At 42.7% G+C, this 129,098-nt stretch overlaps 3 protein-coding genes and 1 non-coding gene across 7 annotated transcripts in view; 3 read left to right on the top strand and 1 right to left on the bottom strand.

The window, feature by feature from the left end:
* The first annotated feature begins 24,059 nt into the window (after window positions 1–24,059).
* Window positions 24,060–46,040, top strand: LOC106599515 (integrin beta-1). The gene is made up of 14 exons (XM_014190793.2): window positions 24,060–24,158; window positions 24,630–24,715; window positions 31,582–31,804; window positions 32,145–32,315; window positions 32,555–32,793; window positions 33,148–33,303; window positions 38,705–38,890; window positions 39,433–39,573; window positions 40,407–40,609; window positions 40,812–41,050; window positions 41,340–41,562; window positions 41,723–41,958; window positions 42,401–42,567; window positions 44,466–46,040. Exons 1-14 carry the CDS (start codon window positions 24,092–24,094, stop codon window positions 44,529–44,531), a joined length of 2,403 nt encoding a protein of 800 aa, XP_014046268.2. The 5' UTR covers window positions 24,060–24,091; the 3' UTR covers window positions 44,532–46,040.
* A 2,986-nt stretch (window positions 46,041–49,026) lies between these two features.
* LOC106599517 (enhancer of polycomb homolog 1) lies at window positions 49,027–94,449 on the top strand. 3 transcript variants are annotated; one of them, XM_014190797.2, is made up of 15 exons: window positions 49,027–49,315; window positions 50,883–50,976; window positions 76,812–76,968; window positions 78,842–78,987; window positions 79,315–79,521; window positions 80,693–80,841; window positions 81,216–81,375; window positions 81,672–81,836; window positions 82,123–82,212; window positions 85,428–85,576; window positions 85,795–86,162; window positions 91,611–91,735; window positions 91,914–92,055; window positions 92,437–92,815; window positions 93,108–94,449. In XM_014190797.2, the coding sequence occupies exons 3-15, from the start codon at window positions 76,833–76,835 to the stop codon at window positions 93,178–93,180; spliced, it is 2,289 nt and encodes a 762-aa protein (XP_014046272.2). In that variant the 5' UTR covers window positions 49,027–49,315; window positions 50,883–50,976; window positions 76,812–76,832; the 3' UTR covers window positions 93,181–94,449. The 3 variants fall into 3 exon arrangements, with proteins under 3 accessions (XP_014046272.2, XP_014046271.2, XP_014046270.2); XM_014190796.2 differs by lacking the exon at window positions 50,883–50,976 and having other exon boundaries at window positions 49,046–49,315; XM_014190795.2 differs by lacking the exons at window positions 49,027–49,315; window positions 50,883–50,976 and adding an exon at window positions 53,111–53,573.
* Window positions 67,205–67,277, top strand: trnaa-cgc (transfer RNA alanine (anticodon CGC)). Its single transcript has one exon. It is a non-coding gene; the product is annotated as a tRNA-Ala (tRNA).
* Window positions 94,450–114,119: 19,670 nt separating the features above from the next.
* The window catches only part of LOC106599520 (fatty acid CoA ligase Acsl3), a 16,628-nt gene continuing 1,649 nt past the window's right edge, over window positions 114,120–129,098 (bottom strand). The window contains exons 2-16 of one of the 2 annotated variants that reach the window (XM_045714629.1): window positions 126,025–126,405; window positions 125,348–125,900; window positions 124,900–125,077; window positions 124,664–124,773; window positions 123,687–123,825; window positions 123,247–123,397; window positions 122,851–122,974; window positions 122,654–122,725; window positions 122,326–122,465; window positions 120,622–120,794; window positions 120,413–120,487; window positions 119,816–120,007; window positions 119,568–119,682; window positions 116,017–116,174; window positions 114,120–115,810 (exon numbers count right to left, since the gene is read on the bottom strand). In XM_045714629.1, coding sequence (XP_045570585.1) covers window positions 115,653–115,810; window positions 116,017–116,174; window positions 119,568–119,682; window positions 119,816–120,007; window positions 120,413–120,487; window positions 120,622–120,794; window positions 122,326–122,465; window positions 122,654–122,725; window positions 122,851–122,974; window positions 123,247–123,397; window positions 123,687–123,825; window positions 124,664–124,773; window positions 124,900–125,077; window positions 125,348–125,710 — 2,148 coding nt within the window. In that variant the 5' untranslated portion in view covers window positions 125,711–125,900; window positions 126,025–126,405 and the 3' untranslated portion in view covers window positions 114,120–115,652. The remainder of the gene's footprint in view (window positions 115,811–116,016; window positions 116,175–119,567; window positions 119,683–119,815; window positions 120,008–120,412; window positions 120,488–120,621; window positions 120,795–122,325; window positions 122,466–122,653; window positions 122,726–122,850; window positions 122,975–123,246; window positions 123,398–123,686; window positions 123,826–124,663; window positions 124,774–124,899; window positions 125,078–125,347; window positions 125,901–126,024; window positions 126,406–129,098) is intronic. The other variant, XM_014190799.2, reaches the window with a different exon arrangement.

Genomic DNA, 129,098 nt, shown 5'->3' with positions numbered 1-129,098 from the left:
GGAGTTTACTATACTTTTTCACCAAACAACATTCAATTTGTGTAGTTTATGCTCCAAAACGAGTGTTGGAGAGTAAAGTTTCACATATGAGTCCCACTGTTGATCTCTAGAATGTGATCTTTATCTGAGGTAAGTGTGTTGAATCGACACTTAGCAATAGCTCTTATCAGTAGGTAGAACCTTCCAAACATGTTTATAAAATGTGTTTTTCATATTGAATCATTGTTGAACCATCCATATCACAGCAAATACAACTTCTAAGAAAGGATGTGCCCTGCAACACCTCAACATCTTTGAACAAAGTACAGTTTCTCATATCATTAAGTAGTTTAACTTTGCCTACTCACAGGAAGGTTCACAGGTCTGTCTGTCTGTGAGCTTGCTTCATTGCGCTCCAAGTACAGTGGGCATGTCCTGTGTGGGAGGTTCTAGATAATAAGAGGTGCCCGAAATTCATTGTCCACTCTGCTGAAGGGAAAAATATTTAGCCTTTGACTGAGCCATTGCGGATATATTGTAACGTGTTTGGGCTAGCTGGACTCCTGCCCCTAGTTCTAATTTTTACATTCCGTTTTTCCTCGACGTTTTGTTATTTTGTACGAGGCAATTATTATTTACGGATTGGTAACATCACTGATACTTGGTATTTTCTTCTGTGAAAAGAGTAGTCTACGGAGTAGGGACCCCTCCGCGAGTTAAGTTTTTTTTTTAATCTAGAAAAAGCCCCCGGGATACTTTGCCTCAAATGCAGCTCTAAAATTATTATTATTTTTTTTTTAAATATATATATATATATATATATATATATATATATAAATATTAGAAAACACGAGTCAAGGTAAGATGATGTACGTTATTTTCAAAAATGATTATCCAGCATATCTGGTAGGTCTATGAAGGCTATGTCAAAAATGTACGCTACTGAAATATCCAAGAGATTCGACAAAGGGGATGGGGAATGGGCTGGGTAACTTTGGGTGGGGATAGCGGCAGTCGGACAGGGCTACGCGAAACCGATTAACTTTGTAAATTCACTCGTATTAAATAGGCCTACATTGACGTTTCTGTGTTTATCTTTACCAAGGTACGTTCCTATATTGTCCAGCCGTAGGCCCATATTAATGGCAATTTGATGCATTTTGGTTGGTATACTTTGTATTTGTTTGTCCCCCATTTTATTCAACTGTCTGTCGGCTACTTTCTGTTACAGTGTAGGCCTTCCTTCCTACCATAAATTAAGTTTTCTTTGACTTGTTTCAGAGGCTGAAAGTTAGTTAGGTTAGTCTACTCTTACGTCTAGGCCCTATTCCATGATGTAATATATTGTATCAAGAATTGTTACAGCCTATATTGGGCTCCCGAGTGCGGCCATACTTCGAGTGTGTCTCCCTGTGGTACCCTACAATGTACCATGTCAATCAATATGTGGTAGCTTATGTACAGTATACATAGATTTCTAATGTATTCGCACAGATGCTTAAATGGCAGGTTGTTTCATTGAGCTAGACTTTTGCATGGGAGTGTCTCACAGCACTCATATATATATATATATATATTATTATTTTATTATTTTATTATTTAACCTTTATTTAACTAGGCAAGTCAGCTGCAACAAATTCTTATTTACAATGACGGCCTACCCCTGCCAAACCCGGATGAGGCTGGGCTAATTGTATGCCACCTTATGGGACTCCCAATCACGGCCAGTTGTGATACAGCCTTGAATCGAACCAGGGTCTGTAGTGACGCCTCTAGCACTGAGATGCAGTGCCTTATTTACATACGTATTCAGACCCTTTGCTATGAGACTCGAAATTGAGCTCAGGTGCATCCTGTTTCCATTGATCATCCTTGAGATGTTTCTACAACTTGATTGGTAAATTCAATTGATTGGACATGATTTGGAAAGGCACACACCTGTCTATAAAGTCCCACAGTTGACAGTCCATGTCAGAGCAAAAACCAAGCCATGAGGTCGAAGGAATTGTCCGTGAGTTCGGTGACAGGATTGTCGAGGCACAGATCTGGGGAAGGGTACCAACATTTTTTTTGCAGCATTGAAGGACCCCAAGAGCACACTCTTCCTAGAGCTGGCTGCCCGGCCAAATGGAGCAATCGGGGGAGAAGGGCCTTGGTCAGGGAGGTGACCAAGAACCTGATGGTCTCTGACAGAGCTCCAGTGTTCCTCTGTGGAGATGGGAGAACCTTTCAGAAGGACAATCATCTCTGCAGCCCTCCACCAATCAGGCCTTTATGGTAGAATGGCCAGACAGAAGCTACTCCTTAGTAAAAGACACATGACAGCCCGCTTGAAGTTTGCCAAAAGGCACCTAAAGGACTCTCAGACCATGAGAAATAATATTCTCTGATCTGATGAAACCAAGATTGAACAAGCTTGTAGCGTCATACCCAAGAAGACTCGAGTCTGTAATCGCTGCCAAAGGTGCTTCAACAAAGTACTGAGTAAAGGGTCTGAATACTTATGTAAATGTGATATTTCAGTTTTTAATTGTTTAGAAATGTCAAAAAATGTATAAAAAACTGTTTTAGCTTGGTCGTTATGGAGTGTTGTGTGTAGCTTGATGAGGGGAAAGCCAAAGGTGCTTCAACAAAGTACTGAGTAAAGGGTCTGAATACTTATGTAAATGTGATATTTCAGTTTTTAATCGTTTAGAAATGTCCAAAAATGTATAAAAAAATGTTTTAGCTTGGTCGTTATGGAGTGTTGTGTGTAGATTGATGAGGGGAAAAAACAATTAAATCAATTTTAGAATAAGGTTGAAACGTAACAAAATGTGGAAAAAGTGAATGGTCTGAATACTTTACGAATGCACTGTAGATTGCAAAATAGTTGTGAAGAGATTTTCGATGCACCGATTGCATGGCGTTCTTCACCAACCGAATGCGAGGCGCAGAATGATTTGTTGACCTGCTGTGTAAGAAAGCATCGCCACCAATCCTGATAGCAAGCGTGGCACAGACAGCACACAGCTAAGTTCTTGTTTTAAGGACTAAAGTGGCCTTGTTAAAAGGCCTTAGTCAGTGGGTGGGGTAAAATGACTGTCTTTGATTAGGAGATCCTGTCTGGTAGATAGAACTAGAATGTTTAATAACATAGTATTTACATTGTCTTAAAGACAGGAGTCAATGAGTGAACCCCCTCTTGTATTTGATTTTACGCACGCACGCACACACGCACGCACGCACACACACAGAGGTTCAGTGACTTCAGAGGCTTCTTAATAGCACAAAGAGAAGAAGTGGTGTTGTTGGGCTGACCCAATCAGTCACTTCCCCTAGTTACATTGTTATGACTTAACAGCGCCAATATTACTGGGCTGGCCTAGGACAGTGTCCCAAATGGCCCCCTATTCCCTTCATAGCACACTACTTAAAAAGTAATGCACTAGGGCTCTTGTCAAAAGTAGCGCACTATAAGGGAGAAGGGTACCATTTGGGACGCTAGACTAGGAGTGTCCGGATAATATCATACTGTAGTCATGGGGTCATAGAACTATTACTATATGAAGCATCTCAGAGTAGGAGTGCTGATCTAGGATCAGGTCCCCCCTGCCATGTAATGTTATTCATTGTGATCTAAAAGCCGAAACGTATCCTAAGTCAGCACTCCTACTCTGAGACACTTGACACATATCCCCCCCCCCTTAGTTGTCCGACTGATTCAACAGATGACTGACTATGCAATTCAGATTTCCCAGTCACACATGAGTCACATTTCAAGCTAGACCCCCAGGCCTGGCAGTGTTGACTGAATTGAGTGGTCTCTTCATGGGGGATATTCTTATGAGTCATGGACACTGCATTTCTTGGGTCGAGGTCTGGATCTGGAACAAGGGCCTATTAAGTTGGAATGTATTGTCTCATTCTCTGAGTACGATCTAGATCAGCCCCCAACCCCACCTCCATTTCTGAGAGCAGTTACACGTTTTGTGTTAAAAGGAGGCTTTTTGTATCAAGCGTCTCATAGTAGGAGTGATGATCTAGGATCAGTTTAGCCTTTTAGATCACAGTAAATGAGATTTCATGAACAGGGGGAGACCTGATCCTTGATCAGCACTGCATTACTGTTCATATCATCTCAAGAAGGCAGCTCTCATTCATACGATTGAGTAGCCTACTGGCTAGTAGCTCAGCAAATGCCCCCTGTTAAACAGTACCACATACAAATGAACTGGATTAAGAAGGAATTCCTCAGTTTAGGTTGGGTTTCCTCAATATCCCCTTGTACTCGCCGGTACAACTGAATGCACTTCCTGATCCATCCACACAGTGCTGTTAAGACAGCACAGCCTGTACAGCAGTTTAATTAAGGAAATGGATTCATTCACTGCCCTGCTGCTAGGAGCGCTAATGGACAGAGAGGGGAGTGGACTGTGACACAGGCAGTGGGGGTTGGGTGTCCGTTCACGTTACTTAGACTGCTAACTCAGCACAATTAAAGATGCAAACATATTTTGTGTGGTTATCATTCATAGCAACCATTCACGCATTAAAAGTGTTGAGATAATCTATAGACTCAAAAGCACATACACATTTATTTAACACGCTAATCTTCATAATGAATACCATCAAATGTACTCATGTTGTACTCCTCCCTATTTGTATGCACCGTGCAGTCCAAGGTGGTCCATCGACGATAACATTTTAATGTGGTTAACCAGCGTCGTAGAAGTAACAGCGAGGTGAGTGAGGCCGTGAGGAAATCCATGCAGGTGTGTTCTCTGTTAGTTACAGTCAGGTTCAAGTGGCTACATCACCAGATAAAAGTGTTAGCTAGTTTAGCTACTTAGCACTGAGATGAAACATCCCATGAACACAACCAACTGACTCACTTAATAGGTGTTAGGTCTTGTACTTTCTCCCCCTCTCTAAACAGGTTTGTGTTATTCATTTTTTTTATGAAGCAATGTTTAAAAAAATCAGAGCGGTAGATCTCTGCTTGCTTTTTGACTACGAAAGTGATGTTGACTCAGAAAAGGTTGGTGACCACTGACTTAGAGGATTGAGCTACCTCTAGTGTCCTCTCTGGGCTCTGTTTAAGACCATAGAAAACCATTTGTCTGGTCAGTTTTAGACTGGTAATATAATGTAGAATTTTTCTTGAGTAAGGTTTTCATTGCAGTGAGCTGTGGTTGTTTTACCTACCTTAGTTGAATACACTGACTATAAGTCACTGTGGATAAGAGTGTCTGCTGAATGACCAGAATGTTATTGTGAAGTTCTTTACCTGCTAACGTAGGTCTTCAGTAGACCTCACATTTTGCACTGACCTTCCGTAAAGGATTGTTCTCTTTTGCTTGTTGAACCTGACCATAAAAAGCCACGAGTTTATTCACACTAATATAAATATTAGGCTCTTAAAACATACCATGTTGCAAAACATACCAGCTCCAACATCACCTTGAATTCCCTGAAATTCTTTGAGGTTTTAGTTTTTTTCACAATAGTAGCAGTAGTAATATGACAATTCAAGCAAATTGTCGCTGCCATGGGCTTGGAGTGACTGTTTTTGTCACTTCATTATTCAATGTTTTTAATTAATTTCATTGCATCAGAGATGCCGTACAGAGACATTTCGGCTTTACAGACTTCTTCAGTGTGTCTTTTCATTCAAAACAGCATTTGTAGGAGGTTCTTCTATTCAGGGTTGCCACTCATCTGCCAATCAGGGATTTAGATTTTCTGGTTTTCCGGTATACAAATGAGTCACAAAGGAATACATAATTATAGTGTATGGAAGCAGGCACTAAGGGCAACTCACAAATCAACCGCCCCAGGTGTCAGCTCACATAAATACATCATATCAATTCATGAGATAGCCCACCACAAAGGCTGTGGCTGATGTCCTTTGTGGTGGGCTATCTCATTAATTGATATGATGTATTTGGATGAGCGGACTCCTGGGGCAGTTTATTTGTAAGTTGCCCTTCGAGTTGGTCCCCCCTTTGCTGCTATAAACAGCCTCCACTCTTCTAGGAAGGCTTTCCTCTAGATGTTGGAACATTGCTGCGGGGACTTAATTAATAAGTAGACATAATTGCAAATGATTAAATCCTTCCAATAGAAATAAAAATTAAAAAAAATTTAGTTACGAACTGGAATTTAATTAAATGATTTGACTTCACATGGGATGATTTCATTGAACAATAAAAGGGAATATTGAATGATCCCCAGTGATCCATCGCATCTCCCAAAAACATTTTCAACATACATTTGTAAAATGATAGTCTAGTGTTACGAATCCTTTTGGCCCTGCAGTCTAGGGGGGATGGCAACGAGACCGTAACATAAATCATGCAAATTATAATAGTGATAAGAAACAGTGAGAACCAATAACCACAGACAACTACAATCTACCGTCAAACTCTAATGGTTTATTTATAAACACACGGTAATGGGGTGTGAGAAAAGGGGCTGAGCTGGACCCAAGCAAAGAAACAATAATCCAACACCACCCCTAAGCTAGACTAGCCTATTTCAACAACAGCTTGTCTTGGTACCCCCTTTTCCCACCAAACAAACAAACAGTCACACAACAAAACAATACTCACAGGATTACCGGACAAATGTGACATGTAGTTGCAAAAACAAAAGAGATCAATACAGAGATAGAGACAGACACAGGGAGATAGAGATTGGACACAAGAGCACAAAGATTGATCACAGAGTGAGAATGAGCTAGCGAGATAATGAGCTGGGGGAGAAAACAACTGACTGGGTTTTTAAACCAAGGGAAAGGGGCTGTGATAGGTTGAGGGAAAAGGAACAGGTGTCTTCTGATTGGGGACTGATTGATGACTGATTGGGGAGTGATGATTGTCACCTGTGAGGGGAGAAGGAGAGACAAGAAACACACATACAGGACACACACACACAGGATACCTGTATCCGTAACACTAGAAACTAAAGCTTTGGTTGTCTTCCTCTCAGGCTTCCATGTCTTCTCCCTGGACCTCCTCAATGTCCACCTTTTGAACATCAGACTCTGAGGCCTCATCTTCACTGTCACTTTCCACCCTTGTTGAGGATAGCTCGTTTTCAGGCTCAAAAAAGCCTCAAATTTGCCCGGATGGCCACCAATTTTTAAACCCTTGTATTGGTCAGCCTGTTACGTGCTTAGGTGTGTGTGTTCCCAAACAAGGACCAGTTGCGCTCTGAGGCGGCTGATGTTGGTGGGATTTGGAGGATGATGGAGGCAACAGGGGGGAAAGAGGGGGAACAGGGGGAAAGAGCCTCAGATCCACAATGTCCCTTCCACCAGGTGGCTGATGAGATATGTTGGCACGACTGCCATATTGCATCTCCATCTCAAAGCCCTTGCTTTGAAAGTGTACTTCGCCAGACTGCCAAGAACTTTGCCCTCATCCAGGCCAAGGTGGCAAGACACGGTAGTGATGACACCATAGGCCTTGTTGATCTCTGCACCAGACAGGATGCTCTTGCCAGCATACTTGGGGTCCAACATGTGCGCTGCGGTGTGTATTGGCTTCAGGCAGAAGTCTTCACGCTTTTTGATGTATTTCAGAACTGCAGTTTTTTCTGCTTGGAGCAACAGTGAAGTGGGCAGGGCAGTACGGATTTCTTCTCTTACATCTGCAAGCAGAGTCTGAACATCAGACAGGATGGCATTGTCTACCTCAATCCGTGCAATGGCTACTGCTATAGGGTTCAGGAGTTTCAGGCTGCTTACCACGCTCTCCCAAAATGCATCATCCATGAGGATCCTCTTGAAGGGGCTGTCCATATCAGCAGACTATGATATGGCCATTTCTTAGAGAGACTCCTTCCCCTCCAGGAGATTGTCAAACATGATGACAACACCACCCCAATAGGTGTTGCTAGGCAACTTCAATGTGGTGCTCTTATTCTTCTCACTTTGCTTGGTAAGGTAGATTTTCTGCTGTAACTTGAATGACCCTTCACATACCTAACCATTTCCTTGGCTCTCTTGTAGAGTGTATTCATTGTTTTCAGTGCTATGATGTGTCACGTCCTGACCAGTATAAGGGTTATTTGTTATTGTAGTTTGGTCAGGACGTGGCAGAGGGTATTTTGTTTATGTGTTTCGGGGTGGTAATTTATGTAGTAGGGTGTTTGATTTATTATTTCCGGGTTTTGGTCTATGTTCCATGTATAGCTTATGGCCTTACAGGACTGTTTATTCGTCGTTGTGTTCTTTTGGTGTACATGTTTATTTTGGTTTTTCCTTCTTTCCCTAATAAAAGAAGATGAGTACACATATACCCGCTGCGTTTTGGTCTCAATCCGACGACAACCGTTACATGATGTCCTTGAGGAGCAGATTCAATGCATGAGCAGCACAGCCAATGGGTGTGATGTGAGGGTAGGACTCCTCTACTTTAGACCAAGCAGCCTTCATGTTCGCAGAATTGTCTGTCACCAGTGAAAATACCTTCTGTGGTCCAAGGTCATTGATGACTGCCTTCAGCTCATCTGCAATGTAGAGACCGGTGTGTCTGTTGTCCCTTGTGTCTGTGCTCTTGTAGAATACTGGTTGAGGGGTGGAGATGATGTAGTTAATTATTCCTTGCCCACGAACATTCAACCACCCATCAGAGATGATTGCAGTACAGTCTGCTTTCTCTATGATTTGCTTGACCTTCACTTGAACTCTGTTGAACTCTGCATCTAGAAAATGAGTAGATAAAGCATGTCTGGTTGGAGGGGTGTATGCTGGGCAAAGAACATTCAGAAATCTCTTCCGATACACATTGCCTGTGAGCATCAGAGGTGAACCAGTTGTATACACAGCTCGAGCAAGACATTCATCACAAGTTCTCTGACTACGTTCCTCCATTGAGTCAAAAAAACTTCTGATTACAGGAGGACCATGAGCTGTTGCTAAGGTGTCTGATTCATCATTTTCACCTCAAATACAAGTAGAGGGACTTTTGTCAGAGGTTGCTTGTTGTGAGAGCTGAGGGAACTTTATACACTTGGCCAGATGATTCTGCACCTTTGTTGCATTCTTCACATATAATTTGGCACAGTATTTGCAAATGTACACAGCTTTTCCTTCTACATTAACTGCAGTGAAATGTCTCCACACATCAGATAGTGCCCATGGAATTTTCCCGTAAAGATGAAAAAAAAAAAAAAGGAAAAATAAAATACAATTCCATGTACAGATAAATAGTTAAGCGGTTAGATTAAACAACTCCTTTGTAAGATAAATGTTTTAAAATGAAACATGTACTGAAATAGGTGAATTAACACTCCTCAGTTAGCAGGCTCAAGCAAGCTAAAACCCACATGGTAGCAAAAACTAACTAGCAGAAGTTGTTAACAAGTTAGAAATGATTTAAACACACTTTGCTGTAGGCTACTATTTACTAGTTAATAAAAAATCATGTATGTCATATATATTGTGCATGCAGAGGGTTGCTATTCCATTGAATTGGGGATAGTTTAACCAAAATATGCCACAAGACCTAGAATTGCCTTGTGTATCCCACAGAAAAAGGTTCACTGTTAAAAGCTAACTTTTTTGATGAATTTAAGCAAAACTCTCCAAATTCCCGGGCTTAACTTCCCAGAAAGTTTCCGACTCTTTGCAACCCTATTAGCAACACAACATAGCATCAGGACATGGTAGCAGCACAAAACATGGTACAAACATTATTGAGCACAGATAACCGCATAAAGGGCAAGAAGGTAGAGACAATACATCACACAAAGCAGCCACAATTGTCAGTAAGAGTGTCCATGATTTAGGCTTTGAATGATGAGATTGAGATAAAACTGTCCAGTTTGAGTGTTTGTTGCAGCTCGTTCCAGTCGCTAGCTGCAGCGAACTGAAAAGACGAGCGACCCAGGGATGTGTGTGCTTTGGGGACCTTTAACAGAATGTGACTGGCAGAACAGGTGTTGTATGTGGAGGATGAGGGCTGCAATAGATATCTCAGATAGGGGGGAGTGAGGCCAAGAGAGTTTTATAAATATGCATCAACCAGCGGGTGGGAGCATTGGTGGCAAATCTGATGGCCGAATGGTAAAGAACATATAGGCGCTCGAGAGCACCCTTACCTGCCGATCTATAAATGATGTCTCCGTGATCTAGCATGGGTAGGATGGTCATCTGAATCAGGGTTAGTTTGGCAGCTGAGGTGAAAGAGTAGCGATTACGATAGAGGAAACCAAGTTTAGATTTAACTTTAGCCTGCAGCTTTGATATGTGCTGAGAGAAGGACAGTGTACCATCTAGCCATATTCCCAAGTACTTGTATAAGGTGACTACCTCAAGCTCTAAACCCTCAGAGGTAGTAATCACACCTGTGGGGAGAGGCTACCCTCTCAATCCACATCAAGATGGTTTGAACTATAAAAACATTGACAGAATGTTGCTCAATTGGCGGAATTGGCTCTTATTGCTAAATTCTGCATACCAGTTCTAGCATGCTCTCCAGTGTGGATTAGTTTAGCTACATGAGAAGGATGGGGCTATATGTGGTGCTATCTGCTGTTATCAGTGCAGAGGTTAACGTGCATGTTTTAGTTCTCTGGGCTCTGTTTCACCAGAGATATCCCCTTTCTCCAACGGTCGATCTGAGCCTCATGGGGAGTAGACCTAGACTGCTCTAGGTTTTGCGTCTCAAATGGCACCCTATTTCCTACATAGTGCACTACTTTTGACATTGGCCCTGGTCAAAAGTAGTGCACTATATAGGGAATAGGGTGCCATTTGGGACACGACCTAGATCAGTCAACCCCCTACATTTGTGGTGCTCTATACAAGATGATACCCTGAGCTGTAAACAAAGATACTGTTCAGGAAGTTTGGGAGGAGTTTAGATTATTAGAGGGACTGGCATTGCTGCCTTTGGGTTGGATCATGTTTAACTGTGAATTTTATTAGTGCACATCAAACTGTAGCAAAACGTTTTGCAATGGAAAAAGAAGTTCAGGTAGATCCTTTTTTCAGTCCGTTTTCTTCTGTTTGGTGTCTACTAGTGAATATGACCCTGGTGGATTTCGTATTTTATCAAAGCAGCAGCTACTCTTCCTAGGGTCCGCATAAAACATGACATAATAGCTAGATAACATTTAAAGGGAAATGGAAACACTAGGTTTTAGATCACTAGCTAACTCTAACTGTAAATCGCCATATTGGCATTGTTACGTCACTGGCTGAATCCCAAAAATGGCTGAAAGACCTGAACTCTGCATGCATTAATAAGCTAAATTTGCTGGTGTCAAACCATATATGAAAACATGATGCATATTTTGAAAGCTGAGAAATAGCCCTTTCAATTAAATGGTAATCAGTCAATAAAAAACACCTATGAAAATGTGTATTTTATGCAAAAATCAACAACAAAAAATCCCAAACAACTGCCATTTACTCAACTTCTGTCACGACAGCGGGTGCGGTGGGTGCGGCTGGGGAACGCCATGGATCAGGTGTTGGCGCGCCTGGAGAGCTGGGACCGACGCGCTCTCGGCCCCCTGAACGCGGCAGGCCAACAGCCTGCGCCCCCACCAGCACCCACAGCACCCAGTACCAGTGGGGTGAAACTCGCTCCCCCCAGGGAAGTACGATGGAACGGCCGCTGGGTGTAAGGGCTTCTTATACCTGGCGACCGTTCGTCCCTCTCCCTCGGGGGAGGAGAGCGTCAGCGTCCTCGTCTCCTGTCTCACGGGTAAGGCCCTGGAATGGGCAAACGCTGTGTGGGACAGTCCGGACTCAGCCAGGGACAACTACCCAGAGTTCACCCGCCGCTTTCGGGCAGTATTCGATCATCCCCCGGAGGGGAGAGCGGCGGGTGAGCGGCTGTTTCACCTGAGGCAGGAGACGAGGAGCGCGCAGGATTTCGCTCTCGAGTTCCGGACCCTGGCCGCGGGAGCAGGGTGGAATGAAAGGGCCCTTATAGATCACTACCGTTGTAGTTTGAGGGAGGACGTCCGCCGGGAATTAGCCTGTCGGGACACGACCCACACACTGGACCAACTGGTGGATCTGTCCATCCGACTGGACAATCTGCTGGCCGCCCGCGGACGTCCGACCCGGGCCCTGCTCATTCCACCCTCCAGCCCTCCTGCTCCCACGCCTATGGAGATAGGGGGGGCAGCAGCCAGGAAGACTGGAGGGGGAGGTCGCTCCTGCACCTCATGTGGTCGCAGAGGGCACACTGTGGACCGGTGCTGGGGAGACTCCCCTAGGAGTCCAGAAGGCAGGCAGAGCGCTCCTTTGACACCTCAGGTGAGTCAGCACCAGCCTCACCCAGACCCCCCTGTCCGTCACATGTATGTGTCAGTGTCTTTTCCTGGTTTCTCCCCTCACTCCCGGTTTAAGGCGCTAGTCGATTCAGGCGCAGCAGGGAGTTTTATGGACCGTGGGGTCGCGGTTAAGTTAGGGATTCCCCTGGTCCAGTTGGACCAACCCTTCCCCGTGCACGCCCTAGACAGTCGACCACTAGGGTCAGGGCTGGTCAGGGAGGTCACTGTGCCTCTGGTCATGGTAATGCGGGGGGGTCATGAGGAGCGGATTAGTCTTTTCCTCATCAATTCCCCAGCGTTTCCAGTGGTTCTAGGGATTCTCTGGCTAGCCACTCACAACCCTAAGATTTCGTGGGGACAGAGGGCTCTTAAGGGGTGGTCAAATGAGTGCTCGGGCAGGTGCATAGGAGTTTCCATCAGTGCGACTACGGTGGAGAGTCCAGACCAAGTCTCCACCGTGCACATTCCCTCAGAGTATGCCGATTTGGCTATCGCCTTCAGTAAAATGAAGGCGACCCAATTACCACCTCATCGACGAGGAGACTGTGCGATAAACCTCCAGGTGGGCACTGCCCTTCCTCATAGTCACGTTTATCCCCTGTCTCAAAGGAAACAGCGTCTATGGAGACATACGTCACTGAGTCCTTGAGGCAGGGATACATTCGGCCATCTCACTCACCCGTCTCCTCGAGCTTCTTTTTCGTGAAGAAGAAGGAGGGAGGTCTGCGCCCGTGCATTGACTATAGAGGTCTAAATGCCATCACAGTGGGTTTCAGTTACCCACTACCTCTCATCGCCTCGGCGATGGAGTCATTTCACGGGGCGCGCTTCTTCACGAAATTGGATCTCAGGAGTGCATATAATCTGGTGCATATCCGAGGAGGGGACGAGTGGAAAACTGCATTTAGTACCACATCTGGCCATTATGAGTACCTCGTCATGCCGTATGGGTTAAAGAATTCTCCCGCAGTCTTTCAATCCTTTGTGGACGAGATTCTCCGGGACCTGCTCGGTCAGGGTGTAGTGGTGTACATCGATGACATTCTGGTCTACTCCGCTACACGCGCCGAGCATGTGTCTCTGGTGCGTAAAGTGCTTGGGCGACTGGTGGAGCATGACCTATACGTCAAGGCTGAGAAATGTGAGTTTTCCAAACCAGCCGTCTCTTTCTTGGGGTATCGCATTTCCTCATCAGGGGTAGTGATGGAATGTGACCGCGTCTCAGCCGTGCGTAATTGGCCGACTCCCACCACGGTGAAGGAGGTGCAGCGGTTTTTGGGATTTGCCAATTACTACCGGAGGTTTATCCGGGGCTTTGGGCAGGTGGCGGCTCCCATTACCTCACTGTTGAAGGGGGGCCCGGTGCGGTTGCAGTGGTCCGCGGAGGCGGACAGGGCCTTTAGTCGTCTGAAGGTTTTGTTCACCGACGCTCCGGTGCTGGCGCACCCGGACCCCTCTTTGCCCTTCATAGTGGAGGTGGACTCGTCCGAGGCTGGGGTAGGAGCCGTGCTGTCCCAGCGCTCGGGCGCCCCCCCAAAGCTCCGCCCCTGCGCCTTCTTCTCTAGGAAGTTGAGTCCGGCGGAGCGTAACTATGATGTGGGGGACAGGGAGCTGTTGGCTGTGGTCAGAGCCCTGAAGGTGTGGAGACATTGGCTTGAGGGGGCGCGTCACCCTTTTCTCATCTGGACTGACCACCGCAATCTGGAGTACATCCGGGCGGCGAGGAGACTGAACCTGCGTCAAGCCAGGTGGGCGATGTTCTTTACGGATTTCGGTTTAACATCTCGTATATCCCAGGAACACTAAGGCCGACGCACTCTCTCGTCTCCATGACGCCGAGGAACGGTCCACCGATCCCACGCCCATACTTCCAGCCTCCTGCCTGGTGGCACCGGTGGTCTGGGAGGTGGACGCGGACATCGAGCGGGCGTTACGGACGGAGCCTACTCCTCTGCAGTGTCCAGTGGGTCGTAAGTACGTTCCGCTCGGTGTTCGCGATCGGCTGATTCGGTGGGCTCACACGCTTCCCTCCTCGGGTCACCCAGGGGTTGAGCGGACAGTGCGTGGTCTTAGTGGGAGATACTGGTGGCCCACCTTGGTGAGGGACGTGAGGCACTATGTCTCCTCCTGTTCAGTGTGCGCTCAGAGTAAGGCTCCCAGGCACCTGCCTAGAGGGAAATTACAACCCCTCCCGGTTCCACAACGACCATGGTCCCACCTGGCGGTGGATTTCTTGACCGATCTCCCGCCGTCTCAGGGCAACACTACGATCCTGGTCGTTGTGGACCGGTTTTCTAAGTCCTGCCGTCTGCTTCCGTTACCCGGTCTTCCCTACGGCCCTGCAGACCGCGGAAGCCTTATTCACCCACGTCTTCCGGCACTACGGGGTGCCCGAGGATATCGTCTCAGATCGAGGCCCCCAGTTCACGTCCCGAGTGTGGCGGGCGTTTATGGAGCGACTGGGGGTTTCAGTCAGTCTGACCTCGGGGTTTCACCCCGAAAGTAATGGGCAGGTGGAAAGGGTAAACCAGGAGGTGGGCAGGTTCCTGCGGTCCTACTGCCAGGACCGGCCAGGGGAGTGGGCAAGGTTCGTGCCATGGGCCGAAATGGCTCAGAACTCTTTGCGCCACTCCTCCACCAACATGTCCCCATTCCAATGTGTGTTGGGTTATCAGCCGGTCCTGGGGCCATGGCATCAGAGCCAGACGGAGGCCCCTGCGGTGGAGGAATGGGTTCAGCGCTCAAGGGAGACCTGGAACGCTGTGCAGGAATCCCTGGAACGAGCCAGGGAGCGACAAAAAGCGAGCGCTGACCGGCACCGCAGCGAGGCCCCCGTGTTCACCCCAGGGGAGAGAGTCTGGCTCTCGACCCGGAACCTGCCCCTCCGCCTGCCCTGCCGGAAGCTGGGTCCGCGGTTTGTGGGGCCATTTAAAGTCCCGAGGAGAATAAACGAGGTGTGTTACAGATTACAACTTCCTTCTTATTATCGTATTAACCCTTCGTTTCATGTGTCTCTCCTCAGGCCGGTGGTAGCTGGTCCGCTGCAGGAAAATGAGGTACGGGAGGTCCCTCCACCCCCCCTGGACATCGGGGGGCCCCCGGCGTACACAGTCCGGTCCATCTTGGACTCCAGACGCCGGGCGAGGGGCCTGCAGTACCTCGTGGACTGGGAGGGGTACGGCCCGGAGGAGAGGTGCTGGGTACTGGTGGAGGACATACTGGACCCAGTGCTCATCCGGGAGTTCCACAGCCTCCATCCGGATCGCCCTGCGCCTCGCCCTCCGGGGCGTCCTCGAGGTCGGCGTGCTGTGGGAGCCGCGCGTCGGGGGGGGGGAGTACTGTCACGACAGTGACGGATGGTGGCGCCCCTCCTCGGCCGGGCGGAGCTCGGCGGTCGTCGTCGCCGGCCTACTAGCTACCATCGATCCCTTTTTGTTTCACTTTCGTTTGGTTAGGTCTAGGTAGGCACGCACCTGTTTTGGGTTAGTCATTAGTAAGGGGGGGGTTATTTAGGTTAGCGTAGGATGTACGTGGTTGTACGTGATTGTGTTGCTTGTCCGGGTTTTTTGTGCGAAAAGAACGTGTACTGAGTTTTCCTTCTGCCAGTGGTTTATTTTGTTTGTGTACACCACCGCAGAATCTTTAAGGGCTGCGCCCCTATACTTTGTCGACCACATACAGTGCTTCAAATAAAGAAGTGCGGTCACGAACTCTCTGTCTCCTGCGCCTGACTCTACCTCTCCTGTTGTTCCTCGAGCCAGCCCGTGACAACTTCCTAATGAAGATAGAGAATAAACTAAGAGCATATTGAGTTTTCCTTATTTAGTAAGGATGGAAAATAGTAATACCTTTTACTGTGAATGAGTTATAGCTGTTTTAATGAATTCAATGGAATGTTCCGTTATCAGACACGCATATCTGCATCAAAACATATTACAAATGGCATTTAGTCTCACATATGATAAGGAAAGAGATACACAAGCAATATAATATGAATAAGTCAATAACTTTATTGATAGCACCCCATAGACCCAAATTTAACCAGGAAAGTCAGTTAAGAACAAATTCTTATTTACAATGACGGCCTACCCCGGCCAAACCCTAACCCGGACGATGCTGGGCCAATTGTGCGCCGCCCTTTGGGACTCCCAATCACTCACTCACTCACTCACTCACTCACTCACTCACTCACTCACTCACTCACTCACTCACTCACTCACTCACTCACTCACTCACTCACTCACTCACTCACTCACTCACTCACTCACTCACTCACTTACTTACTTACTTACTTAGCAACAGCCTCCTTCACTGCCTGATAGCACAGATCATCCATTATATTGACCAGATACTCTAGTGTCCACTCTAACAATGAAAATAAATGTCTTAAAAAATGGAAGGCAGCCAGGAGGAGACAAGATCACCATTCTAGCCAATGAGAGGGCATATATGTGTGTAAACAATGGGCACAACGGTTTCCACTAGTAACCACAGCTAGGGCTGGGTGATATGGCCAAAATATCAATCACAGTATTATTTAAAAAAAATTGACGTTATTTGATGGTATTTTATGTTTTGAATAATAAAAGTTCCATAATTGTTTTACATGTAGACAATGCCAAAAATAAATGCAAAACTGTTTCTGGATGCTCAACACAAAAAGTACAATCAATGTTAATGTCTTTTTTGAGTTTCTTCAGGTAATGATTCGCAGGGTAATACTTATGGATCATTCTGAAAGAGACCTCGTTAACAAGCAAGTATTTGTGTGGTAATGACCAGACTTTTTTCCAACAGATATTAGTGACCAATGTATTCCAGTAACTTGTGACATAAGGAATGGATACAATATCCCTTTGAAATAAAGCACGTATAGATCTGTTGTTCTGAGGGAGCAAGGAGAAACATATTTTCCCTATTGGAGGGCCAACTTGATTAAGCGAGGGTAGGTCAAGAAGGTGAGGTCTGGCTAGACCTCTAAATAACATGAGAGTTCCAGATGGAAAAGCATCAAAGACTGTGGCAAACTCTCTGGGTGTTACAGGGATATTGTAACGAGATAAAAAAAAACAATCCTTCTGCATTAAAAAGTTGACTCACCAGCAGGTAATGATTATTGAACCAGTTCTTAAAAAAGAAAGACTTGTTTCTATACAAAATGTCCTTATTGTTCCAAATGAAATACCTATGCTTGTAAAAAATTATGTTTCTATATTAATGACGACACTAAGAAGACTTGTCTTTGAAAAGCTGATACTTTGTAGGAATCTTATCAATGTTATAGTTACAAAGTAATTTAAAATTGAGGCCACCAAAACAGGAGAAGATATAATGAGGGATGAAATTCCAAATTGAAGTTGGATTCTTTAAAAATTGTTTAGCCCAATTTGTCTGAAAAGTATTATTCAAAGTAGGAAAATCCCAAAAAAATTGAGACCACCATATTCATATGAGTTCATAATGACACATTATATTTCCTAATATAATGTGTACGATTTTTCCAGATGAAGTTGAAAAGCACCTGGTCAACCGCTTTACCGATTTTGTTGTCAAGATATAGGGCCTGGGCTGCATAAGTAAGTCTGGAGATACCTTCAGCTTTAGAAAGCAATACTCGACCTTTCAAGGATAAATCCCTCTGCAACCAATGGTTCAACATCTTTTCGTTTTTTTCAATAATAGGTATAACATTTAATGAGCATCTTTCCTGTTGATCCTTAGATATGGTAATCCCAAGGTATGTTACTTTTTCCTTGACTGGAATATTGGATATAGAGGGTATCACACAGTCTTTAACACAAACAATTCACACTTATTAAGGTTTAGGCAAAGACCAGATGCTTTGGAAAATATATTTATCACATTGACTGCTCTAGAAATCTGGTCAGCATCTTTCAAAAAGAGGGTTGTGTCATCTGCAAGTTGACTTATCTCTGGATTTAACAGAACTTGAAAGAAGTTGGGTTGCAAGCAGGAAGAGTTAAGGTGACATTGGACAACCTTGCCTAATTCCTCTTTTCAAATCCAATCTAGGAGAAGTGCCGTGCTTAAATTTAATTGAACTGTTCCCATTCATATAAAGAGTTTTAATAGTACTACAAAATAATTCCCCAAAACCAAATTTCTCAAGGGAGAGAAATATAAACTCATGTTCCACTGTATCGAAGTTTTATTGTATTCTTAGACTTTTATCAAGCCTATCTTCAAAGATTAAATCAGAATAGTCAATAAGGTCTAACACCAGTTGGATATTATTAGATATATGTCTATTCCTCATGAAGCCAGATTGGGTCTCTTGTATAATTGAGTCCAATACTGCCTTCATTCTTTTTGCAAATATAGAGGCAAATATTTTGTAGTCATTATTGAGCAGACAGATTGGACGCCAATTATTGAGTAGAAGCAAGTCTTTCTTGGGCTTAGGTATTAATGTAATCAGACCTTGAGTCAAACTGGGAGGGAGAGCATGATTTGTAATGCTTTCAGAAAAGACCTCCAACAGAAATGGGGCTGTTGAGAAAAAGTTTTGTAAAACTCAGCAGATATACCATCAGTCCCAGGAGATGTATTATTTTTCAGGTGTTCAATAGAATAAATGATCTCTTCAACTATAATAGGGTTATCACACTGTTCCCAATCAGCGTCCCCAATTGATTTCACATCCCCCAGAGAGTAAAAAAAAAAGAGTTGAGGAAACCTCACAATACTTAGAACTATATAAATTCCTGTAGAAGTTGCAACTAAAGTTAGAGATTAATTTGGGATCATCTGTGATGAGACCATTAATATTTAATTGTTGAATTGGATTATTGTTAGAGTGGTATTTTCTAACCTGAAAAAATAAAATGGATTTTGTTCACCCTCCTCTAGCCACTTCTGTCACATCCTGACCCTTGTAAGATGTCAAGTTCTTCCTAGATCTGACAAAGGCTCCTTTTGTAGCTCAAACAGAACAGATTTGTTCTCTGAGAGACTTTCAACAGGCTTTTGAACAAGAGAGGTGATCTTTGTAATTACACTTTCTTCTTCAGCTCTCCTTGTCTTGGCAAGAGAACTCCCATATTTTCTGAAATATTTTCCAACCTCGTATTTAAAAAATCTCCAAGTTATTACCGTATGAATTGTCATTCATAGCTTTGTTCCAAAAGAGTGTAATTAAATTGTTTATCTCCATCTTGACCAACTCATGTTTTAATATAGAGCTATTAAGCTTCCGGTAGGATGCTCTGCCAAGGCCATTATCAGAGATAAAAAGTTTAATGTCAATATAAATAGCTTTATGATCAGTAAGGGGAGTGGCAAGGATGTTAACAGAAATACCCTGTTTATCAAAACATTTAGACACCAGCCAACAATCTACCATGTCTTATTACTCCATGTGAAAGACTTGTCATTAAGATACTTTACTCTCCAAATATCTATATCAAACCTTTCCATAAACTGCCTCAAACTTTTATTCATAGAAGTGGACTGTCCCGATGGCCATCTAACAATTAAATTATTCGTAGAAGTATTAAAATCCCCACCTACTATAAGTAAAGCATTCGGGAACTTGGTTTGCCAATGGAGAATACGCTTTTTTTTTCAAGTTTGGAATTGTAACCATAACTGTTGGTAATAATAATGATGATGCTGTTACAGTTGATAACAAGACAAAGAAAGTGACCAAAAGGGTCACAGTCGGAGTGCAAAATACTTCCATTGAAATGATTCTTTAGAGTGATAACTCCAGCAGAGCTTTCAGAACCATGAGAGAGCCATACATCATTACCCCAGTGAGATCTCCAGAAGTTGACGTCGGTAGCAACTGAATGAGACTCTTGAAAAAAACATAAATCTGTTTGGTAAATAAAAATAATGCTTTGCGCTTTACATTATTTCTTAACCCCCTAGCATTGAGTGAAACTATAGATAACGACAAAGTGGAATATAGAACAAAGTACTATGAGCTAAACAAAAATCGCAAATTGAAAAAGAATGAAAGGAAACCAGCGTTGCACACCAAATAGATATAAATAATTGAGTGAGAATAGTTTAGCATAACAAAGCTAACCACCAGAAAAAGAAACAACAAAGAGCTTGCTCACTGCCTATACTGCAGGTAAAAATATCAGAAGTGAGAGAACAAATAAAATAGTACATATCCATTACTCCAGTAGTCCTGTGCAGTTAGAACGAAGGTTAAATCACCTTAGAGCTGGGAGTGGGATCTGCTCGTATCAGAGGTAGCTATCTAGGTAGACTATGTTGACCACCAGGCACAGCCTATGACAGTTCTCAAGGAGGAAGGTTGATTTCGGATCCGTTGATGAAAGCGCGCCCTCCGATGAAGTAAGCCGCTTTCCCTTCTTTTCGTGCTTTTTCCACAGCTGGCCACAGTTTCTCTCTCCTTTCTCTGTCTCTTTTCGAGAGGTCTTCAGCAAACCGTAGATTGTTATCACGTAGGAAATTAGATTTCTTGGCTGCTTTCCAAATGGCATCACTGTAGATCTGTGATGTGAACTGGAGAATGACACCTCTGGGCTTGGAGTCACCCTGCCTTCTCGTGCCGAGGCGATGTACAGTGTCGACAACATCTGCTAGCTTAGCCTTCTCCACAGGTAGGATAGCTTGGCAGACTTTGATGGTCTCTTGCCGCACGTTCTCCCCATCTGCTTCGGGTACTCCATACAGTCTCAGATTCCACCGTCTGGAGTAGCTTTTGAGTTCCGCGATTCTTCTTTGGCACAAGTCCATCTTTCCCTCCTCGTTTTCGATGTGTCGACCTTCTTCTTAACATCCTTGATTTCCATGCATGCAAAGTCAACCGTTTTTTTTAAACCCTCGATTTTCATTGCATTGTCGCCAACCATTTTCTCTATGGCATCGGACCTTGCATTGATGAGCCTGGAAAGAGTGGCGATAACATCATTATTGGCAGTGGCATCTGGGCCCAGTTCAAACATACCTTTCTTGGAAGCTGGAGGTTTGCTTAGGGTTGTAGGCAAAGAAGGAAAATCCTCATCTGACACAGTAAGTGTCATAGAGTCTGTCAGACCAGTATAGTTGTGGCAGTTGTCAATCAAATCATTTGCCTCCTGTGTAACGACGTTGGATGATGCCTGAGCATTGCTAGCTGAGTTAGCCATAAGATTTCTCTTTCTGTCAGCGCGCTGTGACATTTTGGAAAATATAATTTTAAATAATCAATAACCTGGTGTTTTTAGCAAGCAAAGTATTAGTTTGGTAGTTCAAAATAATTCACTTTTCACTATCTTTCAAAAGTTGGTATGCAGAGCTCGGTAAGAAGCGTGCATTCAAGCTGCCATCTTGGAGCCTCTCATAAAAGCACTCTCTGCTGGCGGGAGTTTGGAGAATGCATGTGAAGAGCGGCGCCTATGGTGCGTCTTCGCCACAGTAATAGTTCATTTTAAACAAATTCCAAATACAAGCTTCATAATTTGTTACATTCCAAAATACCAGTTGGCCTATGCTAGTAAATTGTTGCCCCATTGCTGGTGAGCTTGCAAAGTAAACGGTTCATATTATTGATCACCAATTTTTTTTTTTTTTAGAGCTGTCGATTTATTTATTATGGCAATTCTCTATTATAATTTGACGTTTGCACTGCACCCGATCCTTTAGCTGTACAGCAAAGCAGCAATCTGTTCACTAGTTTACCACTCAACCTCTGACAGTTTGCTGGTCCAATCAGATTGCAGAGTGTGCGTTTAACTAGCCAATCTGTTACAGGTTTTTTTTCAAGGGCGATGCTGCGGCTACTGTCTCTAGCTACGTGTAGAGTAATCCACGTAGACTCTGTGCTACAAAATGAGTGACAAAACGTTAAAAAACCTGGCCAGATAAGTTCAAGTCATCAGTCTCAAGTCAAAGTAGAGTCCCGAGTCTTGAGGCTCCAAGTCAAGTGTCTAGTTATTTCATTTTTTATTTAGTCGAGTCTCAAGTCATCGAATTTGTGACTCGAGGCAGACTTGAGTCCAATTCATGTGACTCAAGTCTACAACTGTGGTCGTTACTATGGCAATTCAAGATGGCACAACCACACCTCTAATATAAATCCTAAAAATAGAGATGTTTCTATGTTAAATACACGTTTAGCATTAGTGGATGGAATACATATCTTTGCTTAACTAAAGTGTTTCAATTTACCTTTAATGGACAAGTACATCAAGGAAAGAAACTACGTACATTTATTTAAAATAAGAATAAACACTTTCATTAATTTATGCCTTCATAATCTTGTGATTCATAGACGCTACTGGCCAATATCCCTCTCTCTCTTTTACTTCACATCTTGGATGGGACTGCTGAAACCACTTGTGACAGAGTGAAGATCTCTCTCTCTCTCTCTCTCTCTCTCTCTCTCTCTCTCTCTCTGATGGCCTGGCCAATAGGACGTGGTTATTTTTTTCTATAGGCTAGACAACATGACTGCATACATGGTTGTGTACAAAATCAAATAGCTGTAGAGTTTGTGATCTCAACTAGAGACAAAGCTCCTGCACAACCTCATCATTTGTCCAAGGTTAACAAACATCACATTTCAGGGTGTACTTTTTACATATTTCAGTTATATGTTTGGATGACAGACATACTTGTGTTAGTGAGGAACAGGAACAAAGCCTTTCCTAACCCTCAGTCAGACATACTGTAGGTCGTGTCAAGAAGAGAAATGGTTAATGCTCTCTGATCAAGTTGTTGTCGGCACTGTTTGTCTCTCTGGTATGCTATGTGACTTCTGCCGGGCTGAGAGAAGACCGGGAGGGAGGAGGGGGAGGAAGAAGAAGAGGAAGAGAGAGAAAGGCTGATTTCATAATTTAAATGGGAGGAGGACTGGGCAGGCCATCAGAGGAAATGTGTCACTGGTGGGAGAGCTGGAGTGGGGAGGAGGAGGACTTGGGGGAGGCATGTAGCTGCCTGACCAAATATGGGAGTAGCAGATGCACACCTCTCCATTCTCCGCTCTGTGTTAGGAAGCAGTGGACTTGTCAAGGACTGCTTCCCAAATGGCACCCTATTCCCTACATAGTGCACTACTTTTGACCAGGGCCCATGGGGGACTTTACATGGGATATTGTTGTCATTTGGGACAAAGCCTAGGTCTATTCTGCAAAGACATAGTCCAATAGGAATGTTAGCCATAATCAAGCCTGTTTCCTAGGTGTTTTCAAATGCAGACCTCTTATGAGGACAATGATTAGAAGAATTCCGTTGATGACTTTTTCTTCTCCTGTCTTTTGTTCAGTGCCAATGGTGGAGTCGTTGGTGGAGGGTTGCATTAGTGGCCAGGCCTATTTGTGTTCAATGTGATTAAGTGGCACGAGCTTAGACAATGTCTTTAAGGTGCTTCTGAAAACACAATGTCTTTGTTATGACCCTGGGGTGTAGAGCTCCTTATCTAAAGATTACCTGACTAGATATTCACGTCCCTGTCACTCTCTGACTACCTTTGGCTTGCTTAAACAGCAGTCTACCCATGCAATAAACAAACTTTTTGTTCATGTTGTGCTGAATGCATTACACACTTCTCAAAACTCCTCATGACATAACCGAGTATAATCTATTGGTCTCCCGAGATTGATATTCTCACGGTACAACACGTCCTCACACTTAAAAACATGTGACTTTTTTTTACCATGTTTGTTAATCAAGCAGGCTGTAGGCCAGTGAAACAAAGAAAAATGTCCTTGCAGTCCCTGCTAAGCTATCTGTGTGAGAGAAGCGACTGGAAAGGTCCTCAGTGGTTGTTTTCATGCTGTTTGAAGACAGGTATACCATTTGCTTCACTAAATTCATGTCCAGTAGTTTGAATCAGTGTTTTGTCTCCTTTCAGATGGATCTGAGGCTGCTTTCAATAGCAACATTATTAGGAATCCTCTGTTTCTGCAGTGCACAGCAAGGTAAGGTTATTTGACTTACACACACATATTGTTTTAGGGCTACATTTTACTTTTCTGTTATGCACCTAAAGCATTAGTCTACTTTGTGCATCAAAAAGAAATGAAAAGAAGACATTCTTCAGATTACGATATTGTGGTAGAGGAGGTTGGCCTAATGGAATGATGTCATCTATTTAAGAAACTGCCTACAGCTGCCAGCTGCCTGGCTTCAGCAACATGACTCGCAATTGAACAGATTGGAAGAAATGAAATTCCATTTTGAGCCAGGAAGAGAGGAAAAATGTAGTTACAAAATCTGCGTCTCAAATGACACCCTATTCACACTGTATTGCACTATTTTTGACCATAGTAAAGCAAAGTAGTGCACTATATAGGAATAGGGTGCCATTTGCAATGCACATTTTCTGAATTCTGCCTCTTGGCAAATAGTTGTGGCTGTATTCAAAAATATGTATTGTTTCTTCCTTTCAGAGGGCAGTGATTGCATCAAGGCCAATGCACAATCATGTGGGGAATGCATCCAGGTGGCAGAGAAATGTGGATGGTGTACAGACACTGTAAGTTGTTTGAAAGCACATGCTTCCAGAGGCACAGTCTTGAGATTTATCTCACTGGAAGCAGCTAACACAAGTGATGTATTAGGAGTTGAACAATGGCAGGGATAGGATTTGAATACCAGTGTATGGGCACTTGCTGTGAAATAGTTGCCGCCAGCTCAGAGTGTAGTAATGCAGAGCTGTCTTGAGTCACGGAACAGAACTCACTCTGACGCTTCCTGAGGTTTAACGGCGGTTGGCATCTAATATGTTGCATTACCGCTACCAACTGAACTATAGTATATACATTACTCTTTGTGATACAAAATAGGAAAAGGGGAACCCCAAAAATGAATTATATACAGTACCAGTCAAACGTTTGGACACACCTACTCATTCAAGGGGTTTTCTTTATTTTTACTATTTTCTACATTGTAGAATAATAGTGAAGACATCAAAACTATGAAATAACACATATGGAATCATGTAGTAACCAAAAGTGTTAAATAAAAATATATTTTAGATTATTCAAAGTCGTCACCCTTTTGCCTTAACAGCTTTGCATTCTCTCAACCAGCTTCATGAGGAATGCTTTTCCAACAGTCTTGAAGGTGTTCCCACATATGCTGAGCACTAGTTGGCTGATTTTCCTTCACTCTGCTGTCCAACTCATACCAAACCATCTCAATTGGGTTGAAGTCGAGTGATTGCGGAGGCCAGGTCATCTGATGCAGCACTCTATCAATCTCCTTGGTCAAGTAACCCTTAAACAGCCTGGAGGTGTGTTTTGGGTCATTTTCCTGTTGAAAAACAAATTATAGTCCCACTAAGTGCAACCCAGATGGGATGGGGTATCGCTGCAGAATGCTATGGTAGCCATGCTGGTTAAGTGTTCCTTGAATTCTAAATAAATCACAGACAATGTCACCAGCAAAGCACCCCCACACCATTACACCTCCTCCTCCATTCTTCACAGTGGGAACCACACATGAGGAGATCATCCGTTCACCTGCTCTGCGTCTCACAAAGACACAGCGGTTGGAACCAAAAATGTCACTCATCAGACCAAAGGACAGATTTCCACCGGTCTAATGTCCATTGCTCATGTTTCTTTTCCCAAGCAAGTCTCTCCTTATTAGTGGTGTCCTTTAGTAGTGGTTTCTTTGCAGCAGTTTGACCATGAAGGCCTGATTCATGCAGTCTCCTCTGAACAGTTGATGTTGAAATGTGTCTGTTACTGGAACTCTGTGAAGCATTTGTTTGGGCTGCAATCTGAGGTGCAGTTAACTCTAATGAACTTATCCTCTGCAGCAGAGGTAACTCTGGGTCTTCTTTTAATGTGACGTTCTTTTAATGAGAGCCAGTTTCATCATAGCGCTTGATAGTTTTTGCGACTGCACTTGAAGAAACTTTCAAAGTTCCTGAAATGTTACGTATTGACTGACCTTCATGTCCTAAAGTAATGGACTGTCATTTCTCTTTGCTTATTTGAGCAGTTCTTGCTATAATATGCATGTGGTCTTTTACCGATTAAGGCTCTCTACTGTATACCACCCCTACCTTGTCACAACACAATTGATTGGCTCAAACGCATTAAGAATGAAATAAATTCCATAAATTAACTTAACAAGGCACACCTGTTCATTGAAATGCATTCGAGGTGACTACCACATAAAGCTGGTTGAGAGAATGCCAAGAGTGTGCAAAGCTGTCATCAAGGCAATGGGTGACTACTTTGAAGAATCTCAAATATAAAATACTTTAACACTTTTTTGGTTACTACATACTACATGACTCCATATAGGTTTGATGTCGTCACTATTATTCTACAATGTAGAAAATTGTCAAAATAAAGAGAAACCCTTGAATGAGTAGGTTTGTACAAACCTTTGACTGGTACTATATATTGTTATGGGAATCAAGTTAACAATGTTCTTAAACCGAACTTCAATTAAACTACTCAGTCTGCCCCCCAGAGGGTGTAAGATTCTGGTTGAATGAAACAGACGCAGAGCCAGCTTACAATTGGTCAGAATGTTTATTTACGAGAGCTCTGAAATTCATACAATGCACACAGCCTTTTATATTACCACACACAAACAAACTTACATCAGTAGAGAACTCCACCCCGCTTTAGGCGGCTGTATTTTTCCACAGTACACATACATTCATTATCAAACCTTGCCACCTGTCTTCTAATCTCCTGCCAACTAAGCCGTTCCCAGGCCGTTGTTTCTCTCACTAACTTAGGGAGGCCTCTTCTCCTGTTCCTTTCCCAAGGTCTTCTTATCAACTCTGCCCTGTTCATTTTGAAATAGTAACAGTGTCTTAGTCTTAAACAGTCTACTCACACACATTAGTACATTAACATTATAATTTACATTTTAGTCATTTAGCAGACGCTCTTATCCAGAGCGCCTTACAGTAGTGAATGCATACAGTTCATACATTTTTTTCTTTGTACTGGTCCCCCGTGGGAATCAAACCCACAACCCTGGCGTTGCAAACACCATGCTCTACCAACTGAGCTACACGGGACCCATAATCACTCGGTTATAGATTTTCAGGGTGAAATCATTTAGTCAAACTTTTAATCATATAATTTCCATTACATACATACATACACACACACACACATCAATCTCCTTTTTTTATATATATATATATAGTGGCAAACCTCTTCAAAGTTAGGAGCGTTTGTCACAAATTAAGTGGGAATCTGTCACCAAAGTCAGCCCAGAATGAAAGTTCTTTCGAACATGACAGTACCTGTGTGTTTGTTTCGCTGTCCTGGTCCACCCAGGCCGCAGGTAAGGTCAAGGATAGCAGGGTTCGGTACACAAATCTGGTTCTCGGTAGGTCCAGGTCTAAACACCAACAGGTAAGTCCAAAACAGTCCAGCTCGTACACGGTAAATCCAGCCAATGTAGATTGTCTCTTTCTCTATGGTTCATAGATCCTTCCCGCCCTCTCTCTCTCTTCCTGGTTTTTCTTGACCTTTTATCTGTGGGTCGGCTCCACCTTCTGAGGGTTCCCCTTGCTTCTGGGAATTGTAGTTTTGGCACTCGGCCATTTTGTGATCTGTAGTTCTGATCGGGGTGGCCATTTTAGTGATCGGGCAGAGCCCGTTTATTAGTTCTGCCCTCACATATCTGCCATTTATCACTCGACCCCCTTCTTTGCCACAATATATAGTTGAAGTCGGAAGTTGACGTAAACCTTAGCCAAATACATTGAAACTCAGTTTTTCACAATTCCTGACATTTAATCCTAGTAAGAATTCCCTGTCTTAGGTCAGTTAGCATCACCACTTTATTTTAAGAATGTGAAATGTCAGAATAAAAGTAGAGATAATTATTTATTTCAGCTTTTATTTCTTTCATCACATTCCCAGTGGGTGAGAAGTTTACATACACTCAATTAGTATTTGGTAGCATTGCCTATAAATTATTTAACTTGGGTCAAACATTTCGGGTAGCCTTCCACAAGCTTCCCACAATAAGTTGGGTGAATTTTGGCCCATTCCTCCTGACAGAGCTGGTGTAACTGAGTCAGGTTTGTAGGCCTCCTTGCTTGCACACACTTTTTCAGTTCTGCCCACAAATGTTCTATAGGATTGAGGTCAGGGCTTTGTGATGGCCACTCCAATACCCTGACTTTGTTGTCCTTAAGCCATTTTGCCACAACTTTGGAAGAATGCTTGGGGTCATTGTCCATTTGGAAGACCCATTTGCGACCAAGCTTTAACTTCCTGACTGATGTCTTGAGATGTTGTTTTCCTGCCTCATGATGCCATCTATTTTGTGAAGTGCACCAGTCCCTCCGGCAGCAAAGTACCCTCACAACATGATGCTGTCACCCCTATGCTTCTTGGTTGGGATGATGTTCTTTGGCTTGCAAGCCTCCCCCTTTTTCCTCCAAACAGAACAATGGTCATTATGGCCAAACAGTTCCATTTTTGTTTCATCAGACCAGAGGACATTTCTCCAAAAAGTACAATCTTTGTCCCCATGTGCAGTTGCACACCGTAGTCTGTCTTTTTTATGGCGGTTTTGGAGCAGTGGCTTCTTCCTTGCTAAGCGGCCTTTCAGGTTATGTCGATATAGGACTCGTTTTATTGTGGATATAGATACTTTTGTACCTGTTTCCTCCAGCATCTTCACAAGATCCTTTGCTGTTGTTCTGGGATTGATTTGCACTTTTCGCACCAAAGTACGTTCATCTCTAGGAGACAGAACGCGTCTCCATCCTGAGCGGTATGATGGCTGCGTGGTCCCATGGTGTTTATACTTGAGTACTATTGTTTGTACAGATGAACGTGGTACCTTCAGGCATATGGAAATTGCACCCAAGGTTCAACCAGACTTGTGGAGGTCTACAAATTTTTCTGAGGTCTTGGCTGATTTCTTTTGATTTTCCCATAATGTCAAGCAAAGAGGCACTGAGTTGGAAGGTAGGCCTTGAAATACATCCACAGGTACACCTCCAATTGACTCAAATGATGTCAATTAGCCCATCAGAAGCTTCTAAAGCCATGACATTTTTTTATGGAATTTTCTAAGCTGTTTAAAGGCACAGTCAACTTAGTGCATGTAATCTTCTGACCCACTGGAATTGTGATACAGTGAATTATATGTGAAATAATCTGTCTGTAAACCATTGTTGGAAAAATGTGTACCTCAAATATTTCTCTGCAGCTGCCACCACAACATCTATTTTCTTTGACTTACCTTCCATTTCTGCGGTAATTAGCCAACCTTACTGAAACATACAAAGGTATGCGGACACCCCTTCAAATGATTGGATTCAGGTTTTTCAGCAACACCTGTTGCTGACAGGTGTGTCAAATCGAGCACACAGCCATCCAATCTCTGTAGACAAACATTGGCAGTAGAATGGCCTTACTAAAGAGCTGTGACTTTCAACGTGGCACCGTCATAGGATGCCACCTTTCCAACAAGTCAGTTCGTCAAATTTCTGCCCTGCTAGGGCTGCCCCGGTCAACTATAAGTGCTGTAGTTGTGAAGTGGAAACGTCTAGGAGCAACAACGGCTTAGCCGTGATGTGGTAGGCCACAGAACGGGGACGCCGAGGGCTAAAGCATGTAGTGCGTAAAATTCACCTGTCCTCGGTTGCAACACTCACTACTTAGTTCCAAACTGCCTCTGGAAGCAACGTCAGCACAAGAACTGTTCGTCGGTAGCTTCATGAAATGGGTTTCCATGGCCGAGCAGCCGCACACAAGCCTAAGATCACCATGCGCAATGCCAAGCGTCGGCTGTGGTGATGTAAAGCTCGCCGCCATTGGACTCTGAAGCAGTGGAAACGCATTGTCTGGGGTGATGAATCACACTTCACCATTTGGCAGTCCGACGGATTAATATGGGTTTGGCAGATGCCAGGAGAACGCTACCTGCCCCAATGCATAGTGCCAACTGTAAACTTTGGTGGAGGAGGAATAATGGTCTGGGGCTGTTTATGGTTCGGGCTAGGCCCCTTAGTTCCAGTGAAGGGAAATCTTAATGCTCCAGCATACAATGACATTCTAGAGGATTCTGTGCTTCCAACTTTGTGGCAACAGTTTGGGGAAGGCCCTTTCCTGTTTCAGCATGACAATGCCCCCGTGCACAAAGCGAGGCCCATACAGAAACAGTTTGTCGAGATTGGTGTGGAATACCTTGACTTGCCTGCACAGAGCCCTGACCTCATCCCCATATAACACCTTTGGGATTAATTGGAATGCAGACTGCGAGCCAGGCGTAATCGCCCAACATCAGTGTCCAACCTCACTAATGCTCTTGTGGCTGAATGGAAGCAAGTCCCTGCAACAATGTTCCAACATCTAGTGGAAAGCCTTCCCGGAAGAGTGGAGGCTGTTATAGCAGCCAAGGGAGGACCAACTCCATATTATTGCCCATGATTTTGGAATGAGACGTTCGACGAGTAGGTGTCCACATACTTTGGGTCATGTAGTGTATACCTATACCTTTGTTCTGTCACAGATCTACTATTCACAGGGATCCTCTCAGAATCCCTCACCCTTTATCCACCCTCCTCTACTTTCTTCACTGTCTCAGCATACCATACCTTCTGCACTACTCTGAGGCCGGCCACCTCAACCTTCCTTTCTCGCATCGAAAACCGCCGATCCCCAGCAACATGAGCACCCCTACAGTTGACACACAACTTTTCCCACCGAAACTACACACTCCTCTGTCCCATCTCTGCACATTTCCCACATTTTGGAATCTCCCTACTACACACTGCTTCTACATGCCCATAAACGTGACACCTAGAACACTGCAGTGTAGTCGGCACAAAAGTTCTAACAGCATAACTCATATATCCTAACATTACTTTGTCAGGTAAAGACTAAATCAAAGTTCAAAATATCAGGCTGTCACCTGTTTCACCACGCTCTCCACTGGGTCTGAGTCACACCAAACGGCAGACGTCACAAACACGAGGAATCTTCCACTTCAATTGCTCCACCTCCGCACTTAACGCTACCCCAGAAATCCCTCCCTTTAATGGTGCCCTGTACCTAAGCGCAAAGCAAGAAACATGTCTTTCCCCAAGTTGCATCGCACTGCTCCCTCTGATCTGAAGAAACACAAACAAACATGACAATTCACTTCGGGTTACCTTCACCCACTCAACAGCACCCACCATATTTTCCACCCAACTTGAAACCACCCATGGATCTGACTGAACTTCTGACTGAACTTGCTCCTTCTTCATACTGCAAAATCATCTGAAATGTCATATCAGAATGAGTGCTTCATCATGTGTATGTTGACTATTTTGAAAACCAATCAAAAAAGTAAATACAAATAACATAAAAAACAAGAAAATGTGGGTTATTTGTCATATTTGTCTCTGTGCAGGACTTCCTGAAGCAGGGAGAGTCTAAGTCAGCACGCTGTGATGAGCTACAGTCCCTGATCATGAAGGGCTGCACTAAGGCCAAGATCGAGAACCCCCGGGGCAGCACCTCCATCAACAAGAACAAGCCTGTCACCAACCGCAAGAAGGACATGGCAGAGAAGCTGAAGGCTGACCAGATCACTCAGATCCAGCCTCAGAAACTCACCCTCAACCTCCGATCCGGTAATGACCTGACTCCTGACCTGTGCTGATATTGGATCAGTTTGACCTTTTAGATCATAACGAATAAGATGGACATGGAGGACCTGATCCTCGATCAGCACTACTACTCTAAGTATTTTCGTGAATATGGGCCCTGCCTCCTGACCTGACCAGCTCATTGGCCATACTTTATCTCAACAGGGCATATTAGAATATGCAATCTTTCTTGAACTTACCATTCACATGCAGTCAATTTCTGAATCCAAGTTTTCAGGCAGAATCCTGTTGATGTTTGTAAAATATTGAATGATGAAGAGTCTTCATGTTCTCTGAATCTGTTCCATTCCTTTCTCACATGAAGGTGAGGCCCAGACCTTTAAGTTGAAGTTCAAGAGGGCAGAGGACTACCCCATCGACCTCTACTACTTGATGGATCTTTCCTTCTCCATGAAAGACGATTTGGAGAACGTCAAGAATCTGGGGACTGACCTGATGCGTGAGATGAAGGAGGTCACCTCAGACTTCCATATCGGTAAAAGACATTAAACTTCATATACTCAAAATGTTCAAAGTAAGGTAATTCAGAAAGAAGGAAGTAAAACCGCTCATTGGGTACTTCACTGTGGCTATCCTCTGTTCCAACCTGTGTTTGTGTATTTTGTAAGGGGTTGGGATCAGAGCAAAAGACAGATTTCAATGGACTGCAAGGAAAATGGATCAATAAAGTATATTGTTGTTCTTCTTCTCAACATTGGCTGTTTTCCTGACCAGGTTTCGGCTCCTTTGTGGAGAAGACAGTGATGCCATACATCAGCACTACCCCAGCCAGACTGCTGAACCCCTGCACCAACAACGACACCTGCACAAGCCCCTTCAGCTATAAGAACGTGCTGAAGCTGACTGAGGACGGGGAGGAGTTCAACAGCCTGGTCAGTAAGCAGCAGATCTCTGGAAACCTGGACTCCCCTGAGGGAGGATTCGATGCCATCATGCAGGTGGCCGTCTGTGGGGTGAGTGACCTGACCTGGGCCATAGTGGGATAGTCTCACTTCAGGGCCTGTAATCATAAAGCATCTCAGAGTAGGAGTACTGATCTAGGATCAATTTAGCCTTTTTGACCATGATGAATAAGATTACATTGAAGGGGGGACCTGATCCTAGATCAGCACTTCTAATCGAAGACACTTTATAAATACCAGCCCAGAAGTACAGAAAGCTTCATAATCGGCTAGAATGGTTCATGATTGAGATAATACAAGTCAGTCCAAAGCATTACAACAAATAATTAGGATTCACTGATAAAGTTGGATGCATTTGTTTTCTTTTGGGGGCTCTAATTGGATGTGTTTTTCCTCACCCTGCAGGAGGCCATTGGCTGGAGGAACGTCACTAGTCTGCTGGTGTTCTCCACTGACGCTGGCTTCCACTTTGCTGGAGACGGCAAGCTGGGCGGCATCGTTCTGCCCAACGATGGGAAGTGTCATCTGGAGAACAACATGTACACCATGAGCCATTACTACGTATGTGTTTCTCTACTTACTCTATACTTTCCAGCCATTTTCTATTGCATTTGTTTTATTGTAGTGTATTGATTTTGTGTATTTTGCATGTTGACCTCACAAAATGACTTTCCATGTACACGGACAATAAAGTTTAGAGCTGACCCCATTTAGTTGACTGGTCGATTGTTGGGTCAATGGGCTGTTGGTCGACCGATATTTCTTTAGTCGAGCAGTAGCAAAAAATATTATAATAATAAAAGTAATAATATCATGGTGTACAAGACACCTGTCGGATTCGCGCCTGTCTGAGTGGACTGATCCATTGTGGAGGCTGTGGGGATGGCACAATCCATCACTCTAAAACATGTGCTTCTGAAATTGTATATGGTTATATTACATAAGAACAATGTTGCAACACCAATAAAATAATATTATTTGGTAAAAAATAAGCTTTCTCCCACGTTGGATAGTGGTCACCTTACACTTTATTTCATTAGAACAGCCTCTCTGGCATTACTTATAATATATATTGGTGTTGTTTACACTGTTCCAAATTTATAGAAATATTATATTTATAATAATAACGGTACTTTTTCTTGATCTCTTTCTTATTGTTATTATTATTATGATCCTAAGTAATGTCATGATCATTAGTAGGCTTACTATAGCAGCCTTGTATACTCACTACTGAGCTGTAGGCCTAAGAGCGCATCCTATTTAGTCTTAATACCGTAACTTACTTAGGCCTATATTTCAAAACTTTTATAGGCTACTGTATCAATCAATAATTAAGTTGTTCATGTAATCACCAGCCAGCAGCATACCACCCTGCATCCCACTGCTGGCTTGCTTCTTAAGCTAAGCAGGGTTGGTCCTGGTCAGTCCCTGGATGGGAGACCAGATGCTGCTGGAAGTGGTGTTGGAGGGCCAGTAGGAGGCACTCTTTCCTCTGGTCTAAACAATGTCCCAGGGCAGTGATTGGGGACACTGCCCTGTGTAGGCTGCTGTCTTTCGGATGGGACGATAAACCAGTGTCCTGACTCTTTGAGGTCATTAAAGATCCCATTGCACTTATTGTAAGAGTAGGGGTGTTAACCCTGGTGTCCTGGCTAAATTCCCAATCTGGCACTCATACCATCATGGCCATCTAAACATCCCCAGCTTACAATTGGCTCATTCCTCCTCTCCCCTGAAACTATTCCCCAGGTCTTTGCTGTAAATGAGAATGTGTTCTCAGTTAACTTACCTGGTAAAATAAATCACACAGCATATGAGTCATTCATGATTTGAAATGCAATCAAGCATTTTTGTTTTCAAATAAAATAAAGCCAGCCTTGAATAATTAGCTTAAACAATAAATAAACCGTTCCATTTCGGAAATTGCATTCACAAATGAATGCGACTGTTTTTAGTCTTTGCTGTAATAAAGGCTTAACAAACAAAACACTTTACAACAGACTCTCTGTTACGCTTGTAATTTATTTAGTGTTTACATTTATTATATTGTAATCTATACAGCACCTGTTTGGCACACATAATGTGCACGCAGCGCTTGCTCTTTACCTTCTTTTTCTTGATCTCCAGTATTTTCCACAACTAGTCCAATTTATTCCACACATCTGACTTTCCCTTTACCTCCTGAGCAACCAGTAAACATTCCCCCGTTTCTAGAATATTTGCCACGTCCTCTGCATCCAACCAATTAATTGATGTGATTATGATATGCTATAGGTTAGACCCTATTGTGCCCTTTCAGACTAGATTAGTTTTACTGGGGGAGGTCGGGTAATGTACAGTTGAAGTCGGAAGTTTACATATACCTTAGCCAAATACATTTAAACTCAGTTTTTCACAATTCCTGACTTTTAATCCTAGTAAAAATTCCCTGTCTTAAGTCAGTTCGGATCGCCACTTTATTTTAAGAATGTGCAATGTCAGAATAATAGTAGAGAGAATGATTTATTTCAGGTTTTATTTCTTTCATCACATTCCCAGTGGGTCAGAAATTAACATACACTCAATTAGTATTTGGTAGCATTGCCTTTAAATTGTTTAACTTGGGTCAAACATTTCGGGTAGCCTTCCACAAGCTTCCCACAATAAGTTGGGTGGATGTGGCCCATTCCTCCTGACAGAGCTGGTGTAACTGAGTCAGGTTTGTAGACCTACTTGCTCACACACACTTTTTCAGTTCTGCCCACAAATTTTCTATAGGATTGAGGTCAGGGCTTTGTGATGGCCACTCCAATACCTTGACTTTGTTGTCCTTAAGCCATTTTGCCACAACTTTGGAAGTATGCTTGGGGTCATTGCCCATTTGGAAGACCCATTTGCGACCAAGCTTTAACTTCCTGACTGATGTCTTGAGATGTTTCTTCAATATATCCACATATTTTTACTACCTCATGATTCCATCTATTTTGTGAAGTGCACCAGACCCTCCTGCAACAAAGCACCCCCCACAACATGATGCTGCCACCCCCATGCTTCACGGTTGGGATGGTGTTCTTCGGCTTGCAAGCCTCCTTGTACCTGTTTCCTCCAGCATCTTCACAAGGTCCTTTGCTGTTGTTCTGGGATTGAGTTGCACTTTTCACACCAAAGTACGTTCATCTCTAGGAGACAGAACGCATCTCCTTCCTGAGCGGTATGACGGCTATGTGGTCCCATGGTGTTTATACTTGCATACTATTGTTTGTACAGATGAACGTGGTACCTTCAGGCATTTGGAAATTGCGGAGGTCTACAATTGTGGAGGTCTACAATTCTTTTTCTGAGGTCTTGGCTGATTTATTTTTATTTTCCCATGATGTCAAGCAAAGAGGCACTGAGTTTGAAGGTAGGCCTTGAAATACTTCCATAGGTGGAGCTCCAATTGACTCAAATTATGTCAATTAGCCTCTCAGAAACTTCTAAAGCCATGACATCATTTTCTGGAATTTTCCAAGCTGTTTAAAGGTACAGTCAACTTAGTGCATGTAAACTTCTGACCCACTGGAATTGTGATACAGTGAATTATAAGTGAAATAATCTGTCTGTAAACAATTATTGGAAACTGACTTGTGTCATGCACAAAGTAGATGTCCTCACCGACTTGCCAAAACTATAGTTTGTTAACAAGAAATTTGTGGAGTGGTTGAAAAACGAGTGTTAATGACTCCAACCTAAGTGTATGTAAACTTCCGACTTCAACTGTAATTATGTGCACGAGCACAAAACACAGCCTCTGTAATTTTAGTCCCGTCCGAATCTGTCACGTCCTGATCATAGTAAGTTGTTATTTTCTATGGCAGAGTAGGTCAGGGTGTGACAGGGGGTGTTTGTCTGTTTTTGTATTGCTATGTTCAGTTTCTAGTTTTGTATTTCTATGTTGGTGTTGTTTGGGTTGATCTCCAATTGGAGGCAGCTGATCCTCATTACCTCTAATTGGAGGTCATATTTCTGTTGATGTTTTTCCCACCTGTGTTTGTGGGTGATTATCTTTTGAGTAGTGTTTTCTTCTCTGCGTCACGATTTGTTCTTTTTGTGTTTCAAGTATTTAATGTATTGCATTTAGTTTCACGGAATAAATAAATATGTGAAACTACGACACGCTGCATTTTGGTCCGATCCGTCAGACAGATGTGACAGAATCGGCAATGTCAGTAATTTTTACATGGCAGGAGAGTAACAATTCCAGCCAGAATAACCTACTCCAAGGTCCTCTGATAATACTAATATGAATCAACATCCCTGTGTTTTGAGAGAAATGTCGAAGTTTGACAGCTGTTGCTTGTGTCCTACATGTAGCCTATCAACTTTCACAGTGAATGCTTTTGTTTATATGTTTTGTGCATATGAATTGAATATTGCCAAATGCGTCAGTAAAAAATATTGAGCCTATTTAATGCAACCCTTGCTGTTAATAGATCGCATAGCAGCATACAACTGACCTAAAGCAGCATACAACTGACCTAAAGCAGCATATAACTGACCTAAAGCAGCATACAACTGACCTAAAGTTAACTTTCTCATCCATTGCCTTAAAATGCATCTCAAGTGCTGGGGGGCATTTAGGACGTACTGCGGATCTATAAAATATCCTAATGATTATGATCAGACTTCCTCAATTGAAATATTATGGCGACACTATACCAAAGATGGTTTGGTATGGTTTAGAAACTTTGGAACCAAGCTGGAGTTATCAGTGTGGCCCTATCACCTGGACATGTTGAAATACTGTATCTTTATGCCTAGAATAAAAACCTCCAGGCTTCCATCATAACTGTCAATTTACAGAAGAAAAAAAAAGAATTACAAGGGGCAGTTTGGAAAAAATTAATCCTGTCCGAATCATCCTTTGGAATAACGTACATTCTGGAGTAATAATTACATAACCAACGTTCTCTAGTAATACTAGTCCCATGCAAATAGGTCTTTGGTCACGTGCATTCGATACATAGCCTACATGTGTCACGTAAAGAGAGCAAGGGTTGAGGGATTAGGGAATGTTTTTCCTAAACAAATTAGGGATTTCGGGAACAGAACTTTTCAGTCAGAAATGGCTGTTATTATGTTGCAACTGCAGCAACATGGACAGCACGATAAACACTTTAATGTTCTGTGGTGGCCGCTACAGCAGGGAGGAGAGAGAGACAATGGGTGCTAGTCACATGGTCACTCATTGTCTTTTTTTGAGCCAGGCCTGCACAATCAAATCAATTGCTGGTCGGACTCCCTTTAGTCATTTGTGAGTCTTAATTATTTAATCAAACAGTGTGCTTAAGGCATCAGAAAACCTCAGTGAATATAGTTGATTTGATTTAAACACATAGGGTTTGTCAATATATGGAAAAATGCACGTTTTAACATTTCGACCAATCGATCGAAAAAACAGACAACTCTTGGTCGACCAATATTTTTTTTAGTCGGGGATAGCCCTAACAAAGTTAACGTATCATATATGGCAAGGGTCGGCAACAGGCGGCCCGCGGTCAAAACTGCCCCGCAAGTGTTTTTTGGGGGGGCCCCCCCAATATTTTTTGTAAAACATTTTTGGTTTGTTTTTGGTCAAAAAAGACTGAAATCACAAGGAATTCGGCAAATATATATATTTAGGAAATCTGTTCCCAAGTATTCCCGCAAATAAAAAAAGAGACATGATCGTGTCTCAATGTTATCGAAGTATGAAATTATTGTTATTTTCAAATACATTACATTTTTGGGCTTATTTGTGGTCAATTTGCAGTGTACAGATTATTACAATTATGTTCCGGCCCCCCCACCATCCACTCTGACAAAAATCGTACCTCGGCTGAACCTAGTTGCCTACCCCTAGTATATGGTATAACATGCTGTATGACTGGCACATGTCTCAGTGGTATGGATCATTGGATCTTTGTTTTGAAATTTTCATCTTGCATTTATTTTCAATTGACAGGACTATCCCTCCATTGCCCATTTGGTCCAGAAACTGAGTGACAACAACATTCAGACCATTTTTGCTGTTACTGAGGAATTCCAGCCTGTTTACAAGGAACTGAAGAACCTCATCCCCAAGTCTGCAGTAGGAACTCTGTCCTCCAACTCCAGCAACGTCATCAAGCTCATTATCGATTCCTACAACGTGAGTTTAACTCCCTAACTTTGAATTGGAATGGCAGTTTGATGTAAAGCTAATAATTACTGTGCAGTAAATAAATACCTGGGATGGTTCCCAAATGAGACCCTATTCCCTATATAGTACACTGGACCTTATTCCCTATATAGTGCACTGGACCCTATTCTCTATATAGTGCACTACTGTTCTTCTATTGACATATTTTGTTGAAATTCTCTGTATGTTGTTTGATAGTCTCTGTCATCTGAAGAACTTCTCTGTGTGTTGTTTGATAGTCTCTGTCATCTGAAGAACTTCTCTGTGTGTTGTTTGTAGTGCTTGACTTGTGCTGAAATAAGTGCCGGTAGTCATTTTGGATGCCGGTACTGTTTATATTTAGGTGCAGGAGCTCCACAATACTGTTGATCTAATATTCTAGAAGAAGAACAGGAACTCAAGCAGTAGAACATTAGAGGTGCTTGTGCTCCGGTGAGCTCCTGCCCAGGTCAAGGACTGGTGGTTTGATAGTCTCTGTCATCTGAAGATATTCTCTGTATGTCGTGTGATAGTCTCTGTCATCTGAAGTCATTCTGGAAAACGGCAAGCTGCCTGAAGGTGTATCCATAACATACAAGTCCATCTGCAAGGACGGTTGGGTTGGAACCGGAGAGAATGGAAGAAAATGCTCTAACATCTCCATTGGAGATGAGGTAAGTGTGAGCTATCACAGCCTTTCCTTCGTCGTCTGGTCTCTATTGAAATTTGGGTTGAGAATAAAAATGTGTCAATGTATTACATCTGGAAAATGTGTAAACCATCCAAGACATTTTAGGAGTTTACTAATGAAAAACAAGAAGAGGGAATATCGTTGAGACTGATTATTGTCAACGTTTCCGTTCAAGAGGCCTTTCTCAATACCAGTGTCCAGGAGTTTACTAATGGGTGATTCCAGTTGTTGAGGAAAACTCGTTCCAAGGATCAGGCAGAGCTCATTATCCAGTTAATAAGAGTTTATTCAAGCAATTGCAAGGGAGATTACACTCAGGATACATCTGAGAGGAAACTCAAAATGACAGAGTCACACACAGTCATTATATACTTCTTACACAAAGAGCTGTTTGAGAGATGAAGGGTACTTAGCCCCACTTCCTTAAAGCATTATACACCAGTTCTCTCAGCCTACATGTGTAAGAGAGGGGAGTGATGAGTTCTTTAAAGCCTATTCAGCTGCATGAAGATTTTAACATTGAGCAAGGCCTCTGGAGCCCGTAGAGATAAAGAGCCAGCAGCAAATCACTCCTGTGAGAAGAGGAAAACTAAACAGTCATGGAAAATTACCAGTTGAATAGCACTATACAACTCAACCATTTTACATAGCGTTTAGACTGTAACAAAACCATTTTACGTAGTATTTAGACTAACAAAACCATTCTTGCCCCAACACAGCATTATGGACATTTAGTTTGGAAATGACTAACATTTTGTGCATGCGCAGGTTGACTTTTCGACTGAATCGACCTAATACCTTCATCCTATCATCTAGGTGTCCTTTGAGATTGCCATCAAGTCCGAGAAGTGTCCGCCTAAAGTCAATTCCGAGATCCTTACAATCAAGCCCCTGGGTTTTACTGAGAATGTGGAGATCGTCCTCAACTTCATCTGCGAATGTGAATGTTCCAAAGATGGAAAACCTCTCAGCAAGATGTGCCACAATGGCAGCGGGATCTTTGAGTGTGGAGCCTGCAGGTACGATATAAAAACAGTTGTTTTAGTCAACTTTTTGGGGTGTGAAATGTTGTTCTGAAACTATACGCTGAGTGCGTGTGTGCATCCCAAATGGCACCCTATTCCCAATATAGTGCACTACTTTTGACCTGAGCCCTGCAGGCCTAGGGTGTTGATACGGGTGCCATTTGGGACGCATACTAAGTCTCTTGCTTTCTCTCAGGTGCAACGAGGGCCGTATTGGCAGACTGTGTGAGTGCAGTACAGACGAGGTGAGGACGGACGACCTGGACGCTAACTGCCGGAAAGACAACGGTACCGACATCTGCAGCAACAACGGAGACTGTGTGTGTGGAACCTGTGAGTGTAAAAAGAGAGAGAACCCAGAAGAACGTTACAGTAGGAAGTTCTGCGAGTGTGACAACTTCAACTGTGACCGCTCCAACAACAAACTCTGTGGAGGTAGGACCCGTGGCTGGCCCCCTTGTTTTGAGTACTTGTATACAAGTTTTCATTGACACATTGAATTCATTCGACACTGCTGCGTACTGTAACATTACCACACCCATTATGAGTAGGCTAATTAATAGAATAAACAACTGAACGAACCTCAATTTTCTCCACTCCTTTCCTCAGACATGGTCTGAAAGAAAATGTTTTAGATTGGGTGATTCTTCAAAATGGGTGGTTGAGTTGTGTAGGCCTAGCATTGATTGAACCTCTTATTTCATCCCCCCCTCCCCTCTACTAGGACATGGACGTTGTGAGTGCAGGGTGTGTATCTGTGATGCCAACTACACGGGCAGCGCCTGCGACTGTTCCCTGGACTCCTCCACCTGCCTGGCAGCCAACAAGCAGATATGTAATGGCCGGGGCACCTGCGAGTGTGGCGTCTGCAAGTGCACTAACCCCAAGTTCCAGGGTCCCACCTGTGAGATCTGCCCCACCTGCCCCGGAGTCTGTGCTGAACACAAGTGAGCCTGACAACACAGGGTGTCTAAGCAGTCTTTTAGTTTGTTTGTGCGATCTGTTTTTAGGTCTTTTGTATGGACTTTTATCATGTTACCCCTGGTTACAGACCAAATTTAGCTCTGGGACAATAACGTTTGTTTGATTGATGATTGTCCTCTACAGAGACTGTGTTCAGTGCCAGGCCTTTGAGACAGGAGAGAAGAAGGACACGTGTAAGAGGGACTGCAGCTACTTCAACCTGATCAGAGTGAAGGACCGGGACAAGCTGCCCCAGCCAGGCGACCAGTCCTACCCCCTATCCCACTGTAAGGAGAGGGACGCCAACGACTGCTGGTTCTACTACACCTACGCCGTCAGGAACCACACAGAGAGGGAGGTCTACGTGGTCGACACTTTGGGTGAGTGGACGGATGTTGCTGCTCAACTCTCTGAAAGAAATACAAATCTTTGATTATCCATTTTAAGAATAGCCTGCCATAATGGCTCCATGTCTGTATAGCATTTTACAGGCTGTGTCACTAATCACACCTTTTGACTAGGGCCCTGTGGTCTCTGGTCAACAGTAGTGTACTACAAAAGGAAGTTGTGCACTACAAAGGGAATAAGATGCCATTAGGGACCACACACACAGTGTAGGCCCATGTCTATTGTATATGATTAACTGTAAATGCAGAATGTTGCCATTGACTCTACGTGTGTGTGTGTGTGTGTGTGTGTGTGTGTGTGTGTGTGTGTGTGTGTGTGTGTGTGTGTGTGTGTGTGTGTGTGTGTGTGTGTGTGTGTGTGTGTGTGTGTGTGTGTGTGTGTGTGTGTGTGTGTGTGTGCCCTTCTGTGCTCCAGAGTGTCCAGCAGGTCCTGACATCATCCCCATCGTGGCTGGCGTGGTGGCGGGCATCGTGCTGATCGGCCTGGCCCTCCTCCTCATCTGGAAGCTGCTCATGATCATCCACGACCGCAGGGAGTTTGCCAAGTTCGAGAAGGAGAAAATGAACGCGAAGTGGGACACGGTAAGACGGATCACACCAGCATACTGTCGGATCACACCAACAAACGTGCGTTCAGAAAATAATTGCAGTGGATGCTTTTTATTGTTTACATTGCAGATATCAGTGCCTTTGAAGGCCAGAGGGAATTCTGTGTGAACACTAACTGTTATATGTGTGCCTTGGTTATCTCTTTGGCTCAATCTCCCCTTTCCTTTCTGTTCTGTGCCAACAACTGCAGCACGGAAATGTGGCTCTGGCATGCTGCTCAGGCTGAGACAGACTTTATTCCCCTTTCCTCTATGGGCCTTTCCCTGGCTCGGCTAGGCTTGGGTAGCAGTGCTGCCACCATCTGTCCACTCATCAGTACAACATGCCCATAATAGGCAATAAAGCTGATGTTACCAACAGAAGCTCAATCGAGCTGCTCAGTGTGCTCTGAAGTCATAGCAACAGTATTCCATGTTCATAGTAGAATGACTAGAATGACAGAGCACTTGTGTGCTGAGAGAGACTATAACCTCTGTTCTAGGCCCAAATGGCACACTATTCCCTATAGAGTGCACTACTTTTGAACAGAGCCCTGTGGGCCCTGGTCAAAAGTTGTGGAAGTGCACTATAATGGGAATAGGGTGCTATTTGGGACAGACCCTCAGTCTCAAGAGCATGGCTTTTGCTAAATAATTTGGGTTGGATATGTTTGTATTCTGAATATACACTATGTAGTAGACTAAATACATATACTTGGATTTTATTATACTTTTTCAAGACAGTAAGAAAACAAACAAACATTTGCTTTACTAAAGAATCAATGAAAACAAACAGAATTTGCCATCCAATAGGTACAGAATAATATAAAGTAACTATACAGAGGTGTGATGTTGTATTGTTAACAAGAAATTAGTTAAGTCTTCCTGATTTGTGAATGATATCCATTTCTCCCAGTTACTTTCAAATACAGGTTTTTGGAGTCTTAAGGCATATGTCAAGTTTCCATATTAAACATTTATTGGATTATACTTAGCCATTCTTCAAATTGTGCAGCTTCTACTTTATACCAGTTCCTGGTAATGGTGGCTAAGCCTTTCTGCTTTGTTTCAAACCCTTCAAACATCCCTCCGTCCTGTCATATTTTACTGCTTCACCTTCTTTTCATGCTCTTTCTTGTCTTTCTTTTCTCGAACCCCTGTTTGTCTTATTGTCGACCATAGCAAGAGAATCCTATATACAAGGGCCCTATTAATAAGTTCCAGAACCCAAGCTATGGGCGTAAAGACATGGTCCTATTACTCTGTTTTTATTGCCCATCTTTCTTTTCCCTTCTTCCTGCATGTACTTTACATTTCCCTTTGGAGTGTTTTGTGCTTGAGTGTTGAATCTTTTCCACACCTGTTTTTCAACTCATATGTTCATTCTCTTCTTCAAAACAAAAGCTGTAAGAGAACCATTTTCTCATTTCAGCAGTGAGTTTAAGGTTTATGGTACTGAAGCAAATTGAACAACACATTTGTCTAAGAAATTAACTTTGAATAAAACAGAAAGAAAAAAAGCAACGCTGGTCTATCGCATTGGGACGACCACATCTATTAAATGGGTTAAGGATTAACATGTATTTCAGTGCATGTTGTGTGTGCCATAAACATGCTATATTATTGGACATGTGACTGCTTTCTTCACAAAATGTTGAAAATCATATTGTCCAAACCATGGAGCGGCTGCTCTGGATCTGATTTCATTTTAACCAAACTTTGATTTGTGAAGTGGCTCCAACCTAATTATTCAATTTTTGGGCTACATTCCAAATGGCACCCTATTCATTCCCCTATGGGCTCTGGTAAAAGGTATAGCACTATATAGGGACAAAGACATAGTATCCATGGTGACCCTTTGCCTCACTCTCTCTCTTTACTTGTCTTTTGCAGGGAGTGAATCCCATCTACAAGAGTGCCGTAACAACTGTTTTCAATCCAAAATACGAGGGCAAATGAAGGAACTTCCTCTGTCATTACAACACTGTATGCAAAAGAATATGGAAGGAGGGGTGTTTTTATGTTCACTTTGTTTTTGTAGTTGCCAAATGATAGCAGTGCATTTTGCCACTATTTCAGTATGTTTTACTAACTGCTTTTTCTATGCATTGTTTGAATTGTACAGTATGTATAAACTTGGGTTTTAACCTCTTAATTTGTTTGTGTGCTTGAGAGAATCCTTTAAAACTGTTTTTCTTTGCCACTGAAATGGTAGGGTCATTGGAGGTCTGGTTGTGCCTTTCAAAGAACCGTGGAGCAATTCTTTCTGTTTTGAGGGTGACATTGGATGTCGATATAGGACACGATATGTAGCGATAGCTGGCCATTGGGACAGCAATAAATTGTTATGTGTACAGTTTGTAGGCAATGGATTCTGTCTAAGCCATATTTTAGTGACAGAAAAGGTCTGGAAGCAAAGGTATGTTTCTTTTCAATGACTTTCTTCAACCTGAACAATCAGTTGAATAATTTTGGGGGTTTGTCACGATATTTGTGAATCTTTATAAATTAAATGACATCAAGTACAGTAGTGCTATTATGGGCTCCAGGTTTACATTTTTTTTGTTTTTGTTTTAAAGAATACTCAGGTCCCTATTAAACTCCTCATTAATAGCAATGCCAAATATGACATAACTCACTGCCTTCTCGTTTTAAGTGTCTTGTTTCAGTTATGGAAATTTAATTTTGAATGGGGTTCTGAATGTTTTTTACTTGACCTAAAGCCCCAGCTTTCTTTTTTGATGTCAAATCATTCTCACCTTAATCCTTTTCTAATTTGATGGTTTGATCAAACTCGACTTCCATTGAATAATGGTGATTACATTTCAGTTATAAACATCAGTGTTATGGGAATGACGTCGGTCAGATCTTTGTAAAATTTCAAACATCCCACTTAGTTGTAAGAACACACCGTGCTCTTTGTTTTTAAAGGGTATTTTTATTTCATCAAATTCACATTTTCCAATACTTTATTAAATAAAGTTCCAATACAAATTACCCTAACATTGCTACATGCTGCATGTGTGTGTTAATTACTGTTTAATGTGTCCTTGCTTTATCTTACTGTTAGAGAGAATCCAGTGTGATGTATCCAAGGTTACAATGTCCAGGGAATGTTCAGGGAATCCATCTTTCTACTCACTGCCCATCTTATGCTACCCACATGTTTTCTACAGTTAAAGGTCCAATGCAGCTGTTTTTATCTCAATATCCAATCATTTCTGGGTAACAATTAAGTGATTGTTTTCAATTAAAATGATCTAAAAGAAAGAAATAGCTTCATACCGAAGAGCAATTTCTCAAGCAAGAATTGTTATAGTCTGGGAGTGATCAAAGTGGGGAAAGGAAGAGAGGTTTGGAACTATTTCTTATTGATCTATGAACTATACTGAACTAAAATATTAACGCTACATGTAAAGTGTTGGTCCCATGTTTCATGAGCTGAAATAAAAGATTCCTGAAATTTTCCATACTCACAAAAAGCGTATTTCTTTGAAATGTTGTGCACAAATTTGTTTACATCCCTATTAGTGAGCATTTCTCCTTTTCCAAGATAATCCATCCACCTGACAGGTGTGGCATATCAAGAAGCTGATTAAACAGCATGATCACTACACAGGTGCACCTTGTGCTGGGAACAATAAAAGGCCACGTGTAACCACGCCAGCCCAGGACCTCCACATCTGACTTCTTCACCTGCGGGATCGTCTGAGACCAGCCACCCGGGCAGCTGGTGAAACTGTGGGTTTGCACAACCGAATAATTTCTGCACAAACGGTCAGAAAACGTCTCAGGGAAGCTAATCTGCGTGCTTGTCATCCTCACAAGGGTCTTGACCTGACTGCTGTTCGGCATCGTAACTGACTTCAGTGGGGGAATCCTCACCGTCGACTGCCACATTGGAGAAGTGTGCTCTTCACGGTGGAATCCCGGTTTCAACTGTACCATTCAGAAGCCCATTCAGAATAACATTTCTGTAACTGAAACAAGACACTTAAAACAAGAAGGCAGGTGGCAGACAGCGTGTATGGCGTTGTGAGGGCAAGCGGTTTGCTGATGTCAACGTTGTGAACAGAGTGCCCCATGGTGGCGGTGGGGTTATGGTATGGGCAGGCATAAGCTATGGACAACAAACACAATTGTTTTTTATAGACGGCAATTTAAATGCACAGAATACTGTGACGAGATCCTGATCATGTTTCAGCATGATAATGCATAGCTTCATGTCGCAAGGATCTGTACACAATTCCTGGAAACTGAAAATGTCCTAGTTCTTCCATGGACTGCATGGCCTGCATACTCACCAGATATTACACCCATTGAGCATGTTTGGGATGTTCTAGATCGACGTGTACGACAGCATGTTCCAGTTCCTGCCAATATCCAGCAACTTCGTACAGCCATTGAAGAGGAGTGGGACAACATTCCACAAGCCACAATCAACAGCCTGATCAACTCTATGTGAAGAAGATGTGTTACGCTATATGAGGCAAATGGTCATCCCAGATACTGGCTGGTTTTCTGATCCATGCCCCTACCTTTTTTTAAGTTACAGTATCTGTGACCAACAAACGCCTATCTGTATTCCCAGTCATGTGAAACCTATAGATTAAAGCCTAGTGAATTTATTTCATTTGACTGAATTTCTTATATGAAATGTAACTCAGTAAAATCTTTGAAATTGTTTCATGTTGCATTTATATTTGTGTTCAGTATAATTTACAGCTATTTTCAAACAGCTCTTACACTAAAAGGGCATTATCATTTTAACAGTATTATTCCAACATAGTTTGGAAATATATACAAAACACAGGAAATCAAGTTTTGGAGTGCACTGGACCTTTAAAATATGCATTTCAGCTCTCTTATCCTTGCCAATTCATCCATTTTCCAACTCAGGATAAATCTCAGGATAGTGTGTCATGATCTGAACAACAGAAATACAGCTGCCACTGTTCTCACATGCCTGCACCTGCAGTCTTGCTGCTGCTGTAATGCCTGATGACTTGAGATAAGAAGTTTGCAGATACTGGCAGTGGTGCAAAGTACTGAGGGAAAATTGCTTTAAAGTACTATTTAAGTCGTTTTGGGGGGGAATCTGTACTTTACTATTTCTATTTTTGACTACTTTTACTTCACTACATTCCTAAAGAAAATAATGTACTTTTTACTCCATACATTTTCCCTGACACTCAATGCTTAGCTGGACAGGAAAATGGTCCAATTGATTCACTTATCAAGAGAACATCCCTGGTCATCCCTACTGAATCTGATCTGGAGGACTCACTAAACACAAATGCTTTGGCTATCCAAAAATGAAAAATTAAAATAATTTGTGCAGTCTGGTTTGCTTAAAATAAGCAATTTGAAATGATTTATACTTTTACTTTTGATACTTAAGTGTATTTTTGCAATTACATGATACTTACAGTTGAAGTCAGAAGTTTACATACACTTAGGTTGGAGTCATTAACACTCGTTTTTCAACCACTCCACAAATGTCTTGTTAACAAACTATAGTTTTGGCAAGTCAGTTAGGACATCTACTTTGTGCATGACACAAGTCAGTTTTCCAACAATTGTTTACAGACAGATTATTTCACTTATAATTCACTGAATCACAATTCCAGTGGGTCAGAAGTTTACATACACTAAATTGACTGTGCCTTTAAACAGCTTGAAAATTCCAGAAAATGATGTCATGGCTTTAGAAGCTTCTGATAGGCTAATTGACATCATTTGAGTCAATTGGAGGTGTACCTATGGATATATTTCAAGGCCTACCTTCAAACTCAGTGCTTCTTTGCTTGACATCATGGGAAAATCAAAAGAAATCAGCCAAGACCTCAGAAAAAAAATGATAGACCTCCACAAGTCTGGTTCATCTTTGGGAGTAATTTCCAAACACCTGAAGGTACCACTTCATTTGTACAAACAACAGTATGCAAGTATAAACACCATGGAACCACGCAGCCGTCATACCGCTTAGGAAGGAGACGCATTCTGTCTCTTAGAGATGAAAGTACTTTGGTGCGAAAAGTGAAAATCGATCCCAGAACAACAGCAAAGGACCTTGTGAAGATGCTGGAGGTCTTCCTGGTTGAATTATTATTTTTTTTTTTTAATAGTTCCATCACATAAAATGTTCATCCCAGGTATATTCACTGATTTATGTGAAGAGGTAAATAGTGTACAGATTGACCTTTCCCTATCTGAGCCTGAATGAAGTCAGGCACCAGCAGGAAGCACTGCAATTGAAAAATAGTGTTTTTCTATGTGTCTGTTAGGTAGTCCATTCCCGTTGTAATCACAGAGGGCTCAGGTTCACTATACTATGTAGCTGCAACAGATGGAACGTTCTTTTGGGATTTGAGCTCATCAACACAGCGCGCTCTACAGGTGATTGGTGCTAGCCGCCGGCCAATCAGGATGCGTCTTTTGTTGCAAAGTTGTTAACCCCCAACAAGACAGTTATCTTCTCCTATTCGTTAGCCAGCTAGTTTCGATAGCAAGCTAATCTTCTTTAAAATTACCCTTATAATTTCCTGATTTCAACAACGGATTAGTTCGGCGGAGGCTTTCCGATACGAAAATCAGTTTTTTTTAAAATATTTTCCTAAGAACTCCATTGAGTTTGTTTGACGATAACGTTTGCAACGTTTCAGTTGTGCCGTCTGGCCATTTGGGGAATCAATCTCATGATCATCAGAAATGTTATCACCCATCCTGGAGCAAATGTAATGGTACGTTTTTCTGATATCTTTGACTTCATCAATTTACTGATCGAAACTGTCTCGTGAAAATCGGGTTGTTTGCAAGATGGCCAGCTAGACTGTTACAGTAATTACAATTCAATCGAATGGCAAGTTGGCTTGCTGATTGACGTGACATCGGTGGTTGGCTAACGTTACAGTCGCGAGACAGCTTCATTTTTAGCTAGCTAGTTAGCAGACGTCATTGTTTTTGTCTAAGTAAAACTGTGTTTTATTGTTTGGCTTGCGATTGTGTTGTAACTTGTCATTGGCTTTCAAAGGTTGTTCTGACGTGCGAAATGCAAAACCGTTTTTTTTTTTTTTTTTATATTGTTTGGAAAAAGGTCAGAGCCAGCTAACGTTACGGTCATTTCCAGGAAGTGTCATAATAAAATCTGATGTATAAACTGTGCAATAATGTTGTAAATTGGTTAATACGTTTTATAATCACTAACGTTCATTTGAATGTCACGTTATAGCTAACTAGTTTACTTTAATGCCATCAAGGAAGGCATTTGATAGCTAAACACTGCCAGCCAACTACCAGTGATCTAAAAAGGAATTGCACACATTCAGATTTAAGGTGTGTTTGTAAATTCAATCTGCAGTGCCAGAATGCGCTCTAGGCGTCCGTAAATTCAGATTGTCCGTTCGTAAATGAAGAGCGTTCAGAGTGCACACACTGGAAGGTCAGACTGAGGAGTAGGGTTGATCCGAGAGTTCTGACCTCACAACAGCAGTCAAACAACCAAGCTAGTTGGCTAGTTACTTCCAGACACAAATGAGAACATCTCGCCCTAGCAGTGCTGGTTAGGCTGTTTTTATCAGTGGCGGTTGCTGAGGGGAGGACAGCTCATAATCATGGCTGGAATGGAGTCAATGGAGTGGGATCAACCACATGGAAACCATGTCATTGTGTTTGATACAATTCCATTGACCTTATTCCAGCCATTAGGAGCTGTCCTCCCCTCAGCAGCCTCCTGGTTTTTGTTATCCAGAGCGCTGGTGACTAATTGTGCTGCTGACAACAATTTAAATCTGCGTTTTTGCCGAATTTTATTGACACCTGCCGTATTTAGGTGTTGAGCATTCGTAAATTCCTTAGTTATTCTGAGCTCTGGCACACTTGTCTGAAATCGGAGTAGATAGCCAGAGTGAATTTATGAACGCACCCTTAGTAGTTGAAATTCGACTGAAGGAATCCGTGATCACTAATGCCAAGTTGTTTGGAATGATGGTAATTAACATAATACATCTGTGGAGTGGCTTGATCAAACTACTCCTAGCCCTGGCCACTGCATGTCAGAGACTAAACACTATACTTGTCCTGGGCCTGTATTAAAGCATGTAGGAGGAGCGGGGATGATTTTAGGATCAGTTTAGCCTTTCAGATCATGATGACATGATCAGCACTCCTACTCTGAGGCACATTTTGATTTAAGTTGCTCTTTGCAATTGGAATTGCTGTCCCAGTCCCGTCCTACCAACATGATGACCCCTATAATTACCAACACTCAAAGAAATTATGACTGGTATGTTTTTTTAAATTCCCATTCAGATCCCAAATGACGCTGTCTTTTGTAATGGATTACCCTGGGTGGAATCTACAACTCTTGGAACCTGGCTAGACCCGATGTCTGCCATTACTATAGGTAAGCCCAGATAATGTTTTTATAATATGGGCTTTAGCACCAGATGCCTCTGCTTGCCATTCAGCATTAAGGAGTTATAAGGTTAAGGCCCTGTGACAGACTAGCATACTTTGCAGCGGTAGGCTGTGATCATGACTCTCAGTTCCATCAAATTACACGAGTCATTTGGACGAAGGCATCTTCTGTACAAGGGAGTTTTATTAAGAGCCGCGACGCTCGGTCTGAACATTAACACGCATGTGGTACAATTTTGGAAGCATAAGGACCTTATCTTTCACATCAGAGAAATAATTTCACAAAACAAAAGGTTAAATTTATACTCACTGTTTAATAATATATATTTTTTTTAATCTGCCCCTTCGCTATTGTCTCGTTGCTGCAGCTCCCCAATGGGCTCTGGAGGCGAAGGTCGAGTCATGCGTCCCCTGAAACATGACCCGCCAAACCAGGCTTAACAACACTGGCATCCGGCCCGCCACAAGTAGTCGCTAGAGCGCGATGAGCCAAGTAAAGCCCCCCCCCAACCAAACCCTCCCCTAATCCAGACGACACTGAGCCAATTGTGTTCCACCCGATCGGACTCCCGATCACGGCTGGTCGTGATACAGCCCGGGATCGAACCCGTGTCTGTAGTGACACCTCTAGCACTGTGATGCAGTGCCTTAGACCGCTGCGCCACTCCGGAGGCCCCGATATACACCTTTTTTATAGGGTTAGGGTTCCCACACAGCCATATTTCCATGTTAGAGCACTTGTTTACGGAAACAGATGGAAGACAGTGGACTAGGGCTAATTAGCTGTCTGTCTCCGAAGACCAGTGTGTAAACGGAAGACGGATGCCATAAACGTTTTGTCACTGAAAAATACTGTCGGCTGCAACTGAGTTAAAACAGTGTACAGTAAGTATATATTTTGCATTTGTGAAGTTATTTTGATATATGAAAGAGGGATTTATGTTTCTAGAATGATACCGTTATTAAGAATTGATTCACGTTACATGGGAGTATTGGAGATTGGTCCATAGGGCAGGAGCCTCTCTGGCTTGGAAAAGGCTTACTTATTCAAGGTACCAGAACCCTTTGTTTTGAGGTTCTTAATTTTTCCAAATATTAAAATTACTGTGGGACACAGAGGACCCACACAGTTCTGTTGGAGAGGGCCACTGTTCTAGGCTTGATCACACGAGGGTGACATTTTTGAACTTGGAAAATATTTTTGGAAGCTTTTCAGTTTTTACCTTACTGGTAATTTAGTCACAATTTAGTGACTGATTAGTTTATTTTACATTTATAATATAGTTATTTAAAAAAAAATGTTTGTTCATGCTTCATCTCAAGGGTTTTATTTTATTATAACTTTTATATAGGAACTAGGTGTGTTATCACTGCATCAGCAAGATACAGGAAACCCCCTCTAAATGTACAAATCACATGTAAAACAGAAGCAGGAGAAAAATGTGCATGATAATACACTTACCTCATTTGCACACACTGTAATTAGATTTCTTTCTATTGTGTTATTGACTGCATGTTTGTTTATCCCATGTGTAACTTTGTTGTTTTTGTCGCACTGCTTTGCTTTATCTTGGCCAGGTCGCAGTTGTAAATGAGAACTTGTTCTCAACTGGCCTACCTGGTTAAATAAAGGTGAAATACAAAAAAGGTAGCCTAGTGGTTAGAGTGTTGGACTTGTAACCGAAGGAAAGGTTGCAAGATCGAATCTCCAAGCTGACAAGGTAAAAATCTGTCATTCTGCCCCTGAACAAGGCAGTTAACCCACTGTTCCTTGGCTGTCATTGAAAATAAGATTTTGTTATTAACTGACTTGCCTAGTTAAATAAAGGTAAAAAATATATATAATGTTACTGTGACAATTCAGAATTATTTAGTCACTGATGATTAATTGGGCAATGTAGGCTATTTAGTTTGCAATCAATTAGGGACATGCAGCGAAATATTCTGTAGTGTCAATGCTCCTTTGTTATTGCAATCCCAAATGTAACCTGAATCATATAGTTAACTAGTTCTCTAAATTGTTTTATTTACTTGTTTACTTTTGGGGCACTGGAAGGGTGGTGGGGGCGCTTCGCCCCACCCCCACCGTCGCGCACGCGCTCGGAACCGTGTGGGAATGGCTGTTCGATGATCGGTGGGTTGGGCTGCTCTGTGCGAACGGAGCGTTATAAAGAGTTTTTAATGTCCGCCATGTTGGCCATGGCGTACTCAACCACCGATAGACAGCGAAGCCTCTGAAAAAATAGACCGAAAGAGAGCGACCAAGATCCGGGCCTTCCCGGCTCCGTTCGACGCCCTAAAATATAGCTTTCAACCAGTCGAACCGTAGATTTCTGAAAAACAACAGAGTCATCCATGAAAGCGCAACTCGAGACCGTTGTGAATTTTAGGAGATCTGATAGATTTATGTTGCATTTCGAATTATAAAAAATGAGTAAATTGTCGTTTCGTGCACGGGCGCTGGACGCGTCCAAGCCACTACCCGTCTTCCGATGTGAGGATTTACCAGACCTGCACGAATATGCATCTATTAACCGGGCAGTGCCGCAGATGCCGACGGGGATGGAAAAAGAAGAGGAATCGGTATGTTTTATAGCTCGAAAATCTGAGGAAAAACACGTTAACTTATTTTTATATTTTGAGAGGTGTTACTCTTTTTTTTCTCCGCAAGTTTGCACAAAATGGCCGCCAATTGTATTTTCAAAAAGACGACGAAAATGTGGTGTAGATACCATGCTAATAATACATTAATACATTTTACAGATCACTACGGGGTATTATTTCTATATATTATACTATATTCTGGTTTTAGCTGGTTGTTTTCGCTTGAGATGATTTTCAAAGTACAAAGGAATCACGTGACTCCCGTCAATCCGACATTTTGTTGTCAGTTTTTGGGATGGGCCTTGTGTTGGCGTAATGGCAAAGGACCGGTGCAAGGGGGAGCTAAATATCGGAAATTATATGCCCTCCAACTGTGCCTGTGGGATGATGGCGATACTGGGGGAAAAATGAAAACATTGTGTGCCTTGCATGGATAGTCTGTCTTTTCAGTTTAACCATAAGTGTGCGCTCCAAATAGCCTACGCTGTTGAATTATTATAAATTAGCGCGCCAACGAATGCATGAGAGCAATCACTCATGGCTGCACTGTTTTGCTTTACTTTCAAAAAGCATATGGTTGGCTATATACAATTTGTATTTTGCTGGGCACCTCTAGGTTCATATTTGGCTTCACGCTCAAGGATTCAAGTCCCAGCAAGTGTTGGCTAGGCACGTGGCCTTGTTATGATGTGGACGTTTGTACCTTGTCAATATGACATGTACCCTCTGTTCTCGCTGTCATGTCTCTTGGGCCGGTCTGTGTTTACATTTCAGTGCACTAACTTGTATAGCCAGCTTTGTAGTTGATTAGTTAAAAAAACAAATGGTATCCTTATTTTATACATGCCATGCGTCAGTTGAAACCTGTTTCTAGTGATTGCCTACCTAAGCTGTTTGATGCTCTAAGGTAAGATGCTCCCACTCCCTGCAGACCAGTTGTCTAAAATACCCTTTTTATTTCACCCTTTGTGTACTTTACTGTATTTATACTTGGGATATTGCATTTCAACAAGTTTTTATGCTGGAGGACTACTTTAATTGCACATTTCGACTTGAATGTGTTGATTTATTTATGGCATGGCCAGGACATGTCTTATTGACATTCCTCTGTGACACAATGTATCTTAATGCTCTGAGGCTCACAGCAGGAGTCCCAGCAGTGGGCCTCTTCACAAAGAAGTCTCCACTCCATTCTTATGTACTGTGTTGCATAATAGAGGCACATAACAATAGGAGTGGTCTGTTTACTTATGCAGTATACTGAGCACCCTGTCAAAAGGGAGCTGTCAGGCAACAGACAGCTTCTCACTGACTGGCATGGGAAATGAGATAAGCATGGTATCCACCTTATGTCACAAAGTTGTTTTTAATGGATGTTTTGGGTGGGGGAATAGATGTTCTAGCTTGCGCTATGCGTGTGCCTTATTCCAATTGATTGCTCATTAGACTTATTTTTCAACCTGGCTGCTCAACTTTTTATAACTGTTAACTGTGTCAGTTCACACAGCAAGTGTTTGTTGGGTGAACTCACTGTCACCAGGTCAATGTCTGAGACATGACGCAGAGGGAATTGGAGGGATGTGTTTTGTCTGAGTGCCAGTTTTCCTTGAACACAGATGTTGGCAGTCGACCAGTTTCTCACTGCTGTGACCGCATTCACCTGGAATGTGTTGCGTGATGGGCTAGCCTACCTGACCCAAATCTCTGCTGTGGTGCAGCTGAAATCAGGTGTAAAATGGTTTCACCACAAATGCGTGACTACCTATGAACTGTTATCCATTGAGAGTCGGATGGTTTTTGCCTCTCAAATAGCACCTTACTCCCTATGTAGTGCACTTTTGACCAAGGCCCATAGGGCTCTGGTCAGAAGTACTGCACTATATAGGGAAATGGCTGTGCTTTGGGATTCAGCCACATACCATCTCCCCCTCATAGAGGTGTTGAGCCTTGGTGAGATTAGCACAGGTGCTGTATTTATCAAGCGTCGCAGAGTAGAAAGGCTGATTTGGGATTAGTTTTTCCTTTTAGATCACAATGAATAAGATTACATGGACTGAAAGGGACCTGCTCCTAGATCAGCACTCCTACCCTGAGACGTGCATTATATATGTCCCCAGATGGTTTCAGGAAACAATTTATAGAAGTAGCTGTGTAGACCACTTAGTCTCACAGTAGTGGAGTTGCATAACCAGTTCTTCTCTCCAGACATGCTCTGTGTGTATCCCAAATGGCACCCTATACAGTGCACTACTTTTCACCAGGACCCATAGGGCTCTGGTGAAGAGTAATACACGGTGTGTTTTTTTTGGCACTCATCCAGAGTCTAACAGTAGTAAAGTTATGAATTCTACTCTCTAGACGTTCTCTGATTCTCCGTGGCCCCGTCATTCAGTCCCTGCTCCCTGTGGCAGACCATCATGTTATGTGACATTTACAGCGGCTGGGACAGTAGCTGCCTGGTCGGCAGGGAGGACAAGAGGAGCAGCCGTGGGTCCTCAGAGCAGACCTGACAGCGAACAATACACATTTTAAGGGTTAGCCTATTTCTAGACTGTTGTGGTCTGGAGGAGGAAGAGACGGATGGTTGTCAGTTTATCCTCTGCTAGCCCATTGCCACGCTAGGGAAGTAGCCTATAAAAAGGGAGTGTTTTGATTAAATGTATTCTCTGGTACTTTTTTTAGCCAGTAGATTTTAAAGTAGTGCTCACAATCCAAAAGTGGTCCCTGAAAATGGCATGCTAGGTGGAAATGGGGATATCTAGCCAGTTACACAACTAAATGCATTCGACCAAAATGTGTCTTCTGCATCTAATGCAACCCCTCTGAGTCAGAGCTGTGGGGGTTGCCTAAATTGACATCCACGTCATCAGCTCCCAGGGAGCAGTTGTTGTTGGGGGTTAACTGCCTTGCTCAAGGGCAAAACGGCAGATTTTTGGGTTACTGGCCCAACACGCTTAACCACTAAGTGACCTACTACGTCACATATGTGCACCACATTGCTCTGCTGTGGTGGGTCCATCTTGCTAGCTGTCACTCATATGGCCAGGGGCTGAAGCTCATTGGTTGAACTCCAATTGTTAGGAGACTGGCACACATGGGGGAACATGGTGCAGCACAGCTTCCAGAAAAATGGTTGCTTTCAAACTAGGGATTTTGTGGTGGAGGTAAAACAGTAATTCTGATCAAAGATTATGTATATATGAACTACACATTGACAAATCCAGGCCAAAACAGAAGGTAAAAAAAATGCTTAGTCACCGAAGTTTCGGACATGACACTTGCTGCCAAACGCAAGGACCTTTTTTTTTTTTCCCCAAGGCTGCAGTTCTAGGCTGATTATAAAACATCTTATAGAGGAGAATAATCAGCTTGTGAATGCAGTGTTTTAGCTTGCTCATGCTATGCTCACTGGGGAAAAAACCTCCTGCAAGGTTATGCAAGTACACAAATATAGAAGGGACAAAGTGAAGGGCTGTGTCTGAAATGGCATCCTATTCCCTATATAGTGCACTACTTTTGACTAGAGCTCTGGTCAAGGCTTTGAATGAATGCAATGGGAACTGAAAATTCTGAAGTGTCTAGAAGCTGCATAGCCTATATCGGAGCTGGCCTTTGGAGCAGATTCCAGAGTGCTGAAAATGAAAAATGTAATTGGTTGTCAACAGTAATTTTCTCAGCAAGCCTTGAAGAGTAGGCTAACAGTCTTGATTCCTATGCAAACCACATCTATTGTAATGTTTAACAAACTTGCAGGGATGTGCACTATTCTCAGCCCTTGGGAAGAGTAAGGTTGCATCACGATTCTCCACACTTTTCCCAAAGTGTGCACTCCCAGTCATGGATTTAATGTAGTACCAAATGGCTGGAGGAGATACCATGACGGAGTGTGTGCAAGTGCAGTCTTTGGTGGAAGGGTGGAGAATTGGGACGTAGCCAAAGATTTCTGTAGTGTAGTGGGGACTTAAGGCATCGATTTAGCGCCTCTCGGTGTGTGCTGTAGCCAAGGCAAACCTGCAGGTGACTCTGTCCATGTAGGATTACTAATATTCTGGGTTGGGCAGCAGAGATGGTGTTTGTTGCTTTGTATGGGAAGGGTTCTGTTTCTCTTCACCTACGCTAGCTACTGCCAACCCTTTGCAACAAGAGAAGTAGGTTTGGGTGGAATCTAGATTTTCATATCGTCCTTCTCTCATGTAGGGATTTATGGTATTACCGGCATAGCACACAAGGGTCACAAAAATGCAGGAGTAGACAGCCAAATCATGCTCAAAGTTATAAGCATAGCTAGTAGCTACCAAATGTTATTTTCGGTGAGTGGACATTTACAAGGGACATTGTGCAAAGAAACAAAGTTGTGACGCATGCATTTCTGAAGGAAGAGCAGCATGTGTACACGGAGCAGATGGGAGAACAGAGAAGGAAAAAACTCTAGGAAGCACAGGGGGAAAAATGGCAACTGTACAGAACTCATCCAGAGCTCTTTGACTTCTGGCAGAAAGTCATTAAGATATCTGATGGCATTCATTTAGTAGTGAATTGCATACAGGTGTGACTTCATCACCTCATGTGTGCCGCACAACAGACACTCGCTGATAGATATAGAGCACTACAGACTCACCAGCTCGCTTTCTCCTGTCGTGCTAATTACAAACACATGACTGGCTCAACTGTTCTGGGGAACCACAGTAAGCTTCATAATGTGACGGGTGAAGTGAATGCTAACGTATTGCACAAGATGACTGCAGGTATTTAACTTAAGTAGCTACAAATTTTCAAAGCTATTGAAAAACCGTCCCGTGGCTTTTTCCAAATACGGTATACACACACGGTATACTGCCCAAGCCTAGAGAGAAGCTCACTTTATTTGGCAAATACAACTAGGGCTGTGATTGTCATGGAATGTTGAAGGTTATTGGTAATATTGTGATTTGGTTAAAGAGGAAATACTGTGGTGATTGGTCAAATTTGCAAACGCTCGTAATAGTGGTGGTGAGGAGTAGGAGCTCTGCCGTACCCTTTGTGTCCAGAAGTAATTTAGCCATTCATTGTAGTCATGCTCTGTAGAGTTGCTGTTTTCTTATGTCAATTAACCCGTGACATTCCTGGAGTACTTATTATATTATTAATGAAGTCTGATTTTAATCAACAAATACAACATTAAGTTTTAAAAAGTTAAGGGTACAAGACTGTATATATATTGGCAAAATCACTACATATCCCATCAGGCCAAGTGGGGAGAGGCTGCCTGTTGTCACAGTTCCAAGTCAAAAACATCCAGCTAACATCCATGATATCCTTTGCCGCCGTAGTCTTACGACATATCTCAAACCAGTCGTTACTATTCAACAAAATAATAAAACAAATAATTTTCTTTCCAGTGAATTTCTGAGTTACATGATTGTAGAACTAGCAAAGGAGTTTTGAAGTTGAGGGTGTAGTATTTATGGAGTTTGGCAACTAGAGCTAGTGTAGTTTAGCCAGGAAAAACAAGCATGGGCCTAGTGTGCATATGCTAATTCAGGAAACTGTTTGTAATTTTTATGCCCTGCTATCAGGAGCTGGCAGCAAAGTTTGATTAAACAATTCAGACTGAAACAAATCAGATGACTTATATTTGAATGCGACTTGATATACAATCCCGAAATCAGCTACAACTGTCAGTAAAACAAAGCTTAAAATGATGTTTGAGTGAACCCTGAATACAGAAAATGAATGAAGTCTCTTCTGGACACAGTGAACACCACCTCACCACTCTACACTGAGTATACCAAACATTAGGAACACCTTCTTAATATTGAGTTGCACCCTGCCCCTTTTCCCCTCGGAACAGCTTAAATTCGTCAGGGCATGAATTCTACTAGCTGTCGAAAGCGTTCCACAGCGATGCTGGCCCATGTTGACTCCAATGCTTCCCACAGTTGTCATGTTAGCTGGATGTCCTTTGGGTGGTGGACCATTCTTGATACACACAGGAAACTGTTGAGTGTGAACCCAGCAGCATTGCAGTTCTTGACACAAACCGGTGCGCCTGTCACCTACTTCCATACACCGTTCAAAGGCACTTCAATCTTTCGTCTTGCCCATTCACCCTCTGGTCATGTCTACACTTGACACTTACGTGCGACTTTCACTATCAGAATATTGCATTGAAAGATGGGTCTAGATGCACAAAAGCCGCTTTGTGGTCTGATTGTGTTCAGATCTGGCTGACCACTTCAAAAGGTGGTCAGGGACGCATTGCGTCCAGACTGAGGAGAAACCGCACACAATCAGCTACCGAAGGCATATACAGTGGGCGACGTCATCAGCACTCCTCCCACAAGTCTACAGAAATTATGCTAACCCATTTGCAAGTGTTGCTTGCTAACTACAGAGGTTAGCTACAGTAGTTAGCTACTGCCATCAGTTATCATCCACTGTTTTGTAAAATGCATTTGAATATGGACACAGTAGACACATTTAAATGTAGGTGTAGATGCATGACACGTTTTGAAATTCCATGATCAGAACTCTATGATCAGAATGCTAAAGCTGCATGAACTCAAGTCTAGACACGGCCTCTGAATGGCATACACACAATCCATGTCTCTATTGTCTCGTGGCTTAACTGTTCTCCTCCCCTTCAACTACACTGATTTTTGAAGTGGATTTAATAAGGGATCATTGCTTTCACCTGGTCAGTCTCATGGAAAGAGCTGGTGTTCTTAATATTTTGTGTACTTAGTGTATATGCAGGGAATTGTTGATGAATCCTGGAGGGGACTAACTATGGCTTCATCCCAAATGGCACACTATTCCTTAGAGTGCACTACTTTTGACCAGAGGCTTGGGCAAGTACGGAATGGTGTGCCATTTGGTACACACACACTAGGCCCCTCAACTCTTGACCTTAAAACCAGTCCCACCTTTTATTTTTCATTGTTCCCATCTAATCAGGGACTGATGTAGACCTTGGACAACAGGTAGGTGCCATTTAATTATCAGGTAGGACACAACCAGCAGGCTCCTGACCTCGTAGGGTAACAGTTGAATACCCCTGCACTAGGCTATAAATAGGCTGGTATTGTAATCCAGTCAGTGGTTAGGCCTTTTTCCCATGGTTATTATGAATGCCGTTATTTTCAAATTGGCACCAACTAACTCGGTCATAGAATACTGGCGCAATTAAAATACTGGCACAATTAAATATTTTGTGGTTGTTGCAGACAGCAATTTCTTTTTTGTCTGATTTTTGTTTCCATAATGTCCTTTCAAAGCGGTGACTGAGTTCCCTAAATGAATCATTGTACCTGTGTAGATGAGGGAGATTTGACTGTTGCTGACAGGGAAACACTTTTCTGGACTCTAGTTGGAAGTGAATGGCATGTGTCCCAGATGGTACCCTGTTCATTATATAGTGTATTCCATATGTAGTGCAGTACTAGTGCACTAAATAGGGAATTGGGTGCCATTTGGGATGCAGACAGTGAGACCGCAGAGCAAACTGAAGCTTGCCTAGGGACCCCAGAGCTGTGGCGAGCGGCACAGTGAAACCATAATCGCACACTCCGGAGAGATAATGTTCAAATCTGGCACCACGCTGTGCTTCTGCTGTCTTGACAGTCTGCCAATGACACAATGCCCAGGTCTGAGAGCCAGCGGCCTGTTAGTTTTACTACTGTCAGACGAGTGCCCTCCCGGCACTTTTCCTCAGGATGACAGAAACCATATTTAGATTATGGTAATTCATCTTAAAAGAACATGCAACTCGAATGCAGCAGCGGTTCAAGTTTTATTGGTCGTATACACGGGGTACGCATGTTATACATTGTCCAACAAAATGCTTACTTGCAGGTTCCTTCTCGACAATGCAACCACAATTAATAAATGATAAGAATACATACATAAAGTAAAGAATAGAAAACATTTTTGGCATAAGTATAACACAGGAAGGCACAATTTATAGTCCAATTTTACACGTGTATTGGGGGTGGGGTTTAATGTATAAACTGAGCGGTATAATAAGTAGGCTTGGGCGGTTTACCGGGGTATTTAGAAAAAGCCGCAATGCTTTTTCAATACTGTTGAAACTATTTCTGAAGTTGTTTTAATACATTTGAATATTAGTAACTACTTTAAGTACCTGCAGTCAACTTGTGCAATAAATTAGGAAATAAAGAAAATTGCTTTCTTCATTTCAGCTAGCACATTATGAATTTTACGGTAGTCCACAGTCACGTGGTGTTTGTTTACAAGCACACAACGACGAGAGACCGGGGCCTTGAGTCATTCACTGTTGTGCATCATGCGCCAGGTGATCTAATTATAGTATGGAATTCACAACTAAATGTTTGCCAGCTAGATATCTTAACTATTAACTCTCTAAAATGTAGTAAATGCTCAGCAGTTGTGCATTTGGTAGGCTAATTTAGTAGCTAAGTGGTAAGCTTCTTCCAAAATCAAGCATTCGCTTGGTAACAGCACATAATCCTCTCCTGGATCAAGAGCCTTGCTGGTAAATGTTTGTTTTGTGTGTACAGCAAACTGTGAGTATAATTTTTTAGTTACTTGTATAGTTTAGGCCAGAAACTGTACAAAATGTTCCCAATGCACTAGTTAAAGAAAAGGAGAACCGCACACTAGAAGCTCAGATGCAATAATTGAGCTCCTAGAGTGTGCAGCTCTCCTTTTCTTTTTCAAGTGTTATACTCCGCTAGCCAGCGCCTTGCCTAAATGGGTGTTTATTTCGCCTCCAGCCCAATGCACTAGTTAACATTTAATTAGCATTCTCTATGGGATTTGTGAGCATTGCTATCCTTCAGATTAGAGCATCAGTGGGGTTTGAAAACAGCGGCCCTTGTTTTCAGTGCCGGTATTACCGCATATCCCGGTATGGCACAAGGTCGGTATGACAAGGTTGGTATGACAATCTGGATACTGCCCAAGCCGATATTTTCCTTGCCAAAAAACCCTATACCTATTTTATTTTTATTTTATTACATTTTTTGCAGCCTTTTAAGCATTCTAGTACAGTTAAATAGTTGACACACACACTGACTAAAAAGTTATTTTGTTGGCATTTTACGTATGTCCCCATTACCAGTAAAACATAATCAAAACCTATTTCTTTACTTACTTGCTGTGCTGTTTCGTTGTTCCTTTGTTCAGTCTCAACCAGGATTTTGTCAAGCAGTGAAGTTTCAGCTGTTTGTGGCCTCTTCCTTGGTGCGCACTGTCACTGTGTCCGTTTCCATCTTGTCCAGCTGTAACATTTTCTGGTAAACCCTGTTTCTTGTCTGCATCGAAGTAGCGGTCCTTGTACCTAGCATCGAGCATGGTGGTGACACAGTAAAGAGGCTCAGTGTGCCATCGAATCGCTTGTTCACAGCTTCTTGTAGGGTGCTTTTGCAAGTTTTACCTCCGCGGTATGCGTCGGCAGTTTTGTTGAGCAGGCGTTTCAATGCCATGACAGAGGGTATCACGTCTGCTGCAGACACAGTTGAGCTTATTTCTCGAGTCAGTTGTTCAAATGGAGCTAGGAGTGTGTTCATGTTCTCAAATGCCATTGAAATGACAGCAGCGGTATGAGAACCAGCACTTTCTTGAGCATGCAATACAGCTTTCCTCAGTACGAGATCCTAGTCGACCCACTGTGCTGTCAGACTCAGCATGCTCATGGGGCTGACATTGCTGGTCCAAATGTCAGTCGTGAAGCTAATAGCAGTACCAAGTAGCTCATAGATGTGTATTTCAACAATACTGTCTAAACGCCGGTATGGCAACATCTGGAAAAATAGCGCCTACTTGGTAGTGTGTACCGGTGCTCGACCAGTCAGCGAAAGCCAACATCATTCACGACAGAGAACGGTTGATTGTCAAGGGCAATGAATTATCTTGGCGTTAATGGATTTCGCCTTTGCGTTGTCTCGCTGAAATGTTCTTACTCTTTCAAATGACTGCTCGATCCACACAGCAGACATTGGGCTGTGTTGTACGTGTAGCGCTATATATTTTGTGGCGTTATGTCATCTACCTCCGTTATATAGGTATGCACAGTAGCTTTATCGGTTTTGCACATCGCCATTAAACTAGACAGTCGGGCCTATGCCGACTTTGGCATTTTTAGCTGGTATCGGCCGATTTCCGATATGCTTACCGATATATCGTGCATCCCTAGTTTCTCCCACTCCGATACCGTCTGACCGACATAAGGGGGAGAACAACTCATGGCTGGGGTGTGGGGTCCTTGATGCTGTGTGCCTTCCTCAGACATTTTTGAGTAGATGTCCTGTATGGGTGGGAGCATGGTCCCAGTGATGTCCCAACGATATTCGTCCTTGCTGAATTTATGATGCACACTTTGAAGATGTTAAAATAACTGTCCATTTACTTTTCCTCAGCCAACAAGACAAGTAACTAACAGCTAAATCACTAGCTTATTTCAATCTACTATTCCCCCATAATAGAAAAGTTGACCTGTCTGGGACCGTTGTGGGACGATGGTGCCCAAGTTCATACGACCAGTATATCAAAAGCAGCCTGATGCAGCAGACCAAAACGGTTGGCTTAAAATGTTCATATACTATTATTTCTTCACATTACTAGCATAGCAATGCACACCTGGCAGTAGCCTGCGCGCGGATCTTTGTTCCATGATGCAATTAGCGGGAAACCAGTTTCCAAAAGCGCACCCCACATGTGAGTGGATTCATGTGACAGAGATGAAAATATCAATGAGAAATGTGGAGGGGACGATCTGAAGATTCAACAATTAGGATGGGTTGCTAATAACTAGGATTGTGCCATTGACTTCTGAACAACGAGTTGATCATGAGAAATAAGCTACTGGTTTCAATGGCATAATATAATTGGTTCCACGTTTCTATTGTCGGGTTTTTGCTAGGCCACTTTAAAGCAAGATAAGACATGCCTCATATGAAGTAAAATGTTCTCATTTCAAGGTTAAATATGTTTTCAAAATGCATACTACCTCCAGTTGCCTATGCACTTGAGTGGTGAGGTAGTTGAGAAATAAAAAAATGGTAGCCATTTTTAATTGTGGCCTTAAACTGTTTAACACATGCGATTGCATAAGAATTGTTGCGCAATGATGATGCTTATAAAACTGCTTGGAGTAACAGCGTTACCTATGTTACTACCATGACAAAGACCAAAGTCAGTGGGAGTACCATTTGAGGACAGTGGTGTGTCTATCACAGGTGAAGGATCTTTTAAACAGAGTTCTACAATAAGCCATTTTCTTGTTGTAACAACTGCAAGTGTTTTGTCCAAATACTGGTGGTCAGCTAATAAAATTGACAACCTGACCAGATTTCCAGGACCTGAACAGTTTGCAGTTCTCTCAGGGTCAGCTCGATGAGTTTAAACAGCAGAACGGCAAGTTGACAGCAATCTGTGAGTCATTGAGAGAGGACGTCAGTTGTGTGTGTGTGTGTGTGTGAATCCATGATAATAATGAGGGAGAAAACAGATTATCTCGAGGGACAATCAAGGCGGAACAACATGACTGTGGAATAAGTTGCAGGTTCTCCATGAGACCTGGAAGGAGTCTGGGGACAAAGTGAGGGAAACGATCTAGAATAAACTGAAGATGGACCACAAAGATTGATGAAAACCCACCACTGGCCCAGGTGACAGGACCAGGCCAATAGTGATCAAGTTCCTGAGGTTCAAGGACAAGGTAGCTGTTCTGGAAAGAGCCAAGAACTTGAAAGGAATGTATATCTTCCTCAACGAGGACTATCCAGAAGCTTTGCGCTGAAAGAGGAAAGAACTTATCTCAGCCATGAAATCTGCCAGAGCGCGTGAGGACATTGCTTACATCCGTAATGAGTCTCATTGTCCACCCTTCCTCCAAAAAGCCTGGAACAGAGAGCCTATGGGTTCGTACTGTCAACCCCACAGCGCACACACACCAACTGATTAATGGACTGCTGAATGTATATTTTGTTCTCTTTGTTTGCTCTTTTCCATAGCTCTCTGATAAGCTACTCAGGAAAAGGCTGAAAATAGCCCATATTAATATGTAGCCTTCCAAATAATGTTCATGAAATCAATAACTTGCTAACATCAGAACATTCATATTAGCTGTTTCTGAGACTCACTTAGATTGTTAATTTGATACAGCAGTAGCAATACAAGGTTGTAATATCTATAGAAGAGACAGGAATGCTTGGTGTTACAGAGCCATATCCCTGTAATGCTTAGGGGTTGAAGGTTCACTTCTAAATAATGTTTGATACTGTATGTGATGTAAACAGAGGTCTACTTTCTTGGGGCCTTGAATATTGACTGGTTTTCATTAAGTGGTCCGCTCAAGAGGAAGCTTCTCACTGTAGTCGGTGGCCGTAATCTACCAGGGTGTTTACAAACACTACAGGAACAAGATCATCCACGTGTATTGATCACATTTTTACTAATACTGTAGAACTTTGTTCTAAAGCTGTATCTCTACCCATTGGCTGCTGATATAGTGGCTATATCCATGAAAGCCAAAGTTCCCGAAACCTGGGCCCAAAAGAGTTTGCTGTGACTCTTATGTGGATAATGGTAAAAATAGTTGTTGGTCTGTGATTTAATAAGGAGCGGTCCGACACTGCACTTGATGAAATTGCTTCAAATGATTGATAAACACGCATGCACCTGTTAAGAAACTGACTATTAGAACCATTAAGGCTCCATGGATTGAGGAATTGAAAAACTATATGGTTGAGAGGCTAATAAATCAGGCTGCACATCGGCCTTACTGCAAATTGAGAAATTATGTAACTAAACTCAACACAAATAATAAACTTATGAAGTCAAGATCAATTATCAACTTTTGAGTACTTGAAATGACATTACGAAAACATTCAATGACGATGGTGACTCATCACTGCGTGAATAATAGGTAGGCTAGAAGAGTTTTTTTTAATGTCATGTGAACAAGTACAATGAAATGCCTTCTTGCCAGCTCTAATCCCCCAAAATGTAGTACTAGTAATAACATAAGTTAGAACAAAAACACAAGAAATAAGAATGTGAAAGTAAGAAGCTACACTGAACAAAAATATAAACGTAACATGTGAAGTAAAATGTTGTGGACAAATTTAAGTCCCTGTTAGTGAGTGTTTCTCCTTTGCCAAGATAACCCATCCACCTGACAGCTGTGCCACATCAAGAATCTGATTAAACAGCATGATCATTACACAGGGGCTTCTTGTGCTGGGGACAATAAAAGGCCACTGTAAAATGTGCTGTTTTGTTACAACACTATGCCCACAGATGTCTCAGGTTTTGAGGGAGCGCGCAATTGGCATGCTATTTCCAATTGTTAAACAGCCATCACTAACATAGAGAGGCTGCTGCCGACATAGACTCAAATCTCTGGCCACTTAAATTAATGGACTTAATATAGGTATCACTAGTCACTTTAAATAACTTCACTTAATAATGTTTACATATCCTACATTACTCATCTCATATGTATATACTGTATTCTACACCATCTACTGCATCTTGCCTGTGTTGCATGGCCATCGCTCATCCATATATTTATATGTACATATTCTTATTCATCCCTTTTACATTTGTGTGCATAAGGTAGTTGTGAATTTGTTAGATATTACTGCGCCCTGTGGCTCAGTTGGTAGAGCATGGTGTTCGCAATGCCAGGGTTGTGGGTTCGATTCCCACGGGGGACCAGTACGGGGGAAAAAATGTATGAAATGTATGCATTCACTACTGTAAGTCGCTCTGGATAAGAGCGTCTGCTAAAATGACTAAAATGTAAATGTGAACTAGAAGCACAAGCATTTCGCTACACTCACATTAACATATACTAACCATGTGTATGTGACCAATAAAATGTTATTTGATGTCCCAGTACTTCCATGGCCTGCATACCTACCAGACATGTCACCCATTGAGCATGTTTGGGATGTTCTTGATCGACGTGTACGATAGTGTTCCATTACCCGTCAATATCAGCAACATCGCACAGCCATTGAAAAGTGAGACAACGTTCCACAGGCCACAATCAACAGCCTGATCAACTCTATGCGAAGGAGATGTGCCGTGCTGCATGAGGCAAATGGTGGTCACACCAAATACTGACATGGTTTTTGATCCAGACCTACATTTGTTTTTTAAAGGCGTAATTATTTTTTTTCAATTGATGGATTTCCTTATGAACTGTAACTCAGTAAAATCTTTGAAATTCTTGTGTTTTATTTTATGTATACTATACATAGAGTACCAGTCAAGTTTGGACACCTACTCATTAACTCTTACATCTAGACGTTCCGCTAGCGGAACACCTGCTCCAATATCCAATGATGGGCGTGGCGCGAAATACAAACTCCTCGAAAAGCCGAATTTTTTTAATTTTTACTTTTTTCTACATTGTAGAATAATAGTGGAAACAGAACTATGAAATAACACATGGAATCAAGTAGAAACTAAAGTGTATTTTATATTTGAGATTCTTCAAAGTAGCCACCCTTTTCCTTGATGACAGCTTTGCGCACACTCGGCATTCCCTCAACCAGCTTCACCAGTCATAGTTTGGATATCTTCACTATTCTACAATGTAAAAAATAAAGAAACCCTTGAATGAGTGGGTGTATCCTAACTTTTTGACTGGTACTGTATGTATTCAAACTCTTTGCTATGAGACTCGAAGTTGAGCTCTTTTGCATCCCGTTTACATTTTTTCATCCTTGATGTTTCTACAACTTGATTGGAGTCCACCTGTGGTAAATTAAATTGATTGGACATGATTTGGAAAGGTGCACACACCTGCCAGTATAAGGTCCCACAGAAGACAGAGCAAAAACTAAGCCATGAGGTCGAAGGAATTGTCCGTAGAGCTCCGAGACAGGATTGTGTTGAGGCACAGATCTGGGGAAGGGTACCAACAAAATTGTGCAGCATTGAAGGTCCCCAAGAACACAGTGGCCTCCATCGTTCTTAAATGAAAGAAGTTTGGAACCACCACGACTCTTCCTAGAGCTGGCTGCCTGGATAAACTGAGCAAGCGGGGGAGAAGGGTCTTGGTTAGGGAAGTGACCAAGAACCTGATGGTCACTGACAGAGCTCCAGAGTTTCTCTGTGGAGATGGGACAACTTTCCACAAGGACAACATTCTCTGCAGCACTTCACCAATCAGGCCTTTTTATGGTAGAATGCAGACAGAAGCCACTCTTCAGTAAAAGGAACATGACATCCCATTTGGAGTTTGCCAAAAGGCACCTAAATGACTCTTAGGCCATGAGAAACATGATTCTCTGGTCTGGTGAAACCAAGATTGAAGTCTTTGGCCTGAATGCCAAGACTGGGCAGGGACTGGGAGACTAGTCAGGATCTAGGACACGATGAACGGAGCAAAGTACAGAGAGATCCTTGATGAAAACCTGCTCCAGAGCACTCAGGACCTCAGACTGGGGCGACGGTTCCCCTTTCAACAGGACAACGACCCTAAGCACACAGCCAAGACAACGCAGGAGTGGCTTCAGGACAAGCCTCTGAATATCCTTGAGTGGCCCAGCCAGAGCCCGGACTTGAACCTGGAGAGTCCTGAAAATAGCTGTGCAGCAACGCTCCCCATCCAACCTGACAGAGCTTGAGAAGACTCCTCGGGGCTGTGAACACTGCCAAAGATGCTTCAACAAAAAGTACTGATTAATTGTTCTGAATACTTATGTAAATGTGATATTTCCATTTTTATTAGCAAACATTTCTAAAAAACCTGTCTTTGCGTTGTCATTATGGGGTATTGGGTGTAGATTGGGGGGACAATTTAATACATTTTAGAGTAAGGCTGTGACCTAACCTTTTCAAGATTTTAAGCGGTCTGAATAATTTCCCGAAGGCACTGTATAGTTTGTGCGTAGCACTTCGTTCAATTTATCGAATCAGTTTTCTTGCTCAAACTGTGAGCAACACCTGTCAAACTCAGACATTCATTCTCAACACAGGGATGTCGATTTGCACGTGACTAGTATTATCAGAGGACCTTGGCTTTTTCCAATAAACAGTACGTTATTCTGGCTGGATTTGTTATTCTCCTGCCATGTAAAAATTTCAGTCATCGCAGATTCGGACAGGACTAAAATGACAGATGTGGTGTTTTTATGCTCGTGTACATAATTACATTATCCGACCTCCCCCAGTAAAACTAATCTCGTCTGAATAGGGCTAAAGTCACCATTGGCCTCATGATGAAATCCCTAAGCGGTTTCCTTCCCCTCCGGCAACTGAGTTAGTATGAACACCTGTATCTTTGTATTGACTGGGCGTATTCATACACCAAGTGTAATCAATAACTTCACCATGCGCCATGATTTTAAATGTCAACTTTTTTATTTTAACCCATCTTCCAATAAGGCCCCTTAGTGAGGCATTGGGAAACGTCTTTGGTTGAATCTGTTTTGAAATTCACTGCTTGACTGAGGGACCTTAAAGAATTGTATGTGGGGTACAGCGACGAAGTAGTCGTTCAAATCATGATAAATACTATAATTGCACACAGGGTGAGTCAATGCAACTTATGTGAGTTGTTAAGCAAATGTTTACTTCTGAACTTGTTGGTGCTTGTCATAACAAAGGGGTTGAATAATTGACAACACATTTAATCTTTTCATAATTTTATTTTTTAGAAAAACATAATTCCACTTTGACATCAATCACATGTATTTATGAAGCACTTCTTACATCAGCTGATGTCAAAGTGCTGTACAGAAACCCAGCCTAAAACCCCAAACAGCAAGCAATACAGGTGTAGAAGCACGGTGGCAGGGAAAAACTCCCTAGAAAGGCCAGAACCTTGGACAAAACCTAGAGAGGAACCAGGCTATGAGGGGTGGCCAGTCCTCTTCTGGCTGTGCCAGGTGGAGATTATAACAGAACATGGCAAAGATGCTCATATTGACCTGCAGGGTCAAATAATAATCACAGTGGTTGTCGACGGCACCTCAGGAGTAAGTGTCAGTTGGCTTTTCATAGCCGATCATTCAGAGTATCTCTACCGCTCCTGCTGTCTCTAGAGAGTTGAAAACAGAAGGTTTGGGACAGGTAGCACGTCTGGTGAACAGGTCAGGGTTCCATAGCCGCAGGCAGAACAGTTATAACTGGAGCAGCAGCACAACCAGGTGGACTGGGGCCAGCAAGGAGTCATCAGGCCAGGTAGTCCTGAGGCATGGTCCTAGGGTTCAGGTCCTCCAAGAGAGAGAGAATTAGAGCATACTTAAATTCACACAGGACACCGGATAAGACAGGAGAAATACTCCAGATATAACAGACTGACCCTAGCCCCCGACACACAAACTGCCACAGCATAAATACTGGAGGCTGAGACAGGAGGGGTCAGGAGACACTGTGGCCCCGTCTGACGATACCCCCGGACAGGGCCAAAGAGGCAGGATATAACCCCACCTACGAGGAATGGGAGATTCCGATTTAAAAACAAATGTGTGTGTATATATATTTATTTATTTATTTTCTGGGTCAAGGTTTGGCTTTTTCAAGAGAGGCTTTATTACTTCCTCTTTTAGTATGCAGCTTGAAGGCTTAGAGGCCATGATTATTTTCATCATTGTGTCAAGAGATATAGTACTAAAACACGTGTCTCCCTTGATCCTAGGTCCTAGCAGAGTTGTGCAGATTTAAAGAGGAGTCCGTAATTTGATTATGGGGTTTTGTGTGTAGGCCAGTGACACAATCTCAATTGAATCTATTTTAAATTCAGGCTGTAACATTTTTGAAAAAGTGAAGGGGTGTGAATACTTTCAGAAGGCACTGTAGGTCTACTGATTTTAATCAGTGTTGACAGTTGAGTAGTCAACTGCTGCTTTCTGTGTAGAAAAGCCCAATTTTATATCATTTTGTACAGCTGATCAAATTTTTGTACACTTTTCATTTCTCTACAATAAACCGCCTCTAATGTCATTTTAGAGAATTTGACAGTACTTCCAATCAGCCTCACAACCACAGACCAAATGTGACCACGCCAGCCCAGGATCTCCCCATCCGGCATTTTGACCTGCGGGATCGTCTGAGACCAGCCACCGGGACAGCTGATGAAGCTGTGGATTTGCACAACCAAAGAATTTCTGCACAAACTGTCAGAAACCATCTCGATAGCTTATCTGCTTGCTTGTTGTACTCACTAGGCTCTTGACCTGATTGAAGTTCGGCATTGCGTCCGACTTCAGTGGGCAAATGCTCACCTTCGATGGCCACTGGCACGCTGGAGAACTGTACTCTTCACAGGCGACTCCTGGTTTCAACTGTACCGGTCAGATAGCAGACAGTGTGTGGGCAAGCGTTTTGTTGACGTCAACGTTGTGAACAGAGTGCCATGGGGTTATGGCATGGGCAGGCATAAGCTACGGACAACGTACATAATTGCATTTTATCGATGGCAATTTGAATGCAGAAATACCGTGATGAGATACTGAGGCCCATTGTCGTGCCATTCATCCGCCGCCATCACCTCATGTTTCAGCATGATAATGCACAGCCCAATGTCGCAAGAATCTGTACACGATTCCTGGAAGCTGAAAATATCCCAGTTCTTCCATAGCCTGCATACTCACCAGACATGTCACCCATTGAATATGTTAGATGGTCTGGATCGACGTGTACGACAGTGTTCCAATTCCCGCCAATATCAGGCAACTTTAAAGAGTGGGACAACATGCCACAATCAACAGCCTGAAGAATGTGAAGGAGATGCAAATGGTGGTCACATCTGATACTGACTCGTTTTCTTGTCCACGCCCCTACCTTTTTTTAGAAGTATCTGTGACCGACAATGCATATCTGTATTCCCAGTCATGTAAAATCCATAGATTATGGCCAAAGGAATTGACTGATTTCCTTATGAACTGTAACTCAGTAAAATCTTTGCAATTGTTGCGTCTTTATATTTTTGTTCAGTGTCATTAACAACTTTGGCTTGCTTATATAGGCTAGAGCAGGTACTACCTGTTTTCTGAAATGGGTGCGAGAGGGATGTTTCGAACGTGGCTCGCACTTTCATGACGTGCTGAAACCCCATATTCTCAACCACCGAGAATGGGCGCATAAACACCTATCGCTCTTGTAATTTCTTTTGGTACGGTCAGAATCGACTGCGAAAAGCTGCTTGAATGCAGAGGAGACAATTGTCTCTTTTGCGTTTCTGTCTTGCTTTGGTGGTAGGAATAGTGGGGTGATTTCGGTGTAAATGTGTCAACATGTTTGAGGTGTTGGCAGCTGCATAGGCTATTATCGTTGAACAGTGGTGACGTACTGTTGAAGTTTCTTCCATAACTCTGTCCATCGCCGTTGAAATCTACTGGGAAGCCAGAATGTTCCCAAACTGGAGAGTTAAACAATGGAGAATCCTCCTGGTTTATCAACCCCAACACTCACCATATTGAGATAAAAACAGCTGCATTAGGCCTTTAAAACCTGTTAAGGACAGACGTTCCGCCTGCGGAACCCCTAGCCAACAGCTAATGGCATCGCACGGCGCGAAATACAAAACCAACTAAAATACCACAATTCAATTTTCTCAATCAACTATTTTTCAACTATTTTACACCGTTTTAAAGATAAGACTCTCCTTTATCTAACCACATTGTCCGATTTCAAAAAGGCTTTACAGCGAAAGCAAAACATTAGATTATGTGAGGAGAGTACCCTGCCAAAAATAATCACAGCCATTTTCAAAGCAAGCATATATGTCACAAAAACCAAAACCACAGCTAAATGCAGCACTAACCTTTGATGGTCTTCATCAGATGACACTCCTAGGACATTATGTTATACATGTTTTGTTCAATCAAGTTCATATTTATATCAAAAACCAGCTTTTTACATTAGCATGTGATGTTCAGAACTAGCATACCCACCGCAAACATCCGGTGAATTTACTAAATTACTCACGATTAACGTTCACAAAAAACATTATTTTAAAACCTCTTCAGCGTCTCGTCCCGTCAGTGGGATCAAAATCCAGCGAAAAATCATATCGCCATTAGCATAACAAAATTTAATAATGTTTTATTTTTCAAATTATATCGTTTTATAGATACACCTCTCCTGAATCGACCCACGTCGTCCGATTTCAAAAAGGTTTTACAGGAAAAGCAAATCATTAGATTATGTTAGGAGTCCATCGTAAAAAGCAGCAACAGCCATTTTCCGACCAACCACATGCATCACAAATAACCAAAAAACAGCTAAATGCAGCACTAACCTTTTTACAAACTTCATCAGATGACACACCTAGGACATCATGTTACACAATGCATGCATTCTTTTGTTCAATAAAGTTCATATTTATATATGAAAACAGCATTTTACATCGGCGTCTGACGTTGACTAACTATTTTCCCGTCAAAAGCATCCGATGAAACAGTGCTACAATTTACTGAATTACTATTCGAAAACATGTTTAAAATGTAATATTGTCATTCTAAGATTTATAGATGAATATCTCTTGAAAGCACCTGTCATACCAGATTTTAAAATAACTTTACTGGGTAATCACACTTAGCGATAAAAGGGGATGCGATACTCAGAAAATGAGCTAGTAAATACAGCTCGGCGCCATCTTGGAACAATCGCATATCACATCTAATGTTGTATAATATTGTCAATAATCCCTTACCTTTAGTTGTCTTCATCAGAAAGCACTTCCAGGCATCCCAGGTCCACAACAGATGTATTTTCGGTCGAAAAAGTCCATCCTTTATGTTCCATTAGCTTGCTGTTGTTAGCGCGTCCGAAGGGTGTATCCAACTACTCTGCCGTGCGCGCCACAGCTGTTTCGAAATAATACTTTTTCACATTTAGGTTTGTTCAAACATGTCAAACGTTGTATAACAAATCTTCAGGGCCTGTTTCAACAAGAGAGCCAATAAGATTCGAGGGGGATGATTTCATTGTGTTTCAAAACGTTTCCAAAGGTGGGGGTAGACAGGGCCGCCGGCGTCATAATGGTGATGGCCCTCCCGCAGTGACCAATTTCCAACGCGTCTCATTCACTGAGTTTCGACAGTAGAAGGCTCAAAACACTTTGTAAAGACTGGCGACATCTTTTGGAAGCAATAGGAAGTGCTCAATGAACGATTTCTCACGGTGTGAATAATAGGCGACGACGTGAAGTTGAGTCCACAATTCAGAATTCCACTTCCTGGTTCAATCGGTCTCGGGGTTTTGACGTTGAAACCAGAGTTGCAAACACTTGTTGATATTCTGATCTTTGTGGCAATTCATATCTGCCAGTGAAATACTTTAACACGTCTTCTCTTGAGATTAAAGGTCATACGAGCCAAGAATGCCCCACCCCAATACTCAACTGGTGGACCAAATGACCCAGAACGTGGTCAATATGGACCGCAGGTTGGGCTTCGACCCCTGGTATCATATGAACACAAAACATGGAAGAATGTGTAGAATTGCAGAAAATTAGCTTTTAAAACGGCAAAAAAATATCTGCTCCATGTTAAATGTGTATAATTGCGGGAAATTTGCTTTAAACTGCAAAATGTTCTCTCTGCCAACAAGAGGGGTGTGAAGTTTTTTTGGGGGGGAGGGGGGCGCATGGGTTGTGAGGTGGGCGTTTACTACGCTGTGTAATTACATTATCCATCTAGACCTTTTGCCACCTAGGAAATTTGTGTCTGGACCTTCTCAAATAGTACTTGAGTACCCCTGGCCTAGACGATATCCAAAACAAATAGCAATACACTAAATTCATACATTTTCTGTTTTCAGTTGTAAACACAATACCACACATTTTTCCAAAGTATTCAATAATGTTGCTGTGCATTTCCAATGAAATCAAGGCATTAGAATATACCAGAGGGCTTACGCTGGTTTTTGTTGAGCAAAACGCGCCAGCGAGACTAACGCTGCGTACAGAGCCCTCGTCTCACTCGCCCTCCACGCACTGTAGGCTACAATACCTTGAGTTTCCCTGTATGTTTGATTTTCATTAAATCATACATGGTTGTTTTTCTGGCCTAAAATACATTAGTTCATAAGGGAAGATGATTGTGTGTATAGCCTACAGAATTCTGATCAGTTATACCATTCATGCCAAAATATTCGGATCAGGTAAAAGCAGACATTGGCAAGAGACCAGGCTTTATGGAATCTAGGTCAATACTTCAAAAATGTTTAGTTATGAAATGCCCACCTTGTACCAATGTTTGTCCTCTGTAGTTGCTTGCACATCTTTGTTTTCTGAAAGCCATACTTTTTCAATAATTGTTAATCAAATACCAGTACCGACTGTTTCCTTGTTGAGATTCAATTGGCGCATTTGTTCGGCGTTGCCATCTTAGAGCAACAGCAATGAGCAAACAGTCGGTGGTTGCCTGGCGGGCTACTTTTTCTATTTGGCTGGCTACTCGATGTGCTTGAGGAAAACATTGCAATGGGATTTAAAAAAATGTAATCACTTTAATTAATTTTTTATTGGCTAAAAGCTGGCTTTTACCGGCTAAAGGAAACCCTGTTCCACTGGTGGTTTGTAGTGATTTGCGATGACGGTAATTATTTGTTGCTGTAAAGTGCATAATCTGCCAGGTGCCTGGTCCAAACTAGCCCCCAGACTTTGAAACTGAAGAATAGGAATTTTTAGTTACGAAACTGGTATGAGTTAAGCCTACATATTGCCTTGGATATAAAGTGTACTTGGGTTTTGCACCTGGGGAATAGCCTAGTAAATCGGTGACTGACGACCATTCCAGCACTTTTACCCTGGCCTTGCCAAGTCCTGCTGTTTTATTTTCCAGTCCTTTGAGTACTAGAAAAACAATCGCATAAAAACTCTGAAGGTGATTCTGTTTCTATCCGTAATGATTTCACCCTTGATTTGTTCCGAGCCTCACGGATAAGATAGCAGTCTGTCACAGTGCTTGAGATTCACTCTGACTTATGTACTCCACTCTAGGCGTCAATTACCTCAACTTCCAGCTGACCCTGTCAATTTACCTATTATGTGGTCTGACTTGATTGTTAAATGGGCAGAGGTATGTTCATTCATTTGACCTCATTCCTCTACTCCTCTCTGTGGTCCTGTGTGGCACAGTTGATAGAGCATGGTGACTGCAATACCAGGATCGAGGGTTTGTTTCCCGCTGGGGGCCACCCATATGAAAATGTTTGCATGATTGTAAGTCGCTTCAGATAAAATTGTCTGCTGAATGTGTTGATTATTATTAAGATCTCTTTTTCTAGGAACACCATCTCCAGAGGGCCATGTCGGCTCAGTCAGTGTATGGAGAGAAACACAACATGGTCATCCCCGTCCCGGAGGCAGACGGCAACATCGCCTACTACGAGTCCCTCTACCCCGGGGAGTTCAAGATGCCAAAGCAGCTTATTCACATACAGCGTGAGTAGTGGACCTGGCTGCAAGTCTCTAGTACCCTATACTACCGCTCAGTCCCAAATCGCCCCAAACACCCTCCCTATGCACTTTGGGCAATCTGACAGGATTTGATTGGTATAAGTAATATGATGAATCTTCCACCTAGCCTATCAGAGGGCCTGGTGGAACTGTTTCCATATTGATTGCAGCTGGCAGATCCTCTGAGATCACAAGTCCCTAGGACGTTGGGTCTAGGTGTCCATTTGGTTGTACCTCCTCAGCCTGGTTTATGGAGAGGTGTTGATAACATCTGTATATGTGGGTTATCTGTTGCTAGGCAATAGAGTGATGAGTAGTTTTAATGCCCTGATATCAGGAGCTGGTGGCGAAAAGTTTCATTAACCAATCCATATACAATCTCGAAGTCAGCTGTAACTGTCGATAGTAAAACGTTGTTTGAGTGAACCTGAATCCGGAAAATGAAAGGTCAAGTTGCTTCTGTAGACTCCTCCTCCCCACCACTATATGGCAAGGAGTTTTGTTGGTAGTAGTTGGGACTTCTAAGGCATAATTCTCAAACGTTGTGGGATCTAGCCTTAGTAGTAATTTAGTAGGCCTAATCCTCTTGTACATGAATCATACTATTTGTTATTGCTCAAGATAAGAGCTCAGCTAAATATTATTTCCTGGGCTTTTGCCATTATTGTCCGATGTGAGATGGGCCTGGAAATTGCCAGGGTACTCACTAATATTATCACCATACTTAGGTGCCGATTCGATAATGTGCTCTGATGATCCAAACATATTGCTCACCATATGTCTGATGATCCAAACATATTGCTCACCATATGTCTGCTGCAGAGAGGAAAGACTAAAACTAGTTTTGATCAGTCAGTGAAATAAGTTCTGAAAGTTGTTGGCTCACTATTTATAAAGATGGGATGAAAAATAGGTACAGCCAACTAGCGCTAGCTAACGCTACCTACAGTAGCAAAACAATTGTTACTTAGAGTCAAATATCTATATCCTCCCAAAATAATATTGCGATATGTAACTTGATTTTTTTCCCCCACAACTTTTTCTGTGTCATTATAGCTAGGCAATTACGTTAATTCATGTTACCTTGTTAGTAGAGGCTGCCGGAAACTCAATCTAACATGATTGGAATTTAAATGAAGGTGTGTTTGTTTTGGATTCAGGATTGTGATCAGTCTTGGGCTTTGAAAGTGTCATTGGCTAAATTTTAAATGCAGTTGCCAAGATGCTGCCATGAAGTTTCTCTGGCTCGATTTGCTGAACCGACCAAATGTAAATTAATCACTTTACCCCAATCAATACAACCATTGCTTTAGTCAGAATTGAAATACTAGTAGCTCGGGACATAAGTCAGCATTATGTCAAACTGGGAAGATGGGCTAGAAGGTCTCTCGTATCCCGTAATAGGAAAGGGGAGCATCTAGCTCTAATTTTGAACTGTTGAAATGGAAATGCATTGGCTTAAGCACCAGGCTACTGTGATGCTACTACGTTAGCATGTGTGCTCAGTGGTAACAGGAGAGCTACACTGGGGCGTCATGGATGCGTAGCTTTTGCCGGCGTGGGCAGACCTTAAGCGTTCTCTGGTGTGAGCCACATGCCAAATTCTTGAAAATAGAACCAGTGTGTAAATTTACTAGGCTGTTGTAGCCATCAATTGTTTTATTAACAATCAGTCACCCATATTAGCAAACGTATTTCATTTCAAACTTCACATTTCTCTAGTATAGGCTACTTATCATCATGAACAATATCAGAAAGTACCTGTGAAAATGATCGGTATGGTCTGTCTAACTTTAGATTTGTACTCCATTCCCATTCTCGTGTCTGAAGTTCACACCTCTCCCTCTCTCACCTGTAGCTTTCACCCTGGACACGGAGCAGCCGGACTATGACCTGGACACAGAAGACGAGGCGTTTGTGAACAAGCTAAAGAAGAAGATGGAGATCACCTTCCTGCAGTTTGAGGAGATGGTCGACCGTCTGGAGAAAGGCAGTGGGCAGCAGGTAAGTCTTGGATCTGCATCCCAAATGGCACGCTATTCCCTACATATAGTGCACTACTTTTGACGGGAGCCCTAAGTGCCTTGGTCAAAAATAGTGCACTACACGGGGAATAGGGTGTCAATTGATGGGAGAAGAGGGAGTAGCCGACAATGGGCTGTCATAGCATCAGACTAGCATCCTGTCCAGGGGGTGTCCTGTCTTGCACATCAAGCGTGTCACGCTACAGAAACCAGAAATGGTTACTCTACAGTCAGGGGATCAGAACAGAGACCCTGCCACCTCCCAAATGTGACCCCCTGCTCCTCCCTCACTTCTTCCCCCGATCAGGCGGTGAGCCTGCAGGAGGCCAAGCTGCTGTTGAAGGAGGATGACGAGCTGATCAAGGAAGTGTTTGACTATTGGACCAGGAAGAGGAAAAACGGCAAGCACAGCACGCTGCACCCCACTGTGAAGCAGGAGAAGAGGGACGGCTCCAGCACCTCAGACCCCTACGTGGCTTTCCGCAGGAGGACGGAGAAGATGCAGACCAGAAAGGTAGGATCCCACCTCTAAACCAGGGGCAAGTCAAATTTTATTTGTCACATGCGCCGAATACAACAGGTGTAGACTTTACCGTGAAATGTTTACTTACAAGCCCTAACCAACAATGCAGTTAAAACATATGTATAATATAGATATCAAATCATTAAAGAGCAGCAGTAAAATAACAATAGCGAGGCTATATACAGGGGGTACCGGTACAGAGTCATGTGCTGTGGCAGTGGTTAGTCGAGGTAATATGTACATGTGTAGGTAGAGTTATTAAAGTGACTATGCATAGATAATAACAGAGTAGCAGCACTAAAAGGGGGGGGGCAGCAATGCAAATAGTCTGGGTAGCCATTTGATTAAATGTTCAGGAGTCTTATGGCTTGGGGGTAGAAGCTGTTTAGAAGCCTCTTGGACCTAGACTTGCCGTGCGGTATCAGATTGAACAGTCTATGACTAGGGTGGCTGAAGTCTGACAATTTTTATGGCCTTCCTCTGACACCGCCTGATATAGAGGTCCTGGGTGGCAGAAAGCTTGGCCCCAGTGATTTACTGGGCTGTTCGCACTACCCTCAAGAGGCCGAGCAGTTGCCATACTAGGCAGTGATGCAACCAGTCAGGATGCTCTTGATGGTGCAGCTGTAGGACCTTTTGAGGATCTGATGACCCATACCAAATCTTTTCAGTCTCCTGAGGGGGAATAGGTTTTGTCGTGCTCTCTTCACGACTGTCTTAGTGTGTTTGGACCATGATAGTTTGTTGATGTGGACACCAAGGATCTTGATGCTCTCAACCTGCTGCGCTACTGCGTCGTCGATGAGAATGGGGGCGTGCTCGGTCCTCCTTTTCCTGTAGTCCACAATCATCTCCTTTGTCTTGATCACATTGAGGGAGAGGTTGTTGTCCTGGCACCGCACGACCAGGTCTCTGACAAAATTATAAGGGGTAGTTGACATGATTCCCGTACACAGATAAAGCCTAGTCCTGGTCAATAGAAATTCCTGTTGAGCATGGTTTTTAGTTTAGGACTAGGCTTTATGTGTCCAGGAAACTGGCCCCAAGTGTGTGTGTGTGTGTGTGTGTGTACCCCTACGCATTTCCATTTCAACTAATCATAGGCTTACCCTAGGTTATTGACAGCAGATGAGTCAATTAATGGTGAAATTGCCCCCCTCAGAACCGTAAGAACGAGGAGGCTGGGTATGAGAAGATGCTGAAACTGCGGCGGGACCTGAGCCGAGCCGTCACCATCCTGGAGATGATCAAGAGGAGGGAGAAGAGCAAGAGAGAGCTGCTGCACCTCACCCTGGAGATCGTAGAGAAGAGGTGGGTACTACTCATAGATGTACAGTAGTTATTTATTTATTTTTAAGTCATGTTGCTAGGATGCCAGTCATCTTAGTCAGGACAACTTTCATTCTGGAAACTGATTAAATGTGGTAAAATATTGTATACAACAATGCATTTGTAGATATCTGCTTGGGTATATGTTTGCTAGCTAGCCAGCTTGCCAACCATTAATTAGGCCTATACGATCTCTGGTACTACTGTAGTGGAATGGTTGGGATCTGTTTAAGAGACTAGAGTTGGACTTCTGTTGCAAAACAGTGTTTTAAATCAGTTTTGATTGTCTGGTGATTTGATCGAGATCCAGTTGAGTTATTCAACTGGTCGATTATAACTTGACTTTGCCCTTCCAGGAACGTTATGTCGGACTTCGGTGGTGAGATCATGGCTGAAGTGCTGGCCCAGCGAGCTCTGGCCAAGCCTGCCCATATTATTCCCCTGGCGCCGCTGACCAACAGCAACCAGTACAGACATCAGGACCACATGGACCACAAGGAGTACAAGTCCAACAAGGTGTGTGTGTGTGTGTGTGTGTGTGTGTGTGTGTGTGTGTGTGTGAGAGAGGAAAAAAAGAGGTCGATCTCATTGGTCCAGATTCACATAGTGTCTCGTAGTAGGAGTGCTGCTGATCTAGGATCAGTTTTGCCTTTTGGATCACAATGGAGAAAGTGACCTGATCCTAGATCAGCATGTCTGCTCAGAGATACTTTGTGAGTACGGGCCAATGACTCAAAGGCTTTTTCCTGCTTTCCCCCAAACAATTGCTAGCAAGTGAGTGACGAATTGAAATGTCTGTCATTCCCTTCTAGCCGGAGAAGACTGATGTCGTCAGGCAGAAGAGGAAGTATGAGAGGAAGCCTAAAGTCTTACCCCTGTCAGCTGCTGCCCCTCACTACTCTGGCCCCTCTGTGTTCAACGCTAAGGACGTCCACCAGTATGACTTCCCCAGCTCAGATGATGAGCTGCACTCCCAGGTAGGCAGAGCGGTTAGACATGGGCTGCTTCCCAAATGGACCCCTAGACCCAGCGTCCTATGCACTTGGAGATCTGAGATGATTTGATTGGTATAAGCAATATGGTGAGACTTCCACCTAGCCTATCAGAGGGCAAGATGGAGCTATGATCATATTATTATCACCTGTCAAATCTCCAAGTGCTTAGGGTGGATTTGGGATTGGGCCTTGGACATCTGTGGGGGAAACTTCTTTATTTGGTCATAATGTCATTTTGGTGACCTGTGACTGCTCTCCCTCGCTCCAGATGCACTCAGGCTCCTCAGAAGCTGAGGAGGAGAATGACCCAGATGGTTCCTTTTCATTCCGAAGGAAAGCAGGCTGTCAATATTATGCTGTGAGTATAAATGACTCCATCTGATAAGTTTATTATACATTTACACAAGTTCATTTTGTACCCAAAATCTGTACATTATACACTATATGACCAAAAGCTTGTCAAACATCTCATTCCAAAATCATGGGCATTAATATGGAGTTGGTCCCCCCTTTACTGCTGTAACAGCCTCCACTCTTCTGGATAGGCTTTTCACTAGATGTTGGAACTAGGGATGCACGGTATATCGGTGAACATATCAGAATCGGACGATATTAGCTAAAAATGCAAACATCGATATCGTTCTGATGTCTAGTAACGCTGCTGTTAAAAACCGATGTCAAAGCTACCGCGCATACCTATATGACGTAATGATGCCACGTAAAAGTTTGCACTACACGTGCAACACAGCATTCCTAACCTAGCCCACACAATGTCTGCTGTGTGGACCGAGCAGTCATTTGAAAGAGTAAGAACATATTAGCGAGACAGCTCAAAGACGAAATCCAGTAAAGCCAAGATAATGACGTTCATTGCCCTTGACAATCAACTGTTCTCTGTCATGGGTGATGTTGGCTTTCGCAGACTGGTTGAGCACCGGTACACACTACCAAGTGCGCTATTTTTCAGATGCTGCCCTACCGGAGTTGCACAGTAATAGCATCACTGCTATTAGCTTCATTACATGCATACTATGGAATGCCGTTTGGGACTTTGCGTGTCAAAAAAGATATACACAGTACAGATACTTGTTGTTCGCCTACTGAAATTGAACTTCAGTTCATGAAAAATAGCTAGGCAGCTACTTAACCCTGTTGCCCAAAGCTAATGTTATAAGCAGCTAGCTAGCTTCATCTGGCTAGTGAGACTCGACGGGACCGGGTTATGTGTTGTGAAGCTAGCCACAATAAGGATTAGACACAATAGTGGAATTTGCGGTTTGCCTTCAAATTAGAGGTATGTCATTGACAGTGATCCAAATTAATACAAATAGTAGAATTATGCTATACTTTTGTCAACATTGTCGTGTTGTTTGACACGTCAAATAGTGTTGTCAAAAAAGATGCGTCAAATAACACTATTTGACATGTCAAACAACACGACAATGTTTCAGTAGCTATAGTTAGCTAGCTAACTATATAGCTGTCATCTAAAATAACCGTAATTTATAGGAGTTCTTATTTGATTGTGGTCGGACCCTTCTATGTAAAGCTAGCCACAATAAGGATTAGCCACAATAGTGGACTTTGCGGTTTGCCTTCAAAATAAAAGTAAAGCATAATTCTACTATTTGTATTAATTTGGATCACTGTCAATGCCATACCTCTATTTTGAAGGCAAACCGCAAATTCCACTATTGTGTCTAATCCTTATTGTGGCTAGCTTCACAACACATAACCCAGTCCTGTCGAGTCTCACTAGCCAGATGAAGCTAGCTGGCTGCTTATAACGTTAGCTTTGGGCAACAGGGTTAAGTAGCTGCCTAGCTATTTGTCATGAACTGAAGTTCAATTTCAATAGGCGAACAACAAAGGGCTACCTAGCTAATACTTACAAGGATTCCTAAATCATTGCTAAGAATAATGAAAATGACTGCAGTTTCTACTGGTCACTGTTTTCAGGGTGGTTGTATTGGTGCTAGCTAGGTACCAAGCTAAAGCTAGCTACTCCAGAAGTTGCGGTCGAACAAATGATGCTTTATTACCAACGCGGTATTGTAAACATATCGTTCGTGGCTGGTGTTTGCAGACTTTTTTGTACAGCTTTGACAGTGCTACTGTATCTTTTTTGACACGCAAAGACCCAAACGGCGTTCCATAGAAATCCTGGTTGAGAATGAAACGACTGAACGAAACAGCACAGCAAGTAAGTGAAAAAAATAGGTTTTGATTATGTTTTACTGGTAATGGGGACATGCGTAAATGCCAACAAAATAACTTGTTGGTGTGTGTAACCTTTATTTAACTAGGCAAGTCGGTTAAGAACAAATTCTTATTTACAATGACGGCCTGGACGATGCTGGGCCAATTGTGCGCCGCTGTATGGGACTCCCAATCACAGCCGGCTGTGATACAGCCTGGATTTGAACCAGTGTCTGTTGTCAAGCCTTATGCAGTGCCTTAGACCGCTGTGTGTGTGTAACTATTTAACTGTACTAGAATGCTTAAAAGGCCGCAAACATTTTAAATATGTTATCGGTATTATTTATTTTGTCAAGAAAAATATCGCTATCGGCCAAAAATGTCATATCGGTGCATCACTAGTTGGAACATTGCTGCGGGGACTTGTTTCCATTCAGTCATAAGAGCATTAGTGAGGTCGGACACTGATGTTGGGCAATAGGCCTGGCTTGCAGTCAGCGTTCCAATTCATCACAAAGGTGTTCGATGGGGTTGAGGTCAGGGCTCTGTGCAGTCCAGTCAAGTTCTTCCACACCGATCTCGACAAATCATTTCTGTATGAACCTCACTTTGTGCACGGGGGCATAGTCATTCTGAAACAGGAAACGGCCTTCCCCAAGTTGGAAGCACAGAATCATCTAGGATGTCATTGTATGTTGTAGCGTTAAGATTTCCCTTCACTGGAACTAAGTGGCCTAGCCCGAACCATAAACAGCCCCAGACCATTATTCCTTATGTGGCCTACCACTTCGCGGCGGAGCCGTTGTTGCTCCTAGACATTTCCACTTCACAATAACAGCACTTACAGTTGACCGGGACAGCTCTAGCAGGGCAGACATTTGATGAACTGACTTGTTGGAAAGGTGGCATCCTATGACGGTGCAACGTTAAGTCACTGAGCTCTTCAGTTAGGCCATTCTACTGGCAATATGTCGATGGAGGTTACATGGCTGTCTGCTCGATTTTATTCAACTGTCAACAACGGGTGTGGCTGAAGTAGCCGTGTCCACTGATTTGTAGGGGTGTCCACATACTTTGTGTATATTTGTTTAATTCAAAACAAAATGCAGGAAGTTGAACATACACGTAATCATATTGTCCCTGTGGCATTCTGTCTGGCCATGTATTGTAACTTGCATTATAAATAATATGCCATTTAGCAGACGCTTTTATCCAAGACTAGTTAGTCATGAGTGCATCATGTTTTTACGTGTGGGTGGTCCCGGGAATTGAGCCCACTATCTTGGCGTTATAAGCGCCATGCTCTACTGAGCTAGAGATCATGTCTAAAACTTGTCCTATGTCTAATGGCTCCTCCTGTGTCTGTCTCACTAGTCTCGGTTGGACCACGGTGGCAGCTGGCCGTGGGTCAGTCCGTCAGAGGGAGGTCTGGGAGACACTCGTTACCGCTACTGCCTCACCACCCTCACCGTGCCACCACGCTGCCTTGGCATGGCACGACGCCGCCTGGGACGGGGGGGCAGGTAGGTTACTGTAGGGTAAAAAGGGCAATCTGGGATTCAAACGGAGGGTTGCCACTGTTTTGGTAAACAGCTGAGTGATGGGGCAGGACAAATATAACCACTCTCCAATTCATATTAAGATCTGTTGATGTGAGATCAATTTAATAGTTTTCTGGGACCAATAGCATGAATGAATGCTTTGCTAACAGAAGGACTTAACCCTGTTCTCTCTCCCTCAGGGTTTTGCTGGACAGGGCGCACACAGACTTTGACAATGTATTTCATGGGCTGGACTCGGAAATGCTTGACCTGCCTGTCCACTCTCCAGTCACAGACAAGTTTGCTAGTACCTCACAAACAAATACCTCGGACAGAACCTCTTCTTCTTATTCTTCCTCTTCTGCGGACCTCAATCGGATACTGTTAAACATTAAGTCGAGCCGATGGAGGCACTTTAGGCCCCGGACACTATCGCTACACGACGAGGACAACACAGTCACAGATCCTTTGTTCAGGAGGCTGGGCAGGAGCCAGAGTCACATCACCTCTACCCTGGCTGGCACCACTGGCCCCCTGAGAGGAGCTAGCCCTACGGCCCCCACAGCTGGTGAGTAAGGCCTGAGGTTATAGGGTTATCTGCACGCACATGCACGGCGTTCCATAGACAAGCACACAGTCCGTGTCTATACACACACAATTCCATAGACAAGTACACAGTCCACGTCTATACACACACACACACACACACACACACACACACACACACACACACACCAGTCCAAGTCTATATATACACACACACACACACACACACACACACACACACACACACACATACTAGCACAAAAGTCACTGAATCATGTTTTTTTTAACTAGCTATATGAAAAAGGAGCGACCCTGACTTTGGTAGGTGTTTTAGAAAGGCAATTGGAAAAGTCTACAAGCATGAAATTGTTGAAGACGTGTTGGATTGATTTTTTTCCCCTGCGACCCCTGCTTTTTTGCTGCTGATAGTCTACTTCCCGAATGGCAACCTATTCTCTATAGTGCACTAGGACCCATAGGGTCTGGTCAAAAGTAGTCCATTATATAGGGGGACATTTTGGACACACCCTTAGTTGACCACCACAGTAATAGATTGTCTCTTGTTCCTTTCATGGTGGGGACAAGGTTCTAATGAATGATCAATTTCCTTCATGACTGACATTTGAATGGCTGTGATGTTGGGCATTCATGTGGCGTGGCCTTTCACAGTCAATGAAACGTGTGATCCAGGACCTCTATTCCTGGCGGTGTCAGAAGAAGCCTACAAAAATTTCCATACTCCAGCCACCCAAGTCATAGACTGCTCTCTCTGCTACTGCATTGCAAGCGGTATTTCTTTTTTTAATCTAACTAGGCAAGTCAGTTGAACAAATTCTTATTTACAATGACGGCCAAACCGGACGATGCTGGGCCAATTGTGCGCCACCCTATGGGACTCCCAATCACGGCTGGATGTGATGCAGCCTGGATTTGACCCAGGTACTGTAGTGACGCCTCTTGCACTGAGATGCAGTGCCTTAGACCGGAGCGCCAATTTCGGGATCAAAAGGCTCCTGATCAGCTTCTACACCCCCCAAGCCATAAGGCTGCTGAACAGCTGATCAAATGGCTAACCGGACTATTTGCACACGTATATTGATGCCTCACACAGACACACTTTCATACTTCACATAGGCTGCTGCTACTCTGTTTATTATCCATCCTGATTGCATAGTCACTTTTACCCCTTCCTACATGTATACTGAACAAAAATATGAACGCAACATGTAAAGTGTTGATCACAAATGTTCTATATATACAAAAAGCTTATTTCTTTAAAATGTTGTAGACAAATTTGTTTATATCCCCGTTAGTGAGCATTTCTCCTTTGCCAAGATTATCCATCCACCTGACAGGTGTGGCATATCAAGAAGCTGATTAAACCGCATGATAATTTTGTCATACAATGCCACAGACGTCTCAAGTTTTGAGGGAGCGTGCAATTGACATGCTGACTGCAGGAATGTCCACCAGAGCTGTTGCCAGAGAGAAATTACCATTCAATTATCATAAGCCGTCTCAACGTCGTTTTAGAGAATTTGGCAGTACGTCCAACCGGCCTCCCAACCGCAGACCATGTGTAACCACGCCAGCCCAGGACCTCCACATCCGGCTTCTTCACTTGTGGGATCGTCTGGGGTGGTGAGGAGGAAGGGCTTGGCTCCCCAGTAGGTGGGCCCAGTCATGTTAAATCCATAGATTAGGGCCTAATGAATTTTTCAATTGACTGATTTCCTTGTGAACTGTAACTCAGTAAAATCGTTAATTGTTGCGTTTATTTTTGTTCATTATACATATTACCTCCACTACCTCGTACCCCTGCACATTGACTCGGTACCGGTACTCCTTGTGTAGAGAGGGCTCGTTATTTTGTGTTACTGTCTCCTTTTTATTTTATGCAAATGTTACGTTTTTAATTCTGCATTGTTGGTTAGGGGCTCGAAGGTAAGCATTTCACAGTAAAGTTTACACCTGTTGTATTCGGCGCATGTAACAAATAAAATTTGACTTTAAATATATTCATAACGTGTGTTTGTGGACAGAGGAGAAAGGGATGCTACTGATTACAAAGTATCGTATTGTCCCAAATGGCACCCTATTCCCTATATAGGCCCTGGTCAAATGTAGTGCACTAAAATAAGGTTCCATTTGGGATGGAACCATTGTCCTTTCTACTATCCCATGGGTTCCACAATGATCAATCAGTTTTCATAGCATAGTACCGTTTCACAAGCATTCAAATTGAACCCTTTCTTGGCTCGATGTCACTGCTCACAGTGATCTCACTCTGAGGTGCTGGACAAATGTCAGCCTATTGATTTCTTCCAGAATTGTCATTGTATGTCAGTTGATTGTTTGGAAAGGTATTTGTTAATATTGGATGGCTTTGGTTTTAAAGATGGACTCATTTTTGCTGTTATATTACCTTTTGCAATCGGTTTCTGGCTGTGAGAATGAATGAATGAATGAATGAATGAATGATCTAATACTTTGTCCTATAGTCAGACCAACATTTCATTGTGACTAGTTTGGTGTTAGATAGGTTGGCCTCCTGATCCTAACCCCATTGGCCATGGCTCCTCTAAGGGTCAGTGCTGAGGGCAGAGCACATACACTCAACATCCAGTCTCAGCTCTGAGATGAGGGGGGGCCTCAGTGGGAGTTAAAGCCAGGAGATGGTAGATGTCCAGAAAATACCACTGCTGAGATCTGATTGAATGACCTACAGCCAGGCCCTGCCCTCTGTCCTTCCCCTAGTCCCTGGCTATCACGTCCCCCACAAGCATCATCCCAAACTGCACCCTATTACCTAGTTAGTACTTGTATGGGCCTTGGTTAAAAGTAGTACACTATATGCAGAAGGTAACATTTTGGTTCCAACTGCGCAGCTCCCCCGGGACTGCCAGTCAGAAGAAATATCAGAGAGAAGCACGAGAGAAGAACTTCACTCAACTTTCTGGGGTTTTCCCCCTTGCCCGTGGAAACCTAACATAATAAAACAAACCCCATCAAAATCCATTTGTTAAAGCTAGAGATCTTTTTTTATTACATAGGCTGCGTCTCAATCACCACATCCGCCAATATCGCCCTTCCGCATCTGTGCTGAAAGGTAGCAGAACTAGAGTGATGTTTATCAGAACATGAGACATCCCGAAAATTGGTCTTCTCACAAAATGGCGTGTGGTGTCCAAACGGTTTGGCCTAAACCATAATGAACACTATTGAAAGATGACTGATGAATACGATGGTGTTCTCCTTTTTGCTCTTGGACGCCCACAAGATTCGTTTGAAGTCGGTATAGCCTTTTCTGCCAATTTCTGTCTGTAGCAGCCTCAAGACTTGTCTGAAGGTCCCGGTGCCATTTTGAAAAATGAATGGAAGTGTATATATGGAGATAGTTTAGTGCCTAAAATAAGGGTTTATTTTGTTACGTTACAGCCTTATTCTAAAATAGATTTTTTTAAATCCTCAATCTACACACACTACCCCATAATTGTTGGAGCAACGTGTACCTAAGAGATTATATGCAACGCAGGACAGGCTAGATAAACTAGTAATATCATCAACCATGTGTAGTTAACTAGTGATTTATGATTGATTGTTTTTTATAAGATAAGTTTAATGCTAGCTAGCAACTTACCTTGGCTTCTTACTGCATTCTCGTAACAGGCAGGCTCCTTATGGAGTGCAATGTAAAGCAGGTGGTTAGAGCGTTGGACTAGTTAACCGTAAGGTTGCAAGATTGAATCCCCAAGCTGACAAGGTAAAAATGTGTCTTTCTGCCCCTGAACAAGGCAGTTAACCCACCGTTCCTAGGCCGTCATTGAAAATAAGAATGTGTTCTTAACTGACTTGCCTAGCTAAATAAAGGTGTAAAAAATAAATGAAATCTGCCATTCTGATTAATCAGTCGACCTCTACCTTATATAGACAGGTGTGTGTGCCTTTCCAAATCATGTCCAATCAATTGAATTTAACACAGGTGGACTCCAAGTTGTAGAAAATCTCAATCATGATCAATGGAAACGGGATGCACCTGAGCTAAATTGCGTCTCATAGCAAAGGTTTGTGTAGATTGAGTACACTTAAAAAAATATTTGATCCACTTTAGAATAAGGCTGTAACATAACAAAATGTGGAAAAGGTCAAGGTCTGAATATTTTCTAAATGCACCGTACTTAAAATTGTTTCCTGATTTTTGTATATAGGACAGACACGTCAGAACAAACTTTTTGGGGGAATATGTTATTCAGTGTGTTTCTATTGGCTGACAGCGGTAATGCCAAATTCAATGTTTCATCCAATAGTTTTTTGATACCTTAAGGGGTCTTAAAATTCAAAATCAAATATAAATAATCCTTGGTATGACCATCTTAAAACAATTCCATATGTTAGTGGCTAATGTTGCATTGGTTCTAAGCTTTCAATGCAACATTCCAGAAACAAAAGGAACTGTGCAAAACTTTGCATGCAAAACTATGGAAGACATTTTGTTGTAGGCAGGACACATCAGAGTAGGATTCCATTGCATTGACAGTCAACTCAGGCCCGTAGTCTACACAGATCGGTGTGTCGTAACCAATCAGAGCTGCAGTAGGCCTATATGCAAATAGACCATTGCCATAATGCCTCTGTGCCATTCACTTTGAACTGGACTGTTTACAGTATGAGCAGTCGTGAGTAGATGCGCTTGTTTTGAAAGTGAGAGCTGCATGTAGCGACGTGGGCACATTTGTTCATATCATTTACTAGTTAGGGAGTTGAAAGCCCAGTTATAGATAATTTGTAGTCAGCAATGGGGCAGTGATTGCTTCATACAAGAGTACAGAACATGTACATTTCTAGACCTATGTGAAAAGTGAGTCGGGTAAAGAGCTTATTTTTGTTCTTAAACAGGTAGTGTTGTATTTTGAGACTGGCTTGAATAAGCTAAGTAGCCAATGGGCACAGGGTAGCGTAATAATGTTATGGGAATACTAATGCATTTTATTTTGTAAAGGGGTTTCTTGCCTCAAACAACACGTTCAGTCACCTCCTTGTCTGAAGGACAAGTGGATAAACAGGTTAATGTCAAGCCCTGCATGGTTTTTCTCTCAAAAGTCTCATGGAATGTAGGCCTACATTGAACACCACACATTGGCTGCTACTATAGGCTGAATGATAGAACAGCTATTTCCATGTTATGGGATGCATTCCCCATTGTTTTTGTGATGCTAGGCCTACATTATGATCATCCACAGTAGCCTACTTGACCACTGTCTGAAACTAACTTAAAGCGGGTTCAGCCTCAGTGTTCACAGTAAACGCACGCTAGAAGTTGCACAGAATTTTCACAATGTTCAAGTTTGTGCTCGGCAGACCTGAAATTTGCACAGTGACAAAAAGATTGGACGGAAAATTGGTTGCACCCCATATTGATGTGGCCGATCCGTGTGACCGGTTCTCTTTTCTCTCTCTGTGTTTCCTACAGCTTTCACCGCCCAGCAATACCAGCAGCATCAGGAGCAGCTGGCCTTGATGCAGAAACAGCAGCTTGAGCAGATCCAACAGCAGCAACAAGCCAACAGCGCCACCTCCACTGCCAACAGCACACAGGTTTGCCTGCTCTCTGACCTGGGCTGCTCAGTATTCGATTACTGATCTAGGAGGGACCGGATCCTAGATCTGCACTCCTGATCTTGAGATGCATGTTACATATAGCTCCTGTCTCTGTCCATCTCAGGTAGTCTCTTCAGTTTTGTGTTAATAAGTTCTTGTTGTTCCCCTCTTCCAGGTTTTGGTCTCCAAGATGTTAGATTCTGCCAGTGCCCAGTTTGCTGCAACTGCCCTGGTGACCACAGACCAGCTGCTGGCCTTGAAGGCTAAGGATGAGGAAGGGCCAGGCAGTGGGGTCAACGGGGTCCTTTCACCCTCAGGTAACATTGACTGCACCAAAGCGTTTTGTATTAAAAGAAGAGCTTGAAAGAAAGGAGAAACTCGCACATTGCGTTTGTAGGTATCACTTTGGACTTTGAAAACTGACCAATGCCATAAGGCCGGTATGTAAGCTAAAAAAAAACAAGTCAATCCGGTAAGGGCAGTGTGCAAGTTTGTCTTTTTCTTTCAACATATCATCAAATAATTCCCCCGCACCTGCAACAAGTAATCTCACACCTGCAAGTGCTTTTCCAATTAAACGCAGAGCTTTCACAGAAGCAAACAAAAGGTTGGAACCGATCAAAGGGGATACTGCTTGTATAGCTTCAGCAAGTACCATTCAGACGTAATGATTTGTGTTCTGTTCTCCCTTCCAACAGGTGTCTACAAGGGCTTGCACCTCACTAGCACAGCATCTCCGTCGCCTGCTGCCCCCACCCCTAGCCCTCTGACCACCACTACCCCCTCCTCCCCCTTCCTCTTGCCCAGCACTTTCAATAACGGCACCCCCCACACCCACACCAATGCTGCCAAGTCCACCGCCACTCAGGTCCTGATGGGGAACAACAACCACCTCCGTCTGAGCATGTCCTCCCCCGGGGGTCCCGCTGGGGGGGCCCTCACCAAGCGCCACATACCCCGGACACTAAGCCACGCCCACGTCGCTGTGTCGTCATCTGCCTTAAAGCTGGCCGCCACCGCTAACTGTCAAATTCCCAAGGTCTCCACAAACACCCCGTCAATGGACATGGTGCCAAGGTGAGAGAGGGGGAGGGAATGGATGTGTGTGTGCCTGTCACAAATGGCACCCTAATCCCTTTATAGTGCACTATTGGCCAGGGCTCTGATAGAGCTGTAGTATACTACAGAGGGAATAGAGTCCATTTGGGACACACTGTAGAGAAATTGACTATTACTTGGTGTTCAGATCACCGTAGCTTAAACTGCTGATTCAGGAATATTACCTACCGGTCCGTTTGAGTCAATAATGAATGTAGATATTGTTGAACAGTCTCTGATTTGTTCATATTTTCTCTCCACCTGCATCCAGGGAAAATCAGGATCAAGACAAGCCAGCACTAAACAGCATATCGGACAACACAGTGGCCATGGAGGTCACGTAGCCTCCGAACACGGGCAGGACTAAGGGCTCAGCCGGGAACTCATTTAGGTGCTATGCATCGTAGAGTTGTGAATGCAAGAGGCAGTGGTATGTGCTCACACAGCATGCAACACTGTCTCCATGGCAACTGTTGGGACTTAATTGCAATGCTTGTCTTTTTTTTTTTTTACTGTTAATAAGATATCAACGTCTGTAAATTATGAATATGGCAATTGTAAGTACAGTAGTGCATATTTGTAATACCCTACCACCCTTGTATATAACATTACTTGAATACAGAAATTGTTCATTTGTGATGTTTTGCACTTGGGATTAAACATTTTCAAAAGACAAACTGCAAGTGGTGTGAGGAGTTGTACAACAGTGTGTCGTCACGTCAGTGCATGGTGTGGAACCTGCTGTTATCTATTTATTGTGCAGTGTTTAGAATTTTTTTTCAGTTCGTTTTTAATTATTTGTAAACTCTTCCCTCATTGGTTCCCGTGCTGTAGTCGATGTGTTTAGGTAGCTATGAACTTCTCTGTATTTTGTGTATTGTGAACATAACCAGGCGGTCCTCACTCACAGATTCCTGGTTGTTGGTTCATGTGGAAACAAATGATGACATGCATTCATACAGAGTTGGTGGCTGTGGGTAATCGGTTGCTTAAGATCTTCCATTTTTAATTGTTTTTGAGACAAGTAACAAAATGGGGATGAAGTTCTCAAAAGTCACTGCTGTCTGACTTATCTAAGCACTAGTTTGTTTGGGTTAATGCTGCTTTTATGATTTAGCTCTGGTTTGTTGTCGGATTACCTGTGTTTAAGATGCCTTCCCCAATTATTTTGTGAATTTTTATTTTTGTATCCCCCTTCCGTTTTCTGATAATGATTGTATGCTCCTTAATGAAACTTCATTATTTTGTTACTTGTTGATGAAATATAAGGGAGAAGAATGCAGTAACTGTTTGACTACATGTATCATTCCAGTTTATACATAACGAAAAATTTATAAAAATACATTTCTTTGCTTTTAAAATAATTCTCCTGAAGGCTGCCAGGCCGAGGTAAACGAGTATCGGGTGCCTTCCTTTTGGAAATACAAGCTCTCTTCTGTGAAGAGTACGGTACTTAACAAGGCTACTGGTTAGTTTTTGTACCACAATCTGAATGCCCATTCCAATGGCATCATAATTGATCCATGAGGTTTTTTCTTTGAGACCCTCTAAATGAAAGAAGAAAAAATCCTCCTGAATTCTCACAAATAAAACCCAGGGCATTGTTTGGACCAGCATGTCTTGTTTTTTGTCTCAAATTCACATTGTCCCATGTGTTCATGGTAGGCTGAAGTTACCCTAGACACTGATCTTGGTTCAGTTTTGCATTTTCCCCACAAATGGTTAAGGTTAGAATTGGGGGAGAGGAAGCTGATGCTAGATCTGTACCTAGAGGAAGCAGGGTTGTATTCATTTTGCAACTGAAAACAAGGTCGCATTGGACAAGTTCTGGTAGATCCCTGTGTTTTGGTCGGTTTGCTATTTGAGTGCGACCCTGAGCTTAGTGGTGATGGTTTACTCTAAACTGTACAGTTTAATAGGGATTTGTTGGAATTGGTGATAATGACATACCAAACATTTGTGTCCCAAATGGCAACCCTATTTAGTAAACCAATTTTTTACCAGGCCTCAAGCCGACAAGGTGAAAAATCTGTGCCCTTGAGCAAGGCACTTAACCCTAATTGCTCCTGTAAATCACTCTGGATAAGAGCGTCTGCTAAATGACCAACCATTTTTCCCAAACTCGATCCTGGGGACCCAAAGGGCTGCACGTTTTGTTTTTTTCCCCTAGGACTACAACTGATTCAAATCAAAGCTTGAGATCATTAATTGAATCATATGTGTAGTGTTAGGGCAAAAAACAAGACGCGCAGCCCTTGGGGTCCCCAGGACAGAGTTTGGGAACGCTGGATTAAAATGTAATAGGGCTCGGCTCTGGTCAGGAGTGGTGCAGTGTACAAAACATTAGGAACATCTTCCTAATATGGAGTTGCACCCCCTTTTGCTCTCAGAACAGCTTCGATTTGTCGGGGCATGGACTCTACAAGGTGTCAAATGTTCCACAGGGATGATGGCCCATGTTGACGCCAATGCTTCTCACAGGTGTGTCAAGTTAGCTGGATGTCCATTGGGTGGTGGACCTTTTTTTATTTAACTTGGCAAGTCAGTTAAGAGAGAATTCTTATTTACAACGACGGCCTACCGGGATTAAAAACACAAATCACGACAAGAAAGACAACACAATACTACATAGAGACCTAAGACGACAACCTAGCAAGCAGCAACACATAACACAGCATAGTAGCAACACATGGTACAAACATTGGGCACAGACAACCGCACAAAGGGCAAGAAGGTAGAGACAGCAACACATCACACAAAGCAGCCACAACTGTCCATGATTGTGTCTTTGAAGAGATTGAGATGAAACTGTCCAGTTTTGAGTGTTGAAGCTCGTTCCAGTCACTAGCTGAAGCGAACTGAAAAGAGGAGCGACCCAGGGATGTTTGTGCTTTGGGGACCTTTAACAGAATGTGACTGGCAGAACGGGTGTTATATGTGGAGGATGAGGGCTGCAGTAGATATCTCAGATAGGGGGTTTTATAAATAAGCATCAACCAGCGGGTCTTGCGGCGGGTATACAGAGATGACCAGTTTACAGAGGAGTATAGAGTGCAGTAATGTGTCCTATAAGGAGCATTGGTGGCAAATCTGATGGCCGAATGGTAAAGAACATCTAGCCGCTCGAGAGCACCCTTACCTGCTGATCTATAAACGATGTCTCCGTAATCTAGCATGGGTAGGATGGTCAGTTTGGCAGCTGGGGTGAAAGAGGAGCGATTACGATAGAGGAAACCAAGTCAAGATTTAACTTTAGCATGCAGCTTTGATATGTGCTGAGAGAAGGACAGTGTACCGTCTAGCCATACTCCCAAGTACTTGTATGAGGTGACTACCTCAAGCTCTAAACCCTCAGAGGTAGTAATCACACCTGTGGGGAGAGGGGCATTCTTCTTACCAAACCACATGACCTTTGTTTTGGAGGTGTTCAGGACAAGGTTAAGGTTAGAGAAAGCTTGTTGGACATTAAGAAAGCTTTGTTGTAGAGCATTTAACACAAAATCCAGGGAGGGGCCAGCTGAGTATAAGACTATTATAAATGGATAAGAGAGCTTCCTACTTTCTGAGCTATGTTGTTGATGTAAATTGAGAAGAGCGTGGGGCCTAGGATCGAGCCTTGGGCTACTCCCTTGGTGACAGCCAGTGGCGGAGACAGCAGATTTTCTGACTTTATATGCTGCACTGTTTGAGAGAGGTAGTTGGCAAACCAGGCCAGAGACACCAATACTCCCACAAGAATGGAATGGTCTACCGTATCAAAAGCTTTGGCCAAGTCAATAAAAATAGCAGCACAACATTGCTTAGAATCAAGGGCAATTGTGGCATCATTGAGGATCTTTAAGGATGCAATGACACATCCATAACCTGAGCAGAAACCAGATTGCATACCCGAGAGAATACTATAGACATCAAGGAAGCCAATCAGTTGATTATTGACAAGTTTTTCCAACACTTGATTAACAGGGCAAAATAGAAATAGGCTTATAACAGTTAGGATCAACTTAATCTCCCCCTTTATTTAAAGGATGAACCGTGGCTGCCTTCCAGGCAATGGGAACCTCCCCAGAAAGGAGAGAGGTTTAAAAGGTTGGAGATAGGCTTGGCAATGATAGGGGCAGCAACTTTAAAGAAGGGTCTAAACCAGATGGTTTTTTGGGGTCAAGTTTAAGGAGCTCCTTTAGCACCTCGGACTCAGTGATTGATTGCAGGGTGAAACTTTGTAGCGGGGCAGGAGAAAAAGAGGGAGAAGCATCAGGGATAGTCGCGTAAGAAAGGGTGGGAGATGAGGAAATGTTGGACGGGCAAGGAGGCATGGCTGAGTCAAATAGGAATCCTGACTAAATGAAGTGGTGATTAAAGAGCTCAGCCATGTGCTTCTTGTCAGTAACAACCACATCAACACTAAGGGACATGGGCAGCTGTGAGGAGGGTTTATTCTCCAGGTCTTTAACCGTTTTACAGAACTTCTTGGGGTTAGACCCACAGAGAGAGAACTGCTCCTTAAAGTAACCAACTTTGGCCTTCCGGATAGCCTGAGTGCACTTATTTCTCATTTGCCTGAACGAGAGCCAGTCAGCCTGAGTATGCATGTGCCAAGCCTTTCGCCAAATGCAATTATTGCAATTACTCTGTAAGATCACGGTCGAACTAGGGGCTGAACCTGTTTTTAATTCTCATTTTCTTTATGGGGACGTTTGTTAACAATACCACTGAAAATAAAAAAATTGTCTATCAAATTCTTGATACACACAGGAAACTGTTGACCTGCAGTGTTGCAGTTCTTGACACACTCAAACTGGTGCGCCTGGCACCTACTACCATTCCCCGTTCAAAGGCACTTAAATCTTTTGTCTTGCCCATTCACTCTCTGAACGGCACACACACAATCCATGTCTCAATTGTCTTCAGACTTGAAAATCATTTAACCTGTTGCCTCCCCTTCATCTACACTGATTGAAGTGAATTTAACAAGTGACATTAATAAGGGATCAAAACATTCACCTGGTCATTCTGTCATGGAAATAGTAGGTGTTCCTAATGTTTTGTACACTTAGTGAATAGGGTGCTATATGCACACCACGAATGAGCAATGTTCAATCAGTGAAAATATATGTATATACACACACCAATATGACACGGGTACATAATTATACACACAAACTCCTAAAGTATACAGTGCATTCGGAAAGTATTTAGACCCCTTGACTTTTTCCACATTGTTATGTTAGCCTTATTCTAGAATTGATTAGATTCAAGAAGAAGAAAAAACAATCTACACACAATACCCCATAATGACAAAGCAAAAACATTTTTTTTTTTTTTTTGGTGGAAATATTACATTTCCATGACTATTCAGACCCTTTACTCAGTACTTTGTTGAAGCACCTTTGGCAGCGATTACATCCTCAAGTCTTCTTGGGTATGATGTTACAAGCTTGACACATCTGTATTTGGGGAGTTTCTCCCATTCTCTGCAGATCCTCTCAAGCTCTGTCAGGTTGGATGGGGACAATCTCTGCACAGCTATTTTCAGGTCTCTCCAGAGATGTTCGATCGGGTTCAAGTCTGAGCTCTGGTTGGGCCACTCAGAGACTTGTCCTGAAGCCACTCCTGCATTGGCTGTGTGCTTAGGGTCATTGTCCTGTTGGAAGGTGAACCTTTGCCCGTCTGAGGTCCTGATCGCTCTGGAGCAGGTTTTTATCACGGATCGCTCTGTACTTTGCTCCGTTCATCTTGCCCTCAATACTGACTTGTCTCCCAGTCCCTGCTGCTGAAAAATATCCCCACAGCATGATGCTGCCATCATCATGCTTCACCGTAGGGATGGTGCCAGGTTTCCTCCAGATGTGAAGCTTGGCGTTCAAGCCAAAGAGTTCAATCTTGGTTTCATCAGGCCCGTGAATCTTGTTTGTCATGGTCCAAGAGTCCTTTAGGTGCCTTTTGGCTAACTCCAAGCGGGCTGTCGTGCCTTTTACTGAGGAGTGGCCTCCGTCTGGCCACTCTACCATAAAGGCCTGATTGGTGGAGTGCTGCAGAGATGGTTGTCCTTTTTGAAGGTTCTCCCATCTCCACAGAGGAACTCTGAAGCTCTGTCAGAGTGACCATCAGGTTCCTGGTCACCTCCCTGATCAATGCCCTTCTCCCCCGATTGCGGCGTTTGGCCGGGCGGTCAGCTCTAGGAAGAGTTTTGATGATTCCAAACTTCTTCCATTTAATAATGACGGAGGCCACCCTGTTCTCGGGGTCTTCAATGCTGCAGAAAGCTTTTGGTACCCTTACCCAGATTTGTGCCTCGACCCAATCCTGTGTCGGAGTTCTATGGACAATTCCTTCAACCTCATGGCTTGGTTTTTGCTCTGACATGCACTGTCTACTGTGGGACCTTATATAGACAACTGTGTGTCTTTCCAAATCATGTCCAATCAATTGAATTTACCACAGTTGGACTCCAAACAAGTTGTAGAAACATCTCAAAGATGATCAATGGAAATAGGGTGAACCTGAGGTCAATTTTGAGTCTCATAGCAAAGGGTCTGAATACTTATTTACATAAGGGATCTGTTTTTTATTATTAATAAATTGGCAAACATAAAAATGTAAAATAAATTGATTTCTCGTTATGGGTTATTATGTGTAGATGCATTTTAGAATAAGGCTGTAATGTAACAATGTGGAAAAAGTCAAGGCGTATGAATACTTTCCGAATGCACTGTATATGGCTGCGTTTAGACAGCCAGCCCAATTCTGATATTCTTTTCAGTAATTGGTCTTTTGACTAATCAGATCAGTGCTGAAAAAGATCAGATGTGAAAAGATCTGACGTGATTGGTCAAAAGACCAATGAGTGGAAAAATATCAAAATTGGGCTGCCTGTGTGAATGCAGCCAATTTTTATTTCACCAGGTAGGCAAGTTGAGAACAAGTTCTCATTTACAACTGCGCCCTGGCCAAGATAAAGCAAAGCAGTTCGACACATATAACAACACAGTTACACATGAAGTAAATATAATATAGCAATTAAAACACTGGAATGGTAGATTTGACAGTAGATGAGTGTGCAAAGTAGAAATACTGGGGTGCAAAGGAGCAAAATAAATAAATAAATACAGTAGGGGAAGAGGTAATTGTGAAGTTTGCCTAAATTAGTTTAATAATTATTGAATTCATGTTCCAATGTCATGGTTTCATTGATTCCTATTGACATTGTTCCATTCACGGGTACTTGACTGACATCATGTGGTTAGTTGACAGTGTTGCACCTTAGCTTCTCAATTACTGTTGCTCGACATTTGATATTTTCATACTGTTGGAATGAATGGAGTGCGAAATAAATCATTGAAGTCAATTTACACTACAGTCCGTGTTATGTTGTCTGTAATCCCAGAATAACTCATTTTCATAAACTCCACTATTGTTCAGGGATGCAAACTAGTCACCTTTCGGCGAAATTCGCCGTTTTGAATCCAAAATATGATTGGATGACTACTGGCTGTAAGCGAACGAGTGACGCGAGTTTGGAGCAATACTGTTACATAACCGAATGCAGCGCAGCACGACTGAAGAAAGAAGAGACAACCAGTATCAGCTATCCGGTTAGAGCAGCGCGTCCCCTGAACGATAACGAAGAGGTAACGTTAGGTGTGAAGCCTGACCACCGAGAGAGGGGTGAGAAGGTGATGAAGCGTACTTCATGAGTTTTAACCTAAAAACGACCCGCATTTGGGAAGTTTGTGGTGAGGGATAAAGTGTGGTGGAACAAGTAACGTTATTAGCATTGTTAAGTATCTTGCTAGCTGGATTGAATTCTCCGTTAGCTAATCAGATAAATGTTGAGCAACAATAGCCAATTTATCTGATAAAATGATTGAGTTTATGGTGTGAAAATTAGCTTGCTAATAAAGTCAGATGAGCTAACATTAGTAACCAATTTGCTATAGTATTAACCGGTATACGACTCCTTGCCGTTCCTCAAGTTAACGCCTTAGTTGGACCCTGGCAATCTGTGTGAAATGTTAACTAGCTAACCACTATCTGTGAACTAATGTTTTACACTCTACAGTATGTGGTTAATTTTCAGAATGAGAGAACAAGGTGAAAATGAGGCGTTGCTTGTGCATTCAGGGATCAAGTGTAGCTGGAGCTGGGCCTGGCTTAAACTGGATGCCACTATAGAGGTGAAGGGAACACCACTCACTTTCCCTCTTTCTCACTTTTGCTGGCACATTGTAGAACAGATGTCCACAGGCAGACAGTGTACAATGTAATAGTGTAGCAGCCCAAATTTATTGTTTTTCAGGGAATGTTATTTTTGCCCACATGTAGCCTTGTGCACTTGATCGATGTATATAGTGGCCACTATAATAGAGAAACAATAGAATGCCTGTTTGTTTCATTCTATTTCTACTTTAAGATGTGTGGTCACAAGTGTTCTATTATAAAGGCTGTCATGGCTAACTGCAATTTTAGTGTATTGTTTTTTTCTCAAGACTTGAGTGTCATTTGCAGTAAAGTCTGGTCAACAAATAACATTGGATTGCTTTCTTTACATTTTTTAGCTGTGTTAGGTTCACATGAACCACGTTTTATTTTACACACAGAGACGGATCATGTAGATCATATCTGTTTAATTAGTTAACCTGCATTTCCCTCTAGCAAGGATTTTTTTTTGCAAAAATGTTTCAGTGCAACAAATAAAAAGTGTCACTTTTTTGGGCCCTCAACAGTTTGCATCCACAATTGTTGTGTTCGTGCCTGCTGACTGGTTGCCTTGGTAGGAGTAAGAACCGGAACGTGACATGTCCTCATATGTTTTGTCGGTATAAGAGTATTTATGGCTGTTAGGATGGAAAAGAAAAGGCATCCCTATATACAGTGCATTCGGAAAGTATTCAGACCCCTTCACTTTTTCCACTTTGTTACTTTACAGCCTTAATCTAAAATGGATTAAATAGATTCCCCACCTCCACAATCTACACACAATACCCCATAATGTCAAAGCAGAAACGGGTTGACATTTTGGCAAATTTATAAAAAATAAAAAACGTAAATATCACATTTACATAAGTATTCAGACGCTTTACTCAGTACTTTTTTTTTTATTTCACCTTTATTTAGCCAGGTAGGCCAGTTGAGAACAAGTTCTCATTTACAACTGCGACCTGGCCAAGATAAAGCAAAGCAGTGCGACACAAACACAGAGTTACACATAAACAAATGTACAGTCAATAACACAATAGAAAAATCTATGTACAGTGTGTGCAAATGTAGAAGAGTAAGGAGGTAAGGCAATAAATACACCATAGAGGCAAAAATAATTACAATTTAGCATTAACACTGTAGTGATAATGTGCAGGTTTTTTTTTTAAATGTTTTTTTTAATTGCACCTTTATTTAACCAGGTAGGCCAGTTGAGAACAAGTTCTCATTTACAACTGCAACCTGGCCAAGATAAAGCAAAGCAGTGCGGCACAAACAACAACAGAGTTACACATGGAATAAACAGACATACAGTCAATAATACAATAGAGAAAGTCTATATACAGTGTTTTCAAATGAGGTAGTATAAGGGGGGGTGAAGCAATAAATAGGCCATAGTGGCAAAATTATTACAGTATAGCAAATTAAACACTGGGGTGATAGATGTACAGAAGATGAGTGTGCAAGTAACGGTACTGGGGTGCAAAGGAGCAAAAATAAATAATATGGGGATGAGGTAGTTGGGTGTGCTATTTACAGATTGGCTGTGTACAGGTACAGTGATCAGTAAGCTGCTCTGACAGCTGATGCTTAACCTCTCTGGGACATGTGGGACACTAGCTACAGAGGAAAAAGAAGGAACGGTGTGCCTGCGCAGTAAACAACTCGTTGGTCTCAGGCTTGAGACAGCTCTTATTCTCTTCCCAGTAACAGTAGAAGCATGAAACAAGGTTCTAAAGGCTGACATTTAGTGGAAGCCTTAGGAAGTGCAAAATGACCCCACAGACACTAGTTTGGAAAGGCAATCAGTTGAAAAACTACAAACCACTTCCTAGTTGGATTTTTTCTCCGGTTTTTGCCTGCCATATGAGTTCTGTTATACTCACAGGCATCATTCAAACAGTTTTAGAAACTTCAGAGTCTTTTCTATCCAAATATACTAATAATATGCATATCCTACCTTCTGGGCCCGAGTAGCAGACAGTTTAATTTGGGCACGTTATTCATCTGAATTTCCGAATACTGCCCCCTGTCACCAAGAAGTTAAGGTAAGAGAGGGAGATATGACTCCAGCTTCAGTGATTTTTGCAATTCGTTCCAGTCATTGGCAGCAGAGAACTGTAAGGAAAGGCGGCCAAAGGAAGTGTTGGCTTTGAGGATGACCAGTGAAATATACCTGCTGGTGCGCGTGCTATGGGTGGGTGTTGCTATGGTGACCAGTGAGCTGAGGTAATGCGGGGCTTTACCTAGCAAAGAGTTCTAGATGACCTGGAGCCAGTGGGTTTGGCGACGAATATGTAGTTCGGGCCAGCCAACGAGAGCATACAGGTCGCAGTGGTGGGTAGTATATGGGGCTTTGGTGACAAAACGGATGGCACTGTGATAGACTACATCCAGTTTGCTGAGTAGAGTGTTGGAGGCTATTTTGTAAATTACATCGCCGAAGTCAAGTATCGGTAGGATAGTCAGTTTTACGAGGGTATGTTTGGCAGCATCAGTGAAGGAGGCTTTGTTGCAAAATAGGAAGCCGATTCTAGATTTCATTTTAGATTGGAGATGCTTAATGTGAGTCTGGAAGGAGAGCTTACAGTCTAACCAGACACCTAGGTATTTGTAGTTGTCCACATATTCTAAGTCAGAACCGTCCAGAGTAGTGATGCTGGACGGGCGGGCAGCAATCGGTTGAAGCCATGCACTTAGTTTTACTTGCATTTAAAAGCAGTTGGAGGTCTCAGAAGGAGTGTTGTATGGCATTGAAGCTCGTTTGGAGGTTTGTTAGCACAGTGTTCAAAGAAGGGCCAGATGTATACAGAATGGTGTCATTTGCGTAAAGGTGGATCAGAGAATCACCAGCAGCAAGAGCGACATCATTGATATATACAGAGAAAAGAGTAGTTGAAGCACGTTTGGCAGCGATTATAGCCTCGAGTCTTGTTATGACGCTTCAAGCTTGGCATACCTGTATTTGGGGAGATCTTATCAAACTATGTCAGGTTGGATGGGGATCGTCGCTGCACAGCTATTTTCAATTCTCTCTACAGAGATGTTCGATCGGGTTCAAGTCTGGGCTCTTGCTGGGCCACTCAAGGACATTCAGAGGCTTGTCCTGAAGCCACTGCTGCATTGTCTTGGCTGTGTGCTTAGGGTCGTTGTCCTGTTGGAAGGGGAACCTTCGCCCCAGTCTGAGGTCTTGAGCGCTCTGAAGCAGGTTTTCATCAAGGATCTCTCTTGGTCACTTCCCTGACCAAGGCCCTTCTCCCCCGATTGCTCAGATCGGCCTGGTGGTCCACTCTAGGAAGAGTCTTGTTGGTTCCAAACTTCTTCCATTTAAGAATGATGGAGGCCACTGTGTTCTTGGGGACCTTCAATGTTGCAGAAAGTTTTTGGTACCCATCCCCAGATATGTGCATCGACACAATCCTGTCTCTGAGCTCTAAGGACAATTCCTTCGACCTCAAGGCTTGGTTTTTGCTCTGGTGGACTCCAATCAAGTTGTAAAAACATCAAGGATGATCAATGGAAACAGGATGCACCTCAGGTACATTTTGAGTCTCATAGCAAAGGGTCTGAATACTTACGTAAATAAGGTATTTGTCATAAATTTGTCATAAATTTGCTAAAATGTCTACTAAACTGTTTTCGCTTTGTCATTACGCGGTAATGTGTGTAGATTGAATACATTTTTTTCCCTCATCAATCCATTTTAGAATAAGGCTGTAACTTAAAAAGTGAAGGGGTCTGAATACTTTCTGAATATACTGTACCACATGTGCACACTACATAAACACATGCACACAAAACAAAGCCTGTGAGCTGAGGAAACAGCAGACACTTATGGTCTCCTAAGGAGGACCCTCTCTCTCTCTCCCCATCCTCTCCAGTCAACAGAGTGGCACCTCAGAGAGAGGGAACTCAGACTGTCTGCTTTCATCTCAGAGGAAGGGGGCCTCTTTGTCTTAGTTCCTGAATGCTGAGAGAGCGTTCCATTCGCAGACTCCTTTCCCACAGTCAGTCCCTCTCTGTCCAGCTGGGACTGTATCCCTAATGGCACGCTATTCCCTACATAGAGCACTACTTTTGACCAGAGCCATATGTGCCCAAAGGTAGTGCTTTATATAGGGAATAGGGTTCAATTTGGGACGCTACCTGAGTGGGTGGCTTCGGAAAGGAAGGTGACGATCACTGTGTGGTAAATTGAGGTAGTGTGCAACCAGGTGGCTTTCAAAGGCGGTTGCACAACCTGGAAGACAGTGGCTCTGTTTAGTGATAAACAGGATATAGGACACAAACTCAATTTATTCGCAGTTTGTCGAGCAAGACCAACTTCCGCTAGGCTAGTCCAGGAACTAGAGGTCTTCACAGATCCATCTGCACCCGAATACCCGAGACTCTATCCAGGATTTGAGATGGTCCGGATCCAGAATTCTAAATAATGTCATGGGTCTGGGTCAGACCTGATTGTCTCGGGTATGTGTCATTTTAACTGACTTGCCTGGGAGGACCCGTACAAATCAGAACCAGACTGCTGCAGTAATGTGCGTGTGTGAACTCTCTAGAGACAGCAGGAGTGGTAGATATACTCTGAATGATTCGATATGAAAAGCCAACTGACATTTACTCCTGAGGTGCTGATCTGTTGCACCCTCGACAACCACTATGATTATTATTATTTGACCCTGCTGGTCATCTATGAACATTTTGAACATCTTGGCCATGTTCTGTTATAATCTCCACCCGGCACAGCCAGAAGAGGACTGGCCACCCCTCATAGCCTGGTTTCTTCCTAGGTTCTGGTCTTTCTAGGGAGTTTTTCCTAGTATATCCAGAGTATTTCTACCACTCCTGCTGTCTCTAGAGAGTTGAAAACAGCAGGTCTGGGACTGGTAGCACGTCCGGTGAACAGGTCAGGGTTCCATAGCCGCAGGCAGAACAGTTGAAACGTACACCTTAGCGAAATACATTTAAACTCAGTTTCACAATTCCAGACATTTGATCCTAGTAAGAATTCCCTGTTTTAGGTCAGTTAGGATCACCATTTTATTATAAGAATGTGAAATGTCAGAATAATAGTAGAGAGAATGATTTATTTCAGCTTTTATTTCTTTCATCACATTCCCAGTGGGTCAGAAGTTTACATACACTCAACTAGAATTTGGTAGCATTGCCTTTAAATTGTTTAACTTGGGTCAAACATTTCAGGTAGCCTTCCACAAGCTTCCCACAATAAGTTGGGTGAATTTTGGCCCATTCCACCTGACAGAGCTGGTGTAACTGTGTCAGGTTTGTAGGCCTCCTTGCTCACACGCGCTTTTTCAGTTCTGCCCACAAATTTGTGACAGGATTGAGGTCAGGGCTTTGTGATGGCCACTCCAATAACTTGACTTTGGAAGTATGCTTGGGGTCATTGTGCATTTGGAAGACCATTTGGAAGACCAAGCTTCAACTTCCTGACTGATGTCTTGAGATGTTGCTTCAATATATCCATACATATATATATATATATATATATATATATATATATATATATATATATATATATATATATATATATATATATACGATCTTCGTCCCCGTGTGCAGTTGCAAACTGTAGTCTGGTTTTTTAATGGCGGTTTTGGAGCAGTGGCTTCTTCCTTGCTGAGTGGCCTATCAGGTTATGTCGATATAGGACTCGTTTTACTGTGGATATAGATACTTTTGTACCCGTTTCCTCCAGCATCTTCACAAGGTCCTTTGCTGTTGTTCTGGGATTGATTTGCACTTTTCACACCAAAGTACGTTAATCTCTAGGAGACAGAACGCATCTCCTTCATGAGCAGTATGACGGCTGCATGATCCCATGGTGTTTATACTTGCATACTATTGTTTGTACAGATAAACGTGGTACCTTCAGGCGTTTGGAAATTTCCCCCAAGGATGAACCAGACTTGTGGAGGTCTACAATTTTTTCCCGGAGGTATTGGCTGATTTCTTTTGATTTTTCCATGATATCAAGCAGAGGCACTGAGCTTGAAGGTAGGCCTTGAAATACATCCACAGGTACACCTCCATTTGACTCAAATGATGTCAATTAGCCTATCAGAACATAGCATCATTTTCTGTCAACTTAGTGTATGTAAACTTCTGACCCACTGGAATTGTGATTCAGTGGATTATAAATTAAATAATCTGTCTGTAAACAATTGTTGGAAATATTACTTGTGTCATGCACAAAGTAGATCCCTAACCGACTTGCCAAAACTATAGGTTGTTAAAACAAAAAATGGTGGAGTGGTTGAAAAACTAGTTTTAATGACTCCAACCTAAGTGTATGTAAACTTCCGACTTCAACTGTATAAAGACAGAAATGTTATAATTTATGCTGCTGCTCTTGCTTTTCACGAGAGTGGCGCAAGTAGCTTGTCATCAAAGCGGTAATAGGCTCAGTGTGTGGCAAAAGTTAGGTGATATCTAATCAATGGAAGATGGAATTAAAATGATTGAATTAAAAGTATACGTTGCAACGACCAAGAGCCAACAGGTAGGCTGCTAGTTAGCGAATATTTTGAAAGGAGTTGTTTCTGTGTAGGTCGAGAAAGCACATGCCTCGATTAGCCTAGCTAGTTTCTCCCGGTTTGATGGAGTCAAGACAGGTACCACGTAATCATATTGGATGATAAATAACCTAGGTATGGCAGCCATAGAGTACCACTGTATGAGTCATATTATCCATAAAACCTAACGGTCAAACAGGGAACTGGTTCCAATAGTTTTTCCACCATACATTTTTTTCCCCATAGGGGATTTTAGAAACAATTCAAGGGCTGTTTCGTGTAAACTTAACCTGGTGTGACGTTTTGATAAGTGTAAATCTCTCTAGGACAAGATGACAATTATCAATATATTCGCCTGTATTTACCCCCGAAAATGAAATGCTAATTAGCTGCTAATGTGGCTATCATAAAGAACTACAACATGTCATGATCTGGAATAGACTGGTAAGAATGTGGATGAACTCTTAGCTAAATGTTGTAGTGAATAAATTGGCTACATTTCCTAAAAATGTACAATTCTGTGAACTGTCAAACCTGTTGTCAGCTACAGATGACGTGCAGGAGCTTGCAGGGATTTGTAGTGTTGCATGATGTCTACTTTGATGCTAATTTGCATTTTCGAACCAGGGTAAATAGAGCCAAATATATTGACAAAAGTCACCTTGTCCGAGAGAGATTTACATGATTATCAAAACGGCACACCAGGGTAAGCCTACACGAAACACAGCCCTTATTTGAAGTGTTTCCATAAAATCCCCTTGGACCGCTAGGTTTTATTGGTATTATGACACCTCCACTGCAGGGCTCTACGCGCATCCAACAAGTATGCTTAATTATGGAGGAACCACGTTAATGACAGTATCACGTTAATGACAGTATCGATTTAGGTTAAGTATCAAGGTAAGGTGTCTCTTTCGGTTAGAAGCATTTGCTTTTTCAACTGCATTTATTATTTGGGATTTGTGTGCCCATGAAAACTGTTTTTACCAAGTAACATAAGGAGACACAAAATGTTACGTAGTTACACTGCATTTCTGAGATCGAGATATATATATATATATTTTTTTTAACTCGTGACAGCTAGATCCAGAATTCTTACATGGTTCAAGTTCAATGTCTAATTTAACTAATTAATGCTTAATATATGACACATCAACAACTTATACTGCCATAAATGCAAGAACAGAAAAGTAAATGTTTTATGTCATACGATTTTGGACAAATCCGTCAAGACACCGACCATGATAAAGGGTTAAATCAACTTGTGAATTTTATTGAATATAGCTATGACCCTCCTTATAACTTAATGAAATGACATAATTTTTTTGGGGCATATTATCAATGATTTAACAGCTGTAACAAGATATCCAGTGTAGGAATTCCTCCCTGGTACCCTAGTTTATATATTTTTTTAAAACACTTCCTCGTGGGCTTCGTTGCCATAGAAACGCTAGCTTCAAGACAATTCTACTCAAGACTGTCATAGCTAATAGGGATCCAGCTTGTCAAATTGACATCAAAAGTTTCCTTTTTTTTTTGCATTTTAGCTAACCCTAACCCTTTTCCTAACCTAATTCTCCTAACCTGCTGCCTTAGGACCGTTGTGAGGGGCACTCTTTGTCTGTGATGGAATGTACAGGTGTTATGTATGTATGTATGTATGTATGTATACATACATACATACATACATACATACATACATACATACATACATACATACATACATACATACATACATACATACATACATACATACATACATACATACATACATACATACATACATACATACATACATACATACACATAATCATTCAAAAGACATCCACAAGAATCTATATAATCCCCATAACTATGAATGAAACAGAATGAACACATACATATATGATCATTTTTATACCAATCACAAACTTGCATTTTCTTGACAAGGCCAAATTACAAATAAATAAGGAACGAGACACTTGTGACAAGGCCAGTAACCCACACAAAAGGAGAATGATAAAGAGCCCAAAAACTGGTCAATAACAAAGAGGTATTACACCTGTACAACTGGTATATCTTCATAAGCTTTGATCATATTAACCTTTCCCCTCCCAACATATGTACAGTACGAAAAACAATAGGAGTGGTCAAATTCATCTGTACACCACACTGATGTACTGAAGGATGCCTAAGTAGTTTGTGGATGACGTCACTACTAGGACACGTTATGTATATATATGTGTATCCTCAAGAGACAAACACTCGGACAAAGCACTTTGTATATTCCTATGAACCATGTAGAAATCTTCTGACCCGTGTAACAAGGCAACCCACCAATTGTAGGCTGGTATGGGATAGCAGAGCAGCGGACTGGATCGACTGGTTCGGAGTCGAATACAATGAACCAATGAAATGTCCAGAGAAGGAAATATCAGGAAATGTAAAAAGGAAACTAGCCTGCATCTGGGTTCCCCATTCGTAAACGGTAGCAGTATTTTAGACTACTCTCAAAACAGGGGAGTGTTTGAATGCTGATATATTCCAAGCGATATCGAATATCTGAGAAGGGGACTTTCTTTGACTTTGTTCATCAAGTTCATACTATCAGTGGATTTGTGAGTGTACCAGAGCTGTATTCTCACAGATAACGAGTATAAATCATTCAAATTCACCAGACTAAACTGGCTTTAGACTTCACAATATTATCTGCCCAAAATTGTTGACAAATCAAGTGATGAAATGTTTAATTGGAACAGCTGAAGACTCCAGTTGAGACTAAGGATAACCACTAGTGTTATTGACCCTTGTAAAAAAAAAAAAAAAAAAAAAAATGAACACAGTACAATATGGCAGCCTATACATAAGATATGTATGATGTTTTTGATCTTCCTGAAATTAAACCCATAGAAAGGTCCTTTTGGGGAAGGATGTCTGGCATACCTTTGAAATGCGTATCCAAAATAACTTGACAAATACCTAATCAAAGTTGGGAAATGTTGGCCTTATCGATAAAACTATAAATGTAAATATATTCACGAGGAATCATGTAACCCAAGTCACTTTCTGTTCACCTGTAGTGCCTTTTTCTTCATCATTAGCTAAAAGTTCCCATCCAATTGGTGACAGATTTTCATGCAAATATTCTAAAATCTGCATAAAAAGACCTTGTGCAGTTTCCCCACCAGTGTTTCCATCAAATTGACTTGTTGTGGACAAAAGGCTGTGCATGATGACATAGTGCACATAAAAAATTACATCGCATTTTAAACTGTACTGATGGTTTTGCCACAAAAAATGTTGTGTTATATGGTGAATGCGCACACTGGGCTTGGCACTTGCGCTCTAAACAACAGCTTGCGGATAAAGTGCGGGTATAGCCTACACATGAGATTATTAGGGACAAAAGAGTGAGATTATTTTTATTTGTGGAACGGCAGCCAGTCATCGATAATCAAGTCACAAGAATAAGATGCTCAATATTTATTAGAAAGGAGCATCAAGCTCATCACTGTGCACTTTCACCACCCTGTGAAGTTCATCATAACTTATTTCATCTGTAGCCTAATAAACTACATGCTTTTCCGAGTTGTGGTGGGAGGACCACACAACATTCCATTGCACGACTCCCAAGTTTACTTAGACATGATGGTTATTACATCAATATTTGCGCATAAAGGTGTTTCCACCGCCATAATTAGTTTTAGACACAAAAAGTTCCCACACAAGGCGTATTTAGTTGTCAACATTTGGAAAGTTAACCGACAAATTTCCTGTTTCCATCAGGCCTGTCGTGACATTTTTTATCTGACATGTACTTTACTCGCATAAGAAGCTCGGATGGAAACCTGATTAGTGTCTTTTTCTTTTACAACATTTAAGGCCAAAATATTAAGTCTTCACTACAGAGTTCCCAATATAATTGGGTATCGTCATCGCCACAGTACTTTCACAATCCAGAAGAATTGATATTTAGTCATAATAGTGCCAACAAATCTGATTAAATTTAAGATGATTGAATTCAGATTACATTTCTGTTGGCACTAATATCACTCCATAGAGACTACGCTACTACTTGTATAGCAATGTTTACTGTCTGCCCATCTGTCTGTCTGGAAAGAGACAGGCCCGCACCCACACATCCATACACTGTGGAGGGGCTCTCTCTCTGTGCATTTTTCCATTACGTCATTTAGTTTTAGAATTTGTGTTCCGTGTAAGTATTGCACATTTAATCTGCATTTCATCAATCATAGTAACAGAGCTGTAACATAGAAATAGGATGATGTATTACTGTAATATCAGCAGGGGCCGATGGAGTAGACAGTGCTAGTGTATGACACACAAAGTCTTCCAAACAGCTATCAAAAAGACAAACAACTACAGATCTGGACTACGAGTCATTGGTTCTCTTGGAGACATGCTTGAGTTACATTGGTCATCATCATTTTCAGGAGTAACATGGCAGGTTTGAGCCAATTTTACATGGTTTTGTGGTTTACGGAGCCAGATAGTTCATGTGATATGGTTTATGGAGCTACAGACCTGGTATAGCAGCATACGGTGTAGGTAGGTACCATTGTTTTACTGGAGAAAACGTTGAAAGGTAACAGACTGACACAGGTCATGTGAGTGGGCATCCAGTGGGCTTCAGAACAAGGGGAACTTGGAACAAGCTCAGGGCAGTGAGTATACAAACACACACACACACACACACACACAAACCCAAACATCAGCACACGCACAAACCACACACACCCGTAGCTGTACGTTTGGACATTATTATATATACACTACTGTTCAAAGGTTTAGGGTCCCTTAGAAGGCCAGCATCCCGAGGTCGCCTCTTCACTGTTGACGTTGAGACTGGTGTTTTGCGGGTACCATTAAATTAAGCTGCCAGTTGAGGACTTGTGAGGCGTCTGTTTCTCAAACTAGACTTTCTAAAGTACTTGTCCTCTTGCTCAGTTGTGCACCGGGGCCTCCCACTCCTCTTTCTATTCTGGCTAGGGCCAGTTTGCGCTGTTCTGTTAAGGGAGTAGTACACAGTGTTGTACGAGATCTTCAGTTTCTTGGCAATTTCTCAGAACAAGAATAGACTGATGAGTTTCAGAAGAAAGTTATTTGTTTCTGGCCATTTTGAGCCTGTAATCGAACCCACAAATGCTGATGCTCCAGATACTCAACTGGTCTAAAGAAGGCCAGTTGTATTGCTTCTTTAATCAGAACAACAGTTTTCAGCTGTGCTAACATAATTGCAAAAGGGTTTTCTAATGATCAATTAGCCTTTTAAAATAATAAACTTGGATTAGCTAACACAACGTGCCATTGGAACACAGGAGTGATGGTTGCTGATAATTGGCCTCTGTACGCCTACGTAGATATTCCATAAAAAAAATGTTGCAGTTTCCAGCTACAATAGTAATTTACAACATTTACAATGACTACACTGGAAAATGATGTGGATATATTGAAGCAACATCTCAAGACATCAGTCAGGAAGTTAAAGCTTGGTCGCAAATGGGTCTTCCAAATGGACAATGACCCCAAGCATACTTCCAAAGTTGTGTCAAAATGGCTTAAGGACAACAAAGTCAAGGTATTGGAGTGGCCATCACAAAGCCCTGACCTCAATCCTATAGAAAAATTTGTGGGCAGAACTGAAAAGCATGTCAGAAGGAAGGCCCAAAATTCACCCAACTTATTGTGGGAAGCTTGTGGAAGGCTACCCAAAACGTTTGACCCAAGTTAAACAATTTAAAAAGGCAATGCTACCAAATACTAATTGAGTGTATGTAAACTTCTAACCCACTGGGAATGTGATGAAATAAATAAATAAATCATTCTCTCTACTATTATTCTGACATTTCACATTCCTAAAATAAAGTGGTGATCCTAACTGACCTAAGACAGGGAATTTTTACTAGGATTAAATGTCAGAAATTGTGAAAAACTTAGTTCAAATGTATTTGGCTAAGGTGTATGTAAACTTCCGACTTCAACTGTATGTATGTATGTATGTATGTATGTATGCGCACACACACACAGGCCCCTGCTGGTTAAGTGATAGAAATGAATAAGAGCCTCAGTAGGATTGACAGCCCATGATGACAAGTTGCCCTTAGGCACAGATCAAGGATCAGTTTATCCTCTCCACAACCTAACCTCAACCACAGGGGAGACAAGAAAAACTTAGATCAGCTTTGGGGGCAACTTCATCCTACTTCCCTGTAGCCACCCTGGACATTTCACCTCACCATCATTACTAACCTGGTCCCAGATCAGTTCTTCTTGCTCTGGTTAACTCATGACATCCCAATAATAGTCAGAGGATCTTGGATCAGACTACATTATTTATAGTGTTGGGGAGAAGTGAACTACATGTAATTTAACTGCATTTTGCAGTAGCTTAGTGGTGAACTAAATTCAAAATGTAGGTAGTGTATTCACTAGTTCATAACTTTTTTGCCATGTAGTGGTATAGCTAACTACTGGAACTAGGCTACATAAATGTATTTTCCCCAAAAAATGTAGTATGGCGGAAGTAGGCAAGAATTTCCTTTTTCAGCATCAGATCTGCCTAATTATCCCTTGAACCAGTTTGTTTTTAATAGGCTAATTTACACATTCTGTTAACATTGACTCCAGAGTGATCTGTCTTGCAATTTGTAGTCACTGACATTTCAGATATGCTAAATTTTTACAAAGTAGTTTGGATGTAGTGAACTACTTCAGTTAAGTAGAATATAGTTTTCTTAAGGGGAGCTGTAGTGTAGCTTAACTTCTTCCAGTGTGAAGTAATTGGTAACTTGGTAAACTATATTTTCAGAGTAGTTTCCCCAACACTGATTATTTATGACAAACAGGTTCTACGAGCCAACCCAGGCACATCACATTAGCCCATAGCCAGCCACAGAGGAACAGAGCCAGAAGGAGATTACATCACTAACACACAGTAAAAGAGTGACAGGACTTCATCTAGTCAAATCACTTAACACATACTCTTCCATAGAATAGAACCAATAGAGAAATGGAATAGAACCAGGAGAAAAACTGAGGAAATTCACACACAAAAAAAAGAGGAAAAGAGTAACAAAATGTCAGTTTGGTAATCAATATAAATGAGAAACAAACCGTTCAGAAAAATATAAGAAAAGCAAATTAAGAACGCGAGTTGCTTTTTAAAAAATCTCTCATGGCTTCACAACACTGACTTCTCTCAGACACAAGATGTTCATTGAATGGGCTTCGGAAGCGAATGAAGATAAACCGTTTACGTTAAAAGAATCATAATGAAACATGAACAGAACAACAAATATCACTACACCCCAAAAAAAACATATACAAGAAAAGAGATCCCTGCATAGACTCAAACCTGGATAGGGGACATTTTAACCGACAGGCCTCCTTTTTCAGGGTCATATTCATTGGTGTTTACTGTAGCAAAATTTTTTTCAACGGAAAACAAGTGTTTCTTATTGGACAAGTTTAGGTAGTCGTTCCCTGTTTCAGTCAGTTTTCTTCCGTTTGGTACCTAATGAACACAACTCAGGCCACAGTAACACAACAAACCAGTCTCCCATCAGGTGTCTGGACTACACACACATGCCAAAGTGTGTGTGTGTGTGTGTGTGTGTGTGTGTGTGTGTGTGTGTGTGTGGGGGGCATGGACATAGTGCCGAAGCAGTCTTTTGTACAAACTTGTCATTTCCTGTGTCTCCGCCGGGTCATGTCAACGATGCCACCGTCATCATAGCAACACACAGACCCAGAAAAACCTTTGAAGAAGAGAAGCAATGGATGTTGCTCCAACTGGCTTGGCCTCTCCGTCTTTGTTGGGGGTCTGGATTGACTGACAGAGTTCTTTTCCAGAGTTCTTTTCCGTTTGATTGTAACTAGTCGGAAGGGAAGTCAAGAGGTTGAGGAAGTACAATGGGTCATTCCTTCTCTCTCTGTGTGTGTGTGTGTGTGTGTGTGTGTGTGTGTGTGTGTGTGTTTAACTTGCCGCCGTACATCCTCTCCAGTCTCCATGTCATCTTGGTAGTGTTTTTTTTAGATTCCTTGCATATGTCTTTACCTGTGTGTGTCTTAAAGAGAGTGTGTGTGTGTTACTTGCCACCATACATCCTTTCGATGTCATCCTGGTAATGTGATTTGAGCTCCTTGCGTTTGAGTTTGAATGCATCCGTAACCAGGCCAGTCTCTGGGGTCCAGGGCTCTGCACTAAGACGGATCTTCTTAGGGATCTCAAAGCGCTCAAGTTTGGCTGTGGGAAACAACACTGCACTTTAGAGACGTCATGGCCATTAAGATGGGTGAGGGTTAGGAGGAGAAACAATACTCTTGATACAACCAGAAACTCCTTTCCTCCCTCCATCAGTCTCCCCTTTCTCCATTTCCTCTTCCCTCCCCAGTCTTCCCTAACTAATGCTTACTTTCCTCCCTCCATCCCTTCCCACCCCACCATCCTACCTGACAGGGCGGCCTCGGTGATGATGTGGAGGACGTCTCTTTCCATGTCAGGGTTGTTACAGATCTCCTCCCAGCTGCCCCGTAACCCTCTCTGCTCCGCCAGCACTGTCAGCTGCTTTTGATTGGGCACCACAAAGCCAATCACATATGACTGGTCACTAAGAGAGGAGAGAAGTAGCATTCGTTTTATTAAGCCAATACAGTAGATCTGTATTTCCTTTTTATATTATTAGAATAATAAGAATACTATGAGTTAATAAAGGTTGAGATTGAAAGAGGAGTCAGAATAGGATAGAGCAGTGGTTCCCAACCTAGGGGTCACCAAAGTGTCCTAGGGGAATAGCAGGGCCTCATTGATTTGAGGGAGGGGCTTCACTTTGAATGGGAATTACAATATTACAACATATTTGGTAGGGAAACATCAAATAATGGGCAAGACTTGATTTCACAGATTATTACCATGTAATAGCATACCCAACAATGGATATGTTAAACTACATAGAATTACAGGAACCTGGTGGTGCATTTAACACATCTCATTGAAATAGGGGTCCATGGGGGGAAAAGGTTGGGAACCCCCAGGATATAGGATGGAGAGAGAGAACATGGATGGCACAGACAGGAGATGGAGACATGGTGACAGAAATAGAGATGGAAAGAGTTGACAAAGAGACAGATAATAAGGGAACAGCAGATAAGTCTGACAACACAGCAGACTGGCAAACACAGTAAATTTGGAAATCACGTAACTAAACAAAAATAAACTATACTATGGAACTAAGATAAATTATATAAATAATGATAGTATTTAGCTCTGGAGTACTTTAAATTAGGCAAAAAAGCAAACTCAGCTCCATCCTTCATTGAGGCAGATGGCTTGTTCATAAAACCCTTTGATATTGCTAACCACATTAACTTTTTTGTTGACAAGATTAGCAAACTTAATTTGACAGGCAAACAACAAATGCTGAGCCTTGATATTCATGCATAATGGACCAAATAATGAAAGACAAGCACTGTAGTTTTGAGTCCCAGGTGAAACAATAGTTGCTATCTATAAATAAGGACAAACCACCTGGTACCGACAACCTGGGTGGTAAATTGCTGAGGTTGGTAGCGGAATACATTGCGACTCCTGTTTGCCACATCTTCAATTAAAGCCTAGAAAACAGAGTGTGCGCCCAGACAAGGAACGAGGCAAAGGTCACCGCTACTCAAGAATAGCAGAGCTCCCTTTAATGGTTCAAACAGCCTGTTACAAGTGCTTAGTAAACTTTTGGAAAAATGTGTGTTTGATCAAATAGAATGTTATTTTACAGAAAACAAATTAACAACAGACTTTCAGCATGCTTATAGGAAGGGCACTCAACAAGGTCGGCACTGACACAAATGACTGATGATTGGCTGAAATAAATTAATAGTAAGAAGATTGTGGGAGCTGTTTTGTTAGACTTCAGTGCAGCTTTTGATGTCATTGATCATAACCTATTGCTGAAATAACATAGGTGTTATGGATTTGCATCTTCTGCCTTATTATGGATTGAGTTACTTATCTAATAGAACACAGAGGGTTTTCATTAATGTAAGCCTCACTCATGCAAATTCAGTTGACTGTGGTGTGCCGCAGGGCAGCCAGCTAGGGTTATTATTGATTTCTGTTTTTACAAATGACATTCCACCGACTTTGAATAAAGCCTGTGTGTCTGTACGCTGATGTCTCAACAGTATACGCGTCGGCAGCAGTAGTAAAATAAATAACTGAGGCACTTAACATAGAGCTCCAGTCAGTTTTAGATAGGGGAACTAGCAATAGGCTGGTGCTAAATATCTCAAAAACTAAAAGCTAGCTAACAATAAAGCCACTAAAAGAAATAGATAAAAGAACACCTTAAGGGGACTGTGAAGAGACAGCTATTTTATATATATATATTTTATTGTCATTTGCACTGTACTATGTATTAGACCTAGATAGTGTGTCACTTTTCCCAGATTTTGTTACATTACAGCCTTAATCTAAAATTGATTAAATACATTTTATTCCTGTTTCCATTGATCATCCTTGATGTTTCTACAACTTGATTAGAGTTCACCTGTGGTAAATTCAATGGATTGGACATGGTTTGGAAAGGTACACATCTGTCTATATAAGGTCCCACAGTTGACAGCGCATGTCAGAGCAAAAAAACCAAGTCATGAAGTTGAAGGAATTGTCCATAGAGCTCCGAGACAGGATTGTGTCGAGGCACAGATCAGGGGATGGGTATTGAAGGTCCCCAAGAAGCATTGAAGGTCCCCAAGAACGGTGGCCTCCATCATTCTTAAATGGAAGAAGTTTGGAACCACCAAGACTCTTCCTAGAGCTGGCCGCCTGGCCAAACTGAGCAATCTGGGGAGAAGGGCCTTGGTCAGGGAGGTGACCAAGGACCCGATGGTCACTCTGACAGAGCTCCAGAGTTCCTCTGTGGAGATGGGAGAAGCTTCCAGAAGGTCAACCATCTCTACCAATCAGGCCTTAATGTTAGAGTGGCCCGACAGAAGCCACTCCTCAGTAAAAAGCACATGGCAGCCTACTTGGAGTTTGCCAAAAGGCACCTAAAGGACTCTCAGACCATGAGTAACAAGATTCTCTGGTCTGATGAAACCAAGATTGAACTCTTTGACCTGAATGCCAAGCGTCACGTCTGGAGGAAACCTGGCACCATCCCTACGGTGAAATTTAAAAAAAGCATGGTGGTGGCAGCATCATGCGGTGGGGATGTTTTTCAGCAGGTGTTCACACCTATCTGTTTTCTGTTTGGAAATAAATGCACTTTATGTATCTAGTCCCCCCATTTGAAGGATTCAAGTATTTGGACAAATTCACTTATAGTTTATTAAAGTAGTCAAAAGTTTAGTATTTCGTTCCAAATTCCTAGCACGCAACACATTTATGGGATGCATTTGCAGTTTGTTTGTTTGCGTTTCAGATTATGTCATGCCCAATGCTAAATAATGTAGCGTCATTTTTATTCACAATTCAGTTGTGATTATCCGTAATCATGGTTGCATCCACATTACTGTAGAAGTGTTCAGAAACATTCTAGTCTTATTTACAATAAAAGTGTCTCCAAAATGGCTCAATACATCATTTACCATTCATTTCTATTGGGCACAAAATAATCCAAAACACAACCCAAACAAACTGAAAATGCATCCAACAAGTTTGCAGTCACAAGCTTGATTTAGTTATTGCCTGCAATGCCTGGAAACAAATAGTCAACTTTTGACTACTTATAAGTGAATTTGTCTTAACACCTTCAAATGGGGGGACTAGATACATAGTGCTTTCATTTCTAAACAGTAAAACAGATATTTATGAAAATACCCTCATATATAAGGTGACATTCTGTACTGTCGCCTCATATGAGACATTTGATCTCAAATCCAAAATGCTGAGGTATAGCGCCAAATGAATAGTTTCAGTTTCACCGTCCATATAAATAGGTAGGGGAGTGAATATATAGAGAGTCTAGTCACACGGGTGGAATATACAGTAATATGTGCATTGTTACCTGTTTGCGTAAGCACAGATGTTGTCTACGAAAGGGCAGTTCTTCAGCATGGCCTCCACCTTCCCCAGAGACACATACTCCCCAGCCTGGAGCTTCACCAGGTCCTTCTTACGGTCTACACAAGAGGAACACACTGTTAGACACACACACACCACAATCCCCCTTCCACTACTGATGAGATAACATGTTCTGCGCCTAAGCTAGGGGTCTCTAGTCTAGAATGTTCTCTTGGTCGCCTGGTTCGTCACCGATGATCTTGAGGCAGCCGTCAGGGTGGAGCTCCCCGATGTCTCCCGTACAGAACCAGCGCTGGCCGTTGCTGTCCACGAAGAAGTCCTCGCGGTTCTTCACCTCGTTCTTGTAGTAACCCATGGTCACATTGGGCCCGCCGATCACAATCTCACCTCTTGGGTTGGGCTTGTCTGTGCTGTAGTAACCGCCTGGGGAAGAGAAGGAGATGTAGACTATCTTCAGCACCACCTCTTCCAATACAAGTTTCATTCACCCAAGCCCCCAACCCCACAAACATCCACCCTCCAGTCTCACCTGTCCTCTTCCCAGCCCTCCCCTACTATTACCCATTCTACAGTCCCAACGCCATGTACTCACCCTCTTCCCAGCCCTCCCCTACTATTACCCATTCTACAGTCCCAACGCCATGTACTCACCCTCTTCCCAGCCCTCCCCTACTATTACCCATTCTACAGTCCCAACGCCATGTACTCACCCTCTTCCCAGCCCTCCCCTACTATTACCCATTCTACAGTCCCAACGCCATGTACTCACCCTCTTCCCAGCCCTCCCCTACTATTACCCATTCTACAGTCCCAACGCCATGTACTCACCCTCTTCCCAGTCCTTGAGGGTGATCTCAGAGCAGACCAGAGGAGCTCCGACCCGGCCTGTGCTGTAGTCCCACACTGACACAGAGAGTGAAAAAATAAGTGTGTACAATCACTTGGCTTTCTCTCTATCACGCCCCATCCCGCTCTCCCAGGCAGCGGGAGTCTACATACTACCCTCTCCTTCATCCTCCCTCTACCCTCCCTCTTACTCTCGCTGATGGTGCCAGCTCCGCAGGTCTCGGTGAGGCCGTAGCCCTGGCCCACGGGACAGCAGAGGCAGATGTTCATGAAGCGCTGGGTGGCGGCAGAAAGGGGCGCTCCGCCCGACAACAGCACCCGCATGTGACCTCCTAATAAGGAGCGCACCTTCCTAAACACCAGACTGGAGAGAGAGCGGTGGGGGGAGAGAGAAAAAAAGACGACAGGAAAGAGGATATGACAGTGAGTCAGAGGATACAGAGCCTTCAGAAAGTATTCACACCCCTGACTTTTTCCCACATTTTGCTGTTACAGCCTGAATTAAACATTAATTCCATTGAGATTTTTTGTCACTGGCCTACACACAATACCCCATAATGTCAAAGTGGAATTATGTTCTTTGAATGTTTTACAAATTCATAAAAAATGAAACGCTGAATTTTCTTGAGTCGATAAGTATTCAACCCCTTTGTTATGACGAGCCTAAATAAGTTCAGGAGTAAAAATGTGCTTAAGTCACATAATAAATTGCATGAACTCTGTGTGCAATAAGTGTTTAACATGATTTTTGAATGACTACCTCATCTCTGAACCCAACACATACAGATAGTAGTAAGGTTCTTTAGTCAAGCAGTGAATTTCAACACAGATTCTACCACAAAGGCCAGAGAGGTTTTCCAATGCCTCGCAAAGAAAGGCACCTATTGGTAGATGGGTAAAAAAAAAAAAAAAGCAGACATTGAATATCCCTTTGAGCATAATTAAGTTATTAATTACACTTTGGATGGTGTATCAATACACCCAGTCACTACAAAGATACAAGCGTCCTTCCTAACTCAGTTGCCGGAGAGGAAGGAAACCGCTGAAGGATTTCACCATGAGGCCAATGGTAACTTTAAAACAGTTACCGAGTTTGATGGATGTGATAGGACAAAACTGAGGATGGCTCAACTACATTGTAGTTACTCCACAATACTAACCTAATTGACAGAGTGACAAGAAGGAAGCCTGTCCAGAATACAAATGTTCCTGAGTGGCCGAGTTACAGTTTTGACTTAAATCTACTTGAAAATCTATGGCAAGACCTAAAAATTGTTGTTTAGCAATGACCAACAACCAATTTCACAGAGTTTGAAGAATTTTGAAAATAATAATGGGCAAATGTAAAATAAGGGTTAAATAAAAATTTAAAATTAAAACAATGTGTGGAAAGACACACCCAGAAAGACAGCTGTAATTGCTGCCAAAGGTGCTTCTACAAAGTATTAACTGAAAGGTGTGAATACTTACGTAATTTAGATATTTCTGTATTTGCAACAAATTCTAAAAACATGTTTTCACTTTGTCATTATGGGGTATTGTGTGTAGATGGTTGAGAAAACATTTTCTTAATCCATTTTGAATTCAGGCTGTAACAAAATGTGGAATAAGTCAATGGGTGTGAATACTTTCTGATGGCTCTGTAACTATAACACCAAGGCAAACAACAAGTCATTCACCACACAGTAAAAATATGTGTGAACCTTATGTTTCTTTTTAATGCAAGAACCCCCCCACAGCAACGCCCCAAGCTATATCGAGAGTATTGGTTTGTTTGTTGTGCGCACCACTGAGCAAGTGAAAGGGGAAAAAGTGAAATTATAGTCTATCAATCATTACTCATTCTGTGCGTGTGCACATGCATTTGTTTGCTGTGCAACAGGTGTGTGTGTTACCTGTCACAGAGCGGGGTCCTGTAGCCCTTGGTCATCTGTTCCATCTTATAGTTGTAGGCCAACACAAACAGGGTTCTCTGCACACTGCTCATCTCCTCCACCTTGGTCATCACATTCTTATAGATGCGATCCATGATTTCCTATAGGAGGGACAGAGAAGGAGAGAGGAAAAATACCACTTCAATTAAAGGGGCCATGCCAAAACGTTCTGTGTACCTTACTCAGGTCATAGAACTGGTGTTTAATTTAACTGAATATTAACCGTTTATATATTTTATGGTAGCTTTGGAGACAAGGACATGTAAAAGAGGTCTGATTTGGTGCTTACCGGTACAGCAGCCATGAGTGTAGGCTTCAGAACACTGGTGTCTCCTTTACTGCCCTTCTTAATCTTTGTCGACTGGGATGGAGAGAGAAGAGACAGAGGAAAGAGAGAGTGGATCAGTGAGAGGACAGAGAACAGGAGGAGAGCTTAGAAGAGATCTGGTGGTGGTGCTTGGCATGCGTGTGTGTGTGTGTGTGTACCTGGTCTGCTAGCGTCTGTGGGGAGGAGTATCCGATGCGGCAGCCGTGAGAGATACACACCATCTCTGCACTGAGCTCCAGAACATGAGCCAACGGTAGGTACCCAATGTAGGTGTCTGTCTCACTGCACGAATGGAAACAAAACCATTTTATCCAACAGCCAAACATACAGACACACAACATACTACAGAGGGAAGGAGACGCTGAGGAGGTGAGAGACGAGAGGAGAAAGAGAGAGGTTGACATACTATAGGGGAAAAGGTGGCAGAGAGAGAAAGAGAGAATAATGAAAAGAGAAAAAGAGAGACAGTGATCAGGGCACGAGGGGAAAGAGGCATTGAGAGAGAAAGAAAAAGGAGAGAGAATCTAGAAGACACCCTCGTGCTCTGTACGTACTCCAGGTCTGGGATGCGCTCTGCCATGCCCGTGATGCCCGCGATGATGTTGCTATGGGAGATCATCACACCCTTGGGGATGCCGGTGGAGCCACTGGTGTACATGATGACAGCGATGTCAGAGGGCAGGGGCTGCCGGCGTGCCACCGCCACTACACAGCCACAGAGAGGGAGAGGGAAGAAGCAGGTTAGAAGTCACAGACCAAGACCTTCGGGTCAGAACATTGCACAATGCGGGAGCATCAGAGTACGGATATCTTTCTGTCAAGAGGGCACACACATAGCACAGGGCTAACACAATCTGATAGGCTGTGACAGAGAGGGTACATATCGCCATATGGGTACAGAGTCACTAAGAACACAGGGCAGAAGTACTGTACCGTGTCAGGCATCACATAGACCCCAACATAAAACCTACCCACCCACACTTTCCCTCCTTACTGTTGTCAGGTCTACCACCCAGCTCCTGCACGGCGACCAAGTTGTGGACCATGATGCCGCGGGGGAAGCCAGGCCAGCTGGTTGGCTTACTGTCCACCACGATGATGTGCTGCAACCGAGGCACCTCTAACAGGATGGCCTGGGAGGAGAGGGGAGGAGGAAAGGAGAGAAGGGGAGCTTAAGTAGCTATTGACTGAGTAAGTCACGCGTGTTTGAGAGCGACTACGTTGCAGTTGGACAGACACACACAGCTTTAAGTACCATTAACACTTCAGGCATTGTAAATACGTGTGACTATAGGAAAGAAAAGAACTGGCTCTATGGATACAAAAAACAAAGAAATGTTAAACTTGTCCAACAATGTTATGAAAATACTGTAACCATCTGTACTGTTCAGAGAACTTCACACGCACACACACACACACACACACACACACTTGCATATGCAGCCTACATTTGAAGCATCTCTTTGAGTATCCTATTCCTTTTCAGTTCTTCCTGTGCCAAATGTGTGCATAGCCCAGTCAGGGGACAAGTTATCAGGTTGCTAGGTAGCATATGACTAGCTAGCTAAACAAATTTTAAAAAAAGAGCGGCTCACGAGTAGTTTAAAACGGCCCGCGACACACGCACGAATCCGAAGACAAGGTTAAAAAGGTTCCAGGCGGCGAAGAAATGGAGATGCAATTAACAGCATCCCAAAACATTCAGCCGATAAACATGTCACGCGTTAACGCGTTATGAACACTAACTTTAACAGCCCTAGTTCCAATGCATATTCATGGGTGAAACGGATTCATAATGTGGGCATATTTCCAATATAAACATAATGCTGGTGTGTGTACCATCTAGTTTGACATAACAGGACATGGGATAACACCATTTAAAATGTGGGCATATTTCAATATCTGGCTAGAGTTTGTTCTGTCTCATATGGCATTGCAGGAAGTGATCAGGACAAGGCGAGCAGAGCCTACCATGAGACGGCTGTGTAGCAGGTCTTTGCTGGTGATGATGTGGGTGATCTCCGTTTCGTTGAGACCGTGGGCGATGGCCGCTCCGCCCAGAGTAGAGTACAACGTCACCACTGGTAGAATAACACACTGGGGTTAGAGATTCATCCTACGAAAGAAGGTGTGTGAGTGTGTTTCTGTGCCGTGTGTGTTTCTGTGCTGCTATAGTGTGTGTTACGGTCTGTCACATAACCACTCACGTGGGAAGTTGTATATGAAGCAGGCCTGTGCTGCTATCATCCACTCGGCCCTGGTCTCACAGAAGATGGCGATGTTACACTGAGGCCTCTGGCCCAGCGCGGCCAGACCACTGCCAAAACACACTGCTGCCTGGTAGGTCTCCTCGTACGACATCCACTGATACTCCCCTAGGATAACCTTCACAAATAACACATACTAGTAATGCCCTACTAAACAGTCACACAGCGACAGCACTATTATCCCAGAATGAACTATAAACAGAGTCTTACACGACCTCTGCAGCCTTCAAACGTGGTCAGACAGCGCCATCTAATATCCTCCTAGTTCTACTGCAACAGTAGTGAGGAGGCTTTCTCATGCACAACATAAAACACAACATAAATCACAACATATCACACATTACATCCAGAAAGCTATTCAAATCCACTTTTCCCCTGTCTTCCTCACCTTCTTGAAGACCTTCCCGTTGGGTTGGAGCTCGTCCTCCTCGTTCAGCACCTCTCTGGTGCCCAGGCAGTCCCTCTCTGGGAACCTGGTCGCCCCATGCACCATCACCTTGTCCAGGGTGTCCACCCCCAGGTGCAAGGACCACACCAGCTTCTGATGGATACCGCCCACCTGGTTGGTCGCCCGGTAAGGGCCCGCTGGACGCCCACTCACCGACCGCGCCTTGACCCGCCGTGCCCGGTCTAGGTTGGTGCCGGCACCCGAGAGGAAGTACCATGGCAGGAAGGTAATGAAAGAGCAGACCCAGACCACTGAGCGGAAGACTTGCAGCAGCAGCGGGTTCATGTCCTCTTTCAGTTTCATCTTGCAGGTCAGGGTTCAAGGGTCAGGGGGTGGAGTCAGTTGAGGTGGGCGGGGCAGGAAGGGTGAGGGACACACCCAGATACTTCTTTTGGAGACCGGTTGTGTTCCTTGTCATGCACTGGTGGTCCCTTTGGTGGATCTGCTTGATGGACTGACTAACAGACGCTGCTCGGTAGAAGACTCAGGTCACCTGTGTAGGGAGAGAACAGACAACACACGTCAGAGATGAAGACAGGCAGTGGAGCAGGAGGGATAGACAGATCAAATGTTGTTTTGTTTTTAAATGAGACTCAAACAAAACATTAGTAACGTACCAATACTGGTAGTCATGCTAGGCGAGCAGGTATCAGATAATACCTAATCAACGGTGAACCTACAGAACAACAACCAATCAACAATATGGCGTGCAGACAAAGCTCTACCAAACTGTATTGCTGGGTTCTGTGTCTTGCACCGTCCTGTGTTTGGGTCTGTATCCTATCTGCACCAGACAGCTGCAGGGACAGGGTGTAGACTGGCAGGAAAATGTGATAAATCAATGTCTGGGGAGGAGGCACATCCCTATCCTCTCCTCAGCAGCAGTATTCCTGTTCACTTCCTCTCTCGCTCTCTCTGGCACAAGGACACAAAGGCCAGGGGTGGGTGGGTCATTCATTTGGCACCAAATGGAAGAAACGGTGAGGGACTACCTAAACCTGTCCAATAAGAAATACAAATGTTTGTTATAAATGTTTTACTACGATGTGCACTAACGAATACGACCCGGGGTTGAGTTGGGCTTGGTGGGTCTCCGTTACACAAAGCATCACTGTGGTTGAAATAACAAACTGTATACAAAGGATATTCAGCCACTGCTAGGAAACAAATAAGTGGTCTATTGCAGTGAATAACAAACCAAAACCTTTAGGCCTACCCATGTCCATCCACACCTCTCTAAACCGTATCAGCAAATATTGCCTACTGTACCCTGGGCCTAATATCAGAATGACACTTCTTCAAATATTAACAAGGTGAATATCCCCATTCCCAAATAGGCTACAACATGTCAGTCCAGTCCACTATTTAAAGATTGAATCCGCATTTGAGGAAACCGTTTCTATTTGGTATTAAATAGAATGGCAACCTGCGCTACCAACTTTCTTTGTAATAATAACAACATTTTCTCCTACTACTACTAAGCTACTATTACTAGATAAGACTCCAGTGCATGGGGCTATGCTATTGTTTAAGGTTTGTAGAATCTCGTACTTATCTTTACGGTATTACTACCATCACAAATGCTTCATTGAAGAGATAACAGATTATATCCAAGATAACAGATTATATCCATACGGCAGTGATTCAACCATCTGTGGTTGTTTTGATCACATCTTAGCATCTCTTTCTGCAATAGTCGAGCCCTTTGCCTTATCTCAGTGTTCATGCTTCAAAACTAGGATTGGGTTCCATAACACATTGAGAGCATTGCTAATATACTTGAGCTAGATTTCCTCCCAAGAGATTTTGTTCCATAAAAAGTAATTAACCTCAAGGGAGACTATAGGCCTAGTTGTACATGTAGAGAAGTAGAATAACCCGGTCACACACACTTCCCTTAATAAGTAGGTATTCGTCCAGGTTGTGTGGGAAGCTAGGCTGAGGCTAAGCTAACCCATGACCTTTCAGAAGAGAACTCTGTCTGTACCCTGGTCAATGATTGTGCATTCTTCACTCTTAAATCAGCAGCCTATGATGTTGATGAACAAACACATCACCAAGTCAGAATACTATAAGATAGTCAAGCTACTGATGCAAAGTACCACAGCTCTTCGTCAAAGTGCTGTTGATTCATTCACCAGAAATTCAAGGCTTTGTCACCCGAGACCAGATATACAGGTCCAGCCTCTATAGTAAAGAGGCTAGAGGTTAGGGCAATTACATGGTAATGGAGTGACACTGACTCAGATTTCTCACTTTAAAAATGTATGTCAAGCAAAAACCGATGACTGCAAAGTTCAACAAACACTACAACTCTGCAAATGGACAACTTTTAACAATTTCCACAGAAATGTGTACAAAAACACATTTACTTGAAGACCAGTGCAGATGCAAAGTTTGATAACAGAATCACAGCACAAACAGCCATTCTGTTACCAAACCTTGCATCTGCACCGTGTTCAAGTAAATGTGTTTTTTGTTACATTTTTTGGAAATTTGCAAATCATTGGTTTTTACTTGACATACAGTGCATTTGGAAAGTATTTAGGCCCCTTTACTACTTCCAGATTTTGTTACATCACAGCCTTAATCTAAAATGGATTAAATGTACTTTTTCCACATAATGACAAAGTAAAAACAGGTTTATAATATAAAAACTAAAAACAGAAATACCTTCATTATATAAGTATTCAGACCCTTTGCTATGAGACTCAAAATTGAGCTCAGGTGCATCCTGTTTCCAATGATCATCCTTGAGATGTTTCTACAATTTTATTGGGAGTCCACCTGTTGTAAATTCTCTTGATTGGACATGATTTGTAAAAGGCACACGCCTGTCTATATAAGATCCCACAGTTGACAGTGCTTGTCAGAGTAGTGCTCCGAGACAGGATTGTGTCTAGACACAGATCTGGGGAAGGATGGCCCAAAAAAATATGCAGCACTGAATGTCCCCAAGACCACAGTGGCCTCCATTATTCTTAAATTGAAGAAGTTTGGAACCACCAAGACTCTTCCTAGAGCTGGCCACCCGAACAAACTGAGCAATCGGGAGAGAAGGGCCTTGGTCAGGGAGATGACCAAGAACAAAATGGTCACTCTGACAGAGCTCCAGAGTTCCTCTGTGGAGATGGTAGAACCTTCCAGAAGAACAACCATCTCTGCAGCACTCCACCAATCAGGCCTTTATGGTAGAGCACCCAGACGGAAGCCACCCCTCAGTAAAAGGCACATGACAGCCAGCTTGGAGTTTACCAAAAGCCACCTAAAGACTCTCAGACCTTTGAGAAACAAGATTCTCTGGTCTGATGAAACCAAGATTGAACTCTTTGGCCTGAATGCCAAGCTTCACATCTGGAGGAAACCTCGCACCATCCCTACGGTGAAGCATGGTTTGGGGATGTTTTTCAGCGGCTCCAGAGTGCTCAGGACCTCAGACTGGGGCGAAGATTCACTTTCCAACAGGACAACGACCCTAAGCACACAGCCAAGACAATGCAGGAGTGGCTTCAGGACAAGTCTCTAAATGTCCTTGAGTGGCCCAGCCAGAGCCTGGACATAAACCTGATCGAATATCTCGGGAAAGACCTAAAAATTACTGTGCCACGACACTCCCCATCCAACCTGATCGATCTTGAGAGGATCTGCAGAGAAGAATGAGAGAAACTCCACAAATACAGGTGTGCCAAGC

Source organism: Salmo salar, chromosome ssa03 (assembly GCF_905237065.1).
Source record: "Salmo salar chromosome ssa03, Ssal_v3.1, whole genome shotgun sequence".
NCBI lineage: Eukaryota > Metazoa > Chordata > Actinopteri > Salmoniformes > Salmonidae > Salmo > Salmo salar.
This window is presented reverse-complemented; position numbering and strand designations above follow the sequence as displayed.

What these genes read in the sequence shown, in the direction of transcription:
- LOC106599515 (XM_014190793.2), top strand. Translation starts at nt 24,092, where the DNA reads ATGGATCTGAGGCTGCTTTCAATAGCAACATTATTAGGAATCCTCTGT. An exon ending in CACCTCAGACTTCCATATCG is followed by an intron (nt 32,316 to 32,554) that starts GTAAAAGACATT and finishes TTTCCTGACCAG; the next exon opens with GTTTCGGCTCCTTTGTGGAG. An exon ending in CTACGTGGTCGACACTTTGG is followed by an intron (nt 41,959 to 42,400) that starts GTGAGTGGACGG and finishes TCTGTGCTCCAG; the next exon opens with AGTGTCCAGCAGGTCCTGAC.
- LOC106599517 (XM_014190795.2), top strand. Translation starts at nt 53,421, where the DNA reads ATGAGTAAATTGTCGTTTCGTGCACGGGCGCTGGACGCGTCCAAGCCA. An exon ending in GCAGCTTATTCACATACAGC is followed by an intron (nt 76,969 to 78,841) that starts GTGAGTAGTGGA and finishes TCTCACCTGTAG; the next exon opens with CTTTCACCCTGGACACGGAG. An exon ending in AGAAGATGCAGACCAGAAAG is followed by an intron (nt 79,522 to 80,692) that starts GTAGGATCCCAC and finishes TGCCCCCCTCAG; the next exon opens with AACCGTAAGAACGAGGAGGC.